Source organism: Mobula birostris, chromosome 9 (assembly GCF_030028105.1).
Source record: "Mobula birostris isolate sMobBir1 chromosome 9, sMobBir1.hap1, whole genome shotgun sequence".
NCBI classification, from domain to species: Eukaryota; Metazoa; Chordata; class Chondrichthyes; order Myliobatiformes; family Myliobatidae; genus Mobula; species Mobula birostris.
Genome location: NC_092378.1, coordinates 66759694 through 66903872, shown reverse-complemented (window position 1 = coordinate 66903872; position 144179 = coordinate 66759694). Strand labels below are relative to the sequence as shown.

Here is a 144179-nt window from a genome sequence, read left to right as displayed (position 1 = left end):
AGAAGCTGTTCCTGAAACGTTGAGTGTGAGTCTTCAGGCTTCTGTCCCTCCTCCCAGATGATAGTAATGAGAAGAGGGCATGTCTTGGGTGATTGGGTCCCTTAAAGATGGATGCCAACTTTTTTGAGGCATCACCTTTTGAAGATGTCCTCGATGCTGGGGAGGCTGGTGCCCATGATGGAACTGAATGAGTGTGCAACTGCATCAGATCCACAGTAACAGTTGTTCTGATCTCCTTTACACTCGTGTACTGAAGAATGACAATAAACATTCTTGAATCTTGAACCAATGGCATTTGCCAGTATTTGGTCTATGCCTCGCTTGGAGACTTTCAAATGCAGCATAGCAGTTATTTTCTCGTTCTCCAGGAGCCCCTTGTGTCGGTAAAGCAATGTGTAAAGGTCAGACCTCAAACAGCATCACAGTTTCTGACAGCACTTCCTCTGTGCAAGAAAAGGCCAGAGCTTTAAATACTGCAGGACGTCAAATAATACGGCAGGGTTGCCTAGAAGCAAGGCTATCGTAATAGCAACGTGGCAACTCCTGTCCCATTCTGCTGTTACAGTAAATAAGTGCATACAGCAATATGTACAATATCAACAATCGCCGGAGAGATTTGGGACAATGAATAACAACTAAAACAGCACTTTTAAATAAAAGATTTCTTTGATTATATTGCTGCTGTGTGTGGTTTACTGACCTCTGCAATGCTTTAATGCTGAGATACAGTTTTAGATCTAAACAGAGTGGCCTAGATAGGGCTATATAGAGTGGATGTGGCGAGGGTGTTTCCTATAGTGGGAGAGTCTAGGACCAGAGGGCACAGCCTCAGAGGAGAGGGACGTGCATTTAGAACAGAGGTTGCAAGCAAAGTGGAGAGTGTGATGGCTCTGGGCCTGTACTCACTGCAGTTTAGAAGAATCAGGGTGGGGGGGGGGGCAACAGGATCTCAAGACCAAATACTGAAAGGGCCAGATAGAGTGGACATTGAGAACGTTTCCTATGGGGGAGGGGGGGGAGTCTAGGACCGGAGGGCACAGCCTCAGAGTAAGAAGGCATCTTTTAGAACAGAGATGAGGAGGAGTCTCTTTAGCCAGAGGGTGGTGTATCTGTGAAAATTATTGCCACAGACAACTGTGGAGGCCAAGTCATTGGTATACTTAAGGCAGGGGCTGATAAGTTCTTGATTAGATAGGGAGTCAAAGGTTACGGGGAGAAGGCAGGGGAATGGGGTTGTGAGGGATCATAAGTCAGTCATGACGGAATGCCGGAGCAGACTCGATGAGCCAAATGGCCTAATTCTGTTCCTATGTCTTGTGGTCTTATTAAAACAGTCAAAAGAATCCAGACAGACTCTGGCAAGGGAGAGTTTTATAATTATAAAGATGAGCTCTTTTTAATAAGGATTAGCCTTATCTGTCCTGTGTACATTGAAACATAAACCTTACAGTAAACATGTTATTTCTGTCAATGACCGAGAATGTACGGGGGTGGGGGGGCCGCTGGCAAGTGTCGCCATGTTTCTGGCATCACTGGAGAATGCCCACAACTTACTAACCCTAACCTTATACCCTTGGAACGTCAGAGAAAACCGGAGAAGCCGGAGGAAAACCACGCAGTCACGAGGAAAGCATTCAAACTCCTTATAGACAGTGGCGGGAAGCGAACCCGGGTCACAGGCGCTGTAAAGCATTACGCTAGCCACCACATTACAGTGCTGCCCCATCACTGCGCCCACACGGCAACGAGGCCTGGGAAATAGTTGCCAACCTTGCCAAAGGACAGTCACAGACTGAGAGACAATGAAATGAAAAGGCCCACGTGACTCCAGACCTCCTGTGTTCAGCTCTGTGGTGGCCTTTCAAGGCTCTCAGTAAGGGAGCAAACGGTGGGGCAATAATTGAGAGTGTACTGGAGCCTCTCCAGTAGTGTCTCTCGAAGGCAAGGGCCGCAGTTTTGGGTTACGATGAGCCTTTGTTGTGCAGGCAATAGGGAATGTAATTAGCATTCTGCTCGGCCAGCACTGAGAGAAGAAAAAAACCTCTGTTAGCAGCAATTTGCCACCTTGTTAGAATTGGGTAGTTTCCAAGAGGATGATGTGTGTGCATTTTCCTGCTGGGATTAACTCAATCAAAGCTTGCTTCATGCAGAGTGAACTGAACACTCGCTACAGGTCGCTCTTAGCCCAGGGGCAGTGAAGTGGTGCTGGGGGCACCTCTTAGAACATAGAGCACTACGGCACAGTACAAGACATATCAGATAGATAGATAGATACTTTATTGATCCAAATGCAATTGCACTGTCACAGTAGCATTGCAAGTGCATAGGAATACAAATTTACAATTATTAGAAGGGAAGTAGAAAGAATAAAAAAAGTTAGCTCAAACACTCTAACGGGGGGGAGGTGGTCATCACTTCCCTCGCTGTAGGTTGACTCATTATAGAGTCTAATGGCCAAGGGTAAAAATGACCTCCTATATCGCTGTTTGGAGCAGCACAGTTGTCTCAGTCTGTTACTAAAAGTGCTCCTCTGTTCAGCCAAGGTGGCATGCAGAAGTTGAGAAACATTGTCCAGAATTGCCAGGATTTTCTGTTGGGTCCTTTGTTCTACCACAGTGTCCAGTGTGTCCAGTTTGACTCCTTAACAGAGCCAGCCTTTCTAATCAATTTACTGAGCCTGTTGGCATCACCCATGTTGATGCCATTGCCCCAGAATACCACCGCATAGAAGACTGAACTGGTGGCAACAGACTGGTAGAACATGTAAAGGAGAGGCCTGCATTCTCCAAAGGACCTCAGTCTCCTCGGGAAGTAGAGGTGACTCTGGCCCTTCTTGTACACAGCCTCTGTGTTGGTGCTCCACTCAAGTCTGTCATCCAGGTGCACCCCCAGATACTTGTAGGTCCTCACCACATCCACATCCTCACCGTCAATAGGACACGCAGAACACAGAACACTGCAGCGCTGTATAAGACTCTTGCTCGTACCATAAAGATGAACTCGTGACCTCACAGCTGACCTCATTATGACCCTGCACTTTCTCTGTAGAGGATACATAGAACACGGCTGGTCCTTTGGTGCTGACCTCTTAGTCTACTCTGTGATCAACCTAACCCTTCCCTCCTACGTAGACCTCATCTTTCTCTCATCCATGTGCTTATTTTAGAATTTCTTAAATGCCCCTAATGTACCTTCCTCTACCGCCACCCCTGGCTAGGCGTTCTACACACCCACCACTCTCTGTGTAGAGAAATGACCTCTGATATTCCCCCTCCAATCACCTTAAAATTATGCTCCTTTGTATTAGCTATTTCCACCTGACCTAACCAGGGTCTGACCAAGCTGCAACGTGACCTCACCACTGTTGAGCTCAACCCCCCAGTTAATGAAGGCCAACACACCATACACCTTCTCAACCACTTGATCTACATGTGCAGAAACTTTCAGGGGTCTATGGACGGGGACCCCAAGGTGCTTCTGTTCCTCCTCACTGCCAGAAATCCTGCCTTTAACCCTGTATTCTGCCTTCAAACTCAACCTTCCAACTGAACCTTCCTGTGCTCGCCTGAGCCATCTTTAAACCACAGATCACATCGTCTCATTTGCAGCGCTGTGGCAGAGAGTCTGCAGTTAATGGGGAACTCCAGGCTGCAGAGGCATCAGCAGCAAATCCTCAAAGCAAGAGAGAAAAGTGAGGACTCTGGAAGTGTAGGGGCCACACCTTGCATTTACAGTATATAGCATCTTTAACATTGTAAGATACACCAGTATTAGAGAGTGTCTTCAAACCAAGTCTGATCCTCATGTGAGGAGAGTCAGAGACAAAACAGTGGGAAGGCTGTGTTGGAAAAGGAGAGGGACGACAAGGCAGGGAGATTTGGAAAGAGGATTCCAGAGTTTAGTAGAAGCAAAATAGAGATCTGATTGATACGAAATTAAAACCCAACCTGAACCTGATATGCCCCCTTCTAATTAGAACCTGACCTGACCACATCCAATCTGAATCAAGCTGCATGACAGCCAATTGGAATCCAACCACATCACAGCCAATCCCAGACTGAACCAGCTTCAGCCAATCGGAATCCAACCTCTTCACAGCCAATCCCAGACTGAACCAGACTCAGCCAATCCGAATCCAACCACATCACAGCCAATCCCAGACTGAACTAGCCTCAGCCAATCCGAATCCAGCCCGGCTTCTGCCAGTCCAAACACAATACCACTATAGTCAATCTGAACCAGGCCTGACTGCAGCCATCTCAAAGTGGCCAACATGAGACCAAAAACTCACAGGTGCCGGTATTTTCTGAACCTGAATTATCCCCTGAGGCTCACCGCCCATGCATCGCTACTGATCAGGAACAAGGGTCACACACAGCAGTCCTGACCTGGATAATGTACTGGGTAAAGCAGGCATGGTGAGACCTGAGTGTTTCAGACGAACCTACCCACCCCAAACCTGACACACACTTGTTTTGGTCCTGTTAGTTCAGGCTGGTAAAGCAAAGATCAAAGGGTAGTTGAGGTCCAGGCCCTAACCACGTAGCACTAGGACAGCTGCCATAATATTGACCAGTGGTACACAAACACTCTGCCCGTGACTGCAAGAAGCTGCAGAGAGTTGTAGATGCTGTTCAGCTCATCACAGAAACCGGTCTCACCTCCATGAACTCTTGTTGCCTCAGTAAAACAGCCAAAATGATCAATAATCTCACCCATCCTGGACATTCTGTCTGATAAAAAAACTCTGAAAGCAAGTATCAGCAAAGACACCTTCTATCCCACTGTTATTAAACTCTTGTACGATTAGATCGACTCTTGAGCTCAAAATATACCTCATTATGATCTTGAGATTTATTATTTTCATGCCCTGCACTTTCTCTGTAGCTGTTACACTTTATTCTGCATTGTTATTGTTTTACCTTGCTCTACCTCAACACACTTCTGCGTTGGTTTGATCTGAATGAAAGATATGCAAGACAAGCTTTTCACTATACCTCAGTACCTTTGACAACGATAAACCAATACCAATTGAGTCATAGAAAAATACAGCACAGATATAGGCCCTTCGGCCCATCTAGTCCATGCTGAACCATTTAAACTGCCTACTCCCATCGACCTACTCCAGGACCATAGCCCTCCATACCCCTACCATTCTTAAACGTTGAAATCAAGCTCGCATGGACCATTTGCACTGGCAGCTCATTCCACACTCTCACGATCCTTGGAGTGAAGCTTGCCCTCATGTTCCCCTTAAGCTTTTCACCTTTCACTCTTAGCCCATGTCCTCTAGTTGTAGTCCCATTCAACCTCAGTGGAACAAGCCTGCTTTCATTTACCCTATCTATACCATTCAAAATTTTGTATACCTCTATCAAATCTCCCCTCAGAATCAGAATCAGGTTTATTATCACCGGCATGTGACGTGAAATTTGTGAACTTAGCAGCAGCAATTCAATGCAATACATAATATAGCAGAGAGAAAAAAATAATAAATAGTAATAATAAATAAACAAGTAAATCAATTATGTATATTGAATAGATTTTTTTAAAACGTGCAAAAACAGAAATACTGTATTTAAAAAAGTGAGGTAGTGTCCAAGGGTTCAATGTCCATTAAGGAATTGGATGGCAGAGGGGAAGAAGCTGTTCTTGAATCGCTGACTGTGTGCCTTCAGGCTTCTGTACCTCCTACCTGATGGTAATGCTGCCTGGTTTAGAGAGTATGCATTATGATCAGAGATTAAGGGAGGTAGAGCTTTACTCTTTGGAGAGAAGGAGGATGAGAGGAGACATGATAGAGGTGTACAAGATAATAAGAGGAATAGATAGAGTGGATAGCCAGTGCCTCTTCCCCAGGGCACCTCTGCTCAATACAAGAGGACATGGCTTTAAGGTAAGGGGTGGGAAATTCAAGGGGGATATTAGAGGAAGATTTTTTTACTCAGAGAGTGGTTGGTGCGTGGAATGCACTGCCTGAGTCAGTGGTGGAGGCAGATACACTAGTGAAGTTTAAGAGACTACTAGACAGGTATATGGAGGAATTTAAGGTGGGGGGGCTTATATGGCAGACAGGGTTTGAGAGTCGGCCAACATTGTGGGCCGAAGGGCCTGTACTGTGCTGTACTATTCTATGTTCTATGTAACAGTGAGAAAAGGGCATGCTCTGGGTGCTGGTGGTCCTTAATAATGGACGCTGCCTTTCTGAGACACTACTCCCTGTAGACGTCTTGGGTACTTTGTAGGCTAGTACCCAAGACGGAGCTGACTAGATTTACAACCCTCTGCAGCTTCTTTCGGTCCTGTGCAGTAGCCCCTCCATACCAGACAGTGATGCAGCAATCTTCTATGTTCCAAGTAATAAAGTCCTAACCTATTCAATCTTTCCTTATAAATCAGGTCCTCGAACCCTGGCAATATCCTTATAAATTTTCTCTCTATTATTTCAACCCTTCTCTTCTCCTCACCTGCCTATCACCTTCCCCTGGTTTCCCTCCTCCCTCTCATGGTCCATGGTCCACTGTTCTCCCCTATCAGATACCTTCTTCTTCAGCCCTTTACCTCTTCCACCTATCACCTCCAGCTTTTACTTTATCACCACTCCCCCCACCCACTCACCGTCCCCCTCACCTGGTCTCACCTATCGCTTGCACCTGCACGCCTTCCCCTCTCCCCATCTTCCTTTCTGGCTTCATTTCCAGTCCCGATGGAGGGTCTCGGCTTAAAACGTGGACCATTTATTCCTCTCCATAGATGCTGCCTGACCTGCTGAGTTCCTCAAGTACTTTCCGTGTGTTGCTGAAGAGTTCCAGCACCTGCAAAATCTCTTGTGTTTAGAGTAAAAACGGATCCTGAGCCTGGTGGTGTGGGACCTAAGGTTTCAGTATCTCCTACTCAATGGTAGTAACAAGAAGAGAGCATAGCCTAAATCCCAATTCCAACCTTTCAGTACTCTGCACTAGAGGCAGGAATGTGGTCCAGCTGACGGACGAGAGGAACAGACCCTGGTCTCTTGGTATTTGCTGCATTAGCAGATTATTGTTGGTGATAACGATGTGAATCCTGTTTAGTAACAAACCTGCAAATTCTGCATATTTACTAAATCAGCCCTATTGAAAGGCATTGTACACACATTGGTAAAAGACTTGGAGCTTATTTCTTTAACAAACAATTGCTTTCGTAGGATTATCTGTGGACTGTGTTTACTTCCCTCAATAGGCCAGTCAGGCCTGTACCAATGGGTTCTGATTTAATGGTGCATAGAGAGATGTTAAATTCCAAGAGCCAAGAGTACAAGTCCTCGGTTTTAGGAGATGTACTTCACCGTCAGTGATTGAGAACAGCAGGGAAATCACGGCAACTACCTGGAAATTATTATTTTTACTTAGAGGTACAGCACAATATCAGGCCCCTTTCGCCCAGTCACCCCCATGTGACCAATTAACCTACTAATCTATATGTCTTTGCGATGTGGAAGGAAAGCGGAACACATCTCCTTACCCACAGCAATGGGAACTGAACTCCCTCCGTGCTGTACTCTGACTGAAGACTGATCTGTGGACTCACATCTGAATCTTATGTCTCTTAGGTAAGACTACTCCTGTTTCAAGTCAAGTCACTTTTTATTGTCATTTCGATCATAACTGCTGGTACAGTACACAGTAAAAATGAAACAATGTTTTTCAGGACCATGGTGCTACATGAAACAATACAAAAACTACACTGAACTACATAAAGCAACACAAAATTACACTAGACTACAGACCTACCCAGGACTGCATAAAGTGCACAAAACAGTGCAGGCATTACAATAAATAATAAACAAGACAATAGACACAGTAGAGGGCAGTAGGTTGGTGTCAGTCCAAGCTCTGGGTATTGAGGAGTCTGATGGCTTGGGGGAAGAAACCGTTACATAATCTGGTCGTGACAGTCCGAATGCTTCGGTGCCTTTTGCCAGATGGCAGGAGGGAGAAGAGTTTGTATGAGGGGTGTGTGGGGTCCTTCATAATGCTGTTTGCTTTGCGGATGCAGCGTGTGGTGTAAATGTCTGTAATGGTGGGAAGAGAGACCTCGATGATCTTCTCAGCTGACCTCACTATCCGCTGCAGGGTCTTGTGATCCGAGACGTTGCAATTCCTGAAGCAGGCAGTGACGCAGCTGCTCAGGATGCTCTCAATACAACCTCTGTAGAATGTGGTGAGAATGGGGGTTGGGAGATGGACTTTTCTCAGCCTTCGCAGAAAGTAGAGACGCTGCTGGGCTTTCTTTGCTGGTGTTGAGGGACCAGGTGAGATACCCCGCCAAGAAATTTGGTGCTCTTAACGATCTCTACAGAGGAGTCGTCAATGTTCAGCGGAGAGTTGTCATTCCGTGTCCTCCTAAAGTCAACAACCATCTCTTTTGTTTTATTCACATTCAGAGAGTAAGAGGTGGAGAGTTTCTTAAATGCATCTATTTTAATGCTAGGAGCATTGTAAGAAAGGTGGATGAGCTTAGAGCATGGATTAATACCTGGAAATGTGATGTTGTAGCTATTAGTGAAACATGGTTGCAGGAGGGGTGTGGTTGGCCACTAAATATTCCAGGATTTCGTTGCTTCAGGCGTGATAGAATAGGAGGGGCAAGAGGGGGAGGTGTTGCATTGCTTGTCAGAGAAAATATAACAGCAGTGCTCTGGCAGGATAGATTAGAGGACTCGTCCAGGGAGGCTATTTGGGTGGAATTGAGGAATAGGAAAGGTGTAGTGACACTTATAGGGGTGTATTATAGACACCCTAATGGGGACCGAGAACTGGAGGAGCAAATTTGTAAGGAGATAGCAGATATTTTTAGTAAGCACAAGGTTGTGATTGTGGGAGATTTTAATTTTCCACACATTGACTGGGAAGCCCATTCTGTAAAGGGGCTGGATGGTTTGGAGTTAGTCAAATGTGTGCAAGATAGTTTTTTGCAGCAATACGTAGAGGTACCAACTACAGAAGGGGCAGTGTTGGATCTCCTGTTAGGGAATGAGATAGGGCAGGTGACGGAGGTATGTGTTGGGGAGCACTTCGGGTCCAGTGATCACAATACCATTAATTTCAATATAATTATGGAGAAGGATACGACTGGACCCAGGGTTGAGATTTATTATTGGAGAAAGGCTAACTTTAAGGAGATGTGAAAGGATTTAGAAGGAGTGGATTGGGACAATTTGTTTTATGGGAAGGCTGTAATAGAAATGGAGGTCATTTAAAGGTGAAATTTTGAGGGTACAGGATCTTTATATTCCTGTTAGGTTGAAAGGAAAGGTTAAAAGTTTGAGAGAGCCATGGTTTTCAAGGGATATAGGAAACTTGGTTCAGAAAAAGAGAGGGATCTACAACAAATATAGGCAGCTAGGAGTTAATAAGGTGCTTGAGGAATATAAAGAATGTAAAAAGGATCTTAAGAAAGAAATTAGAAAAGCTAAAAGAAGATACGAGTCTGCTTTAGCAAGTAAGGTAAAAATAAATCGAAAGGGTTTCTGCAGTTATATTAATAGCAAAAGGATAGTGAGGGATAAAATTGGTCCATTAGAGAATCAGAGTGGATGGCTAAGTGCGGAGCCAAAAGAGATGGGGGAGATTTTGAACAATTTCTTTTAGAAACCATAGAAACCATAGAAACTACAGCACAGAAACAGGCCTTTTGACCCCTCTTGGCTGTGCCGAACCATTTCCTGCTTAGTCCCACTGGCCTGCACATGGACCATATCCCTCCATACACCTCCCATCCATGTATCTGTCCAATTTATTCTTAAATGTTAAAAAAGAACCCGCATTTACCACCTCGTCTGGCAGCTCATTCCATACTCCCACCACTCTCTGTGTGAAGAAGCCCCCCCTAATGTTCCCTTTAAACTTTTCCCCCCTCACCCTTAACCCATGTCTTCTGGTTTTTTTCTCCCCTTGCCTCAGTGGAAAAAGCCTGCTTGCATTCACTCTATCTATACCCATCATAATTTTATATACCTCTATCAAATCTCCCCTCATTCTCCTACGCTCCAGGGAATAAAGTCCTAACCTATTCAACCTTTCTCTGTAACTGAGTTTCTCAAGTCCCAGCAACATCCTTGTAAACCTTCTCTGCACTCTTTCAACCTTATTTATATCCTTCCTGTAATTTGGCGACCAAAACTGAACACAATACTCCAGATCTGGCCTCACCAATGCCTTATACAACCTCATCATAACATTCCAGCTCTTATACTCAATACTTCGATTAATAAAGGCCAATGTACCAAAAGCTCTCTTTACGACCCTATCTACCTGTGACGCCACTCTTAGGGAATTTTGTACCTGTATTCCCAGATCCCTCTGTTCCACTGCACTCCTCAGTGCCTTACCATTAACCCTGTATGTTCTACCTTGGTTTGTCCTTCCAACATGCAATACCTCACACTTGTCTGTATTAAACTCCATATGCCATTTTTCAGCCCATTTTTCCAGCTGGTCCAAGTCCCTCTGCAGGCTCTGAAAACCTTCCTCACTGTCTACTACACCTCCAATCTTTGTATCATCAGCAAATTTTCTGATCCAATTTACCACATTTTCTTTGGTATTCACTAAGGAGAAGGATATCGAATTGTGTAAGGTAAAGGAAACAAGAAGGGTAGTTATGGAAAGTATAACGATTAAAGAAGAGGAAGTACTGGGGCTTTTAAGGAATATAAAAGTGGATAAGTCTCCAGGTCTGGACAAGATATTCCCTAGGACCTTGAGGGAAGTTAGTGTGGAAATAGCAGGGGCTCTGACAGAAATATTTCAAATGTCATTAGAAATGGGGATGGTGCCGGAAGACTGGTGTATTGCTCATGTTGTTCCATTGTTTAAAAAGGGTTCTAAGAGCAAACCTAGCAATTATTGGCCTGTGAGTTTGACGTCAGTGGTGGGTAAATTGATGGAAAGTATTCTTAGAGATGGTATATATAATTATCTGGATAGACAGGGTCTGATTAGGAACAGTCAACATGGATTTGTGCGTGGAAAGCCATGTTTGACAAATCTTATTGAATTTTTTGAAGAGGTTACTTGAAAAGTTGACGAGGGTAAAGTGGTGGATGTTGTCTATATGGACTTCAGTAAGGCCTTTGACAAGGTTCCACACGGAAGGTTAGTTAGGAAGGTTCAATTGTTAGGTATTAATATTGAAGTAGTAAAATGGATTCAGCAGTGGCTGGATGGGAGACGCCAGAGAGTATTGGTGGATAACCGTTTGTCAGATTGGAGGCCAATGACTAGTGGTATGCCTCAGGGATCTGTACTGGGTCCAATGCTGTTTGTCATATATATTAATGACCTGGATGATGGGGTGGTAAATTGGATTAGTAAATATGCAGATGATACTAAGATAGGTGGAGTTGTGGATAATGAAGTAGGTTTTCAAAGCTTGCAGAGAGATTTAGGCCGGTTAGAAGAGTGGGCTGAAAGATGGCAGATAGAGTTTAATGCTGATAAATGTGAGGTGCTACATTTTGATAGGACTAATCAAAATAGGGCATACATGGTAAATAGTAGGGCATTGAAGAATGCAGCAGAACAGAGAGATCTAGGAATAATGGTGCATAGTTCCCTGAAGGTGGAATCTCATGTGGATAGGGTGGTGAAGAAAGCTTTTGGTATACTGGCCTTTATTAATCAGAGCATTGAGTATAGGAGTTGGGATGTAATGTTGAAATTGTATAAGCATTGGTAAGGCCAAATTGGGAGTATTGTGTACAGTTCTGGTCACCGAATTACAGGAAAGATATCAATAAAATTGAGAGTACAGAGGAGATTTACTAAAATGTTGCCTGGGTTTCATCTCCTAAGTTACAGAGAAAGGTTGAACAAGTTAGGTCTTTATTCTTTGGAGCATAGAAGGTCGAAGGGGGATGACAGAGGTATTTAAAATTATGAGGGGGATTGATAGAGTTGACATGGATAGGCTTTTTCCATTGAGAGTGGGGGAGATTCAAACAAGAGGACATGAGTTGGAAGTTAAAGGGCAAAAGTTTAGGGGTAACATGAGGGGGAACTTCTTTACTCAGAGAGTGGTAGCTGTGTGGAACGAGCTTCCAGCAGAAGTGGTTGAGGCAGGTTCAATGTTGTCGTTTAAAGTTAAATTGGATAGATATATGGACAGAAAGGAATGGAGGGTTATGGGCCAAGTGCAGGTTGGTGGGACTAGGTGAGAATAAGAGTTCGGCACAGACTGGAAGGGCCGAGATGGTCTGTTTCCATGCTGTAATTGTTATATGGTTATACGTTATAGAGACAGGTTGTTGGCTCTGCACCAGTCTGTTAGCCGCTGCACCTCCACTCTGTATACTGACTCATCGTTCTTGCTGATGAGACCCACCATGGTCGTGTCATCGGCGAACTTGATGATGTGGATTGAGCTGTGTGTTGCAGCACAGTTGTGGGTCAGCAGAGTGAACAGCAGTGGATTGAGCACACAGCCCTGGGGGGGCCCTGTGCTCAGTGTGGTGGACATTTTGCTTCACAATTATAGGCCATGTGATACAATTGATATTACAGTTATGGGTTTTGACTCAGCCAGCTCAATCAAAGGCACAGTCCTCCCCACCTGTACTCGAATTCTCTTGCTATAAATGCCAGCATACCATTTGCCTTTTTCACCGCCTGCTCTACCTGCATGCCCACCTTCAATGACTGGTGTATAATGACACCCAGGTCTCGTTGCACCTCCCCTTTTCCTAATCGGCCACCATTCAGATAATAACCTGTTTTCCTATTTTTGCCACCAAAGTGCATAACTTCACATTTATCCACATTAAATTGCATCTGCCATGAATTTGCCCACTCACCTAATCTATCCAAGTCACCCTGCATCCTCTTAGCATCCTCCTCACAGCTAACACTGCCGCCCAGCTTCATGTCATCCGCAAACTTGGAGATGCTACATTTAATTCCCTCATCCAAGTCATTAATATATATTGTAAACAACTGGGGTCCCAGCACCGAGCCTTGCGGTACCCCACTAGTCACTGCCTGCCATTCTGAAAAGGTCCCGTTTATTCCCACTCTTTGCTTCCTGTCTGCCAACCAATTCTCTATCCACATCAATACCATAACCCCAATACCGTGTGCTTTAAGTTTGCACACTAATCTCCTGTGTGGGACCTTGTCAAAAGCCTTTTGAAAATCCAAATATACCACATCCACTGGTTCTCCCCCATCCACTCTACTAGTTACATCCTCAAAAAATTCTATGAGATTCGTCAGACATGATTTTCCTTTCACAAATCCATGCTGACTTTGTCCGATGATTTCACCGCTTTCCAAATGTGCTGTTATCACATCTTTGATAATTGACTCTAGCATTTTCCCCACCACCGATGTTAGGCTAACCGGTTTATAATTCTCCCTCCTTTTTTTAAAAGCGGGGTTACATTAGCCACCCTCCAATCCTCAGGAACTAGTCCAGAATCTAAAGAGTTTTGAAAAATTATCACTAGTGCATCCACTATTTCTTGGGCTACTTCCTTAGGCACTCTGGGATGCAGACCATCTGGCCCTGGGGATTTATCTGCCCTTAATCCCTTCAATTTACCTAACACCACTTCCCTACTAACATGTATTTCCCTCAGTTCCTCCATCTCACTAGACCCTCGGTCCCCTACTATTTCCGGAAGGTTATTTATGTCCTCCTTAGTGAAGACAGAACCAAAGTAGTTATTCAATTGGTCTGCCATGTCCTTGTTCCCCATGATCAATTCACCTGTTTCTGTCTGTAGGGGACCTACACTTGTCTTAACCAATCTTTTTCTTTTCACATATCTATAAAAGATTTTACAGTCAGTTTTTATGTTCCCTGCCAGCTTTCTCTCATAATCTTTTTTCCCTTTCCTAATTAAGCCCTTTGTCCTCCTCTGCTGGACTCTGAATTTCACCCAGTCCTCAGGTGAGCCACTTTTTCTGGCTAATTTGTATGTTTTTTCTTTGGAATTGCTACTATCCCTAATTACCCTTGTCAGCCATGGGTGCACTACCTTCCCTGGTTTATTCTTTTGCCAAACTGGGATGAACAATTGTTGTAGTTCATCCATGCGATCTTTAAATGCTTGCCATTGCATATCTACTGTCAACCCTTTAAGTATCATTTGCCAGTCTATCTTAGCTAATTCACGTCTCATACCTTCAAAGTTACCCTTCTTTAAGTTCAGAACCTTTGTTTCTGAATTAACTATGTCACTTTCCATCTTAACGAAGAATTCCACCATATTATGGTCACTCTTACCCAAGGGGCCTCTCACAACAAGATTGCTAATTAACCCTTCCTCATTGCTCAATACCCAGTCTAGAATGGCCTGCTCTCTACTTGGTTCCTCAACATGTTGGTTCAGAAAACCATCCCGCATACGTTCCAAGAAATCCTCTTCCTCAGCACCCTTACCAATTTGGTTCACCCAATCTATATGTAGATTGAAGTCACCCATTATAACTGCTGTTCCTTTATTGCACACATTTCTAATTTCCTGTTTAATACCATCTCCGACCTCACTACTACAGTTAGGTGGCCTGTACACAACTCCCACCAGCGCCTTCTGCCCCCTAGTGTTATGCAGCTCTACCCATATCGATTCCACATCTTCCTGGCTAATGTCCTTCCTTTCCACTGCATTAATCTCCTCTCTAACCAGCAATGCTACCCCACCTCCTTTCCCTTCATGTCTATCCCTCCTGGATATTGAATATTCCTGAATGTTGAGCTCCCATCCTTGGTCACCCTGGAGCCATGTCTCTGTGATCCCAACTATATCATATTCATTAATCATATATCAATGTATATGCCACCCCCATACTACATTGAGATTCATTTCCTTGCAGGAAGATAAACACTATAGAACTTATGAAAAACTATACATAACAAAGACCAGCAAACAATGAATATGCAAAAGAAGACAATTCAGGCAAATAATAAAAATAGTCAATAAATAATACTGAGAGCAGGAGTTGCAGAGTCCTTGAAAGTGAGTCCATAGTTTGTGGAGCCAGTCCAGTGTGGAGGTGAGTAAAGTTCAGGAGCCTGATGGTCATAAAGTGATAATGACATAGAAGGAGTCCATTCAGCCCTTCAGATCAGCCTGCCTTTCAATAAGATCATGGCTGAACCTTGGACCAACTTCAGGTAATTCTCCCATTTCCCTAATTATTATGCTAATCTGTAGCCTCTCAACCTCAAATTTAAAACTGATAGTTGACACACCAAGCGTAAGAGACCTGATGCAGAGTTACACCCAACATCCCGTGGTCCAGGATGGTTTGGGAAGTGAAGGTCACTGTGACATTGTTGTGGAAGCAGCTCACAGGAAAACAGCCTGTGAAGCACTTTCTCATCCAGGGATTGAACATGTTTTTAAAAGGATGACTGAACCTAAAGGTTTGGAGTCTTTTGGCAGAGGATAAAAGGATAACCAGGAGAAAAGACACAGATAAAAATCAACAAACTACCCATCTCAGCAGCACTTTTCAGGAAGTGTCTGTAGAGGCTTTTACGTGACCCCAGTATAGAAAGCAGGAAACCAGTGGTCTGACTGTGAAAATAACACAGTCCAGCTGCTGCCGCTTGTATTTTATTCTTCCCTTTCCATTAAAGATTCAAAATTCAAAATCCAAGTTTGTTCCTCATGTGTGCATCAGTGAAAGGTTTCATTTGTGTTAACAACCGACACACCTAACGACAGGCTGGAGACAGGCTGCAGGTGTCACCAGACAGTCCAGTGCTGATATAGCACGTTCACGATGCTCGGCAGAACAACACGGAACACAACAAGCAACAAAACAACAACAGCAAAAGAAGCCACATTCCTACTTCCCACTCATGCACATACGCAGTACTCTAACCCCAACATAGGCTGTCTGCTTTGTCTTCCAGCCCCCAGCAGGCTAGGAGATACAGACAATTACCCCAGTGGACTCGCAGAGATTCGCTGATCTGAGGCTTCAGCCAAAGGGCCTAAACTCAGTCCTCACCACCAACTACAGGACCCATAGATTACCAGACATCAGGCCTCAAACTCTGAGCTTGCCGAAGATGGGACCCCCCCCCCCCATTACACCAGGCCTCAAACTCCGGTCTTACCAATTCATGATCCCAGGGGATCATTGGATCTCGTTCCTCCTGCCTGCACAGAATTCTGGCTCCGGAACCCGTGCCAGTTCGCCGACTCGCCGACCTCGGTGGCGGGGGCTGGGGGGGTGGCACCAGGTTGGCCAATGTTGCTCTGTCACCTCAACATCCCGGACAGTCTGCAGACATCCCACGTCCGTGTCACCGGCCTTCGAGTATGGAGTGGAGACCGGAGACTCCACTCTGTTCTCTGATTCCATTGCTAGCAGGGCTATCAATTATCAACCATTCCAAAGTTGCACTGAGGTGGCTGTGAGTCAGCTGTGTGGATGCTGGACTTTGTCAGTGGGCACCATGAATGGAAGAGCTTTCTAGCAGTGTTGGAAAGAGAGCTGCTATTTTGTGATTGAGCTGCTGGGAGCTGACAGTGTGAATGGTTCTAATCTGCACATTAACAAGTCAAATTAGAACTCCACAGAAAATCAAGGATCAAAGATCAACTTTATTCAAGTTCAAGATCAAGTTTGATTGTCATTCAACCATATCCATGAACACAGCCAAAGTGTTCCTCTGGGGCTAAGGTGCAAAACACAGTACCAACAGCACACAACATATATAGCACAATAGTAGACAAGCACACAGTTACAAAAAATATAGTAAAAAATAATATTATAGCCCAAGTCCCTGAGTGCCATGGCCTGTAGATTGATGGTAAATGGGATGTCTCTGCAAGAGTAAGCACATAGCAGTTCCTCATCTTGTACAAGTGCAGCTGCAGATGGATGCAGTCTGGCTGTTCTTCCACCAAGCAAACACTGGAGGGCAGCACCAATGGGAGGGACCAGTCCACAACATAGCATGGAATCCAGCAGCACACAGCTGGATCCAGTGTCTCCTTCCCTGGCAACTGCAACAGGTGACCCTGAGGCATGAAGGCCTGGTTCATGCCAGAACCAAGGCCAAGCTGCTCCCCCACCATCAGTCTCAATGAACGAGTGAATCAGGCTTGGAATATTCCATGTTACCAATGCTCAAAAGGATCTTGCGAACACAACCATTTCCACCATTTGTTGGATTGCGCCCCACCTCTGACTTCTCTGGAGCTGAAACAGGCAGCAACACGATGTGCAACAAGTCCAGCTCTGCCGCTATTCAGCAACTCACTAGTGGGATAGACCTTCAGTAGTTGATGTTCTAGATAACCAGCAGTGTTTTGTGATTGTAAAAAAGGCATAAAGGATGAACAATTACACCTTTGTTTGGACCCAGAGAGGCTGCTGCAACCATGCCTGCTGCCATCTTATAAGTATTTACACGTATTAGGAATTTGCTGTGGTTTGCGGCATGCAACAAAAAATTACAACGTTCAACAATTCTAAGGAATAAAAAACTAAATAAAAATAAGTTGGAGGTTAAAAGGTGGATATGGAATAAAAATGCGCATAAATACATACTTACAATGTAAACAGCATTATAAACTTAGATGGAATGAGTGGGGCTAACTAGAATGATATTGATCAGATTAAAGGCCTGGGGGGAAGCAACTTTTAGGATGGCCTGGAGTTTTTGTTTTAATAGTCCTATATAAGAGAGCACTTAAGAAAGAAATCAGGAAGGTGCAAAGAAGACATGAGGATGCTCTAGAGGACAAGATGAAGGAGACTACCAATATGTTAAGAGCAAATTGGTCCTCTGGAAGATCAGAATGGTAATCCACGTGTGGGGCCAAACCAGATGGGAGAGATCTTAAATGATTTTTTTGCATCTGTATTTACTCAGCTGATGGACACAGAGTCTGTAGAAGTGAGGCAAAGTAGTATCAACTTCATGAACCCTATTACAGAGCAGGAGGTGTTTGTTGTCATGGGGCAAATTAGGCTGGATATATCCCCAGAGCCTGATAAGAAGTTCCCTCAGATCCTGTGGGAGGTAGGTGCAGTGATTGCCAGGGTCCTAACAGAGATACTCAAATCATCTTTAGTGATAGATGAGGTACTTGAGGATGGAGGAAAGCTAATGTTGTTTTGCTGTTTAAGAAAGGCTCAAAAAATAACCAGGAAATTATAGGCTGGTGAGCCTGACGTCAGTAGTGGGAAAATTATTGGAAGGTATTCTAAGGCACCAGATATATGAGTATTTGGACAGACATGGACTGATTAGGGATAGTCACCATGGCTTTGTGCATGGTAGGCCATGTCTAACTAATTTATCGAGTTTTTTGTGGAAGTTACTAGGAAAGTTGATGAAGACAAGGCAGTGGATGTTGTCTACATGGAAGCAAGATGTTTGACAAGGTCCCACATGGGAAATTGGTCAAGAAGGTTCAGTCACTCGGCATTCAAGATGAGGTAGTAAAATGGATTAGACATTGGCTTTGTGGGAGAAGCCAGAGAGTGGAAGTAGATGGTTGACTCTCTGACTGGAGGCCTGTGACTAGTGGAGTGCCACAGGATCGGTTAACCGGATCAGCAAACTTACAAAAGACACCAAGATTGGGGAGGGGTGTAGTGGACAGTGAGGAAGGCCATCATGGCTTGCAGCAGGATCTGCATCAGCTGGAGAAATGGGCTGAAAAATGGCAGATGGAATTTAATGTGGACGAGTGCGAGGTCTTACACTTTAGTTGGACCAACCAGGGTAGGTCTTACACAGTAAACGATAGGGCACTGAGGAGTGTGGTGGAACAAAAGGGTCTGGGAATACACATCCATAAATTTTTTGCAAGTGGCATCACAGGTAGGGTCATAAAAAAGATTTTGCAACATTGGCCTTCATAAATCAAAGTATTGAGTACAGGAAATGGAATGTTATGTTGAAATTGTAAAAGGCCTAATTTGGAGTATTGTGTGCATTTTAGGTCAGCTACCTACAGGAAAGATATAAATAAAGTTGAAAGAGTACAGAGAAAATTTACAAGGATTTTGCCAGGACTGGAGGACCTGAGTTATAAAGAAAGATTGAATAGGTTAGACTTTATTCCTTGGAACATAGAAGACTGAGAGGAGATTTGATGGAGGCATACAAAGTTATGATGGGAACAGAGAGGGTAAATGCAAGCAGGTTTTTTCTACAGAGGTTGGGTGGGACTTTGTCATGGGTTAAGGGTGAAAGGTGAAAAGTTTAAGGGGAATGTGGGGAAACGTTTTCACTCATAGGTTCATGAAAATATGGAATTTAATGAAGACAAGTGTGAGCTGTTGCACTTCAGTAGGACCAACCAGGGTAGGTCTTACACAGTGAATGGTAAGGGACTGAGGAATGTGGTGGAACAAAAGTATCTGGGAATTCAGGTCCATAATTCATTGACAGTGGTGTCACAGGTAGATAGGGTCATAAAGAAAGCTTTTGGCATGCTTAAGTGGTGCATGTGAGCTCGATTTCAACATTTAAGGGAAGTTTGGATACGCACATGGATAGTAGGGTTATGGAGGGCTATGGTCCTGGTGCAGGTCAATGGGAGTAGGTAGTTTAAATAGTCCAGCATGTACTAGATGGGCCGAAGGGCCTGTTTCTGTGCTGTACTTTACTATGACCGTATGGCTGTATTGCATCATTATGGATACCTCATTTGTGTTCTGTCTGTACAATTAAAAAAACACGCATGCGGAAGTCAGATTAACTGGTATATTCACTTTGCAGAGAGAGAACCACAGATCAATGCGCATGGGTAAGTTATCAGTCAATAAGTAGTGCTAAGGGGAGGCATTGCACTCAGAGAAATTGATCCATACATATACTTCCTTACCCTTTTGATTAATGTAACATAAAACTGAATATGTACAAAACATTCAATTTCTCCTTCACAAACCATATTCAAATAAACATGTTTTCACAATAACCGTCCATAACTAATTTCACAGTTCTAAAGGTTCAGTATTTTGAGTGACACTTTCAGGATAGTATTTTTGGACCTGTGGAGTTGCATCAGGTTTGGCAGGTGTCTTATCTAAGACAACTTTCTCGATTGCTGGTGTCACATTGCTGTTAGTGACATGATCATCACTGAGAGATAAGTCCGGTGGCTGTAATGTGTCCATCTTGTTGGACACAGTCGACTCAGGTGTGATCTTTGGCTGAGCATCCAGTATCTGGTCCACATGACAACTCCATGTCTGATCTCCAACATCTACTGTGTACATCAGAGTTCCGGTTCTTGTACACAAGAACCACTTGTCCACTTGTCTTCTCAGTAACCATGTGAGGTAGGCTAACTTCAAAGCTCCTTGCTGATTCACCTGGCAACTGGCTGAACTGGTTATTCTGCACTTCCCTCTGTAGATCTGGTTTCAGGAGGTCTATACGAGATCTCAGATTCCTGCTCATGGACAGCATTGCAGGTGTTGAATTTGTCATTGCATGAACAGAGTTCCGATACACAAAAAGGAAGTTACCTACCTTGTGCTGTAGAGAAATATCCTCCTTGTCCATCACTTTAATGGGCTTCTTGAAGGTTCGAACAAACCTTTCAGCTGATCCATTCGTTGCTGGGTGGTGAGGAACTGACTTGGAATGTTTGATGCCATTTTTCTTCATGAATAGCCTGAACTCTGCTGACATGTTTTGTGGTCTGTTGTCACTCACAGCTTGCTCAGGGAAGCCACTTCTGGGGAAGATAACTCTCAGAGCAGAAACAGTCTTTTCTGAGGTGGTTGACTTCCTTGGTGGGACCTCAGGCCCTTCGAATGAGCATCCACAGCAATCAGAAACATGGAGTCCATGAATGGCCCAGCAAAATCAATAGGTACTCTTTGCCATGGTGCAGACAGCCACTCCCACGGGTGTAAAGGTGCCAGTGGGGGTGCATTCTGAACTTTGTGGCATCCCAAATAGCTTTTGGACAAGCCTTCAATCTGTCTATTTATTTCTGGCTACTACATGTAGCTCAGGGCAAGACTCCTCATCCTGACTGCAACCCGGTGTCCTTCATGAAGACTTTCTAACACTCTGGTGCGCAGTTTAGAGGGAATCACAACGCAAGATCCACACATCAGGGTTCTTTGATATACAGACAGTTGGTCTCGTCTCACTGGGAACTCTGGACACATAGGATAATCACAAGCTGGCCATCCTTGCATGATGGTGTCATAGACCTTTGACAATGTCGGGACATTCCTCAGAATTTGTTATCGGCAACTGGTCCACCAATGTGGCATGGAACACCTCTGCTGGGTCACAGTATGAAGATTTTCTTCTTCAGTTGTCAACAGTGGAAGATATGACAAGTTGTCAGCGTTTTTGTGTTGTTTGGTACCCTCGAACTCTACGCTGTAAGAGTGGGCTCCTAGGAAAAGTGCCCAACGTTGTAACCGGTTAATGGACGTCACTGGGATTCCCTTCCTGGGACTGAAAATGGGAACAAGGGGCTGGTGGTCTGTCACTAGAGTAAACTTTTGTCTGTAGAGGTAGTGATGGAATTTCTTTAATCCCCATACGAGACTATGGGCCTCTCAGTCAATCTGTGTGTTGTATTCTGAGCTTGTCAGTGATCTTGAAGCAAACACAATCGGGCTTTCAGATCCATCTTTCATAGTGTGTGACAAAATTGCTCCATTGCCACAAGGGGATGCATTGCACGCCAATCTGCTGGACAGGGATGGGTCATAATGGGTGAGCAGTTCATCTGATGTTATTAGTCTCTTCGTTTCCTTGAATGCTCTTTCACATCTTTCTGACCATTCCCACTTTGTCCCTGTTTGCAACAGTGTGTTCAATGGGTGAAACACTGTAGCAAGATTTGGAAGAAACCTGTGATAGTAGTTTACAAGGCCCAAGTTTGACCTGAGTTGTGACACATTTTCCAGTTTGGCTGCCTGCAGTGCTGCTTCAGTCTTCTCTTGTGATTTATGTAAGCCATGCTTGTCAATGACATGTCCACAATATGAGATTTTATTCTTAAAGACTCACATTTCTCTCTCTTTGTGCACAGACCATACTCACTCAGCCTGGTAAACACTTTACCAAGGTTCTGGAGGTGCTCTTCATCATTTTGCCAGTCACAATGATGTCATCGAGGTAACATTGTGTTCCTGGGATATCTTGGAGCTTGGTCCATTGCTCTTTGCCAAATTGCTGGAGCTGATGTGATGCCAAAGACGAGATGATTATACTGGAACAGTCCCTTGTGAGTGTTGATTGTGTGGAACTTCCTGCTTGACTCCTCAATCCCCATTTGCAGATCGACTTGTGACAAGTCAGTCTTTGAAAACTTCTCCGCCTGCCAAAGATGCAAAAATGTCTTCTATTCATGCCTGGGGATACTGCACAGTACGCAGCACTGGGCTGATGCTCACTTTGAAGTCCCACATATGCAAACAACACATAAAGGCCTTCCTTTTCTTGATCACCAGAACAATGGGATTGGCCCAATCGCTCCACTCAACCTTGGAGAGAATCCCAGATACCTCCAAGCTCTGAAGTTCAGCATTCACTTTAGGTTGTAGTGCATAAGGCATTGGACAAGCTTTATGGAATCCTGGTGTTGCTGCTTCATCCAGTTCAATACTGGCCTCCTTGCCTTTGAGTTAAGCAATACCCTTCTCAAACGCCTTCTCACTAGCATTTAGCAGCTGTGACAGTCTCTGGTTAGTGCTACCATTCGGGCTGCAGTTGCCTGTTGATGACACATTGAGAGCTTTGAGTGTGTACCAGTCCAGTTGGATTTTTCTCAACTGCTCACAGCCAAAAAATACTGGTCCTCCACTTTTCAACACAAAGCTCTAGCTGCTGTGTTTTGCCTCCATACATCACATTTACTTTCAGTTTGCCTTTGGGAGGCCCTTTTTTGCCTGTGTAGGTCTCTACCAGGTCTTTTCTAATGGTAGCTTAGAAAACAGTATGTTGTAGCGAGCCTTTGAAATTATAGACAAAGCTGACCCTGAATCCAGCTCCATTTTCAGTTTTACACCAGACACATCTGATGAGATCCACATAATTTTGTGATCTGCTTCAGAAATTCTATACAGTTCTAGGCATGACAGCTCACCTTTTTCAGACTCTGTGTTGTCTGGTTCATTTTCACATTCAGTCACTTCATGCATTTGTTTCGTTTTGTGTTTGAAATTTTTCACTTTGTGTGGTCTTTCTCTTTGGTTGTGCTTTTTGTTTGATTTGCACACTTTCTCTATGTGGCCTTGTCTGTAACACTTTCTGCCAACATTTTCTTCGAACCAACAAACATTTGCATTGCGGGAGGATTTGCCACATCGATAACATTTTTGGCATTTTGCACCATTCAGGGAAATTTTATGCATTTCACATCCTAGACTCTTTTTTCTGTAGTTCTGTCATGTCCTTTTCTGCTGTCTCCAATTATATTGCAATGGTCAATGCCTGTTCTAAGGTTAGGTCTCTTTCTGCAGTAGCCAGTTTTGAGTGCTTTGATCATGCATGCCACAGATAAGCCTGTCCCTTCATGCATCAGGAAGTCCATCTTCAAAATCACAGTACTGGGAAATTTTGCGCAGTTCTACAATGTATTCAGAAGTGTTTTCATCCTCTGACTGGTTCCCTTTGTAAAATCTAAATATCTCAGCTATTACTAGGCTACCCAGATGGAACATAAGGTGTTGTTCCTTCAACCTGAGTGTGGCTTCATCCTTACAGTTCCTCCAACCTGAGTGTGGCTTCATCTTTACAGTATATTATATAAGTATATAACACCTTATATTCCCTCTGGGTAGCCTCCAACCTGACGGCATGAACATTGACTTCTCTAGCTTCCACCAATGCCCCACTTCCCCCTCGTTCCCCACCCGTTATTTATTTATATACACACATTCTTTCTCTCTCTGTCCTTTTTCTCCCTCTGTCCCTCTCACTATACCCCTTGCCCATCCTCTGGGTTTTTCTGCCCCCTCCCTTTTCCTTCTCCCTGGGCCTCCTGTCCCATGATCCTGTCATATCCCCTTTGCCAATCACCTGTCCAGCTCTTGGCTCTATCCCTCCCCCTCCTGTCTTCTCCTATCATTTTGGATCTCCCCCTCCCCCTCCCACTTTCAAATCCCTTACTCACTCTTCCTTCAGTTAGTCCTGACGAAGGGTCTCAGCCTGAAACGTCGACTGCACCTCTTCCTAAAGATACCTGGCCTGCTGCGTTCACCAGCAACTTTGACGTGTGTTGCTTGAATTTCCAGCATCTGCAGAATTCCTTATGTTTGAGCCCTTCTTTCTTTGAGCTTTGCACAGATTCAGCATGTCATCTAAAACTTTAACAAACTTCTATCGATGCACGGTGGAGAGTATCCTGATTGATGGCAGTATGGCCTGGAATGGAAACACCAAAGTGCAGACTTCCCTTTCAGTTATTACCCTTGAACCATCAGGATGGAAAATTTCACTCAACACTAAAATGGCTGTACAACCTAACTTTCAAGACTCTACAATTCATATTCTCAGTGTTAATCTTTATTTGCATAGTTTGTCTTCTTTTGCACTTTGGTTGTCTGTCAGTCTTTGTGTATAGTTTTTCATTGATTTGATTGTATTTGTTAATTCTTCTGTGAATGCTTGCAAGAAAATGAATCTCAGGGTAGTATAGGGTGGCATATACGTACTTACATAACAAATTTATTTTGCACTTTAAGCTTTGAAGGACCTGTGCTGTGCTGTAATGTTCTTGAAGATGCATGATGGAGCTTATATGAATTGGGTGCAGTGAAAGCAAGGAATGGGTGATTTTGCAGAGGCCGGAAAGCAGGAGCAACACACACAAAATGCCGGAGGAAATCAGCATGTCAGGCAGCCAATGGAGGAGAATGGACAGTGGACGGTTGGGAAAAGAATGGTATTACTTTAGAACATCGAACAAGTCCTTCAACCCACAACATTGTAATGAACTGGCGTAAAAGTACACCAAAAAACCCTCAAAATCTAATCCCTCTGACCTACAAAATATCCATATCCCTCCATCTTCCTCATATTCATGTGCCTATCTAAACATTTCTTAAAATCTTCCAAAGCATTTAACTCTACCACCATACCAGGCAGTACATTCCAGGTATCCATTACTCTCTCTGAGTGAAAACTTACCCCTCACATCGCCTTTGAACCTACCTCCTCTCACCTTCATTGCAATCCATCAGGTATGAGACACCTCCATCCTGGGAATAAGGTACTTCCTGTGCACTCTACCTATGCCTTTCATAACTTTATAAACCCTCTGTCAGATCTCCCCTCAGACTCTGTCGCTCCAGAACAACCTAAGTTTATCCAGCCTCTTATGATAGCACATTCCCCCTAAATTAGGCAGCATCCTCTACCCTCTTCTGCACCCTCTCCAAAGGCTCAACATCCTTCCTATAGTGGGACGACCAGGACTGTATGTAATACTCCAGATGTGTCCTCACCAGAGTTTTATAAAGTTGCCACATAACCTCTTGACTTTTGAACTGAATGCCTTGACTAATAAAAGCAAGCATTCCATAAGCCTTCATAACCTATTGACCTGGGCAGTCACTTTCAAGGAGCTATGAACCTGCACCTCCCTGCTCAGCTGTACTTAAGGGTCTTGCCCTTATCAGTGTACTGCCTCTTTGCATTTACCCAACCAAGGTGCAACACCTCACATTTATCTGGATTAAACTCCATCTGCCATTTCTCTGCCCATATCTGCTGCTGATCTATATCATGCTGCATTGTTTGCCAGTCTTCTACACGATCGGCAACTCTGCCAATCTCGGTATCATCCGCAAAGTTACTGACCCATCCATCTACATTTTCATCTGGGTCATTTATATACACCACAAACAGCAGAGATCCCAACACAGATCCCTGTGGAACTCCACTGATTACAGACCTCCAGCTCGAGTAAGTCCCTTCAACCACTACCCTCTGTCTTCTATGAGCAAGCCAGTTCTGAATCCAACAGCCAACTTGACGTGGACCCCATGCATCCTAACCTCCGGATTAGCACCCCATGAGAGACCTTGTCAAATGCGTTACTAAAATCCATGTAGACAACATCTACCTTCTTCAAACTCTCTCATCACTTTGTCAAAAGACTCAATCAAGTAGGTAAGACACAACCTACCCTGCACAAAGCCATGCTGGCTCTTCCTAGCTAGGCCATATGTTTCCAAATGCTCATATATCCTATCCCTAAGAATTTTCTCCTACAACTGATGTGAGACTCACCGGTCTATAGTTTCCAGGATTTTCCTTTGTTCACTTCTTAAATAGAGATACAACATTAGCCACTTGCCAGACCTCCAGGTCCTTGCCTGTGTCTAGAGAGGACATGGAGATGCTGGTCAAGGCCCCAGCAATCTCATTTCCTGCCTCTCTCAATAACCTGAATTAAATCCCATCAGGCACTGGGGACATCCCACTTAATACTCATTAGCAGGCCCAACACTTCCACCTCCTTGCCCTCTAAATGCCCTAACATATTAATGCACTTAAGCACTGATCTCCTGGTCTTCCATGTCTTTTTCCTTGGTAAGTACTGAAGTAAAATTCTCATTAAGGACCTCACTCACATTCTACGCATCCAAGCAAATGGTTCCCCTCTTTATCCTTGAGTGCTCCTATCTTCTCCCTGGTTATCCTCTTGCTCCTGATGTACGTTTAGAATGCCTTGGGATTCACCTTAATCCTACTTTCTTACTCCTTCAGCCTAATTAGCCCATGGTGCACAATTATGCTGCTCAATGTGACAATGACAGGAATTGAACCCGGGTGATTAGCCCTCTAAAGCATTATGGTAACCACTATGCTACCATGCCGCTCACTCGAAATACTTGATATTGTTGGGTTGCTGTGAGAACTTAGGGCTGGTGCTGTCCCCAGGGATGTCACACAAAGATTTTATTTACCAGATAAAGGTGGTAGGTTACTGTAGTCAATCCTGTACATTCTGTAGTTCAGGCCAACAGGAGATACTTAGATACTTAGGGTAAAGTGCTGATCAAATGAACAACAATGTCCTGGGTGGTGGAGCAGCACGTAACGTTCCAAAGACGTACTGGTTAGGGTTAGTGACCCGCGGGCATGCTATGTTGGTGCCGGAAGCATGGCGACACTTGCCAGCTGCCCCCAGAACATCCTTGGACTGTGTTGGTTGTTGACACAAATGATGCATTTCACTGTATGCTTCAATGCAGATGTGACAAATAAATGTTATCTCTTCTTTTTCTTATTCACGCACCAAGATACAGTGAAAAGCTTCTGTTTGTGTACCATCCAGACATTATTTCATGCATAAATCATTGAGTCTCCCTGCCTTTACAGGTCCCTTTGGAACAGAGATGAGGAGGAATTTCTTTTGCAAGAGGGTGGTGAATCTGTGGAATTCATTGCCACAGACAGCTGTGGAGGCTAAGTCATTACGTGGATATAAAGTGGAGGTTGATAGGATCTTGATAAGCCAGGACATCAAAGATGATGCGGAGAAGGCAGGAGAATGGGGTTGAGAGAGATAATATATCAGCCATGATGGGATGGCAGAGCAGAATCTATGGGCTGAATGGCCTAATTCTACTCCTATGCCTTATGGTCTTTAAGAAATCTCAGAAAGAATCTCAAGGTAATATATGGTGACATCAACATACTCTGATAATAAATTTACTTTGACCTGGACTTTTGACTTTGATGAATTGCCAAAATGTGGGAGATATCAGCTGCTTTGACTCTGTCAGAAAGTTGTGAGTTATCAGCTGGAGAGCTGAAGAAGTTGAGAGGTTTTCTGTCCACAACAGGAGATAGCTGTGATGCAGGTCTGTGAATCCAGCATTACATGTCCTTTATTTCCAAAGGATTGTTATCTGAAACTAGGAATTAAATTACAAAGCTTTGCAAATACATGCACATTCGTGGGGTTTTAGTTAGAGCCATTCAGAACGTGTCAGCACTTTGTTGTTTTTGTCAGCAGGTTTTGAGGCTGACTCAGCTTTTGTTGGCTTCCAGAGCTGGAGTCATGTAAGGATAGATGAAATATTTCTTTTACTTTTTATTTGGACATACAGCACATTAACAGGCCCTTCTGGCCCAATGAGCCTGCATCACCCAATATACCTGTGTGACCAACCAACCTACTAACCCACATATCTTTGGAATGTTGGAGGAAACTGGAGCACCTGGAGGAAATCCACATCATCATGCGGAGAACATACAAACTCCTTACAGGCAGTGGCAGGATTGGACCCAGGTCACTGGTACTTTAATACCATTTTGCTAACTCCTTTGTTACCTAGGCACTCATGCCCAGAAACATTAGACTCACTATTGAAGTCCCACTCTGGAGATGAACCAAAAGGTGATGAGATAACATCTAATCTAAAATGCTTATCTTTGGGTAAAATGCAAGATTAAGATGGACAACCCCTAATCACTACAGTTTAGCACCATTTTGATCACTTTACACTAAAATTGACTTTTCTTCTCTTTGTTTTCTTTCTTGTAAAGATTGTGTATGATTTATGTTTATGCTTTCCTTGTGACTGTTGCTTATCTGATGCTACGTACCTGTGATGCTGTGGAAAGTAAGTTTTTCATTGCACCTGTGCATTCATGTTCAAAATTCAAAATTTGAATTAGAATTCATTATCAAAGTACATATATGTTCCCATATATTAACTTGAGATTTCATTTCTTGCAGGAATTTATAGGAAAAATAAAGAAATACATTAGAAATTGTGGAACTGTTAGAACCTATATCTATGGAATGTTGAAAGGCGTCAATAGAGTGGATGTGGAGAGGATGTTTCCTACACTGGGACAGTCTTAAGGCAGAGGACGCAGCCTCAGAATAGAGGGGCGTCCTTTTAGAATGCAGGTGAGAAGGAATCTCTTTAGCCAGAGGGTAGTGAATCTGTGGAATTTGTTGCCGCAGACAGCTGTGGCAGCTGAGTCATTGGGTATATTGAAGACAGAGATTGATAGATTTTTGTTTAGTCAGGGCATGAAGGGATATGGGGAGAAGGCAGGAGATTGGGGCTGAGAGAGAAAATGGATCAGCCATGATGAAATGGTAAAGCAGACTCGATGGGCCAAATGGCCTAATTCTGCCCCTATATCTGAGGGTCTTATAAACAATGACTGACAAACAACCAATGCGCAAAAGAAAAGAAAGCAAAAGAAGTTTGTCAAAGATTTTTGGTGACACCTGGTGCGAAATCCATGCAAATTTCAAAGAAAGCGAGGCTTGTTTTGTCTTCTTTGTCATGTCGCTTATATCCTGGTCCCTGGAAATATCCTCTGATATGTTAATGTCAAGGGAAATTAAATCTATTGACCCTCTGAATGAACATGGACATCTAGCTTGTTCCTCCTGTGGTCAATAATCAGCTCTTTGAATCTGCCGATGTTGCGTGAGAGGTTATTGTTGTGGCACCATTCAACCAGGTTTTCAGTCTCCCTCCTCTATGCATATTCATCACCACCTTTGGTCACCAGCACACTTAACTATGGCATTAGAGTTGTACTTAGCTGCACTATTTAGAGCAGGGGTCTAACGACATAGCTCCTTACCTATGCTGATGGAGATTGTGGAGGAGATGTTGATACACATATACTTGTGCGTATGACAATAAACTCGACTTCGATCTCATATCTCTCCAGGCAAAGCATTTGTCACTAATACCTCCTCATGTGGTCCATTGAGGCAACTGGTGAGAGGCAGAGTGATTCTTTCTGTGCTATGGGGTTAGAGCCATAGAGAGCTACAGCACAGAAGTATGCCTTCAGCCCACCTAGTCTGTGCAGAACTATTATTCTTCCTGGTCCCATCGACCCACACCTGGACCATAGGCTTACCTACCTCTTTCAGGGATCAAGGATCAATTTTATTCACCATACACATTTACATATGTTAGGAATTTGCTGTGATGTGTTGGCCATTGTGCAACATGCAATCAAAAATAACATCATTCAAGAATTATAAAGAATAAAGAGTTGTATAAAAAATAAACTTCATCCACGTACTTATCCAAACTTTTTTTTAAATTTTGCAATTGAACCCTCATCCATCACTTCTGCTGTCTGTTCATTCCACACTTGCAACACTCTCTGAGTGAAGAAGTGTCCCTCAGATTCCCCGTAACTGTTTCACCTTTCACCCTTAACCTATGCCCGTTGGTCCCAGTTTCACCCAACCTCAGTGGATATAGCCTGCTTCCATCTATCCTATATGTACCCCTCTGTCAAATCTCCCCTCATTCTCTTACTGTGTTTTAAAAACAAAAAAAAGGTCTTATCTGAGAGACTACATGAACACTATCATTTTAATATAAACAGTCTTTCCTGGCAGATAACTTGTTGCAGTTACACAACTGATCACCAGTCAGTGTAGCTGAGCAGTAATAGTGTTATAGAGCTATTAAACAAAATTTCACTTCATCATATCATTTTAAGGGCAGTTAATCTGAACAACCATTTTGAATAGCACCCCCCTCCCCTCCATCTATTACCTCAGTCACTGCACTGTACACACTTTAAGCCACTGCACTTAACGCTGTTTACATTATAAATACAAGCTGACATTTATGTATTTATGCATATTTTATCTGTACTTCAACCTCTATATATAATACATTATTCATTTTAATTGTTGAATGTTGTTGTTTTCTATTGCATGTCATGCTCTGACCAACACACTACTGTGGATTCCTAATACACACTAGACACTGGAATACTACAGCACAGTACAGGCCTTTTGGCCCTTGATGTTGTGCCTACCCATATATTCCTTAAAAAAAAGTACACCTTTTATGTAAGAAATCAATAAAAATATTGAAAGAGAAAAGAAGTACTAAACGCACACTACCCCGTAACCATGTATTTTTCTTTCATCCACGTGCCTGTCCAAGAGGCTGTTAAATACCCCTAATGTTTTAGCCTCCACCACCATCCCTGGCAAGTCATTCCAGGCACCCACAACCCTCTGGTAAAAAACTTACCCCCATTGTCTCCCCTAAACTTCCCTCCCTTAACTTTGTACATATGCCCTCTGGTGTTTGCTATTTGTGCCCTGGGAAACAGGTACTGGCTATCCACCCTATCTATGCCTCTCATAATCTTGTAGACCTCTATCACGTCCCCTCTCATCCTTCTATGCTCCAAAGAGAAAAGTCCCAGCTCTGCTAACTTTGCCTCATAAGACTTGTTTTCCAATCCAGGCAACATCCTGGTAAATCTCCTCTGCACCCTCTCCGTAGCTTCCACATCCTTCCTATAATGAGGTGACCAGAACTGAACACAATACTCTAAGTGTGGTTGCAACATGACCTCTCTACTCTTGAACTCTATCCCTCTATTAATGAAGCCTAGCATCCCATAGGCCTTCTTAACTATCCTATCAACCTGTGCAGCAACCTTGAGGGATGTATGGATTTGAACCCCAAGGTCCCTCTGTTCATCCATACTCCTCTTAAGTAACCGACCATTAACCCTGTACTCAGCCTTCTGGTTTACCCTTCCAAAATGCATCACCTCACACTTATCCGGATTGATATGCCAGCATACCATTTGCCTTTTTCACCGCCTGGGCATGCAGGTACAGCAGGCGGTGAAAAAGGCGAATGGTATGCTGGCATTCATAGCAAGAGGATTCGAGTACAGGAGCAGGGAGGTACTACTGCAGTTGTACAAGGCCTTGGTGAGACCACACCTGGAGTATTGTGTGCAGTTTTGGTCCTTAATCTGAGGAAAGACATTCTTGCCATAGAGGGAGTACAAAGAGGGTTCACCAGATTGATTCCTGGGATGGCAGGACTTTCATATGATGAAAGACTGGATCGACTAGGCTTATACTCTCTGGAATTTAGAAGATTGAGGGGGGATCTGATTGAAACATATAAAATTCTAAAGGGATTGGACAGGCTAGGTGCAGGAAGATTGTTCCCGATGTTGGGGAAGTCCAGATTGAGGGGTCACAGTTTGAGGATAAAGGGAAAGTCTTTTAGGACTGAGATGAGGAAAAACTTCTTCACACAGAGAGTGGCGAATCTGTGGAATTCTCTGCCACAGGAAACAGTTGAGGCCAGTTCATTGGCTATATTTAGGAGGGAGTTAGATATGGCCCTTGTGGCTAAAGGGATCAGGGGGTATGGAGAGAAGGCAGGTACAGGGTTCTGAGTTGGATGATCAGCCATGATCGTACTGAGTGGCGGTGCAGGCTCAAAGGGCCGAATGGCCTACTCCTGCACCTATCTTCTATGTTTCTAAGTTTCCATGAACACTATCTACCCACTTTTCTGCCCAACTCTGCATCCTGTCTATATCCTCCCGTAACCTTTGACAACCTACAGTTCCATCCACAACTCCTCCAATCTTCGTGTCATCCGCAAACTTACTCACCTATCCTTCCACCACTATGTCCAGGTCATTTATAAAAATCACAAAGAGCAGGGGTCCCAGGACAGATCCTTGCGGCACTCCACTAGTCACCGACCTCCAGGCAGAATACTTTCCTTCCACTACTACCCTCTGCTTTCTTCCTGTAAGCCAATTTTTTATCCAAGCAGCCAAAGTTCCACTGATCCCATGCCTCATGACTTTCTTGATTAGTCTCTCGTGGATACACGTAGATGTATATGGTGAATAAAGGTGATCTTCGATTTACTGTGGAGTTCTAGCCTGACCTGCTAACGTGCAGTCTGTAACAATTCAGTACTGTTGCCTGTCAGGCCCCAGGATCCTTGATTTGCCCTTTGGTTGGAAAGATTAGAGGTGAATCGTTGGTTAATTTACAAACAGGTAAAATCCACAGCTATGAAGGCAGCCAGAATGTTGTTTCCTATTGCCGAGGGTTTGGAGTTCACGAATAAGGAGTTTGTATTCCGTTAGTAGAGAATATTGGTGGGGCAACACCAGGAATAGTGTCAGCCCCCTTCCATTTGGAGACACCCAAGACGATTCCTCCAGTCTTTTGTATGTGTTGCTCATGACTTCCAGCATTTCTTGTGATTATAATTTTCTGTTCCATCATGAAATCTATTCGAGGTAAGAAGATTCCTAACATTTTTCTTCAGTGGGAATTCAGAGAGACCCTTTCTCACTGTTTCCCCTTCTGTGTTCTCTGCTGCTCTTGGTCTCTTAAACTGTGCCGCCTTGTACTCCTTCCAGTCGCCCCCACCTTTTATTCTGGTTTCTGCTCCTTTCCCTTCAAAGACCTAGGATCTAAAACTATAAGGGATGCAGACTCAGTTGGCACTTTTAACCAACAGCTCAAAACCTATTTATTTAACCTCACTTTTAATTAACTGTATCCCATTGTAAAGCACTTTGAACTATATCATTTGCATGAAAAGTGTTCTATAAATAATTTACATTGTTATTAAGATCAAGGATCAACTTTTTTCACTATTTTTACAATTGTTGGAGGAATTTGCTGTGGTGCGTTGGTCAGAGTGTGACTAACAAAAATAGCATTCAACAATTATAAAGAATAAGGACTTGTATAAAAATGAAGTTAGAAGTTAAAGTACAGATATGGAATGAAATGTGCATAAATATGTAAATACCAGCTTGTATTTATAATATAAACTGCATTATAAAAATGGTTTAAAGTGTGCACATTGCAGTGACTGAGGGTAATAGATAGAGGGGTTTGAGGGTGATGGGGCGAACCATTATGTTTGATTAAATCCTAATGAAGGGTCTCAACCCAAAATCTTGACTGTTTATTCCTTTCCATAGACACTGCCTGACTTGCTGAGTTCCTCCAGTCCAGCAGAATCTCTTGGATGAGAGGGCTGTCCTCCTCAGAGGGTCTGGACAGACTTGGTCTGTATCCGTCTGCAGTTTGGAAGAATGAGGGGTGAACTAAGGAGCATGCTGGGGGTATGTTTTCATTAGTGGAGACTCGCAAACAAGGAGACAAATAAGGGGCTTGCAATTAAAACTGAAATGTGTAGAAAGTTCTTCTCTCAGAAGGAGGTGAATCTCTGGAATTCTTTGGCCTTGAAAATGATTGAGGTTGGATCATTGGATATATTTAGTGTGGGGCTAGATAGTATTTGACGGATCAAGGAATTTAGGGTCACGGGGAACTGACACAGGAGAAGAGTTGAGGCCAGCATAAATCAGACATGATCACATTAAACAGTAGAGCAGGCTTGGGGGGACTCATGACCTTCTCTTCCTTGTGAATAATTGAAGGCTTTGGAGCATACAGGAAATTAAATTTATAATTATGACATGATTAATTAGCAGGAATATCATCAAAGTTCTCACCCATCTTGGACATTCTCTCTTCTCCCCTCTGCCACTGAACAGAAGTTACAAAAGCCTGAATGCATGTATCATCAGGCTCAAGGACAGCTTCTATACCACTGTTATTAGACTTGAATGATAAGGTGGACTCTCGACCTCGCAATCTACCTCCTTATGATATTTCACTTTATTGTTTACCTGCACTGCACTTTTTTGGTAGCTTTTACAAGTTACTTTACCTTATTCTAGCTCAATGCTCTGTATAATGATCTGATCTGTATAAACAGAATCAGAATCAGGTTTAATATCACTGACATATATTGTGAAATTTGTTGTTTTGCAGCAGTAGCACGATGCAATATATAAAGGAATTATAAATTATAACAAGTAATATATATATTTCTTATTATCTTTATATAGATATACCAATAACAATCAAATTTTCTTTAAAAAATAAACAGGATGCTCCTTGCCTACTGTATCTGCGCTGGCTCTAACTGGTCTCACTTACCCTTCACCTTCTCCAAAGCCTCTCCTATACTAAATCAATCATTGCACCTTTCAGGACATTATTAATTTTGATTTGAACAACTTGTCTTTCTTTTGCACATTGGATGTTGTCATTCTTAGTGTTTCATGATTCTTCTTTAACTTTATTTCCTGTAGGTGCCCGCAAGAAAATGAAAATGATAATACTGTAATATTTTTTTCTTTGACTTTGCAATCACAGTGTAAACTCCCTTTTGGAAATCATCATTGATTCTCGAACAATGCCTTCTTAGAACATCATACTTCCCTGCATTCATAAACAAACGCCTTCTCATATTTCTCTCTCTTTTGTCAATAACTTTGAACTTGCTCTGGTTCCTGACCCTGAGGCGAGTACAAGCACATCCTCCGTATTTACTCAGTGAAAACCATTTACGTGGTGGAAAATAAAAGGACCGGGTTGGGGGTAAATTTCCTGATCTAAATAGGTATTGCCTCCTCAGTGCCATCAGGTCTGTGCAATATTCCCAGAATAATAACGGGGCAGGCTTCGATCTGAATTTTACGTGAAGGTAATTTGTGCTCCATTACAAGCCCACCTGAATAGGGCGCAGTTAAAGACAGACCTCGCAAACAATGAACACGAGAATTATGAATGAGTTCTGACAGGCGCTTTGATTGACAGCTTCCACGCCGCCCCCCGAAGGAGCGGAGCGCGGGCTGGAGACGGCGCGCGCACGGAGAGCTGCGGCTCCACCAGCGCTGTGGTCCGGCAGGAGGGCCGCGCATGCGCGGCGGTTGAGGAGCCGGGGAGATGGGGAGGAGAGGGGAGAGCCGTGAGGTGCGCAGGCGCAGCGCCTAAGGAGAGCCAGGAGTAGACGGGGCGGGACTGTGGCGCGCGCGTTCCCCTCGTGGTTATATCCAGCCAATTGGCACGCTTTTCTTCCTTTAGCGCCATCGGAGAGCAGCTCGCGCCGCAGGAGCCGTGCGTCCGGTAAGCGGCGGTCGGGGAGCGCCGGGATCCGAAGCCCCTCACCCGACCACCCCTACCTGGGGTACAATCAGAGGAGAAACTGGGCGTCCGATAGGCCCAGTGTTGAAAAATGGGGGCGGTGGCTGGGGAGGAGAAGAGACCCGTCGAGGGTTTTGGGAGGGAGAGACCCCTTTGAGGGGAATTTGGGAGGGGGGGAGAAGTTGCGGAATGGAGCAGGCCCCGAGCTCCGCTCCAGGTTCCTCCACACCGCTCTTCCCTCTCCTCACCCGGGAGAGCACGTGTGTGTCGGGGAGAGAGCGGTGCTGCATGGCCTGTCAGGGATGGGGGTGAGGCGATGGGAAGTGGTCGGTTAGGCCGTGGGGCGTTGGGGGTTGGCGTGGCGGGAATGCGTCACCCCCACCCCCGCACTCTCCTGGGCCTCGACTACCCGACTGTGTCGCACTTCCCTCCATCACGCCGCCGCGTAAGCACCACCTCTTCTCTCCCCCCCCCCACCCCCCCTTCTTACACATTTCCCGGCCGCTGGTAATATGGACTGGGGAGGGGGAGCCATTCACCTTCTCCACACTTACCCCAGCAACACGTGGTGGAGCTCCCGAACCGGGTGTTAGTGGTATTAGAGGGAAAAGGACCTCGGCTCGGCGGCCGGCGGCTCGGTTCCACTATTCCGCTTTTGTTCTACTTGTCCTGTCGCAACCCCAGGCTCTGTCTGTGAAAGCTCGCATGTCGTGTCATCTGGCGGCGGCCTAGGCCGCTGGCACCCCCACCCACCCCGAGATCTGCCGGAGACAACCTTTATTCTTTTACCGCTCAGCATCTCAACCGGATACTAGCCGATGTCTTCCCACACTTGGTGCGGCAATCTAGTGTGAGAAAGGGTCTAAATGTAACTCGAATATGACAGTAACTTGTCAACTGCATCCTTTGTAACATCAACCCTTAGCATTGATTTATCCTAGTTAAAAAAACTTGTTCCCTCTCCCTTCTCTCTTCTGATCCCCACTCTGGCCTCTTACCTCTTCACATCTGCCTATCAACTCCCCGTGTCTCCACCTCCTTCCCTTTCTCTTATGGGCCACTCTCTTCTATTCTTTCCTCTCCAGCCCTTTACCCTTTCCACCCACCTGGCTTCACCTGTCAACTTTTAACTTGTCCTCCTTCCCCTCCCCGACCTTTTTATTCTGGCATCTTCTCCCTTTCCAATTCCAAAGAAGGGTCTTGGCCCAAAACGTTAACTTTATTCATTTCCATTGATGCTGCCTAACCTGCTGAGTTCCTCCGGCATTTTGTGTGTGTTGCTTTCAATTAACAACATCTGCAGAATTTCTTGTGTTTAACTTCAAACCTTGTCTAGTTAGAACACCTCAGGCACTGGTTCCCATAAGCCTGCATGTTTGGGTTGCCCAACAGTCTGATGGGTGAGAATTAATATGATTAACACGTGTTCACTCAACGTTGTCAGTTTGAAATTTACAACTTTGATTTATGGAATTCAAAGTATATGATGTTTTTATCATCCATTTGAAAGTTGTCATTAATTGGAGTGTTAACCAGATATAAATGATTTTCTAAATCATAGGTTGCTTTAATCAAGATTCAACTGATTAAATTTTCCCATGTGATTTGGTTTTGTAAAAATGTCATACAGCATAGATACATGCCCTTTGGCACAATCAGTCTATGCTGACTAAGGTACCCATCTGAGCCAGTCCCGTTTCCCTGAGTTTGGTCCACATTGAGAAACATTTCCTACCAACCTGTTACAGCACTTTTTGAATGTTGCCATTCTTCCTCTTGACAGCTCATTCCATAAATGACTACTCTTTGGCTTTTTAAAAAAAAACTGCCCCTCAGGTTTCTTTGACGTTAAACCAGTTCTTGATTCTCTACGCAATTCCAGATTGCCCCTCATTCTATGAATAGCCTGTTCAACCTTTCTAAAACTGAGTCCCTCAAGTCTTGGGATATGTCCTTTACACTCTACATCTCTCAATCTTTTTTTAAAAAAATCCTGCTATCCAGCTTTTAATCTATGCTATAGGCTGATTGTTGAGGTTTTTAGTGAGTTGAGAATTTGGAGCAGGGGTTCCCAACCTTTTTTTATGCCATGGACCCCTACCATTAATTGAGGGGGCCATGGCCCCAGGTTGGGAACACTTGGTTTAGAGCAGTGGTCGGCAACCTTTTTGCCTCTGTGGGCTGGATTGCGTATTAATGAGTGGACGGTGGGCCAGAAAAATGCTATAAAAACTTGAAATATGGGAATTATCCATTTAAATACATCTAGTTATGTTTGGCCTCAAATTAATAATAATGCGTGCTAGAAAATCATTTGTGCTTAAGGTTGCCTACCCCTGGTTTAGAGGGACAAAATCTGCTTTAGTAATTATAGTTTGTAAGGATTCCATGGTATAGTGTTTGTAATCAGAAGTTCTAGTATCTTAGCCAATTAACATTATAAACAAATTAATGTGTGGTACATCTCAACGCTTATGGAATCATGACTAGTTACGATATTTGATCAAAACATGAACTGTCAATAACAAAACACTTTCTCCCTGAGTTGTCATGATCCAGAACTCTGCACTTTTAGATCCTTTTGTCCTTTTATATTTTGACTGAACAGCATAACATATTTTATTGCTTAGTTGGGAAAGACAGACAATAGGGGAATTGCTGAGATGAAGCTCTTTCATTGTCTAGTAAGTACCTTTGCAATTATACTTTGGTGACCCAAATTCAATCCTGTTCTGCTATGGTACTATGTGGAGTTTGTACATTCTTACAACCATGTGAGTTTTGTCCAGGTCTTAATGTTTTCTCATATCCTGAAGTAGAATTGGTTAATTCACTACATTAAATTGCCACTACTGTAATTTGCTGGATGTGGGGGGGGGGGTGCTTGTGAGAATATGAGAGAACAAAATGGGATTAGTTGGGGCTAATATAATAGGTGTGTGGGCAGCATGTGTTCAGAGGTCACTGACTGCTGTAGGATTCTGACACTTTTAATTAGCACATAAGATGCAACATTAACGGAGTTGGTCCTTGATAGGAAATCGTATTTTTTCCCCAGAAGCAGTTGGACCTGTACACTTGAGACAAGTGACTACAGATGCTGGCCTGGAGCAACACAAAAGGTGCTAGAGGAACTCAACGGGGTCAGGATTGTTTTGACCTAAGACATCAGCTGTCTCATTCCCTAGGTGCCTGACCTGCTGAGTTCTTCAGCACCTTGTGTTGGACCCATAAAATTGTTTTTCCAGAAAGCATGTGCACAATAAAATCCTTTAGCTGGGAGAACCTAAGTAGCTAGTCCACGACATTGTACTTCACTGAATTAAGTCATTTTGCCCTTTGTCACTGGTACTGTAGATGGAGAAATCTGTACCACAGTGCTGTGGACTTGTGCAACTGACTGCTGTTATGAAGAGTCAGAAAAGATTGAGTTTATTGGCTTGGAAAATTTAGAGCCCTAGAATTGGATAGTATGTAATCAGGCCCTTTGGCCCACCACAGTTCTGTTGATTGCCTGCATTAATTCTATGATCCTCTGTCACATTCATTCTAATACCTGTCCATGTGTCTGAAGTGTTTTTTATATTCCTGCCTCCACCACCTCCACTACAGTTCATTCCAGATATCAACTATTTTGTGTGTGTGTGTGGGGGGGGGAATACCCTTTACATCCCTTTTAAATTTCCTCCCTCCCTGAAGGTCATGTCCTCTAGTTTTAAGCACTCCAATCAATGCAAAAGACTCCCTGGACTTGTATGCATGTCTCTCATAATTTTACATTATCTCTATCAGGTCACCTATCAGCCTCCTTTCCTAAAATCCAGACTATCCATTCTCAAGCTCTCCATTCTAGGCAATGTTCTTGTGAATCTTTTCTGGGCCCTCAAGCTTAATCACATTTTTCCTATACTGTAGCAAACAACTGTATGCAACATTCCCAAGTGTGGCCTAGTCAACATTTTGTGGGTCTGTAACATGTAATCAGCTGATGAAGACAAACCTATAGTAAGCTGGGATTGGACCTAGAAGGTTGCATACCTTGATTTCAAAATGGACATTTTGTCTATATTCAAAATTATCAGTAGTTTTTAGTGATTTCTAAATTGCAGCTTGTTTTTGTTTCATCTAAATTAACATCATTATTTTAAAAAAAAATTTTCTTTTCAGTCTTGGAAAGAAAATAATTTTAACAACTGTTGTTCCCAGTTTTCTTGGGAACAAGTTGGATTTTTATAAATTTATCCTTTTATTTTTCAGCTGGATTTTTTTTGCTAATTCCTGACATAAAGTGTATTTAATTTATTGTCCTTTTTGAAATTGTTCTACCTCTTATTTGGCAGGGTGGTGGGGTATACTCTGTGCTACTGTAAATTTTTGGGGAAGTTTTTAATTCCATTCTCATAATTTGGTATTTGTGCAATATTTTTATGGTCATATTTTTAAACCTTTGAAAACCCTGTGGCCTCCCTGGTGGGTCTAAGCTTATTGAGTAACCAAGGAATGCAGAGTAAGGTCTGTAGTTCATACCTTGTCTGTTTCATTCCCTGGTTTTAGCAAGTGTTACAGCATTAGACCAACAATCCATTTGGTGTTGACAATATGGAGAAGAAATTCTGCCCCTGTTGTACACTCTGTTGGAATGTACAGTACATATACTTGAGGGCAACAATCAAATGCAACTGTGTGTCCTTGTGTTCAAGTATTTAACTAAACAAGAAAGATGACTACCCAAGCAAGAGAAGCTACTACTTCAAGGATGATTGGTAGTGCTCATTTTGTGATCTATAGTTTTAAACAAAAAGACATATGGTGAGCTTTGCAGTGTTACAGAGAAACATATTATTGCTTTTACTTGTCATTGGTTTAAAAAAAATCAACTGGTCATTCTTGCACCCTAGTAATTATCTGAGGCTGGAGTTTTAAAGCTACAATAACATCTATTCATTCAGTACATTCTAAGGTAGTCCCAATTTGCCAACTTCAGAATGATGAACTTAATTTCAAGGAATAGCCACTGTCTTGGGAAGAGGAAAATTTGGGGAGGTGGGGTGGGGGAACGTTTAAGAATTGTACCATGTGAAACTTGTTTTCCTCGTTTAGCGTACCTGTTGGTTGGGGCACATGTCATGAAGATGAAGTAATATTTTGTCTCTAAATCATTGAGTACATATAAGCATAATTAGTGTCATTGTAACTTTGTAAATGCAGAAAAAAACCTGGTAACTGCATCTTTTTGTTTTTCCTGTCCAGCGGCTCTTGTAGCTCTACGGCTTTCACTTAGGCAGTCTCAGTCCAGTAATTCAGATTTTGGGGTGCTGAAGAAGTGGTGTTGGGCACTGTAGATTCTTCCCTGAGTGGGTCAGGATTAGTGGTGGACTCCTGTCATTTATGCTGGACGACTTTGTGGCTCAGACAGATGGATTCTAGTTTCTCATAACGTCACAAATGTTGTTGCTCGATTTTGAGTGGTCATGGACCATGGCTTCCCACTTTAAGAAATGTTTGGAATCATTTTCTATGCCGACCTGATAATCTCTTGCGCTGACTTGGACTTTTGATGTTACGTGAGTCTAATGTTGGGTATATGACTGTACCCTACTTTTTGGTGCTAAGCGTAAATAAAGATTCATTGCTGGGTATCTTGGCCTAGTAGGGAATGCTTGGCATTGGCTTATCCTGTGAGTGGATTTGGAAGATATTGCAGACACCACAATATTACCTTTTCAAGTGCTATTTTACAAGTGATCTGTGTCTCAGAAGTATATGGAAGGGCAGAGATTTAGCACAATGCATATAGTGCTAGTTTTGGGGTCTTAATACTTATAGTCAAGGGCTGTGCTGGTACATTGAAGGTAATAAATTTCATCTGTCAATGATTGACCTTGTTTGTGTGGTTTTATTGAAATGCAATATTTTCATCCTATCCATTTACTCTTTGCAATTGTAGCTGTTACGCAAAATGACCCATTGGAAAATGGTCACCAATATGACATCAATAATTTTATAATTAACCCTACCATTGGGTTCCTTTTGATGAAATGCAGTGTTTTTTTTTAAATCACTGGCTAGAAAACTACATTATAGAACATAGAACACTACAGCACAGTACAGACCCGTCAGCCCATTATGTCATACTTTTCATAATCTTTCACTCCTTCATAGGCTTCCATTTGTCTATCATTTATGTGGCTATCTAAGAGTTTCTTGCATATTCCTAATATATCTGCCTCTACTGACTCCCCGGCAGGGGGTTCTACCCATGCACCACTGTTGATTAAATATAGTTAAAACCTATCTTTGGCAATCCTTCTATACTTCCCTTCAGTCGCCTTAAAATGTTGCCCCCTTAAATTAACCACTTTTGCCCTGGGGAAAGTGTCTCTGGCTATCCACCTGATCTGTGCCTCTTGTACACAAACATTCAAAGTTCAAAGTAAATTTTATCAAAAGTGCGTATATCACCACATACATCTTTGAGATTCATTTTCTTGTGGGCATACTCTAAATCTATAGATTAATATACATAACAGAATCAATGGCAGACTGCCCAACTAGGGTGCTCAACCAGAGTGCAGAAGACAACAAAGAGGAAATAATAAATAAATGAGATCCTTGAAGTCCTTGAAAGGGTTATCATATGAGGAATGCTTGGTTCTGGGTCTGTACTCGCTGGAATTCAGAAGGATGGGGTGGGGGGATCTCATTGAAACCTTTGGAATGTTTAAAGGCCCAGACAGAGTAGACGTGAGAGACTGAAAATCTGGCTGATTGGTGTTAGAACTCTTATCCAATGCTAGCAAGACCAAGGAGCTTGTATAGACTTCAGAAGGGAAAAACCAGCTAGTCCTCACCAGAGGATCACAGCCTCAGGATAGAGGGACGCCCTTTCAAAACAGATGCGGAGAAATTTCTTTAGCCAAAGGATGGTGAATTTGTGGAATTCGTTGCCACATGCAGCTGTGGAGGGCAGGCCATTGTGTGTATTTAAGGTTGAGATTGATAGGTTCTTGATTGGACATGGCATCAATGGTTATGGGGAGAAGGCCGGGAATGGGTTGAGGAGAAAAAAAGGATTGAATGGCGAGCAGACTCGATGAGCCAGATGGCCTAATTCTGCTCCAGTGTCTTATGGTCTTATGGAAAGTGAGTCCTCTGGTTGTGGGAGCATTTCAAATGATGGGGCAAGTGAAATTATTTGCTTTGGTTCAACAACCTGATGGTTGAGGGGTATTGATGGTTCCTGAACCTGGTGGTGAGTCTGGGGGGGGGGGGGGGGTCACCTACCTTCCTGATGGTAGCAACAAGAAGAAAGCATATTCTGGGTGGTGTGTGTTCCTGATGATGAACACTGCTTTCCTTCCTATCTGAGTCCTGCTGAAGGGTTTTGGCCCAAAACGTCAACTGTACTTTTTTTTCCATAGATGCTGCCTGGTCTGCTGAGTTTCTCTAGCATTTTGTGTGTGTTGCTTGAATTTTCAGCATCTGCAGATTTTCTCTTGTTACAGCTTTCCTACGAGTGTTTCATGTAGATGTGCTCAGTAGCTAGGGGGGTTTTACCTATGATGGACCGAGCTGATTACACTACTTTTTGTAGGATCTTCTGTTCAAAGGCATTGGTGTTTCCATACCAGGCTGTAATGCAGCCAGTCAGTATATTTTCCACTACATCATCTATGGAAGTTTGTCAAAGTTTTAGATGCCATGCTGCATCTCTGAAAACTCCTGAGGAAGTAGAGGCGCTGTCATGCTTTCTTCGTAATTGCACTTGCACAGGACAATCCTCCAAAATAATAATACCTAGGAATTTAAAACTGCTAAACTTCACCTCTGATCCTCCGGTGAGGACTAGCTGGTTTTTCCCTTCTGAAGTCTATAATAAGCTCCTTGGTTTTGCTGACATTGGGTAAGAGTTATGACACCAATCAGCCAGATTTTCAGTCTCCCTGATATACTGATTCATCACCACCTTGGATTTGGTCTATGACAGTATTGTCATAAGCAAACTTGAATATGGCATTGGAGCAGAGCTTTAGCCACACAATCATAAGCATAAAGCAAGTAGAATGGGGGGGGGGCTAAGCACGATCTGTTGGCGATTGTGGTGGAGATGATGTTGTCAATCTAAACTGACTGAGGTCTGCAAGTGAGGAAATCCAGGATCCAGCTGCACAAGGAGCTATTAAGTCCAAGGTCTGAGCTTATCAATTAGTTTTGGGAGGACTGGCCTCTTGTCCTCCATTGCTCCAAAGAGAGAAGTCCTAGCTTGCTTAGCCTATCAATCATTACCTTCTAATGATCACCTGTTAATTTCCACATTGCAATAGTACAACGGCGCCTCATGATTATGCAGTCACAAGGCAAATGTAATTTTTGTGGCCATCCATCAGATGAGTGGCTACTGGTGTTGGTCCACATTGCATTACTTACTCAATGTCATGATTCATGTCCTCTGTAAGATAGCCATGCATGGGTTAGCAAAACAAAAACATTTAGTATTATATCGCAACACACACAAAATGCTGGGGGGATCCCCACAGGTGGTGAATAAACAATAAACAATGGCAAATTTTGGGCTGAGACCCTTCTTCAGGACTGGAGAGGAAGGGGGAATAAAAAGGTGAGGGAAGGGGAAGGAGGCTAGCTGGAAGGTGTTTGGTAAAGCTAGGTGGGTGGGAAAGCTGGAGGACGAGAAGAAGGAATCTTAATAGAGTAGGAGAAGGGGCAAGGGGAATGATAGGTAGGAAAGGTAAAAGGTGCAGGTAGAAAATTGAAGGGGGGGGGAGGGAACTTCTTTTTAACCTGGAAATAAGGTGTTGCTCTTCCACTCTTGAGGGTGGCCTCATCCTGCATAAGAGGAGGCCATGGACCAACATGTTGGAATGGGATTGGAAATTGGAATTAAAATGCTTGGCCACCAGGAAGCTCCGCTTTTGGTGGATGGAGTAGGGGTGTTCGAAGTGGTCTCCCAATTTATGACATCTCACTGATGCAGAGGCTGCATTAGAAGCACTGGACACAATAGCACTGACCCCAGTAGGTTTGAAGAGGGTATGTTGCCTCACTTGGAAAGACTTATTTGGGGCCCTGGATGGATGTGAGGAAGGAGGTGAATGTGCAGGTGTAGCACCTATGCTGCTTGCAGGAATAAATGCTGGGAGGGTGATTAGCGAGGAGGAGCAAATGGACAAGGGAACCTGTAGAATGCAGGGGGATGGTTATATAGGTTGCTTTGAGGAATAGAAGTGTGTCTGTTGCACAAAAATTGTTACTTTAGAATCTAATAGAGGTATTTGGATACCTCCCTCAAAAACAGTAGACAATCTACAGTGGAATCTATAGTGTTTTTCTATAATCTTACATTTGTGACTGCACAAATGAAGATTGTAGAATTGTATTTGTGACGATGACAGACCCTGTAGGATCTGTTTCAGGAGGTGACTTCAGTTAAGAGGTTGTTGACTGGATTGACAGGCTGAACATTAAGGGTTGGACTTGAATGGAAGAAGCCATTGAAAGTTCGCAATCTCAGTTATTACTGATGGTGGTATATTCCAACAAAGCACGTTCAGCTTATTCGTGAATGTTACTATGTTGTGTTGGTAGGTAGGCTTGATTATTCTTCATTCTTGATTTTGGTTGAATCATCCTGTTTTTGCAATTGCCCAGAATTTGAAAGTCACCAATTTTCAAGCAACTCAATAAAATAGTATTTCGCCATTGAGATCAGATTCATAAGTCCTCTTGCCTGTGTAAGGATATGTCGGATCACTCACTTGAAACAAATCATTTCAGAGGATTTATTTGTTGGATAGATTTTTGAATAGTTGGGGAATTAAAGGTTGTGGAGGAAAAAGCAGGTAGGTAGGTGTAGATGAGTCCTTGGCCAGATTAGCCATGATCTTATTGAATGGCGGAGCAGGCTCAACGGGCCGAATGAGTTTCTCCTGCTCCTGTTTCTCATTGGTGAATTGGCATAGATTATACAAATATAGACTTCTGTGGTTTAAAGAAAAACTGTGTCATTGAAGGCTGGCAGTTTAGTTGCCTAATGGAAATTTGAAGGCTAATTTGAAAAAGAGAAAACTGGTAGTGAGACAAAGTTTGATCCATCTTTAATGGTACATGGGAGAGAAGAGGGTATTTGGCTTTTCCATCTATTGACCTGCCAAGAGGTCTTGCTTAAGAGAATTGTTTTGGGTTTGAGTTGTTTGAGTCAGGTTTATTGTCGTTGACGTATGTCGGGGAATTTGTTGTTTTGTGGCAGTAATGTGCAAGATAAAAGTTTAAAAAAAATGCAGAAGAGGAATGGTTCAAAAATCTGGCAAACGTTCCTAAAACTCACCTAAAAACTAACATATGTGTATGTAGTTCGGCAGACAATTAGCAAGCCAAGCATGAGCTTTTGATACAGAAATATAGTCAAATTTAGTGGAATTTGACTTTTTCTTTGTAGATGTTTTAGCTTTGAATTCTTCTCAAATTTGCAGGCATTGTGGTGTACTTCAATTGCTGTTCTGTTATCTCCCAAACTGCAACTTCTGCTAATAAAATCAGCTCAGCAAGTGCATGGGAATGTATTGTCACCTGACAAATTGTATACTGTCCTGACTTGTAAGTATTTCACCATTCATTGTCACTGGGTCTAAAACCTGGAATTCCCAACCAACTTCATTGTGAGAGGTGAGGTTAATCCTCCATCAGTAGAACTAGTAGTGTTAGAAGATGGGTCATCACCACCTGTACATAGAGAACAGTTGTACATGGGCTTATCTTTGTTCCTAAAGTATTGAACGTAGCCACAGCTATGTTTTAGAGAATTGGCAGTTGAAGGCTAATGTTGAAATGGGACGGTGAAAAATACAAAATGGTGCAATTAATGAGGCTGAGAACCAACACTTGAAACCTACCTTCTGTAAATCTTCATTTTTGTGCACAGATAGGATGCAAGACAAACTGTTCCAGATAAAGGTATATCAAGGTTTGTGACTACAGTTGAGTCCCCAGCAAGGTTTTAATTGTTCTTTAATAGTGAAAGTTTAATTATTTGTTACTTGGATGAATAGATGCAAATGGTAAATATGAAATGTTGGATTTTAGTACTGAATGTCTTGAATAATTTGTCCATATAAGAGATGTGGTGATAAAGGCTTTGTGCCTTAACTTCAGTTTCAGTGCCACGTACTTTTAAAGTTGTAAAACATCAGTCTTTAATTGGTATGTTAAGACTTCCAGGGATGTGCAAACTGACCAGTTCTCACCAGAATTCAAGATGAAAATCCTCAGTATATTTCTGAAGATACAGGGGAGAATACGAGATGCTGTGTGTTTATTACTTTGCGGTGGCTCAGACTGATTAATATGCCAGTTTTAACTGAATAAATGTTGTTTTGATACATGGCATGAATTAAGGTTAAATACAACTTTGGGTGTTGGGTTGGGTACAATGTTGGGTTGCTTCACTGCATTAGATGCAAGTATAACTACAAGCAGCAGCGGGTAAAGAAGATGGTTCAATTCTTAGACCATTTCATGTGGCTGACATTGCAGAATAGATCAGTTTGAAGAGTTCATCATTCAGTAGATCAGGAACAGGAAAGTTATGGGGAACATTTCTTTGGATTATGCCAAGAGGTATTGTGAGGTTTGAAATTGTTCAGGATAGCAGGAAAGCTTGCTGGTACCTTGACAATACTTCAAGACCTGGGATCCTTCTATGCACTTTCTAGCTTGACCAGTATAAAAACTGATGAAATTCAGCACCTTTATTTTGAAATATAAAATTACCATTCAAAAGGGAGATTCAGGTCATGAAGGTCATAAAGAAAGCTTTTGGCACGTTGGCCTTCATAAATCAAAATATTGAGTACAGGAAAGGGGATGTTATGTTGAAGTTTTAAGATGTTGGTGAGGCCTAATTTGGAGTATTGTGTGTAGTTTTGGTCACCTACCTACAGACTCGAAGATTGAAGAGTACAGAGAATTTACAAGAATGTTGTTGGGACTAGAGGACCTGAGTTATAAGGAAAGCTTCAATAGGATAGGACTTTATTCCTTGGAACATGGAAGACTGAAGGTGGACAAACAAAGTCCTGACGAAGGGTCTCGGCCTGAAACGTCGACTGCACCTCTTCCTAGAGATGCTGCCTGGCCTGCTGCGTTCACCAGCAACTTTTATGTGTGTTGTAGACTGAAGGTGGAGACTTGATAGAGGTGTACAAAATTGAAGGGGATAAATAGGGTATATGCAAGCAGGCACCCACTGAGATTAGGTGGGACTACAGCTAGAGATCTTGAGTTAAGTGTGAAAAGTGAAATGTTTAAGAGGAATCTTGACTGAGGGTTGTGAGAGTGGAATGAGCTGCCAGCACAAGTGGTGCATGGGAGTTTGATTTCAATTTTAAGAGAAGATTGGACAGATATGTGTGGGGAGGGGTGCAGAATGGAGGGCTATGGTCTGGGTGCAGATTACTAGGACTAAGCAGTTAAAGTGGTTTGGCATGGGCTAATGGACCTCAAAGGGCTTATTTCTGTGCTGTACTTTTTTGACTCAGCAACACCTGGAGAAATGCAGTGTCAGGCAGTATTTATGGAGATGAATAAACAATTGGATGTTTCAGGCAGGGTGCCTTTTTCAACACTGGAAAGGAAGGGAAAAGAAGCCAGAACAAGGTGGGGCAGAGAGGTGGTGTACAAGCTGGCAGGTGAGTTAATATGAGGTGGGGGGGAGGGGATGAAGTAAAAACTGAGCTTTGTTGCAGCTGCAGAATCTCTTATTTATAGGTTGAGATCATGTGGCTGTTGACAAATAGTGAAATCTCATCAAACAGGTATGCTAATGCAGGTATCTTTGTGACACATGGAAATCTGACTCGAAGCAGTCACAAATCTCGTATTTTAAATCTCTTGTGGATGCAGAGTTTTATTAGATGAGAGGCTGGAGATAATACAAAAAAAATTAAGGGGCTTTCATTTGTGCTCACTGGCTCAAGGAGATGGATGAAGTTGGTGCGTTCTGCATGGTCTAGTTTCCATTTTCTGCTGGGAAATTAAGCAAGTAAAGTGGTAGTGATACACTGGATTAAAGTGCTTTGACATCAGGAGTCAGCATTTAGCTTGCAAGTCTATTCTACTTTTGAATGGCTGTTGATGTAACTTTTGGCTAATGGTCAGTGAATTACTGAAGTGTAGTAATTGTCTCTCCAGGAAAAGTAGAAAGCAACACTGCTGTGAAATTGTGGCTGAAGATAATTTTACAGTCCCTGACCCTTGGATCTAAATTTATGGTGATTAAGAGCAATGATTGTCTGTCTTGCCACATGTCCCATTATTTGCAATTGTTTTTCATATGAAGAGCAACAAAATTCATGTTTTTGATGCACTAGTTACATATTTGGTTTATTTATGATACATTTCAGTCACTTTTCAGAATAATTCAATAATCTGATTCGAATTTGGCAGTTTAAAATGGTATACGGATTTTTGCACTGCAAGAATGTATTATAGTGCCCTCCAGTTGTGAAAACTGATACTGCAACTGGTAAAATTTTTAGTTGGCACATGTCTACCATACTATCCTCCTTGTCACTTCTGTATTTTAGTTTTGTATTTCGCACTAACTTAACTGTTTATACCTGGAATTGCTTTGCTACTCTTTAAAACTGGAATGATATCCTGTTGTATGCAGCTTATTAAAAGTTTGTCTGTTTGCCCAAAATAAGTGTACATTTGAGAATTCCTTACTGGGGTGCTTACTGTGATCAAGTTCTGTTTAGTTTAGGATGAATATTTTAATGATTTGTAGCTCTAAAGATGGCTACAGAGAATCTTTCAGGGGCTATATTTCTGGTGTTTGATTTACCTATAAACTTGATTTTTCAAGAGAACACAGGTGCCATAGTAGAGTAGTAGTGAGTTACAACTCAGAGTTAAGAGTTTTGATTATTGGAGTTCAATATCAACACCGTCTCTAAATAGTTCGTACGTTCTTCCCAAGACTGCGTGGGTTTCCTCCAGGTAGTCCGGTTTCCTCCCATATTCCAAAGACATACTGGTTGGTAGGTTAATTGGTCATTGCAAGTTGTCCTGTGTTTAGGCTAGGGATAAGTAGGTGGGTTACTGGGTGGCAAGACTTGTTGGCGCAGAAGGGCTGATTCCGTGCTGTATCTCTAAATAGATAAATTAACAGTTAAAATCTGTAACTCTGAAATCACATTGAACTTTCCCTTTTCCTCCCCAGATATAACTTTTGAAGATGGCAGACATTGACAAGTAAGTATCTGAATCACAGAAACTACTTAATCTGTAAATTGACTGTGTTTAGTATTTAATGAATGTATGGGTCTGGTAATTTAAATAGCTGGAGTGGGGATGAGGCTCAAATTTTGGTAGCAGTTGGGAGGGTGGGTCGGGGAAAGTTAAGGAACAAGGTGATGGTATATGGAAATGAAATGGGTATAAATGACCAGAATGGGAAGGGAGCAATGTATACTAAAGTGAACATCCATTAGAGCAGAGAAGATGGTTTAGATGGTTCTTTGTCTGAATGGGCACAGCTTTGGTGGTTGATAACTGCATGGCGGAAAGGGATGGGTACAGTCTGGAATGCAAAGAGATCAAGCTTGGTAATAAATATTCCAAGATACCTTTTAGAAGAGACTAACAAAATGGAAAAGGAAGAGAAATCACTGGTTTTAAAACAAAAATGAAAAAGGAATATAGCTTGGAAAATGAAGCAGCAGCAGTTTGGAAACAGCAAAAACAATACATTGGTGGGGGTTGTTTTTAGGCTCCCTAATGGTAAGGGAGGGCATATTTCTAAGAAAGGTAGAGGCACATATCAAAGGGTAATGAAGAATCACAGTGGACTGTAATCTGCACAGAATGATTAATCAAATTAGTAATAGTGGGAGAATTAATTCAAGGTTTAAAGAAATGATTTCCTAAGTCAATGACAAGCCACTGAGGGGAACATTTTCTAAAGACAGTGTTACGTGTGGAGAAGGTTATTTTGTTGTTAAAGGAGGCTTTAGGTAAGTGTGATCATGTGATGGAATTCCACGTACATATTAAGAGTGACAGTTTATTCAGAATCTTATCTGAATTTTAAAAACTCAAATATGAATTGGGTACAGGAGATTAGAAAACCATTTTGAAAGATATAGATATAGTAGTAAATTAATAATTGGTAGCATATTGAAGGCATTAAGGTAGAACTAAGGAATAAGAAAGGTTTGAGCACGTTAATGGGATTATATTATAGACCACCCAAGAGTCCATGGGATTTAGAAGAACAAATTTGTAGAGAGGTTGCAGAGTTTTGCAAGAAATGCAGGGTTGTTATAGTGGGTGATTTAACTTTCTACATTGACTGGAACTCCCATACTGTAAAAGGACCAGATGGGATAGAGTTTGTGTTCAGTAACATTTCCTTAGTGCACAGAAGTCCCAATGAGAGAGTGTGCGATACTTGATCTGTGATTAGTGAACGAGACTGGGCTGGTGACAGAAGCTTGTAGAGGGAAACACTTTGCATCTACAGGCCTGATGAAGGGTCTCAACCTGAAATGTAAACTGTTTACTCCTTTCCATGGTTGCCGCCTGGCCTGCTGAGTTCCTCCAGCAGTTCATGTGTTATTTTCCATCTCTTGATCATAATGTGATTAGTTTCAAAGTAAATATGGAATAAGATGGGTCTGGTCTGTGGGGTGAGATTCTAAATTGGAGAAAGGCCAATTTTGATGGTATCAGGGTCTGGCTTGTGTGGATTGGGACAGGTTGTTTTCTGGCAAAAGTGTACTTGATAAGTTGAAGACCTGCAACAATATATTGAGTACAGGAATTGGGATGTTATATTGAAATTGTATAAGACATTGGTGAGGTCTAATGTGGAGTATTGTGTGCAATTTTGGTCACCTACCTACAGGAAATATGTAAATAAGATTGAAAGCGTGGAGATATTACAGTGATGTTGCCGGGACTTGACCTGAGTTATAGGGAAAGTGGAATAGGTTAGGACTTCATCCTCTAGGGCATAGAAGATTGAGGGGAAATTTGATAGAGGTATACAAAATTGAGGTATAGATAGGGTAAACGCAAGCAGCCTTTTCCACTGAGATTGGGTGAGACTGCAACTAGAGATCATGGTTAAGGGTGAAAGCTGAAATACAATGGGAATATGAAGGGGATTCTCTTTACTCAGGGTGGTGAGAGTGTGGAATGAGCTGCCGGAGCAAGTGGTGCATGTGGGGTCGATTTCAACTTTCAAGACAAATTTGGCGAGGTACCTGATGGAAGGGGTATGGAGGGATAAGGGGTGCATTTCATTGGGACTAGGCAGGTTAATGATTCAGGGCAGATGAAATGGTCTGAAGGGTCTTTCTGTTCTGTTGTGTTCTAAGTGCGTCCATTTGGGTTGGGTACTGCAGAGTGTGGTGCTGGGGCCACCCTCGAAGAGTTGCCTAGACATCTGCGTGTGTGGCTCCCGAGTTGAGCATAGTGGTGGTTTAAAGTGTCTAAATCTGAGTGACACACACAAAATGCTGGAGGAATTCAGCAGGCCAGGTAGCGTATAGATGAAGGGTCTCAGCCTGAAACGTCGACTATACTCTTTTATAGATGCTGCCTGCCCTGCTGAGTTCCCTAGCATTTTGTGTGTGTTGCTTGGATTTTCAGCATTTGCAGATTTTCACTTGTTTGTGCTCAATCTGATTTGAGTGAGGATTATCAAGTATTCAAGTTAGCTGAGCTTAGGTTGGGTTGTGATGAAAATACTGGGCACATTTCAGGTAAATGGAATGTAAAATGTGTGTTCACCTACTTCAGTAGAAAAACAAATGAGGTTTTCAAAAGTGACATTGAAATTTTTGTCAGATAACATGGGTGTCCATGCACATGAAAAGTAAACTTGTAGATTGAACAAGCAATTAAGGCATATGGTATTTTGGCCTTTACTTAAAAAAAAGATTTTAATAAAGAGTCTGCTCAGTCATACATGTGTCTTGCTGCACTAACAGAGCTTGGTGAACACTGAAAAAATTGTTTAGACAGGTTGTGCTTATTCTCTCAAGTTTAGAAGAATGATAGTTATTCTATGGAAACCTGCCAAGTTCTCATAGGGCTCGATAGGATAGATGCAGGGATGTTTCCCTTAACTTGGGTATCCAACGTCAAGGTTAGCAGTTTCAAAATAACAAGTCACCCCTCGAGGAAGACGAGAAATTTCTAAACCTTTGGAATCTGATAACTGTCATCTATTGCTCTTAGGTTTTTTTTTCAAGAAAGAGATTGGATATTAAAGAAATTGAAGAATAAGGATTTAGTGCAGGAAAATAATATTGGGGTAAATTTCAGGTTGATAGTTTAATTGATGGTGGAGCAGAAGTGGGAGTTGAATGTCTTTGTGTTCTCGTATTGAACCACAGAATCCAGTATGTGCGTATGGAACTTGGGGCCATTTCTGGCAGATGTAGCCAACTCTCAAATCATCAATAAAATGGTGCTGTCAAATGGGATTCACCAGTAAACTGCTGAGTTTGCTTTCCCAGAATCATTCAGTTCCTGACCATTGTAGCTTCAATTTAAGTATGAGCATGCATCTTCTCCAATATGCATGTTGCAAGGGTGATCACCATTAAGACAGTATCTGACCAGAATGTCATTAAGAAAGCCTAGTAATTCTGGAGTTGATATGAATTTTGGGAAAATCTGGCTGGAATCTAACCCCTCAAAATAAAAATGTGTGTGATGATTGAAGCACTGCCATGTCTGACCACCTGCTATTAGAATTTTAGTGTATGATTGGTTAGCTTCAACAAAATAACGGGAGCACTTCCACCCCAAATATTGCTTGCATCAAAGAACGTTGGCTTAAAAGCAGCTAGGGATGGGACATAACTGGGGATATTCACATCATGGCAATGAAGGGTTCAATTTTATTATCATAACTTGGCGTATCCATAGTCTGTTAGTAACAATATGTGAACTTAATTGTTTTTTACTGTCTCTGTATTGTGTAAGGCAAAGTAATAGCAGTAGTCCTGACAAGTGTAAGGCAGTGGTTGGATGCAATCACATTGTTTTAAATTATGGCTACTGATTTAGTGGAGATACCCAGGAATGGACATTATTTGTTCAGCATCCTCGACCTGGCCTAGCAATGGTGAGCAATCACAGGCATCCATGAAGTTCAGGTAAAGTATTCATTGGAATGAACAATAATTTGAAGTCCTCCTGAATTTTGTCAATTTAATAGTAATAGTTGATGAGCGTTAACTTGGCTGTTGTATTTGGTTAGTAAAGCAAGCAATAGCACTTTAAATCTGTAGAAGACTTGTGCACAAGTGATATCTAATTTAAAAAATTACAATACATTGTAGTGTTTTTGGCAATTAAAAAAAATCCTCTATTTTCACTAGGTGCAGTGCTAAGAAATGTTAACTAGTTTTAAAAAATCTGCAAGCTAATTTCACTTGACTTCGTAATCTGTATATGTACATAGTCTGCACTCTAGGCAATCCAGAATATTATAAATTGGCAGTCATACCAAGTACTATTAAATCTTGTTGACCTGTAATTGACCTGAATCTATGATGCTTCCTTCCCCTCCCTCCAACTTTATTTGGGTGGCATCCCCCTTCCTTCGCAGCCTTGAAGAAGGGCCTCACACCAAAACATTGACTGTTTATCCATTTTCATAGATGCTGCCTGACCTGCTGAGTCCCTCTGACATTTTGTATGTGTTGCTTTGGATTTCCAGCATCTGCAGACTTTCTCGTGTTTGTGGTTCCTAGTTCACTTCTTGTCAGAATGGATTTTAAGTATTATTTTTTAATTGGGTTTTAGAAAGTATTACTAATTTGTAGCTGTAGGTCAGCTTTTAAATTTGAAGGCATTTATCCTAATACATTCTTTGTGATTACAAAGTTATTGTTGTTGAAATGTCCTGTTTGAAAATCTATTTTAGCAAAGAGCAGACTGAAAGTGATCAGAAAGAAGATATGGAGGATGTGGAAGATATTGAGGAAGAAGAAGCATCTGAAGATAACAAAGGTATTTTTTGCACAACTTTACATCTTGAATTCACTGAGCTTTAGAAATAGATCAGTAATTATAATTAATATGAATACAGACAACTTTTGTTACTCTAATAGTGCTGTTTTGATGAAAGGAGTGAGTGTTAACTGGTAGAGTAATGAGAATTAAAGAGAAGTAGCATGCTTAATGGTCGTTAATCCAATAAACATGTTGGTGATCAGTAGATACAAAAATAGCAAGAGATCAAAAGTAGTTGGTAAAATTTATGAAAATCTGCACATTTGAAAAACATCTGTTAACACCTCAGGGGAGTAAAAGGAAATGGGTTACCACTGGTATTGTTTGAATCTTCTCCAAATCTCAGTTCACCTTTCACTTTTTTGGTTTGGCATCAAATCTTGCCTTTCACTGATAATTAACAGTATTCTGCCTGCAGCCACAACTGCTTTGTGTCATCCATTCCTGCTCCCCGAAAGATATCCATCCTGTTGCCCCCCCCCCCCCCACAAAAAAACCTATTAGGTCCACTTTCATGGTTGAGGCATTGAAGTTTTTCCCTCTTGCTGGAGCTGAAGTTTCAAATCTTGCCTTTTAAAGTAAATTGAGTAGAGTGTCAATAAAAGCAATAGATACTGCATGGAAGTTCAAAGTAAAATTCATTATCAGAGTACATGTCACCACATACAACCCTGAGATTCTTTTTCTATGCAAATCTATAGAACAGGAACTAAACATTAGGTACTGCAAACAAACTGCAAATGCAAGTATAAATAAATAGCAATAAATAACAAGCATAAAGTAACAATATAACCGTCCTAAATGAGTGTATCTATCCCCTTTTGTTCAAGAGCCTAATGGCTGAAGGGGTAGTAACTTCCTGAACCTGGTGGTGCAAGTCCTGAGGCTCTTGTACTTCCACCTGATGGCATTAGCGAGAAGTGAGCGTGACCCGGGTGGTGGCGATCGCTGATGATGGATGCCGCTTTTCTCAGTGTTAAGATTTATACTTTCTTTTCAGGAATGTTGATAGCTGTAGCTGCAACTTTTGAAGTTTTCCCTTCCTGTAACTTAAGTAATTACTGTAATCTTTGTATAAAAACTGTTGTATGGCAATCCACTACTTGTCATAATGAGTTGTGCGATTTCCACCCACTACATAAGCAGCTCGTCAACTTACAGTTCAGATGATGCAGAATCCACGGATTTTGGCAGCACTGCAGGAGCGACTTGACGGACTTGTTGGAAACCCATCTGGTTACATAGAAAGGTAAAGATTATTGTGTCACTGTTAGCTGTTACATGTCAGGAGTGTAGCTAATAAAGTGGCCATAGTAGTGGAAACTAGTCTGCTGCTGCAGCCTGAACTTGAAAGTTCCACGTGTTGTGTATTCAGAGATGCTGTTTGCACGCACTGTTGTAACACGTGGTTATTCGAGTTTCCTGAGTAATGTGGTTATTTGAGTTGCTGTTCTCTTCTGACCTCTGTCGTTAAAACATTTTTGCCTAGAGAACTGCTGCTCACTGGATTTATTGTTTTTCGCACCATTTTCTGTAAACATAGACACTGTTGTGCATGAAAATCCCAGCTCAGTTTCTGAGATTCTGAAACCACTTCATCTGGCACCAACAATTATTCCACAGTCAGTCACCTAGATCGCATTTCTTGGCCATGTCTGCATGATTTTATGCATTAATTTGCTACCATGTTTGCCTGATTAGATATTTGCATTACCTAGTAGGTGTACCTAATAAAATGGCCACTAAGTGTGTGTGTGTGTGTGTATGTATGTATGTATGTGCGCTGTGTGACAGGTGCATCGAATCAGTATTAATATTGGAAATTAACTTTATGACACATTCGGCCAACATTGTGTTCTTAAGAGTCAAGTTGCCAAATGAGAAATGCTTTGCAATGATGCATAGCTGGACCCAGAATCTCAGCTTCCTCAACTGAGGATCTAATTGGAATAAGAACTGCTGGAAATGGCTGTACATTTGGAGAGTTTTTAAAATACTGACTCATCTTGATCTGAGCATTCTAAGTGAAACTTCCTTCTTTTGGGTTGTCAAGTAAAATGGGCCAACTCCAAAATTAGCATTTGTTGGTTTGAATTTTGGTAAAAGTAACCAGCAGTCAAGTTGACAAATGGTGTTCGTTTGTGCCTGGAACTTATTTGTGGAGGTATATTCCTGACTTGGAAGGCAGCATGGATTGCAGTTTCCCAAATCTCATGGTGTGCTAAACAGTGAAGTTGGTGGGGGAGATGGGTAATGAGATAGTAATAGATTGCATGAGGGTGTGTAATAATGGAATTGGCATTTGTGTTGGCTGGTTTGTGGTTCATTGATGCAGAGAAAATGTGTGGTGAATTCTGGGCAGAAAGATCAAAGAAGCGTTTTAGGTTGGATATACAGTAATTCCAAAGGAAACTTTGTAATAGGGACATGTGCATAAATCTAACCATGTGGGTATAGGTTGTGATGCAAATAAGATCCTGGGATTCATAAACAAAAAATAAAAACATACACGTTATTACAACCTTTTACAATTGCTGGTTAAGCTGTACTAGAGTATTAAGATTGGTTATAGTCACCACACTGTTATAAATGTACTAGAATTAGGATTACTAGGATGAGGAACTTGAAGACAGTTCTTATTGAAGCAAACAATTTGAGAGGGGATTTGATAAAGCATAAGACTGATGGAGAAGCTGTTCATAAGAGGCAAAAGATGTAGCAATTAGAGAATACTGTTACTGCAGAGATGGCTTATGATCTGGTCTTTGTGGGTAGTGGATATTGTTGGTATGGGCTTTCTAAAGAGAAATGGATAGGCATTTGAAGGGCAATAACCTGCAGGTTATACTAAGCAAGTGAGTAACTTAACTGTTTTTGATGTTTTGCTGACCTTCAGTATTCAAACTAAAATACATAAATGAAGCAATGTCACAACAAAAATAATAATCTTCAAGTTCAGTTTGTCATTCAACCATACACAAGTATACTGCCAAATGAATACTGCCAAATGAAACAATGTTCCTCTGCACCAAGATGCATAACACAGAACATATAACTCACCTGCCCAAGTAATATTACCACAAATAAATTAACTTATGACACAAGTTTAAAAAGTAAACAGTATAATGTTACTGGCGCTTCATATGTGATTGGATCTGTGTGGTGAAGTGAGTTCAGCAGCCTTATAGCTTGGAGGAAGCTATTTCTCTTCTGAACAGTTCTTGTCCTAATGCTATGGTACCTTCAGTCTGATGGTAGGGGTCAGTGAGATTATAGGATGGATGTGAGGGATCTCTGACAGTGCTATGTATGCAGCACCTCTGATGAATATCTGTGGGTGCAAGAGAGACCCCGATGATCCTCTCAGCAATCCTTGCAATCCTTTGTGGTGTTGAGGGACCAGGTGAGATTATCTATTATGTGCACACTGAGAAACTTGGTGCTTCCCTCCATGGAGGAGGCTTTTACATTCAGTGAGGAGTGGTTCAGCCTGCACCTTCCTGAGGTCCACAATGTAAATAGTGTTGGGTCTTTGGCTGTATTCTAGGAGCAAGTAAATTCTAATTGATCTTATTCTGGTATTTAGCTTGCCCAAAATTGTGAAGAAGCGTGTAAATGCTTTGAAGAACCTTCAGGTGAAGTGCGCACATATAGAAGCCAAGTTCTATGAAGAAGTCCATGAATTGCAAAGAAAGTATGCTGCTCTCTATCAACCGCTTTTTGATCAGGTGAGATGGTTCGTTAGTCATGCACCTGAGCTTGGATTTGAAAAGTCTATTTTCTGTCTTGAATTCAGAACAATAACATTCGAACAGCAACACAATAGCATTTTCAAATTTGATCTGTACATCTCCACACCATACTCTTAAGTGCTGCATACTTCCTAACAGGTTTCCACCTGAGGCGTGGATCACTGGATCATTTGTTATTGAATAGGAATTGTAAATCTCCCTGATATTTTGCACTTGGATTTTTTTGGCAATTCCAATCTACTTGGTCTTGTACAACCTGATTAGCAGATGGGATGCTTTTTAAATAATTGTGTTCAAACTGCAGTTTCACAATGCATTGGATATGCAAAATTGAGGATGTAGATAGGGAAGATTCCTACACTCCATCTACCAGAAAAACTGGGATTTCCCAGTGGCTGCCCATTTTAATTCCACTTCTCATTCCCATTCTGACATGTTGATCCATGGCTGCCTCTACTGTCGCAATGAGGCCACACTCAGGTTTGAGGAACACTGTCAGGGTAGCCTCCAACCTGATGGCATGAACATCGATTTCTTGAACATCTGGTAATCGACCCTCCTTCACCATTCGCCAACCCCATTTCCCTTTCTCCAGCCCTGTATCTCTTTCAGCAATCAACTTGCCAGCTCCTCACTTCATCTCCCCCAGTTTTACGTATCACCCTGTGTTTCTCTCTCCCGTCCCCCAGCTTTTAAATCTACTCGTCATCTTTCTTTCTCCAGTCCTGCTGAAGGGCTTGGCCTAAAACATCGACTGTACTTTTTTCCATAGATGCTGCCTGGCCTGCTGAGCTCCTCCAGCATTTTGTGTGTGTTGCTTAGATTTCCAGCATCTCTTGTTTGGGAAAATACAAACACGCTTTTTCCACTGAGGTTGGATGAGACTAGAACCAGAGATCTTTAGGCTAAGGGTGAAATCTGAAATATTTGAGGGGAACCTGAGGGCAAGCTTCTTTATTTAAGAGGGTGGAATGAGCTGCCAGTGGAAGTGGTGGTGTGGGTTTGATTTCAACATTTAAGAGAGGATTGGATAAGTACATGGATGGAAAGGCTATGGAGGGCTGTGGTCCATGTACAGGTTGATGGAACTGGGCAGTTTGGCATTGATCAGGTAGGCCAAAGGGCTTGTTTTTGTGCCGTCGTGCTCTGTGACTGTATTGGTCTTTGTGTGTGTGTATGTATATGTTTATAAATATTATACACACACATATATACACACAAAGCATTTTACAATTTTGAAAACGAGTGGTTAGCTACCATTAGGTAGAAAGTAGCTCAACTCACAGATTTTTTTGAGTCCATTATTTGGAACAAGACCAGTGTACTTTTAATTCCTGGGCATTTTGTGAAAACAATTTCTGTTGATGGCCTTTGCTGTAAGATTTTTAAGTTCTCTTGCTCAAATAGATTTGCGGTTGGTACAGCATTGAACAATGTATAACTAATTCTGGAACACTTCCTTGCACTGCCATAATAACTGTTCAAAAGATGCACTTTGCCATTTATTGCCTTTTATATTGTCTTAATCATGTAGCTGCATAAGTTACTTGGAGAGTAAAAGATCTGGGTTAAGAATTCCCATTAACTAATGAGTCTCTTGTTCATTCCTTAGAGGAGTGATATTATCAATGCCATCCTTGAGCCGACAGAGGAGGAGTGCAAGTGGCAAGGAGATGAAGAAGAGGAATTATCAGTAAATATTCTAGATTTTGTAAGCTGTATTTGTGCAGGTGACATGATTTATTAGAATTTAACCTGTGTAGCACTTGTTATCTATAATGTAAGCTAGATAGTGTGATATCTAAACTTGGTACTTTTTGCAACACCTTGTTTTAAATAACGTAATAATTACATAATGTCATTTAGATTGTTTCAGTCACTTTAGTGTGGAAGAGCACCTTGTCCCACCAGTTGGATGAATCTTTTGGTATTTTAATAGTTTTTCCACCATAGGATTCTTGTAAGACTTTAAACAATTTCAAACGACAATCCCAGTTTTCTATCTCGGTACTAATCCTTGTGTATTTAAAGACCTTATCAGGCTTTTGGGGAAATATCCAGCATTTTTTAATTAAAATAAGTACTCCTTAGTTTTTATTCATCTATTTCTTTTCACCCCTTCATTCTATTATTTGCCTATTTTCTTGATCATGTGGATTTATTCATTTGGCTAATTAGTTTTCTTATAAATTTCTTGAATTGAGCCAAACGCTCCAGCAGATAGTTAGCTCCATCTGACATAGTAATATTTGTCCAATATGTCATTTTGACCTTTAAACTTTACCACTATTCAATGATTTTGGTAGTCTGATTAAATTCCATATTCCTGCCTTTGCCTGTATCTCAAAACATTTGGTTATCAAATTCTTTCAGCCTGATTTGAAGTTAACAGTTATCAAGAATTGCTTTTCATTGAACATTTCTAGTTTTCTACCTTCACTTGTATTTTGTACATGATGCCCTAAAAAGCCCCCTCTCTGGATCTATAGTTCTACTGTTTTGATTCATGACAGGATGAAATGAAAGAAAAGGTGAAGGTGGAGGAAGAAAAGAAAGATGAGGAAAAGGATGCACCAAAGGGAATTCCAGAATTTTGGTTAACTGTCTTCAAGAATGTGGATTTGCTCAGTGACATGGTACAGGTAGGGTTGTTTAAATGGATAATGAAATAATATGGATTAAAGTACACAATGTATACTCGGAGCAAGATCCCTTGGCAACTGCACTCCGTACCAAAATGGAGCATCAAATTCACTATAGTGCAATTATTAAAATACAAGTTTCCCTTTGGTAATTTATTCTATAAAGCCCATTGGAATTAATGGATTTTGTTTGGGTATCATTTTTCAAGTAAAATGGTTCATCTGAGGTCATTTGCAACGGGCATTAAGATTCCAGCAGAGGGTAGCAAATTCTGACTTATTGTTTAATACAATTAACTTGCCTGCTTGATGCTTGAATCGATAATATGGTTGACCCAACAATGGTCATGTAGGTTTGTGGTTTCTTGGGTAAGTTGAAAGTGTGTGTGCTATTTATCTTTTGTAATTTTTATTGGATATTGTTGCTGGGATTTGTTAAGCTTTGATATTATAAGGGTAACCGTGATATGGGGCCAGACTCTGGCAGGTATGGAGACCACTGCTAAATCAAATGCAATACATGTAAATTTGAAATATCTATCTTCAGGAACACGATGAACCTATTTTAAAGCATTTAAAAGATTTGAAGGTCAAATTTTCAGATCCTGGACAACCAATGGTAAGCTGCTTAGAATATTTTTAAATTGTTTTCTTGGATGGTCTTGAAGATCCCTAACTGCTTGCTAATCTGAATGATACTGTCATTTGTCTTTGTCTGTAAGGCACTTTAGTGTCGCTTGAGATTCTGAAAGGTGCTGCAAGATGCAAGGCTGCATGTTTTTCATTCATTCATACTCAATAAGTAAGCAGAATCTAGTTGGTATTGGACTTTGATCTGTTGTGTAGCTCCACATTGAATGAAATTAATCTTCTAAGTTAATCCCAATAACAGGCCTTAATTTTGCAAAGCTATTATAGCTCAGCAATTCAGGTGCTCCCCTGATCAAGAAGTGACAAACTGACCTTCTACCAAAGCATTTCACTGTGTGTACTAGAGACACAAGCCAAAAGGATTGTTATCTTTATTGCATGAATTTTACCATTTTAAAAAAAAAAATGAGCTAGTCTGTCTCAGTAACTTCTCTGCCTCATGACCCTGTATCTGGGACCATCTGGCTGCAGGTGTTGGATCATATTTCTCCAACTTGCAAGCAATAGCTGAAGTCAAAGGGGAATTCCATTCTGTGGAGATTAATTGTTCAGAGTTCTATTAGGAGGCCAAATGATCTTCATTTTCACTGCCAGATTTGAAAAGGATATGAGCCTCCTGGAAAAGTGATTTGACATGGAAGAAGTGGGGGAAAGTTCTTGAAAATGTTGTCATAATCATAAGAAATAGGAGCTGGCCATCTGGCCTGTTGAGTCTGATCTCTATTCAATAAGATCATGGCTGATCTGGTCACAGTCAGCTCCACCTACCTGCCTCCCTCCCCCCCCCCCCATAAAATTTAATTCCCCTATTATGTAAAAATCTACCGAAATGCATCTTGAGTATAATGAAGTAGCCTCTACTGCTTCCTTGGACCAAGAATTCCACAGGTTCATTATGCCTTGGTGAAGGGGTGGGAGACATTTCCTTCTCATCTGTCCTAAATCTACTCCCCTGAATCTTCAGGCTATGCCCCATAGTTCTAGCCTCATTTACCAATGAAAAGAACTTTCCTGCCTCTATCTTATCTATCCAACTGTCATTTTTTGTGTTGGAGATGAATGTAAAATACTTCATTCTAACACCCTTGATCATGGGTTCTGCTGGTTGCTCATTGTCCAAGTGAGGACTATGGAGATATTTTTCAGCTTGGATTAGAGTCCTCTTTGACCCCAAGGAATCACCTAGCGAGATTACGTAGTGCTGTTATCTCAGTTTCAGCGAACCTGGGTTCAAACTTAACATTTGGTGCTGTCAACATAGAATTTGCAGATTCTCTCTGTGACGCTGAGTTTCCTCTTTGTGCTCTGGCTTATTCACAATACAAGAGGGTTGCTATTTTGATTGGCAACTACAAATTGCCCCTCTTGTCTTTGGATGTTGAAGAAAACAGGATTTCTCTTTACAATCCAATGGCTTCATGGTCAGCGTTACTGAGAATAGCTGTGATTTTAAAATCTCCAGTTATTAACTGAATAGAAACTGCATTGTGGAATTTGAACTCTGGATCATAAATAGACCCCTCAGTGTTACCAGTCTGGTAATTTAACTGCTGTTCCTTTCACAAGTAGTTGCTATGCTGCAACAGCTCAAGTGGGAGCTACCAAGGGACAGCAGCACCATCTTTTATCCATACATAACTGATGTCTAAAGTGGCAATCTGTCTGTTGACTTGGTCAGCTTTCACTGAGATTGCACTAATCACTGCAGCATTATCTCTATGGCTAGTTATGGCTCATTGTATTTGCGTTTGTATATCAACACTGATCCAAGGGTTTATGGACATAGAAGCAGGAGAAACCCATCTGGTGCTTTGAGCCTGGTCCACCAGTCTTCACAATCTTCACTTTGGCACAGTTTCCTTTTTCGTTGACTAGAAAATTTTTTTTGAATGCACACAGTTGAGCTTCAATTAGTTGTCTAAGGCAGATAATTGTGATGCATCACTCCCCTTCTGAATGAAGAATTCAAATCCCAAACAGCCTATTAGTTTTCAAGCTGTGGCCTTGGTGCTATAGAATAGATCACAATTATTTAAGCCTCATCAAGGTCTTACCTCTTTGAATTCCGTGGCATACAGCCATGGTCTACTGAATCTTTCCTCATACAGAAACCCCAGTTTAGTGACACTTTGCTATGTCAAGAACATTTTTCCTTGAATAGTAAAACCAAGACCATACACAATGCAAGACTGTATTCAAACCTCAAGCCTAACATGCTGTTTGCTCACCTGATAACTTGTTGCACTTCAGGTTATCCTGCAGTGATTTGTGTACAAGCATATTCAGATTCTTTTGAACATCAACAATTCCCACGCCTTCATCTTATTGATTTTCAAGTTGAGTTGTCGTTTCCACCATACACATGAATCTAGCCAACAAAACAGATACTTTGGGGCTAAAGTGCAAAGCACAGTGCCAGTAGCTACATAGCACATATACAAACCCCATTTCCAGAAAAGTTGGGATATTTTCCAAGATGCAATAAAAACAAAAATCTGTGATATGTTAATTCACGTGAACCTTTATTTAACTGACAAAAGTACAAAGAAAAGATTTTCAATAGTTTTATTGACCAATTGTCTTTTGTAAACATACACAAATTTAGAATTTGGTGGCTGCAACACACTCAACAAGAGTTGGGACAGAGGCATGCTTACCATTGTGTTACGTCACCTTTCCTTTTAATAACACTTTTTAATTGTTTTGGAACTGAGGGTACTAATTGTAGTAGATTTGCAATTGGAAATTTTGTCCATTCTTGCTTGATATAAGACTTCAGCTGCTCAACAGTCCGTGGTCTCCGTTGTCTGATTCTCCTCTTCATGATGTGCCATACATTTTCAATAGGAGATAGATCTGGACTGGCAGCAGGCCAGTCAAGCACACGCACTCTGTGTCTACAAAGCCACGCTGTTGTAGCCCGTGCAGAACGTGGTCTGGCATTGTCCTGCTGAAATAAGCATGGACGTCCTGGGAAGAGACGTCGCCTTGATGGCAACATATGTCTCTCTAAAATCCTAATATACGCCTCAGAGTCAATGGTACCTTCACATACATACAACTCACCCATGCCGTGGGCACTGATGCACCCCCAAACCATCACAGATGCTGGCTTTTGCACCTTTCGCTGAAAACAATCTGGATGGTCATTTTCATCTTTGGCATGGAGAACTCGACGCCCGTTTTTTTGGAAAACTAGCTGAAATGTGGACTCATCTGACCACAGCACACGGTTCCACAGTCTTTTGGTCCATCTGCGATGAGCTTGGGCCCAGAGAACTCACCGGCGTTTCTGCATAGAGTTGATGTATGGCTTCCTCCTTGCGTAATACAGTTTCAAGCTGCATTTCTGGATGCAGCAATGGACTGTGTTGAGTGACACTGGTTTTCCGAAGTACTCCCGAGCCCAGGTGGCTATAATTGTCACAGTAGCATGACGGTTTCTTAGGCAGTGCCACCTGAGGGCTCGAAGATTTCGCGCATTCAACAGTGGTTTCCGACCTTGCCCTTTATGCACTGAGATGTCTCTGAATTCTCTGAATCTTTTCACAATATTATGTAGTGTAGATGTTGAAAGACCTAAATTCTCTGCAATCTTGTGTTGAGAAATGTTCCTTTTGAACTGACTAACAATTCTCTCACGAATTTTGGCACAAAGGGGTGAGCCACGACCCATCCTTGCTTGCAAAGACTGAGCTTTTGATGGACGCTACTTTTATATCCAGTCATGATACCTCACCTGCTACCAATTAGCCTGCTTAATGTGGAGTCTTCCAAACCAGTGTTACTTGAATATTCTGTGCACTTTTCAACCTTATTCTAACTCTGTCCCAACTTTTGTTGAGAGTGTTGCAGCCATCAAATTCTAAATTTGTGTATATTTACAAAATACAATTAAGTTGGTCAGTAAAACTATTGAAAATCTTTTCTTTGTACTTTTGTTGGTTAAATAAAGGTTCACGTAAATTAACATATCACAGATTTTTGTTTTTATTGCATTTTGGAAAATATCCCAACTTTTCTGGAAATGGGGTTTGTAGTTACGATAGCAGAAAAACAGTCCCAAAAAATACTTGAGTGTCATGGCTTGTAGATTGACGGTAAATGGAATGTTGTGCTAGAGCCATGTTTCTGCAAGAGCAAGCACATTTATCAAAATGAATGACAGCACGTTTCGTCCTTGTTTTCCATCTGCCGTTTCTGTTCGGCTTATCCATCTCCTCTTGAACCCTCTCTCCATCCCCTGTTCTCAGGATATCCTGAACTGGGAAGGTGAACCGCTAACGATATAGGTAGGACAAGGGAGGAGATCCTGAAAACACTACAGGGAGCTGGGAAGGAAGTTGAGAAGTAGGACCTCAAAGGTAGTCATCTCGAGATTACTGCCTGTGCCACGCTACTGTTTAGGAATAATGAGGTGGAGGATAAATGTGTGGCTGAGGGATTGGAGCTGGGGCAGGGATTCTGACTCATTGGGACCTCTTTTGGGGCAGGCATGACCTGTACAAAAAGGACAGGTTGCACTTGAATCCGAGGGGGACCAATATCCTGGCAGCGAGGTTTGCTACGGCTATTGGGGAGAGTTTAAACTGGAATTGCTGGGGGAGTGAGAACCAAACTGAAGAGACAGAGGAAGGAGTAGTTGGCTCACATATAGAGAAAGCTTGAAGACAGTGCGAGAGGGAAGACAGGCAGGTAATAGAGAAGGGATACCCTCAGACTGGTGGTTTGAGATGTCTCTTTTAAAGCAAGAAGCATCATGAACAAAGCAAATGAGCTTAAAGCGTGGATCTCCGATGTTGAAGCCATTACAGAGACTTGGATGACTCGGCAGGAATGGTTACTTATAGAGTGTCAAGCTTTAGATGTTTCAGAAAAGGACAGGGAGGGAGGGAAACGAGGTGGGGGCATGGCACTGCTGATCAGAGGCTGCAGAAAAAGAGGAAATCATGGAGGGATTGTCTTCTGAGTCTCTGGGAGGAAGTTAGAAACAGGAAGGGGTCAATAACTCTATTAGGTGTTTATTTTTATAGACCATCCAAGGGACATCGAGGAGCAGATGGGGAGACATTCTGGGAAGGTGTAATAATAACAGGGTTGTGGCGGTGGGAGATTTTAATTTCCCAAATATTGATTGGCAGCTCCCTGTGAGCAAGGAGTTTAGATGGGGTGGAGTTTGTTAGGTGTGTTCAGGAAGGTTTCCTGACACAATATGTAGTCAAGCCTACAAGAGGAGAGGCTGTACTTGATCCGGTAATGAGAAGTGAACCTGATCAAGTGTCGGGTCTCTCAGTGGGAGAGCATATTGGAGAGGGATGGGAACAGACAAGTTAGGAAAGAATTTAATTGGAGTAAGGGGAAATATGAAGCTATCAGGCACGAACTTGAAAGCATAAATTGGAACAGATGTTCTCAGGGAAATGTATGGCAGAAATGTGGCAAGTACTCGGGATATTTGCGTGATGTTTTGCATAGGTACGTTCCAATGAAACGGAAAGGATGGTGGGGTACAGGAACTGTGGTGTACAAAGGCTGTTGTAAATCTAGTCAAGAAGAAAAGAACAGCCTACAAAAGGTTCAAAAAACTAGGTAATGATAGAGATCTAGAAGATTATAAGGCAAGCAGGAAGGAGCTTAAGAATGAAATTAGGAGAGCCAGAAGGGGCCATGAGAAGCACTTGGCGGACAGGATTAAGGAGAACCCCAAGGCATTCTACAAGTATGTGAAGAGCAAGAGGATAAGATGAGAGAGAATAGGACCAATCAGGTATGACAGTGCATAAGTGTGTATGGAACCAGAGGAGATAGCAGAGATACTTATTGAATACTTTGCTTTAGTATTCACTACAGAAAATGATCTTGACAATTGTAGGGATGACTTGCAGCGGACTGAAAAGCTTGAGCATATAGATATTAAGAAAGAGGATGTGCTGGAGCTTTTGGAAAGCATCAAATTGGATAAGTCTGCGGGACTGGATGAGATGTACCCCAGGCTACCGTGGGAGGTGAGGAAGGAGATTGCTGTGCCTCTGGCGATGATCTTTGTATCATACTTTATACTTTATTGTCGCCAAACAATTGGTACTAGAACGTACAATCATCACAGCGATATTTGATTCTGCGCTTTACACTCCCTGGATTACAAATATTAAATATTAAAAATAGTTTAAATTAGTAAATATTAAAAATTTAAATCATAAATAGAAAATAGAAAAATGGGAAGTAAGGTAGTGCAAAAAAACCGAGAAGCAGATTCGGATATTTGGAGGGTACGGCCCAGATCTGGGTCAGGATTCATTCAGCAGTCTTATCACAGTTGGAAAGAAGCTGTTCCCAAATGTGGCCGTACGAGTCTTCAAGCTCCTGAACCTTCTCCCGGAGGGAAGAGGGATGAAAAGTGTGTTGGCCAGGTGGGTCATGTCCTTGATTATCCTGGCAGCACTGCTCCGACAGCGTGTGGTGTAAACTGAGTCCACAGATGGAAGATTGGTTTGTATGATGTGCTGCGCCGTGTTCACGATCTTCTGCAGCTTCTTCCAGTCTTGGACAGGACAACTTCCGTACCAGGTTGTGATGCACCCTAGAAGAATGCTTTCTACTGTGCATCTATAAAAATTAGTGAGTGTTTTAGGGGACAGGCCAAATTTCTTTAGTTTTTTCAGGAAGTAAAGGTGCTGGTGGGCCTTCTTGGCAGTGAACTCTGCTTGGTTGGACCAAGTCAGGTCATTTGTGATATTGACCCCGAAGAACTTAAAGCTTTTGACCTTTTCCACTTGCGCACCACCGATGTAAATTGGGTCGTGCGGTCCGCTACTCCTTCTGAAGTCAACAACTAATTCCTTCGTCTTGCTAACATTGAGGGATAGGTTATTGTCTTTGCACCATGAAAGGTTCTTAATTTCCTCTCTTTACTCAAACTCATCATTACCCGAGATACGGCCTACAACTGTTGTGTCATCAGAAAACTTATATATTGAGTTTGATGGAAACTTGGCTACACAATCATGGGTGTACAGTGAGAACAGCAGAGGGCTGAGTACACAGACTTGTGGGGCACCAGTGCTCAGAGTGATTGTAGAGGAGACGAGGAAGTTGAAGGTCTAGCTGCAGATCTGAGCGCTAAGGCCCAGGTTCTGGAGCTTAGGAATCAGTCTATTTGGAATGATGGTATTAAAGGCAGAGCTGTAGTCAATGCCTTATGTATGCGTCTTTATTCTTCAGGTGTTCTAAGGAGGAATGTAGGGCCAGGGAGATGGCATCTGCCGTCAACCTGTTGCTCCGGTAGGCGAACTGCAAATCGTTGAGGTTGACAGGTAGGCTGTGGTTGATGTGTGCCATAAATAATCGCTCGAAGCACTTCATAGTAATTGAAGTCAGAGCCACAGGTCGATAGTCATTCAGGCATGCCACCTTGCTCTTCTTCGGCACTGGGATTTTCGTTGCCTTCTTAAAACACGAAGGGATCTTAGACTGAAGCAAGGAGCAGTTGAAGACGTCAGCAAACACTTCAGCTAGTTCGCTTGCACAGGCCCGGAGAACCCGTGCTGGGACGCCATCTGGGCCCGTTGCCTTCCTTGGATTTATCTTCAGGAAGGCCTTTCTGACGTCCTCGATGATGAATCTTGATGCCACCACGTCCGTTTCATCTGAAGGGAGTGGGATGCTCCTCTTCTGTTCTAATCTTGCGTAGAATACGCTAAGTTTGTCAGGAAGAGAAGTGCCACAGTTATTGATATTTTCTCAGCCTTTTCTTTGCGCCCAGTGATCTCATTTAGACCCTGCCATAGTCTACTGGCATTCCTTTGGTTAGCCTGGGCTTCCAACTTGGCTCGATTAGGGCGCCAAGAGGCAATAATGGCTTTCCAGAGTTCACGCCTGGATTCCGTGTAGCGACTGGTATCCCCGGACCTAAAAACCGCAGCTCTAGCCATTAAAAGGGACTTGGCCTCATAATTCATCCAAGGTTTTCGGTTAGGGAATACCCAGATCGTCTTGTGACAGCTGAGGCATACTCATCGAGTAAATATCATCAGTGGGGACGGGGGAGGTTCCGGAGGATTGGAGGGTTGCGGATGTTGTTCCCTTGTTCAGATAGTAGAGATAGTCCCGGAAATTATAGACCAGTGAGTCTTACTTCAGTGGTTGGTAAGTTGATGGAGAAGATCCTGAGAGGCAGGATTTATGAACATTTGGAGAGGCATAATATGATTGGGAGTAGTCAGTGTGGCTTTGTCAAAGGCAGGTCCTGCCTTACGAGCCTGATTGAATTTTTTTTTTTTTATTTGAGGATGTGACTAAACACGTTGATGAAGGTAGAGCAGTAGATGTAGTGTGAAAGCGCTGAAATAATGGAAAATGTTGGATACACTGAACAGGCCAGGCAGCATCAGTGAAGAATCTTCCATCCTTAGACTCAGTTTACACCGCAAGCTGTCGGAGCAGTGCTGCCAGGATAATCAAGGACACGACCCACCCAGCCAACACACTTTTCATCCCTCTTCCCTCCGGGAGAAGGCTCAGGAGCTTGAAGACTCTTACGGCCAGATTTGGGAACAGCTTTCCAACTGTGATAAAGACTGTTGAACGGATCCTGACCTGGATCTGGGCCGTACCCTCCAAATATCCGGACCTGCCTCTCGGTGTTTTTGCACTACCTTACTTTCCCTTTTAGAAACTACAGCACAGAAACAGGCCTTTTGGCCCTTCTTGCCTGTGCCGAACCATTTTCTGCCTAGTCCCACTGACCTGCACACGGACCATATCCCTCCATACACCTCCCATCCATGTATCTGTCCAATTTATTCTTAAATGTTAAAAAAGAACCCGCATTTACCACCTCATCTGGCAGCTCATTCCATATTCCCACCACTCTCTGTGTGAAGAAGCCCCCCCCAATGTTCCCTTTAAACTTTTCCCCCCTCACCCTTAACCCATGTCCTCTGGTTTTTTTCTCCCCTTGCCTCAGTGGAAAAAGCCTGCTTGCATTCACTCTATCTATACCCATCATAATTTTATATACCTCTATCAAATCTCCCCTCATTCTTCTACGTTCCAGGGAATAAAGTCCTAACCTATTCAACCTTTCTCTGTAACTGAGTTTCTCAAGTCCCGGCAACATCCTTGTAAACCTTCTCTGCACTCTTTCAACCTTATTTATATCCTTCCTGTAATTTGGTGACCAAAACTGAACATAATACTCCAGATTTGGCCTCACCAATGCCTTATACAACCTCATCATAACATTCCAGCTCTTATACTCAATACTTTGATTAATAAAGGCCAATGTACCAAAAGCTCTCTTTACGACCCTATCTACCTGTGACGCCACTTTTAGGGAATTTTGTATCTGTATTCCCAGATCCCTCTGTTCCACTGCACTCCTCAGTGCCTTACCATTAACCCTGTATGTTCTACGTTGGTTTGTCCTTCCAACGTGCAATACCTCACACTTGTCAGTATTAAACTCCATCTGCCATTTTTTTAGCCCATTTTTCCAGCTGGTCCAAGTCCCTCTGCAGGCTCTGAAAACCTTCCTCACTGTCTACTGTACCTCCAGTCTTTGTATCATCAGCAAACTTGCTGATCCAATTTACCACATTATCATCCAGATCATTGATATAGATGACAAATAACAATGGACCCAGCACTGATCCCTGTGGCACACCACTAGTCACAGGCCTCCACTCAGAGAAGCAATTCTCTGCCACCACTCTCTGGCTTCTTCCATCGAGCCAGTGTCTAATCCAATTTACCACCTCTCTATGTATACCTAGCGACTGAATTTTCCTAACTAACCTCCCATGCGGGACCTTGTCAAAGGCCTTACTGAAGTCCATGTAGACAATATCCACTGCCTTCCCTTCATCCACTTTCCTGGTAACCACCTCGAAAAACTCCAACTTCTATTTTCTAATTATGATTTATGATTTAAATTTTTACTATTGATTTGTACTCCAGGGAGCACGAAGAGCAGAATCAAATATCACTGTGATGATTGTATGCTCTAGTATCAATTGTTTGCTGACAATAAAGTATAAAGTATATGGATTTCAGCAAGGCATTTGACAAGGTACCCCATACAAGGCTTATTGAGAAAGTAAGGAGGCATGGGATCCAAGAGGACTTTGTTTTGTGGATCCAGAATTGGCTTGCCCACAGAAGGCAGAGTGGTTGCAGACAGGTCATATTCTGCTTGGAGGTCAGTGACCAGTGGTGTGCCTCAGGGATCTGTTCTGGGACCCCTTCTCTTCATAATTTTTATAAATGACCTGGATGAAGATGTGGAGGCACGTGTTAGTAAATTTGCTGATGACACAAAGGTTGGGGGTGTTGTGGATAGTGTGGAGGGTTGTAAGAGGTTACAGCAGGACATTGATATGATGCAGAACTGGGCTGAATGTGGCAGATGGGGTTCGACCCAGGTAAATGTGATGTGGTTTATTTTGGTAGGTCAAATATGGCAGAATATAGTATTAATGGTAAGACTCTTTGGCAGTATGGAATATCATAAGGATCTTGAGGTCTGAGTCCATAAGACACTCAAAGCTGTTGTGCAGGTTGACTGTGGTTAAGAAGGCATATGGTGTATTGGCCTTCATCAACCATGGGGTTGAATTTTAAGAGCTGAAAGGTAATGTTACAGCTATATAGGACCCTGGTTAGACCCCACTTGGAGTACTGTGCTCAGTTCTGGTCAACTCACTACAAGAAGGATATGGAAACTAGAAAGGGTGCAGATGAGATTTATAAGGATGTTGCCTGGATTGGGGAGCATGCCTTATGAGAGTAGGTTGAGTGAACTTGGAGCGACAGAGGATGAGAGGTGATCTGATAGAGGTGTATAAGATGATGAGAGGCATTGATCGTGTGGATAGTCAGGCTTTTTCCCAGGGCTGAAGTGGCTATCACGAGAGGGCACAGTTTTAAGGTGCTTGGAAGTAGATACAGAGGAGATGTCAGGGGTAAGTTTTTTATGCAGAGTGGTGAGTGCGTGGAATGGGCTGCCGGCGATGGTGGAGGCTGAAAGGATGGGGTCTTTTAAGACACTCCTGTATAGGTACGTGGAGCTTAGAAAAATAGAGGGATATGGGTAACCTTATGTAATGTCTAAAGTACATGTTCAGCACAGCATTGTGGGCCAAAGGGCCTGTATTGTGCTGTAGTTTTTCTATGTTTCTATCTCACCATGTTTAGTATTGTGAGGAAAAGTTGGAAATGTGACATTTTGCACCCTCAGCTAAACTGACAAAAGCCATGGAAAATCTGGGTGTATGTCTGTTTTTAGGAATCCCGACCAATGGCTGCTCAGTGATGAAAGACCTTTTTGGGTGGTTTGAGCACTCAGCCCTAGGTTCGTACATCAGAAGTTGACAGTAGCCTAGCGTAAATAGTTATCAGAACACACTACCTTAAGTCTTTTGCCTATCCATTCCAGCAAACACATCGAGGTCATCTATCGAAATATGTGGTTTCCACATTGGCCTCATAAACTTGAGGCTTTTTCAACAATGAGTTCAATGTTGCTGGTGCCCCTTTGGGACAATAGTTAATTCAGCTTTCAAGGAATTGCTCCAGAGTGTCTGTATTTAATTTGACAGACTCAAAGTCAAACAGTATTCTGTAAGTTTAGTCACTTTCTACCGCTCTGAGTTATTAAATATTGTACTTATGAGTTATATCAGGGGGCGTTGCTTGAGGGTTCTTAAATTTCCTGAGAAGTTTGACACCTAATGTTGCTTGTAATAAGCCTGTGTAGAGGTGACATGGTAGCATAGTGGTTGGCATAATGCCTTTACAGCACCACTCACCCAGGTTGAATTCTGCTGTCCGTAAGGAGTTTGTTTTCCCCTTGATTCCATGGGTGCTCTGCTTTTCCTCCCACATTCCAAAGACATGTGGGTTAGTCGATTCATTGATCACTTGGGTGTAATTGGGTGGCACAGGCTTGTTGGGCTAAAGAGCCTGTTACCATGGATAGATGTCTGTATAATATTCCTTGCATTAAGCATGATAATTTCATTAGCTGTCTCCCCATTTGCGTTATTTTGAGGGCAAGATTCTTGGCATAAATTGTAAATTAAAAAATAAAAATAGTACATTTGTTTTAATTGAACTTGATCTTTATATCACTGTATTTTTTGTGTAGAGTTTTACCCTGGAATTTATGTTTGAACCAAATGAGTATTTCACAAATGAAGTAGTGACAAAAACATACAAGATGAGATCACAGCCTGATGAGTCGGATCCCTTTTCATTTGATGGACCAGAAATTATGGGGTGCACAGGGTAAGTCATCCTCAACTTGCATAGAAGTTTAAGATGCAGTTTTCTTTAAGTGGTACATTTAAATATAAATTGTTCCCTGTGTATTTTTCTGTTGGAAGATGTGCCAACATGTTAATTTCTGATGAGGGCTCTCTGACCCAAAATATTAACTCTGCCTCAGTGTTTTTAGCATTTTTTTTTTGTTATCTTTGATTCTGTATAATTATAGAACTGAAAATTTTGTTGTTGATGCTTCTCCAGTTCCACATGACCTTTTTCAACTTTGAATGGTTGTATTATGTTCTGTATTATCACTAGTTCATATAAAGACCCTCAGTATGATCAAATTTGGGCATTTTTAGAATTTATTTCTTTTTTTGTATAATTTTTATTGAGTTTTCAGTGATACATGAGAAAAAAAATCTACCCTCACCCCCCCCCATATATACTCCTACCTAAAAAGAAAAGAAAAGAAAAAAAAAGTGGAAAAAAAGGAACAGCCTGAATATTGGAAGGTTTGCACATGCTCCATGGGATAAAAATAAATTTTATATATATTTGTTACTTTCCCCCAAGGAACCAAGATCTTCATCATCGGAGCTATAAATAAGGGCTCCAAATATTCAAAAATGTTACATATTTATCTCTTAAAATCTAAAACATTACTTAGCTTCTCAACTCTAATAGTTCCCTGGGGAATCTCTTTGAACTTCACCATGTTGCTATGTGTTTCCCTTCCAATCATCCAGGCAATAAGAAAAAAAAAGATAGATAAGATACAAAAAAAGAAAGAACAAAATACCCCCCCACTAATGTTGTGAATGAAAAGATACACAACACTACCCCCCTCCATTGTGCGGGTTGTGGCTATTGCCACGCTTGCACACATGAATAATGTAACGATTGGTCAGTGTTTCTTCCAGCTCCCCTGTAACAAAAAAATTAATGTTATTGTTCCCAGCTAATACTCTCAAACTTTAACCTTTCTTCCCCCCCTCATATAATAATATATTTATATATTCATCCACCTAAAAATTCAACAGGCCTAATCCTTGATCCAGTCTTCATCTTCAATCCATCTCGCTCCCCTAAGTTTGTTTTTGTATCTGGTGAATATTCAAAGAATCTCGCACGAACTCCTCCGCTTTCCGGTAATCGTCAAAAAATCTTTTTTCTCCACCAGGCAAAAAAATCTTCAAGGTTGCAGGATAACGCAATATAAATTGATAACCGTGATCCCATTGGGCTTTTTTCACTGGATTAAACTTCTTCCTTCTTTTCAAAAGTTCATAACTTATGTCAGGCTAGAAAAAAATTTTCTTCTCTTCTATCATCAGTGGCCCTTTTCTCTTCTTGGCAGCTTGGGCAGCCGCCTATAGAATGCTTTCTTTGTCTTGAAATCTTAAGAATTTTATTAAAATTGATCGTGGATATTGGTCATCTTGTGGTTTTGGTCTTAGAGCTCTATGTGCCCGCTCAATTTCAATTGATCGGTCTTCCTCTTTCATTTGCAAGGTTTTCGGGATCCATCTTTGAAAAAATTCTATTGGATTATCTCTGTCTATACCTTCTTTAAGACCAACAATTTTAATGTTATTACGTTTACTTAAAATTTTCCAACACGTCCACTTTCTCCAAGAGTCGATTTCTTTCCGTGTTCCAGATAAGCACATTATTTTCTTTTTTCCACTCTCGTTAATATGCTTCATTGTTCTTTCCATCTTAAGTTTCTTATCCATTTTATCCTTTCTTTTCATAGCTTCATCATAGCACATCTTCATGTCTCTGAGCTTTGTTCTTAATTTTCTTAATTCAGCCGTTAATTGCAATAAAGCCTCTCTTATGTCTCCGTCGTCTCCTTTACTTCCAGTCTCTTCCAGTTCTTCCTCCTCCTCTTCATCTGTATTCTCTGCGATATCCAATTCTGACTCTGAGTCACTTTCAGTTGCAGTGGCCGTCGGTTCTTGTAGTTTAAATTGTGTCGATTTGCGCATGCGCAATTCCGGCATCTTCTTCCGAGAGACCGCTACCGTCGCCATTGCTCCCCGTTCTTCTACGCCAGAGATAAAATGCGTCTCCTCTGAAGGAGATCCAACCTGAATCCGAGGCTCCATGGTTGCAGTAGGCCGTTTTTTCTTCCCACCTCGCGGCGACTTCACAACAACAGACGACTTCTGTTGCGGTTTACGAGGCATGTCATAGAGTAGTCTTACGAAGTTTGTAAGTAGTTTTCGGAAAGTATTAACTTTGTTTAAACGGTACTTTGCTGATTTTTTACGGGAGAGCTAGATTTACACGTTTCAATCCTACGACATCAGGTGATGCCCCTCAGAATTTATTTCTGTATCTAAGTATTCAGATATTCTGTGAAGCAGAGCAAACTATATTTTTCCTGTTTATTATTGAAGGGTATAATTGAAACTGCTTGTAACACTTTTTTTCTGCAGTGCTTCAATCAATGACAGTAGGGATTTATCTGTCTGATTAGCTGCCAAGTTTTAAAAAAATCAGTCTCTTTGTTGTTAGGGAGGACAGGGATTGGAGGGCATTTGTTTCTGTTGAAATAATTCAGTGGATGTTGGTGTGCCTAAGCATTGCCTGTTTGCTCCAATGGGTTTGGGGGCGGGGGTACTGAGTTGTTTCTAGGCCATATTTGAAAGGTCATTTAAAGTTGTTTTAAAAACTTGGCTTTCTGTGTTAATTTTGTTTTTTTTTTGAGGAAGGTTGGAAAAAGTTTGGTAAATGCTGTATCTTTATGTACCACTGTGGCAGTTGCAAAGTGGCACCTGCTTGACTACTTCTGTGCCTTTGGCCATTCCTTACTGCTCAGTTATTTAATGAAGCGGACTAGAAAATAAAAACAAGGATATAATGCTGAGGCTTTAAGGCATTAGTCAGACTGCACTGGAAATATTATGAGCAATTTTGGGCTCCTATCTAAGAAAAGATATGCTGGCATTGGAGAGGTTCCAGGGGGTGTTCATGAGGATAATTCTGAGAATGTGTGATACACAAAATGCTGGCCCAAAACATCAACTGTACTCTTTTCCATAGATTCTGTATGTCTTACTGAGTTCCTCCAGCATTTTGTGTGTTGCTTGGATTTTCAGCATCTACAGATTTTCTCTTGTTTGGGGTTAATGTGTGAGAAGTGTTTTATGGCTCTGGGCCTATACTAGCTCAAGTTTAGAAGAATGATGGGGGAGCTCATTGAAACCTATGGAATATTGAAAGGCCTAGATAGTGTTTCTGGGGAGGATGTTTCCTATAGTTGGGGGGGGGGGGTGAGTCTAGGATCAGAGGCCACAGCCTCAAATTAGAGGAATGTCCATTTAGAGCAGAGATGAGGAATTTCTTTAGCCAAAAGTTAATGAATCTTTGGAATTCATTGTCACAGACGATTGGAGGCCAAGTCGCTGGGTATATTTTAAGTGGAGGTTGATAGGTTCTTGATTAGATGGGGCGTCAAAGGTTACAGGGAGAAGGCAGAAGAATAGGATTTTGAGGGATAATAAATCAGCTACAATAGAGTGGTTGAGCAGACTCGGGCTGAATGGCCTAGTTCTGTTCCTTTGTCTCATGGCCTTGTTCATTAACTCTGAATTAAATTATCTACTAAGTGTTTAGCTGCAAGATTGCTGTTGTACAGGCTCTTCTTTTATGTTGTGCCTCTGCTATTGATCTGCTTTCTTTATAGTCACAATGCAACTTCCTGCCGTTTCTATATAAATTGTTAATAAGCCTCCACCTCTTCCTAAGCCTGACTAAAAGGAAAAAAACTCACTGTTTATAAATCCAAACTTACTAAATTCTCTGCCTGATTTTCTTCAGTATGTGGCAGGTATTACTGACTTACTGGAAGGCATCTTAGGCAGCTTGTATTGGAGCATTGGCAGAAAACATTTGCGTGTCAGGCAGCAGTTGCAGTCAGTGACCCTTCATCAGAGCTGTATCACTTAAGATTTTTTTTGGCAGAAGATGAGAATTTGAAATGTGTAAGAGGAGATAACTACTTAACAATTAGTGCAACACACATCAACAGGATTAGCAATTAGTGATGAACATCATGAAACCCTTATGATGAATTTCAACAATACCATGAAACAATAAATATTCAAGTAAATCCACTGAGCCCTAAATGATAGGTTTACTCTACTTAAGCGATATATTATTTTCATAAATTTATTTTCCTGTTGCTGCCCTTTCTGCCCTACTCACCTTATTTTTTAAATCTGTTATCAGTTTTCTGGTGTGAATCTTTTCAAATCTTTGGTTTAAGATGGTGCTGGTGAAACACAGTGACTACTTGCTGACAGCAAACAAAACGACTAGCTACTGTATTAATCACTTTTTCTGGAAATCTATCACTGTAATCAATAGCCTGCAACTTCCTTTCATAACTAAGCTTTTGAACTGCCTATATAACCTGGCATTTTTGCAGTGTGAACTGAAGTCTTGAAAGTGCAGGATGGTGAACACAGCGGCATATATGGGCCTGACCAAGGTGTGAGGCACTGGCTCGAAAGTGAGGAACGAACTAATGCTTGGCCATTGCTGGAGCGGACTTGGAGCTGAGTTGAAATGGCAAATCTGAGGCGAGGCAGTTGTAATGGTAGTTAATAGTTTTGTTTTTGTGCCACTCAGAGCTACTTTCACATGAGAGGACTTCACATACTGTACAAGCAGTGCAATGCTATAGTAAAGGAGTTAGAATTGTGATCAGTTGAGTACCTGCATGCTGGTGTCCTGGTGTGCTCTGCATTATCCCTCAGTAACAAACAACATCATGTCAGAAGTGCTTATTTGTCGATAAATTGGTGCTACAGACCAAGTGAGATCCCAACAAGAAAGAATTTACAGAAAGACTGCTCTTGTTCACATGTATCTATGAAAAGGGGCCAATATAGTTTGCTATATTGTATGCACCATGAGGCTGAGCTGAGAAAGGGCCAGGGTTGCTCGGCAGTCACTTTCAAGTTACACCCAAAAGTGGATACATTGTAATATTCTGTGGGCCACTAGCCTGGGGAAGTGCACAGAGACACGGACACAGCAGAGGAGCCAGTCAAATTCTCGGAGAGAAAATGAGACTTTTATAGTGCAAGTAAATAAAACAATAAATTAACAAACAAGACAATGGAGCAAATACCTGCAGTACCTACATTTGTGTACCTAATAAAGGCCCCTGAGACACTTAATTTCTCTAAACCAGGGGACTTTGAGAGAGAGCTCAGAAACTTGATTTAAGGTTGCAAGCAATCCCTCACAGGCTTCAGAAGAGTATTAAGTAAGCGCACTGATAGATTACATGCGTGCCAAAACAGATAACATAGGTGGATTAGAATTGACAGATGCTTAGAAAAAGGAGTACAAAACAGTGCTGGACAACTTCAAAGAATATTTTACAGGAAAGCAAAATGTGATATATGAGAGAGCAAAGTTCAACTCCAGAAAACAGGAGCCTTATGGAAGTGTAAATTACTTCATAGACTTGTATGCCCTGTCAGACATCTGTGCATATGGAAATCTGAGAGAGAAGCTCACTGGAGCCAGAATTGTCAGGCTACTGAACAACAAATTGTAAGATTTCAGCTGCGCTCAAAACTCACACTTATGAAAGCTATTATAAGGTCAGCCAGAGTGGGAATGTTAATCAGCAACAGGCAAAACTTGGGCACAAAAGCAATGCTACGGTAAAGCTAGAAGAGAGCAGGAAAAATATCCAACTGCAGGAAGTGCGTCAGATCTCTGTTCCATTTCAAAGATCTGTCTAGCAAAATAAGTGAAATGCCGCCAATGCAATAGAGTTGCCCATTATAAAAGCCAGTGTCACTCAAAAACTTTTTTCAGGAGGTCAAAGAAAACCATGATTTAGATGAACAGTGTTTTTCTTGGGGCTGTAGTTTTAAATAGAGAAGGCTGGCATATTAAGGTGCATTTGCAAACTGAGGCAGTGACGGGACCCTGGACAGATGTCACATCCAGCCCCAAATGTTTGTTCACAAAACTGGTGAAGAAAACATGCAGTGTACTAAACACAACAAAGAGGGGCTCATGGGGCCAGGTAAACACAAGTTCAGTGTGAAAGGACTGTTCACTGCTTCCATCTGTAAAAGTGAGAAACTGTTAAAAGAATATCCATGTTGTTCAGAAACTGTTCTCGCCACTAATGGGATCAGATGCCATCGAGAAGCAGAACGTTGCAAGGTTGTATTTGCTAAACAATGTTCAGTGGCAGGAGAAGTACCTGGAGTTGTTCACAGGCCTGGGGATACTGAAAGAAGAATATCTTACCCAACTGAGGCCAGGAATGACACCCTACTTTCTGACCACAGCAAGGATACCAGTTCCATTGCCAAGAACAAAGTCAAAGCTGAACTTGAGAGAATAGAGGCATTTGACATTGTAATTAGAGTGAATGAACCTACTGTCTGGTGTGCAGGCTTTATTCTTGTTCCCAAGCCAGATGGCACAGTGAGATTCTGTGTTGATCTGACCAAATTGAATAGAGCCTGCCCTCTGAGCAGGCATTGGGTACGCTGGGTGGAGCAAAGTTCTTCACCAAAATAAATGAAAAACTTAAGGGTTTTGGCGGATTTATTTAGCTCCTGAGTCCCTGAAGTTCACAACCTTTATCACACTATATGAACGCAATGCCTTCAAACAACTCCCTTTTGGCATCCCATCAGCCCCAAGCTCTTTCAGATAAGGTTGAGCTAATTATTGGAGGGACTGGAAGGAGTAACCTGTCACATGGACTATATACTTTGGAGGCTCAACTGAGGAACATGACAAGAGTGGAAGCTGCCTTGAATTAACAGACAGGCTGAAATCACCCTGAACGAAAAGGAATGCAAATTTGTAAAGTTGGAGGTGAAGGTCTGAGGCCACCAATTGTCTGCAGAAGAGGTGCAACCAGATTCAGGCAAACTGGCATGAGTTCAGAACATGGAACAACCCCTGAATGTATCAGTGATCTGCAGTAAACCGGCTGGGAAATTTCATTCCAAACTTGGCAGAAAAAACAAAATCACTGACTTCCTCTCTGAAAAATGTTTGGACCTGGGATACATGACTGAAGAAGCCATTCTCAAAATCTAAAGCAGAGCTAATCTCTCCACCAACATTGGTGTTTTTTGATCCAACCAAAACAACCACGGTCTCAACAGATGCTTCTTCCTTTGGCTGGAGGGAGGGCAGGGGTGGTATGCTCATGCAGTACTGCAGTGGTGTGTGGAAACCGGTAGCCTGTGCACCAAGAGCACTGACTCCTACTGAACAGTGTTAAGTCCAAATTAAAAAGGAGAAGCTGGCTCCTGTGGGCTTAAGTGCTTCAACTGCTAGTTGATAAGGCACTAAATTCCAACTTGAAACAGACCACAAGCCACTTGTCAGCCACTGCAGCTCAACACTCGGTTGATTTACCTATGCGTCTTTAAAGATTCTGTATGAGGCTTGTGTGATACTGTTATGACATTAAACATGTCCCCAGCAAGTCGTTCGCAATACCAGACACCCTGTTGAGGATGCCATACAAAAGTGAGTGGACAGACTCTGACTTGTGGAAGATGCCAACACTACTTACCTCAGGTACGTGAAAGCTTTCCTGCATCACGGAGTAAAACAGATGGAATTCGCACTGAGTTGAAAAAGGATCAAATCTGCAGTAAGGTCATGCAATACTGTGAGTATGGATGGTCAGCTGTGCCAAAAGAAGCTCGCGCTTTAAGATCTTGTTGACTTGAAGGAGACACACTGATCATTCTTGATGGTTTGTAGCTAAAGAGCTCCAGACTCATCATTCCTGTTTCAGTGCACGCTGAAATCTTCTGTCAAATCCACCAAGGACATAAAGGCATTGAAAAAGGCAATCTTTGTGGAGGCCTGGTCTGAACACACAGCTGGGAGGTTATGTGAAGCATTCAGAAAACTACACGAAAATCGAACCTCTCTGTCCCACAGAATTCACAGACTTTCCATGGCAAATTGCAGGCACACATACTATTTAGAAAGTTGAGGTCTCCAATCTGTGTCCTCTACATCCTCAACAGCAGTTGTACAACACCTGAAAGCTGCATTCGCTCACCATGGAATACTAGAGACGCTTGTGTCGGACAATATTTCACAATTCAGCTACTCAGAATTCAAAGCCTTTGTGAGGGACTTGAGTTCAAACACTATTCAAGCAGGCCACGTTACCGACAGGGAAATGGAGAAGCAGAAAGAGCAGTGAAGGCAAAATACTCCAACAAAGCACTACTAGTTTATTGCTCCACTACTTCTGCAATTGGCCACAGTCCATTGATCCATTGGGTTGGAGACTGAGAACATGTCTGCCTGTTCTTCCTTCCCTTCTCCATTTTCAATTAACCAAACTTAGACAAAGTGAGAAATTTAAAACAAGAAAACAAAGGGCATACTTCATCTCAGACACAGCAAAATTTTTGTCACCCCCTCGGGAGTGGTGAAGCTGTTAAGGGCTTCAGATTAATTCACCAACGAATCAATAGTTTGGCAGTAGGCACCATGATAGTTTGTGATCAGAACATCAGGTGAAATCAGGCAGAAGTTGTGTGCTCATGCATCTTCCAAGTCCATAAAAGCTAGAGAAAGAAATAGAGCAGCCTGATCCTTATAACGAGGGCTACTTACCTAAGGTGGATGTACCTGTTCAAGAATTTCTGGGAACCTATACCAGATCGGGTTGGTTTTCTGTCCATCACAGAAATATATTCCATAGCTTTGGACAAGTGAATAAAGAGACAGAATAATGCTCTCACCTTACCACAGTGTTCAGGGTAGTCTACCCTAACCTCCATTAGATTTGGTGTTTTTTTTTTTCAGATGTCAGGGCTGGTGGTGACCAGCTTGCTGAACTGAGACTGCGGCCTGCAACTATAGGCTCCTGGATAGATTGGGACTGGCTTCATTGCTGTGAACTTGCTTTCATGAACTTCTGTTTGCATGATTTTTTGCACATTAGTGTTTGATAGTCTTTTTTTAATGGGTTCTATTGTGTTTCTTTGTTTTGTGGCTGCCTGTAAGATGAATCTCAAGGTTGTGCACAGTATACATACTTTGATAATAGACAATAGGTGCAGGAACAGGCCATTCGGCCCTTTGAGCCAGCACCGCCATTCACTGTGATCATGGCTGATCATCCACAATCAGTACCCTGTTCCTGCCTCCTCCCCATATCCCTTGACTCCGATATTTTTAAGAGCTCTATTTAACTCTTCCTTGAAAGAATCCAGAGAATTGGCCTCCATTTCCTTCTTAGGGTAAGCATTCCACAGATCCACAACCCTCTCTGTGGAAAAAGTTTTCCTCAACTCATTTCTAAATGGTCTACCTCTTATTCTTAAACTGTGGCCTCTGGTTCTGGACTCCCCCATCATCAGGAGCATGTTTCCTGCCTCTAGCGTGTCCAATCCCTTAATAATCTTATATGTTTCAATCAGATTCCCTCTCATCCTTCTAAATTCCAGTGTATACAAGCCCAGTTGCTCCAATCTTTCAACATATGACATTCCCGCCATCCCTGGAATTAACCCAGTGAACCTACGCTGCACTTCCTCCATAGCAAGAATGTTCCTCCTCAAAATTGGAGACCAAAACTGCACACAATACTCCAGGTGCGATCTCACCAGGGCCTTCTACAACTGCAGAAGGACCTCTTTGCTCCTATACTCAACTCCCCTTGTTATGAAGGCTAACATGCCATTAGCTTTCTTCAATGCCTGCTGTACCTGTATGCTTACTTCCAGAGACTGATGAACAAGGACACCCAGATCTCGTATTTCCCCTTTTCTTAACTCGACACCATTCAGATAGTAATCTGCCTTCCTGTTCTTGCCACCAAAGTGGATAACCTCACATTTATCCATATTAAACTGCATCTGCTCACTCACCCAACCTGTCCAAGTCATCCTGCATTCTCATAACATCCTCCTCACATTTCATACTGTCACCCAGCTTTGTCATCTGCAAATTTGCTAACGTTACTTTTAATCCCTTCATCTAAATCATTAATGTATATTGTAAATAGCTGCGGTCCCAGCACCGAGCCTTGCGGTACCCCACTAGTCATTGCCTCCCATTCTGAAAAGGACCCGTTAATCTCTACTCTTTGTTTCCTGTCTGCCAACCAATTTTCTATCCATGTCAGTACCCTACCCCCTATACCATGTGCGCTAATTTTGCCCACTAACCACCTATGTGGGACCTTATCAAAGGCTTTTTGGAAGTCCAGGTACACTACATCCACTGGCTTTCCCATGTCTATTTTCATAGTTACATCCTCAAAAAAAAATTCCAGATTAGTCTAGCATGATTTCCCCTTCATAAATCCATGCTGACTCGGACCTATACTGCTACTGCTATCCAAATATGCCGCTATTTCATCTTTTATAATTGACTCCAGCATCTTCCCCACCACTGATGTCAGACTAACTGGTCTCTAATTGCCTGTTTTCTCTCTCCCTCCTTTCTTAAAAAGTGGGATAACAGCTTCCCTCCAATCTGCAGGAACTGATCCTGAATCTATCGAACATTGGAAAATGTTTACCAATGCGTCCACGATTTCTAGAGCCGCCACCTGAGGTACCCTGGGATGCAGACCAATAGTGTACTTTGAACTTTGCTAAATTCTATTTGTGCTGTCAAATCAGTCCATATTTTGGTGTGTTTTTAAAAATCCTGTCTGCAATATCTAGCTGTGTTTAAGAATACTTTTCTGCAACTTTCATTGCAGTTGCCATATTGACTGGAAAAAGGGGAAGAACATAACAATGAAAACCATTAAAAAGAAGCAGAAGCATAAGGGCCGTGGTACTGTTCGGACTGTTACAAAAACTGTACCAAATGATTCTTTTTTCAATTTCTTTTCACCTCCTGAAGGTGAGTGAATGGTTGATGTTATTTATACATCTTCAATTGTGTTGGTAAATAAAGTTCTAACGTGCCTTTTTCACTTTATTTCTTCACAGTTCCAGAGAATGGAGAGCTGGTAAGTTGTATTTTGGTCCGACAGGTTGTCACAGTTTCCTTGGAAAAAAGGGATTTTAGCTTTTCATTATTGTATATAATGCACAGTTTTTTTATTGCTGATCTGCCCTTTGGTGCTATACATTTGTTTTACTAATTAGCAGAATTGTCTGTTAATATCCAAATGCAAGTAAGAACAATTGAGTACTTCTTTAACCTCTTGATTGAAACCTTAATATTTATGAGGAAAGGTGAGGATGAAGATATAGGAATGGAGTGAGGTGGAGAATAAATGCGTTGCTGAGGGATTGGAGCAGGGGACAGGGATTCAGATTTCTGGATCATTGGGACCTCTTTTGGGGCAGGCGTGACCTGTGCAAAAAGGACGGGTTGCACTTGAATCCCAGGGGGACCAATATCCTGGCGGGGAGGTTTGCTAAGGCTATTGGGAGGGTTTAAACTAGAATTGCTGGAGGGTGGGAACTGAACTGAAGCGACGGAGGAAGAGGAGGTTTACAAATAGAGAAAGCTTGTAGACAGTGCAAGGAGGAGAGCAGGCAGGTGATAGAGAAGGGATGCACTCAGACTGATGGTTTGAGATGCCTATTTTAATGCAAGGAGTATTATGAACAAAGCAGATGAACTTGGAGCGTGGATCAGTACTTGGAATTATAATGTTGTGGCCATTAGAGACTTGGGTGGCTCAGGGGCAAGAATGGTTACTTCCTGTGCCAGATATTCGGTGTTTCAGAAAGGATAGGAAGGGAGGCAAGGGAAGGGGGTGTGGCACTGTTGATCAGAGATAGCGTCACAGCTGCAGGAAAGGAGGAAGTCATGGAAGGATTGTCTACAGAGTCTCTGGGTGGAAGTTAGGAAAAGGAAGGGATCAATACCGGTGTTTTTTTTATAGACCACCCAATAGTAACAGGGACATTAAGGAGCAGATGAGACAGATTCTGGAAAGGTGTAACAATAACAGGGTTGTTGTGATGGGAGATTTTAATTTCCCAAATATTGATTGGCATCTCCTTGGAGCCAAGGGTTTTAGATGGCGTGGAGTTTGTTAGGTGTGTTCAGGAAGGTTTCTTGATACAATATGTAGATAAAGCCTACAAGAGGAGAGGCTGTACTTGATCTGGTATTTGGAAATTAACCTGGTCAAGGAGAGCATTTTGGAGATGGCAATCACAATTCTATCTCCTTTACCATAGCATTGGAGAGGGATAGGAACAGACAAGTTAGGAAAGCATTTAATTGGAGTAAGGGGAAATATGAGGATATCAGGCAGGAACTTGGAAGCATAAATTGGGAACAGATGTTCTCAGGGAAATGTACGGCAGAAATGTGGCAAGTGTTCTGGGCATATTTGCGTGGAGTTCTGCATAGGTATGTTCCAATGAGACAGGGAAAGGATGGTAGGGTACCGAAACCATGGTGTACAAAGGCTGTTGTAAATCTAGTCAAAAAGAAAAGAACAGCTTACAAAAGGTTCAAAAAACTAGGTAATGATAGAGATCTAGAAGATTATAAAGCAAGCTGGAAGGAGCTTAAGAATGAAATTAGAGCCAGAAGGGGCCATGAGAAGCACTTGGCGGACAGGATTAAGGAGAACCCCAAGGCATTCTACAAGTATGTGAAGAGCAAGAGGATAAGATGAGAGAGAATAGGACCAGTCAAGTGTGACAGTGGAAAAGTGTGTATGGAACCGGAGGAGATAGCAGAGGTACTTTGTGAATACTTTGCTTCGGTATTCACTACGGAGAAGGATCTTGGCGATTGTAGGGATGACTTGCAGTGGGCTGAAAAGCTTGAGTATATAGATTTTAAGAAAGAGAATGTGCTGGAGCTTTTGGAAAGCATCAAGTTGGATAAGTCATCAGGACCAGACGAGATGTACCCCAGGCTACTGTGGGATGCAAGGGTGGAGATTGCTGAGCCTCTGGTGATGATCTTCACATCATCAATGGAGATAGGAGAGGTTCCGGAAGATTGGAGGGTTGCGGATGTTGTTCCCTTATTCAAGAACGGGAGTAGAAAAGGAAATTATGGACCAGTGAGTCTTACTTCAGTGGTTGGTAAGTTGATGGAGAAAATCCTGAGAGGCAGGAATTATGAACATTTTGAGAGGCATAATATGATTAGGAATAGTCAGCATGGCTTTGTCAAAGGCAGGTCGTGCCTTACAAACTTGATCAAATTTTCTTAGAATGTGACTGAACAAGTTGTTGAAGGTAGGGCAGTAGATGTAGTGTATATGGATTTTAACAAGGCATTGGATAGGTACCCCATGCAAGGCTTATTGAGAAAGTAAGGAGACATGGGATCCAAGGGGACATTGCTTTGTGGATCCAGAATTGGTTTGCCCTCAGAAGGCAGAGTGTTTGTAGATGGGTCATATTCTACATGGAGGTGGGTGATCAGTGGCGTGCCTTGAGGTCGCAGAGCAGATCCCTTACTCTTCATGATTTTTATAAATGACCTGGATGAGGAAGTGGAGGGTTGGGTTAGTAAATTTGTTGATGACACAAAGGTTGGAGGTGTTGTGGATAGTGTGGAGGGCTGTCAGCGGTTACAGTGGGACATTGATAGGATGCAAAAGTGGACTGAAAAATGGCAGATGGAGTTCAACCCAGATAAGTGTGGAGTGGTTCATTTTGGTAGGTCAAATAGGATGGTAGAATATAGTATTAATGGTAAGACTCTTGGTAGTGGGAGAATCAGAGGGATCTTGGGGTCCGAGTCCATAGGACTCTCAAAGCTGCTGTGCAGGTTGTCTCTGGTTAAGAAGGCATATGGTGCATTGGCCTTCATCAATCATGGGATTGAGTTTAGGAGCCGAAAGGTAATGTTACAGCTATATAGAACCCTAGTTAGGCCCCATTTGGAGTACTGTGCTCAGTTCTGGTCGCCTCACTACAGGAAGGATGTGGAAACCATAAAAGAGTACAGAGGAGACTTACAAGGATGTTATCTGGTTTGGAGGGCATGCCTTATGGGAATAGGTTGAGTGACCTATGAGAGGTGACCTGATAGAGGTGTATAAGATGATAGGCATTGATTGTGTGGATAGTCAGAGGCTTTTCCCCAGGGCTGAAGTATCTAATATGAGAGGGCACAGCTTTAAGGTGCTTGGAAGTAGGTACAGAGGAGATGTCAGGGGTAAGTTTTTTTTACGCGGAGTGGTGAATGCATGGAATGGACTTCCGGTGGTGGAGGTGGATATGATAGGATCATTTAAGAGACCTCTGGATAGGTATATGGAGCTTAGAAAAATAGAGAGCTATGGGTAACCCTAGGTAAATTCTAAGCTCAGGACATGTGTGGCACAGCTTTGTGGGCCATTGGGCCTGTATTGCGCTGTAGGCTTTCTATGTTTCTAAGATGTGAAATCAGCTAGAAATGGTTTATTTCTTTATTTATCACCATCAAGGCTGCCAAAAAGGGGTTAAACTGACATCTGAAGTGGCATTTTGTTTTATGGACAGGCTGAACTTATGTTTCTTCTCACTTTTCTAAACTTAAGAGCCAGAGGGATTTTAAGGGTTTATTTGCTATATACATTCATTAAGAATTTGCTGTCGTCTGTTGCTTAGAATTGTTTGTGTAACAGTGTGGATGTAGTAAGGATGTCGCCTCTTGTGGGTAAAATCTAGAATTTGAGGTTGTTATTCAAATGCAATGGGATGCTCTTTCACAAAGGACTGCAAAACTGGTTCTGACTTCAAGGCAGGGGTTTATACTATTTGATGGAGGGGTTGCAGTGTGAGTGATTACTAAATACAGGTAAGATTATATTGATGTTAGTTGGACCAGCCATATTTGAAATATAGAATATGCTAGAGGGACAAATGGTTTCCATGTTAATTTATGTGTTTATTAATAAGATTGGTTTCTATGTGGCCGACACACAACAATGTTTTGGTTTGAGTGTAGGGTGGTAATTTGAATTGTGTGTATACCTTCTGAACTAGGAACAAACAAATTCAGAGAGGTCTTTAAGACAGCTCAAACCACTTAAGGAATATTTGAGTAGTGAGGTTTAACTCTGCTGCCCTGTTCTTTCAAACTAGTCATAGAGTTTTGAAATTTTGTGGCAGGTACAGCACAGAAACAGTAACCTGGTCTTTGAAAGATTTTTTTATATTAAAAAAGTAAATTTTCTAGCTTAGTTTTGCTTTCAAGTGAAGAGTTACTTCAATGTTTTCAGTGTATTGTGTAATATCAGCCAGAGTTTGCTAATCTTCTCTCATCAGGAATAGAGTTTAAATTGTACTTGTTTTAATCTAGTTTGGCATCTATTATTGTACTTATTTAATTAGACTTATTGGTAAACTGCTCATTCAGCCTGTTTTTGTCATCAGTGCTTGTTCTGAAATTGGGGTGCTGGGTTGGAATGAGATCTTTGCATTGCAATGGGGCAGGTGAGGTGGAGAAGAGATTTTAAAATATTCTTAAATGAACAGTGTATTGAGGCATGATACTGCTTTAATCTTGGAACACGGGCAATCAATATTAACTTGGCTGCATTAAAGCAAGATTTTGGCATTGCAGATAAAAATGAAGCTAGAACTTGTTTTATTTCTGCTATTTCAGGATGAAGACTCTGAGGCGATACTCGCTGCTGACTTTGAAATTGGTCACTTTTTGCATGAGCGTGTAGTTCCACGAGCAGTGTTATACTTCACAGGCGAAGCTATTGAAGATGACGATGATGATGTAAGCCATTTTCTGAATTTAAGCAGTGGAATAGTATAAACTGCGCTAGTACTTTAGTTCTTTCCAATAAGCTGCAGGTTTAGCACACCAGTAAAAAGACATACAGAAGAAAATTGTTCAGCAACTTTGTAGATGTTCCGCTGTTAAGTCATGTTCCCCAGACCGAGTGTTTGAGGTTGTAACTTAAAATGTCAAAAACTAATAGTTTACATTAGAAATGACCAGCATGTTATTGGCGTGGATATGGCACAGTGGTTAACTTACTGGATTAGTATTAAGGCCTGGTGATTTTGAGACAGCTTTGAATCACATCATAGCAGGGAAGTTTAGAATCAGTATTGTAACAAATGTGTGACAAAACTGCTATCAATAAAGGTAATAATGAATAGACGAAACTGATTCATTAATATTCAACAGGACAGGAAAGCTTGCCATCCTTACATGGTCTTCTATGCCTATGACCCCGGACAAAATGTTCTGTAATTTGGCCTGGCATACAATATTGGGTGCAACTGCGGGTGTGCAGTTAATTCTGTTGTGATGAATATTCCATGAACAAATACATTTTTGAAGTGCATATCGTGATTGAAAGCCCAATTTATTGAATAAAATGGAACTAAAAAAAGGTTTTACTGCAGAAATTTATTATGTGCCTCTGAAATGTCAATGATGACTCAGAAGATAATATCTTAAAAATGATTTCTATTTAAGTTGGGAGAGCTTTATTTATGATGGTGACAGTATAAGACACACTGACTGAAAAGGCAAACACGAGGAATTCTGCAGATGCTGGAAATTCAAGCAACACACATCAAAATCACTGGTGAACGCAGCAGGCCAGGCAGCATCTCTAGGAAGAGGCACAGTCGACATTTCAGGCGGAGACCCTTCGTCAAACGAAGGGTCTCGGCCTGAAATGTCGACTGTACCTCTTCCTAGAGATGCTGCCTGGCCTGCTGCGTTCACCAGCAATTTTGATGTGTGTTGCTTGACTAAAAAGCTTATCCTTAAATATTTTATATAACTAATAATCTATTTGAAGTAATATTGAATGCAATCTGTTTATAGTAAATTATTTATGTTATCGAAATAGGCTGTTCTAGAATAGAAAGGTGACTGTTCACATATTCTAGAAGGCAATGTTTTTCTGATCATATCAGATCATCTCCATTGCCATGCTTTTTTATAGGGCAACAAGTATACTGTCTGAAGTTTTTCCACTTGTGAATCTCAACTTTTGTGTTTGTGCTAAATTTAGATGCCAATTAGATATATAATCTTGAAATTGTATCGTTATGCTCAAACTTTTAAAGTGACTAATTTTGTTTTTTGTATCTGAATAATTTACTCAGTTAAATGCTGAAATGTTAGTGCTGCAATGGAGCTCTTGAAATTGGTTTATGAAATTGACTGTCAAATTAGATGCATTTGAATACATATATGGCAAATTATTTTTGTATTGGTTCATTAGATATAAAATGCAAAACAAAATCTGATGTTTTTTCTCAATACAGTATGATGAAGAGGGTGAAGAGGCAGATGATGAGGTGATCTTTTTCCCTTTATATGGTGGGTGCGGGGGTGGCGGAGAATGCTTTGGTATGGGATGTGGAATGTCGTGATTATAGTAAGATTTTTTTGTTTTACTGAATTCTGGTTGGGATGTGTGATCTTGATGTTTTAAGGGTAAAATTAGACCACTACCTTTGTTCTGTTTTAATCAGGAAGGAGAAGAAGAAGCAGATGAAGAGAATGACCCAGATTATGACCCTAAGGTGGGAGTTTGTTTACTTTCCAGTCGATGTGTTGCTAAATGGTGCTTAGCTTGTTTTCAACTTCAGTGCCGTTTTATGTATTTGTGAAGGTCATTGCTACCCTGAACTATTTACCAAATCTCTTGTCTCCTTCATGATATTCTCAAATACACATAAAATGTTTTGAATCATTTTCTCAAGTTATCTTTTTCCATCCAAAGTGTTAACAGGATGTGGTGTTGACACTAAGCCTATAGTGAACAGTATTAAATTAAGCATAACATTTACAAACTCAAAACTTGAGCTCTAATTAATTAGACCTAGTAAAAAGCATAAAGAATTTATTTTTAGTTTGGTTGTTTTATAATAGTTCAACCTAACCCATCATGCAAAACACTCTCATTGAGAGAAAACAGCCCATTTGGGCCACAACGTTGTGCCGGGCCAGCTAAAAAGCAAATCAGGAACACCCAAACACTAATCCCTCCTACCTGCACCATGTTCATATCCCTCCATCTTCCTTACATCCATGTGCCTATCCAAACATCTCTCACAGGCTTTTAATGTATTTGGCTCTACCACCATACCAGGCAGTGCATTCCAGACATTCATGCCTCTGATTAGAAAAACCTGCCCCTCACATCCCCCTCTCACCTTCATTGCCCTCTGGTATTAGACATTTCAACTCTGGAAACAGATATTCCCTGTCAACTCTATCTATGTCTCTCATAGTCTTGTACACCTCTATCAGATCTCACCTAGCCTCTGGCACTCCAGAGAGAACAACCCAAGTTTATCCAGCCTCTTGTGATAGCACATGCCCTCTAAACCAGGTGGCATCCTGGTAAATACCTTCTGCACCCTCTCCAAAGCCTCAAGATCCTTCCTTGTGTGGCAATCAGAATTGTATGCAATACTCCAGAAGTGGCCTAACCAGAGTTCTTTAAAGTTGCAACATAGCATCTTGACTTTTGAACTCAATGCCTTGACTAATAAAAGCAAGCGTTCCATGAGCTGCCTTAACCACCTTGTGGATCTGTGTAGCCACTTCCAAGGAGCTATGAATTTGGTTCTGCTCAGTAACTCTATTAAGTATCTTGCCTGTGACAGTGTACTGTTTACATGTTTTCTTACTAAGGTACAACACCTCACATTTATCTGGGTTAAACTCCATCTGCCATTTCTCAGCCCATATCTGCAACTGATTTGTATCGTGCTGTATTCTTTACCAGTTTTCTACACTACCCACAACTTCAATCTTGGTATCATCCATAAATTTACTAACCCACCCAACTACATTTTCATCTAGGTTACATTACAAAGAAGCAGAAGTCCCAGCACAGATCCCTGCAGAACTTTGCAATTACTGACCTCCAACTGGAATAAGTCCTTTCAACAACTACTGTCTTCTGTGCAAACCAGTTCTGAATCCAAACAGCCAATTTGCCCCGTACCCCATGCAACTTAATCTTCTGGATTAGTCTCCCATGAGCAACTTTGTCAAACACTTTACTGAAATCCATGTAGACAACATCCATGGCACTACCCTCATCAATCTTTTGTCACTTTATCAAAAGATGTAATCGAGTTGGTAAGACACAACCTGCCACAAACACAACCATGGTGGCTCTTCCTAATTAGGCCATGCGTTTCTAAATGCTCATATATCCTGTCCCAAGAATTTTCTGCAGCAAATTCCCTACAACTGATGTGAGACTCGCCAATCTGCAGATCCCAGGATTTTCTTGTTTCCTTTCTTAAACAGTGATACAGCATTAGCCACTCGCCACTCCTTCAGGACCTCACCTGTGGCTGGAGGGGACACGAAGATATTGGTCAGGGGCCCAGTAATCTTGTCTCTTGCCTCCTTCAATAATCTGCGGTAAATCCCATCAGGCTCTGGTGACTTATCCACCTTAATACTCATTAGGAAGCCCAACACTTCCTCCTCCTTGGCCTTTAAAAGCCCTAAAGTAAAGTATTTGTATAGTGGTGCTAGAAAGTTTGTGAACCCTGTTGAATTTTCTCTATTTCTGCATAAATGACCTAAAATATGATCAGATCTTCACATAAGTTCCAAAACAAGATGAAGAGAAACAATTAAATAAATAACACAAAATATTATTGAGAAAAATGATCCAATATTACATTTGTTGGAACAAGTATGTGACCCTCTGAGGTAATACCTGCTATAAAAGCTACTTGGAGTCGGGTGATCCAATCAATGACGTAGCGCACCAAGGTTTAAAAAGGGAAAATTTCAACGGTTCTTGTTTCAGTCGAAGCAAGTAGCTGAAGAAGTGAGCAGAAGAATTCGGGTCGAAAAAGTCGTTTTTTTTTTAACTGCTCGGGGAGAAGGGTCTGCACTGCGCAGGCGCGTGACGTAGTGCGCCAAGGTTTAAAAAGCAGACCACCATATACAGCAGCCATCGTTGTAGCGGCCATCATCGGAATGGACTGAGTCAGAGTGGGACGGCTTTGGCTCAACGGGCTTCGGCGAGAACAGGCACAGGCCAGGGTAGGTTCTGGTAAGTTTTTTGTTCAGATTGTCTAGCGTAGAGAGAATGCCAGGCAGGATGTTGGAATGCTCCTCTTGTAGGATGTGGGAAGTCGGGGAGCCCTCCGGTGTCCCTGACAACGACACCTACAGGAAGTGCATCCAACTGCAGCTCCTAACAAACCGTGTTAAGGAACTGGAGCAGGAGCTGGATGACCTGCGGATCATTCGGGAGAATGAGGAGATTATAGATCGTAGCTACAGGGAGGTAGTTATGCCAAAGGAGCAGAGGACAGGAAATTGGGTCACTATCAGGCGAGGGAAGGGGAAAGGGCAGGCAGAGCAGGGTTCCCCTGTGGCAATTGCCCTCAACAGCAAGTATACCGCATTGGATACTGTTGGGGGGGGGGATGACTTACCTGGGACTAGCTGCAGTATCCGGATCTCTGGCACTGGGTCTGGCTCTGCAGTGCAGAAGGGAGGGGGAAAAAGAGGAGAGCGGTAGTGATAGGGGACTTAATAGTTAGAGGTGCAGATAGGAGGTTCTGTGGTCGTGACAGAGAATCCAGGATGGTTTGTTGCCTCCCAGGTGCCAGGGTGAAGGATGTCTCTGATCGATTGCATGACATTCTGAAGTGGGAGGGTGATCAGCCAGATGTCGTGGTGCACATCGGTACCAATGACTTAGCAAGGAAGAGTGAAGAGGTCCTGGAGAGTGAGTATAGAGAGCTTGGTAGGAAGTTGAAAAGCAGGACCTCGAGGGTGGTAATCTCAGGATTGCTACCTGTGCTACGTGCCAGTGAGGGTAGGAATAGGATTCTCTGGAGGATGAACAAGTGGCTGAGGAACTGGTGTAGGGAGCAGGGTTTCAGATTTCAGGATAATTGGGACCTCTTCTGGGGCAGGTGGGACCTGTACAAGAGAGATGGGTTACACTTGAACTACAGGGGAACCAATATCCTTTCAGGGAGGTTTGTTAATGCTATTGGGGGGGCTTTAAACTAGATTTGCAGGGGGATGGGAACCACAGTACCAGAGCTGACAGTACAGCTGGGGTGAAAATAAATGATGTTAAAAGTTCAAGCAAATCCACTAATAGAAAGGTTGTGAGTGGTGGTAAAAATCTTCTGAGGTGTATATATTTCAATGCTAGGAATATTGCGGGGAAGGCGGATGAGTTGAATGCATGGATTGACACGTGGAATTATGACGTTGTAGCAATTAGTGAAACTTTGCTACAGGAGGGGCAGGACTGGCAGCTTAATATTCCAGGGTTCCGATGTTTCAGATGTGATCGAGGCAGAGGAATGAAAGGTGGGGGAGTGGCATTGCTTGTTAGGGAAAATATTACAGCAGTGCTCAGGCAGCACAGATTAGAGGGCTTGTCTACTGAGTCCTTGTGGGCGGAGCTGAGAAACAGGAAAGGTATGGCCACATTAGTGGGATGTATTACAGACCACCCAACAGTCAAAGAGAATTGGAAGTGCAAATTTGCAGAGAGATAGCAGGCAACTGCAGGAAACAAAGTTGTGGTGGTAGGGGATTTTAATTTTCCATATATTGATTGGGTCTCCCATACTGTTAGGGGTCTGGATGGTTTAGAGTTTGTAAAATGTGTTCAGGAAAGTTTTCTAAATCAATATATAGAGGGACCAACTAGAGGGGATGCAATATTGGATCTCCTGTTAGGAAACGAGTTAGGACAAGTGACAGAAGTCTGTGTAGGGGAGCACTTTGGTTCCAGTGCTCATAACACCATCAGTTTCAACTTGATCATGGACAAGGATAGATCTGGTCCTAGGGTTGAGGTTCTGAACTGGAAGAAGGCCAAATTTGAAGAAATGAGAAAGGATCTAAAAAGCGTGGATTGGGACAGGTTGTTCTCTGGCATGGATGTGATCGGTAGGTGGGAAGCCTTCAAAGCAGAAATTTTGAGAGTGCAGAATTTGTATGTTCTGTCAGGATTAAAGGCAAGGTGAATAGGAATAAGGAACCTTGGTTCTCAAGGGATATTGCAACACTGATAAAGAAGAAGAGGGAGTTGTATGACGTGTATAGGAAGCGGGGAGTAAATAAGGTGCTTGAGGAGTATAAGAAGTGCAAGAAAATACTTAAAGAAATCAGGAGGGCTAAAAGAAGACATGAGGTTGCCTTGGCAGTCAAAGTGAAGGATAATCCAAAGAGCTTTCACAGTATATTAAGAGCAAAAGGATGGTAAAGGATAAAATTGGTCCTCTTGAAGATCAGAGTGGTTGGCTATGTGCGGAACCAAAGGAAATGGGGGAGATCTTAAATAGGTTTTTTGCGTCTGTGTTTACTAAGGAAACTGGCATGAAGTCTATGGAATTAAGGGAAACAAGTAGTGAGATCATGGAAACTGTACAGATCGAAAAGGAGGAGGTCCTTGCTGTCTTGAGGAAAATTAAAGTGGATAAATCCCCGGGACCTGACAGGGTGTTCCCTCGGACCTTGAAGGAGACTAGTGTTGAGATTGCAGGGGCCCTGGCAGAAATATTTAAAGTGTCACTGTCTACAGGTGAGGTGCCGGAGGATTGGAGAGTGGCTCATGTTGTTCCGTTGTTTAAAAAAGGATCGAAAAGTAATCCGGGAAATTATAGGCCAGTAAATTTAACGTCGGTAGTGGGTAAGTTATTGGAAGGAGTACTAAGAGACAGAATCTACAAGCATTTGGACAGACGGGGCTTATTAGGGAGAGTCAACATGGCTTTGTGCGTGGTAGGTCATGTTTGACCAATCTATTGGAGTTTTTCGAGGAGGTTACTAGGAAAGTGGATGAAGGGAAGGCAGTGGATATTGTCTACATGGACTTGAGTAAGGCCTTTGACAAGGTCCCGCATGGGAGGTTAGTTGGGAAAATTCAGTCGCTAGGTATACATGGAGAGGTGGTAAATTGGATTAGACATTGGCTCGATGGAAGAAGCCAGAGAGTGGTAGTAGAGAATGGCTTCTCTGAGTGGAGGCCTGTGACTAGTGGTGTGCCACAGGGATCAGTGCTGGGTCCATTGTTATTTGTCATCTATATCAATGATCTGGATGATAATGTGGTAAATTGGATCAGCAAATTTGCTGATGATACAAAGATTGGAGGTGTTGTAGACAGCGAGGAAGGTTTTCAGAGCCTGCAGAGGGACTTGGACCAGCTGGAAAAATGGGCTGAAAAATGGCAGATGGAGTTTAATGCAGACAAGTGTGAGGTATTGCACATTGGAAGGACAAACCAAGGTAGAACATACAGGGTTACTGGTAAGGCACTGAGGAGTGCAGGGGAACAGAGGGATCTGGGAATACAGATACAAAATTCCCTAAAAGTGGCGTCACAGGTAGATAGGGTCGTAAAGAGAGCTTTTGGTACATTGGCCTTTATCAATTGAAGTATTGAGTATAAGAGCTGGAATGTTATGATGAGGTCGTATAAGGCATTGGTGAGGCCGAATCTGGAGTATTGTGTTCAGTTTTGCTCACCAAGTTACAGGAAGGATATAAATAAGGTTGAAAGAGTGCAGAGAAGGTTTACAGGTTGTTGCCGGGACTTGAGAAACTCAGTTACAGAGAAAGGTTGAATAGGTTAGGACTTTATTCCCTGGAGTGTAGAAGAATGAGGGGAGATTTGATAGAGGTATATAAAATTATGATGGGTATAGATAGAGTGAATGTAAGCAGGCTTTTTCCACTGAGGCAAGGGGAGAAAAAAACCAGAGGACATGGGTTAAGGGTGAGGGGGAAAAGTTTAAAGGGAACATTAGGGGGGGCTTCTTCACACAGAGTGTGGTGGGAGTATGGAATGAGCTGCCAGACGAGGTGTTAAATGCAGGTCCTTTTTTAACATTTAAGAATAAATTGGACAGATACATGGATGGGAGGTGAATGGAGGGATATGGTCCGTGTGCAGGTCAGTGGGACTAGGCAGAAAATGGTTCGGCACAGCCAAGAAGGGCCAAAAGGCCTGTTTCTGTGCTGTATTTCTATGGTTTCTATGATCAGGTGTAAGTTGTAGAGGTGCCTGGTTTTTAAAAAAAAAAAAGGACAAACAGGCTACTGACAGAGCCTGCTCTTAAAGCTTTTATGTGCAGCATGCTTCAATCAAAACAATTTTCAGAGGACCTTAGAAGAATTATAGCAATACATGAAGCTGGAAAAGGCTACAAAAGCATTTCTTAAGACCTGAGTGTTTATCAGTCCACAGTAAGAGAAATTGTCTCCTGTCCTGAGACAATTTGTTGCTACTGTCTTGAGGAGTGGGCATCCTGCACAGCTCACAAAAGAGCGCACAGTGCAATGCTGAAGGAGGTGATAAAGACCTGTGGAGATCTAGCACTTGCTAAAGTCTCTGTGTCCCCTATAAGAAAAACACTGAACAAGAATGGTGTTCATGGAAGTACACCACAGAGGAAACCACTGCTTTCCAAAAAAAACATTGCTGCATGTTTCAAGTTTCTAAAAAACCACCTGGATGTTCCACAATACTTCTGGGACAATGTTCTGTAGAGAGATGAGACAAAAGTTGAACTTTTGACAGAAATGTGCCTTGCTATGTTTGGAAGAAAAGGGGCACTGCACATCAAAACTTCGTCCCAGCTGTGAAGCATGGTGGAAGGAGAGTCATGGTTTAAGGCTACTTTGCTGACTCGGCCAGGACAGCTTGCAATCATTGGGGGAACAATAAATTCAAAATTGTATCAAGATATTTTACAGGAGAATGTCAGGGTAGTGGTCCATCACATGAAGCTTAATAGAAGTTGGATAATGCAATAAGACAGTGATCAGAAAGAGGAGAGTGAATCAACAACAGAATGGTTTAAAAAGGAGAAAATTTGTGTTTTAGAATGGCTGAGTTAAAGTTCTGACCTTAATCCTATAGAAATGGTGTGGAAAGACCTGAAGCAAGCAGTTCATGCAAGGAAGCCCATCAATGTCCTGGAATTGAAGCAGCTTTTAAAGAGTGATGACCTAAAGTTTCTTCGAGCTGATGTTCAGGACTAATCATTAGTTACCTGAAACGTTCGGTTGAAGTTACTGCTGTACAAGGGGGTCACATCAGTTACTGAAAGTAAAGATTCACACACTTTTTCCAACAAATACATGTAATATTGGATCATTTTTCTCAACAAGTAAATGAATAAGTATAAAGTTTTTTGTGTCAATTATTTAATCGGGTTCTCTTTATCTAGTTTTAAGTTGTGTCAAGATCCAATCATATTATAGGTCATATAAGACCATAAGACATAGGAGCAGAATTAGGCCATCTGGCCCATCAAGTCTGCTCTGCCATTCAATCATGGCTGATCCATTTTTTTTTTTATCTCCTCCTCAACCTCAGTTTCCGGCCTTCTCCCTTTAACCTTTGATGCCCTGTCCAATCAAGAACCTATCAACCTCTGCATTAAATACACCCAACGACCTGGCCTGTACAGCTGCATGTGGTAACACATTCCACAAAATCACCAGCCTTTGGCTAAAGAAATTTCTCTGCATCTGTTTTGAAAGGGCGCCCCTCTGTGCTGAGACTGTGCCCTCTTGTCCTAGACTCTCCCACAATGGGAATCATCCTTTCTACATCTGTTGTCCAGCCTTTCAACATTAAAACGGCTTCAATCAGATCCCCGCCCCCATCCTTCTGAATTCCAGTGAGTACAAACCCAAAACCATCAAACATTCCTTGTTTGATAACCCTTTCATTCCTGAAATCATCCTTGTGAACTCCCTCTGGACCCTTTCCAATGCCAGTACATCTTCTCTAAGATGACGACCCCAAAACTGTTCACAGTACTCAAGATGAGGCTTCAACAGTGTCGTAAAGCCTCAGTATCACATCCTTACTCTTGTATTCTAGACCTCTTGAAATGAATGCTAACATGGCATTTGCCTTTCTCACCACTGACTCAACCTGCAAGTTAACCTTCAGGGCGTTCTGCACAAGGACTCCCAAGTCCCTCTGCATCTCAGGTTCCTGGATTTTCTCCCTGTTTAGAAAATAGTCTGCATATGTCTACTACCAAAGTGCATGACCATGTATTTTATAACATTGTATTTCATTTGCCACTTTCTTGTCCATTCTCCTAATCTGGCCAAGTCCTTCTGCATCCTACCTGTTTCCTCAACACTACCTACCCCTCCACCAATCTTTGTATCATCTGCAAACTTGGAAACAAAGCCATCTATTCCATTATCTAAATCATTTATATACAGCATAAAAAGAAGTGGTTCCAACACTGACCGCTGCGGAACACCACTAGTCACTGGCAGCCAACCAGAAAAGGATCCTTTTATTCCCACTTGCTGCCTCCTACCAATCAACCAATGCTGTAACTTTCCTTTAATATCGTGGGTTCCTAACTTGGTAAGCAGCTTCATGTGTGGCACCTTGTCAAAGGCCTTCTGAAAGTCCAAATATACCACATCCACTGCATCCCCTTTATCTATCCTACTTGTAATCTCCTCAAAGAATTCCAACAGGTTCGTCAGGCAGGATTTTCCCTGAAGGAAGCCATGTTGACTTTTGTACAATCTTGTCCTGCATCACCAAGTACTCCATCACCTCCTCCTTAACAATTAACTCCTAACATCTTCCCAACCACTGAGGTCAGGCTAACTGGTCTATAATTTCCTTTCTGCTGCCTTCCCCCTTTCTTAAAGAGTGGAGTAACATTTGCAATTTTCCAGTCCTCTGGCACCATGCCAGAATCCAATGATTTTTGAAAGATCTTTTCTAATGCCACCACAATCTCTAATACTACCTCTTTCAGAATCCTAGGGTGCAGTTCCCCTGGTCCAGGTGACATATGTACCTTTAGGTCTTTCAGCTTTTTGAGCAACTTCTCTCTTGTAACAGTAACTACACCCACTTCTCTTCCTTCACACCATATTTATGCAGAAATAGAGAACATTCTACAGGGTTCACAAACTTTCTAACTCCACTGTACACTCAGCACTGATCTCCTGGTCTTCTATATCCTTTTTCATGGTAAATAATGAGTACTTTGCTTCAGTAAGTACCTCACTCACATTCTCTGCATCCAAGCAACTCGTCATGTTTCTCCTCTCCCCCCCGCCAACCAATCCTTGAGTGGTCTCACCCTCTCCCTAGACATTTTCTTGCTCTTGCTGTACGCATAGAATGCCTTGGTATTTGCCTTAATCCTACTTGCCAAGGACTTTTCATGGTCTCTCCTGGTTTTTCTAATTTTCTCCTTTAGTACTTTTCTGGCTTTTTTAGAATCCTCGTGCTCCATTTGGTTCTAACTTCTGAAGCTTTTTTTACTTGGCTAAATTCATCGCCTCTCTGGACCACCTATCTTGCCATCCCACCCCTCCTTCCTAACAGGAACATTCCTTTCCTGTACTCAGTGCAATTGATCTTTCAACACCCTCCAAGTGTCTGATGTGGACTTGCCAGTTAAAACGTGTTCCCAATTAAGGCTTAGTTCCTGCATTATGCCCTCATAATTTGCCCTACTCCAATTTAACTCCAAAGGCCATACCTATCCTTGTAGCTATCCTGAAAGTTAAGGAGTTGTGGTCACTGTTCACCTTCTGAAAGGTCAGACACCTGGCCAGAATCATTACCTAACATCAAGTCCAGTACAGCCCCTTCTCTTGTTGGATCATCTACGTTTTGATATAAGAAACCTTCCTCGTGGATACTCTGAACAAATTCTGCTCCACTTAAACCTTTTACACTGAGAAGGTCTCAGTTTATATTAGAGAAGTTGAAATCTCCCATCACAGCAACCCTGTTATTTTTACACAGTTCTGTAATCTGATTATTTATGTAGCTACTGGGGGGTCTGTAGTACAATCCCATCAGTGTGATTGCACCCTTCCTATTTCAGCTAAATGGACTTGATATCTGACCCTTCTTTTATGTCTCCTGAGTGCAGCTGTGATATTCTCCCTGAATGGTAATGCAACTCTCTCCTTCCCCCACCCTTTGCCACCATATCTATCTTCCCTAAAACTTTGAAAATCTGGTATAATAATCTTGCCCCTGTCAACCAAGTTTCTGTAAAAGCCACAGCATTGTAGTTCCATTTACTGCTCCATGCTCGTAAGTTCATCTCCCTTACCCATATTACTCCTAACAAAATATCAAACATCAAGCTATCTGACCCATCATACTTGTTATGAGGGAGCCTCCAGATGGCTGTGGATCTAGAGGTGTGACCCGTGGACCAGTGCTGCTGGGACACAAGCTGGGGTCTGATCAACCTTGGCTGGGTGTCCTGGGCAAGGGTGTCTGATGTTGAAAGACTCCTCCCCACCACCCTGGTTACACCATTGAGGGTGTGTCCCAGCGCACCCTAGGATGTACCTCAGCATCTAGTTATTTTGATTACATCTGGAAAATTTAGACATGAATTCCACCACATGCTTTCTTAAGTACTCTTCAATTTAATCAATTTAGTGTCAAGGTTATTTGTATGAATGGCAACAGCATAATGATATTTTTCTTTTGTTCAGATCTGTTTTCTGAATCTGATGTTCTTACAACTTTTGTCCCTTTGCCTACTTTTTAATAAGCACCATCCCATTATAAAAGTGGGTGAGGTATGCATTGGGAAGAAAAATGTAAGTAAACAAGAAAGCAATCAGCGTGGATTCAGAGGGTGGAAAGGCTTGCTTCCTGACTGGATGATTCTGCAAATGTACCTAGAACCAGAGTTCAGCACTGAAATAGTTTAGTCCACAAAGGCTATAAAATCCCATTTTCTTTAATCCCATTTTCTTTTCCCCTATTTTACACACTATGGGCAATTATCCCACCAGTTTGTATGCTTTTAAAACATTGAGGGAATTCAGAACACTTGGAGGAAATTCATGTGATCACAGGATTGAACCCAGTTGGCTGGAGCTGTAACTCTGCTGGCTGTGCTACTGAACTGCCTTGTGTCTATAGTGAATAATTTTGTTTAGTCTTCATTAGTGAATAGATGATTCTGAAGGTTTATTGTTTGGCTGAATGTATGTTCTAGCTACTAAACAATGCTATTGTTCCTTAATGTTTTTCTGTTGCAAATTAAAGAGAATGGTGCAACTATTTGTATTGATATAATGACATAATTACTAACATTTCATGTGCCTGATTATGATAGTGCAAGTTTCACTAGCCATTTTTAACAAGTGAAATGCATATCAAAAATCTAGACTTCATGGGTGATGAACACTGAGTACAAGGCTACTGTAGCCTGTGATATTTAGGTAATATTATTATTTTCACATAAGGGTACCTGTTTAAAGTGTTTTTAGTGAAAATGGTTCCTTATTCAGTCAAAGGTGATTTTTAATGAAAACATTAAAAGTCATTCGCTTGACAGTGAATAAGGAAAAGTTTTCAATTGGTCATTAACCAGAGGCCACACTTAAGATAACTGGTTACCCTAAGTTTTTAAGAGATGAGATAAGGAGAAATGACTCTACTGCCTAAAGGGGTGATGGAAGCAGATACAATTTAACTCCATAGGGGACTATTCACATAGGAGTGTTTATTAGTTGGAAACTGGCCATGTCATGAAAAATTATTGTACTTTGTTCTGGCAATTCAACTGGAAATGTTCTGGTCAATTGAATATTTGTTAATTTGTAAATGGCTGAGTAGTTGGGGAAATTTGTGAGTATATTAGTTGAAAGATGCTGGATTTTGATTGTATTATAAAGTGAAAATGCAACCAGGGTAGAGGTATGTATGCTGAACACTTTTTAAACATCAGTTGAAACTTCTCAAATAAATGTGACACTTCTGACTAGATCAACAATATGTGGAGGACTCAGCATAACTTTGTTTAAGGCAGTAGAAGTGTAATGTATGAGTTAGCTAGGAATCCTTGGAGAAGTATATCATGCAATACTGAGCTGGGAATTCAATCCATCAGCTTTTCCTTTTGCATCTTTCACACTATCAGCACCTCAATTTTAGAAATTTCAGTCCTTATTTTGAGCTCATCTATCAAAAGTGAAGCTCAGTTTTGTTCTGTAAAACAATTTACAGCTGGTGTGATATTGCAGCTTATTTGTGGTAGTAAATGACTTTCCTATTTCACTGCTCCTGAGTTGAGGTTAATTAAACATTTGTCAACACAATATTGGGCAGGGAACTTTAAACCAAACTTGTTTAGTTTCGTTTGGCATTTAAGTTCAACTTTGCTAAATGATTGTGCTTGATGTTGCAATGAGTAGAAATCTGAAATGTTGAACACTCAGAAATTTTTGCAAATAATGGAAGGTAAAGAATTGGGATCTACAGAATTTTTGGTTGGTACAGTTGTGCAGCTACTTGAATTCAGTCCTGTCTGTAGAGTTTGTGTGTTCCCTGTGACTGCATGGATTTACTGTGGATGCTCTAGTTTCTTGCATCCTAAAAATGTGTGAGTAGGTTAGTTGATTGGCCATTGAATATTGCCTCTAGTGTACGGATGAATGACAGATCCTTTCTTGGAGGTGGTGTATTGTTTAGTTCAGTGGTTGAATTTCTCATGCTATATTCCTCTGGTTTTAAATGATAAATTAGTATAGAAAACAGTGAATTGAAGTAAGATGATATTATGACACAAATTTCTTGTATAAAAGTTTTTCTAGGATATAATGAGTTGTCAGTGAAGTTTCTCAATGAAATTGGCAATATGTTTGGTAATACTGAGAAGGATTCAAAGGGAATAGTTTGGGGGATAAACTAGGATAATTTTACAGATGTCTTTTTAACTAAGTGGGCTGTGGGGCTAATGGACCAAGCAGTTTTGTACTCGAGGTTTAACTTGCCTAGTTATTGATGCAGGAAGATTGGTGGTGGATGAATCTCATTACATCTGTAATGGAATGGAAAATCTTATAAAGATGGACTGCAGAGCAAAATGACGGTTGCAAGTTAGTCAACCCCGTATGTGGCATGCCATCTTCAAAGATACAAGTTGAATGACAAGTAAATGATTTGAATTCATGTGGATATTCTGTATTGGCCAAGTTGTGGCTGTATGTTTTCTTTTAGTCTCTGGTCTGCTGTTATTAGGCCAATTAAAACAAGCAAGAAAACAGGAAGCATAAAAATTGGCAACTAGTGGTTAGTGTGATTCCAGAATGGGAGATCTCCATAGATATTCAGTTGCTTTGCTTGCTGGGCTTACTTTTGATTATGAGAAAGCAAGCAAGAAAACCAAATCCAGCAGGTAAGTAACTTCTCCAGTAAAAAGTTACCTACAAGTGCCCACTTGCTGGGTTAAAAAGTAAGCAAACGAGAAAGGGTCTCTGCCTGAAACATTGACTATTTACTGATGCCTGGCATGCTGAGCTCCTCCAGCATTTTGTGTATGCTGCTTTGGATTTCCAGCATCTGCAGATTTTGTGTTTGAAGCAAATGAAGTTGAATGTGAAGTGTTGATTTGGAGAAATTGATGCTTGTAGTTAAACATGAAGCTATTGGATTGTTTAATTGTACCAAGGGAGGGAAAATTGGAAACTGAGCAAATTTAGTGGAGTATTTTACAATTGGGATCACTTCCTTGAAAAATTGTTAATTCCTATAGCGTTAAATGTTTGAAGTGTGAATGTCTGCATTGATTCAAGCTGAGTGGGCAAGTGCATGGCAGATTCGGTTGATTGTGGATAAAAAGGAGATTATCCATATTATAAACACAAGATTCTGCAGATTCCAGAAACCCAGAGTGACATGGGCAAAATGCTGGATCAGGTCAGACAGCATCTGTGGAAAGGAATAAACAGCATTTTAGTCCTGATGAGTTTATCCAAATCTTGTATGAGTTATCCATACTCTTTTTTTTTAAAGAGGAAAAGGGAGCATGTAATGAGACCAATATTCAAGAAAATTGTTTGTAGAAAGCAAATGTTCAGGCGCAGCAAGTAGTTGGGGTAGATGTGTTGGCTGTCTTTAAAAGTGGATTTGCTTACAGGAACAGGGATTCCTTGGGAGATTCTTCCCAGAATTCCTCTGTAGGCAGTTCTGGTCTCCTTGTGTGAGAAACTGAAGTTTGATGAAGATTTTACAGACTTGATTCCTGGGCTGGCAGGACTAGTTTTAGAGGAAAGATAAGTATGTTCTCAGTGTTTGGGGGAGTCCAAGATGGGCTCATAGCCTTGGATCCAGAGTATGCTATTAAGAATAGAAACCCAGAGGGCAGTGGAAGCCAAATAATTAAGTGTATTCAATGAGGTATTTCTGGAGCCCAAATTGATCAAGGAAAATGGGGGAATGTGGGAACAGAGCACTGAAATGAATGATCAGCCGTGATTATGCTGAATGGTAGGGCAGGTTTGCTGGGCCCACTGGCCTGAAATTGAATATTTCTTCAAACCACAGATTAAGATTGAGACTTTCTATGGATTTAAAATAAAGATGAATGGTGGTAACATTCAACAGCTCAGTTATCATCTTTAGAAAGATTAGAGGTTGTAATAGTTGAGCATCACCCTAGTGTCGTTTTCTTAAAACGTTTCCAGTGTGCTTTTGTCTTATTTCTGAGTGTTTTGTCACCCTGGTTCTTTAGCTAGATAGTGTTATTCATGGAAAGTTCATTAGGGAAAGTTCCTTGTTCAGTGTTCAGTGTTCACTGGCAGCATTTCAGAGCCTTCCCTAAAATAGGGAGTAGATTTCTGACTCCTTGATTTCACTTAACAAGCTGCATGGTCATTTGTGTAATTGATGCCTCCATGGCAGTGACTACACTGTGAAATTGCCTTGCTCATTAATGTCTTAGCTCCGTGTCCCAGGAGCTATTGTGAATAGATTCTCAATCTTTTTCTCCCCATTCTTAAAGCATTTGGGAAGTTTTGACGTGGATTTTCATATTGATATTTGTGTATTGCAAAATTGTTGGAACTTCTAGTTTTGAATAGTACATAATTTTCTGAAAAGGTCCATGTCTAATTTTCCTGGAGATTTATTTGTATTATTAATATTTTAATAGTATAATACAAATTACCTTTTGAGATTAGCTTTATTAGTTCAGAATTAGTATGTTAAATTGGAATTTGAACGTAACTAGTTTCAAGTTTTGTACTTTCATGTCAGCTGCTCTTTGAATTTTTCCTTACTAGGTTTAAATGATGGCTAGAAATAACCCTACCCCTGGTAGGTAAGGCTTGCTGATCTTTATTACATAATACTTGAACTAACTACATGCTTTTGTCAAGTACTAATTAGTGGCATCTTAATTTTGTTCTTGCTGCAGTAACTGTCAATGTTTTGACTTTCTAGTTTTCAATCCAATCTGGCATAATTACTGCAGTGAGACATCAGTTTATAAATCATTTTTTAAATTCAGCTAGATGTAGTGCGTGCTGTGTAAATTTTTGTAGAAGTGATGCTGAATGTGATCAATCAGCTTTAGAGATTGGAAGGTTTATTATATTGAAGTTGTGTTTGAGGAGTTTTATTCAACAAACTGCTTATACTGAATATAAGTTCATGTGTTTCTAATATGCTCTTCAATGTATGTGAGCATCTCAAGATTAGCATTGTTGATGTTCCTGTATTGTGCTAAATTTAAAACAAATGATACTTTCTGGATTTTGCGTGTTGTGTACATAGATTGAAGTTGAACATGGGTTGTTGCTGACTAAAACTGAAGGGCACGACTAGGTGTTGGAGGAAAGAGAATCACCGCAACAATCTATTAGGCATATGTCTTTACAACAGATGGTTCCATGGCAGCGTCATAAAATCAAACTCGTAACTACAATAATTAAATGTGGATACTGTAAATTTTTAATTCCTGGCTTTTTTTCAAAGCGATGACATTTTAATCAAGTAATATTAGTGCTGCAGGAGGGGATTGAATTGTGCTAGTTTTGAGAGAATAGAGCAATTAGCTTTTCATTTATGATAATGACTTGACCTGCCACTGCAACCCTAAATGACTTGATTGGACATGATTTGAATGATAATTGCTGTACACTGAAATCTGAATGTTTACCTCGCCTTTTATTGCCCGATCACCCTTGCCTACATGTACACCACTTTCCATTGTCCCCTCACAAAAAATTTAGTTAACACATGGTGTTGTACAATAAGTTTTTTATGTTGTCCTTTGTTTTCGAAATCCCCAAGTTAATGAAGTGTTTGATCTCCAGTGCAATAGAAGCTTAAATGAATTGCAACAGCCTGAAAAAGTATTGCTGATGCAGGGACCACTATGGATAACTAAGCCCAGTGCTGACGCATGTCAAGACCTAGTGTGAATTAGCTTGCATGCAGTGGAGTTTTGGATTTAAGCTGCACACTTTGGAGACAATTACAAACTAGCAATGTTTCAGTCATGTTTTGGAGTTATCATTTGGCATGTAGATGTCTTTATTCTTTGCTTGCTCAAACATTCTGTTCAATTACAGTGTATTCCAGTTATTTGGTATGATGCTGCTTAATTGGGACAGGAGACTTACTGTACAGTTTTAACTAGCATCAGTTGTGTGCACTTGCATGGTCGTGAGACATTACCGTATTTAGTGATCAGTTTTTTTTTAAGCGTCAGTTACATGTGTTTGTATTTAAAAAGCAGTGATTTTTGTCACTGAGTTGGTGAGAAATAAGTAGTAAAATGATTCAGAACTGTTTGGCTCACTACAGTTTGAAGCAATAGGCTTGGAGATGCCAGAAGTTACCTGGAGTGAAAAATGAAACTATTTCACTGCTTCACGTTAGGAACTACGAAGCATTTGAAGGTATCGATAATTATCTTGAATGTTGGAGGATTTGATCATCAATATTTGGGACCCTGAATTGTAGTGGCTGTTTAGAGCCCTCACTACCATTCAGGTCCCTAAACAGCCCTTCCAGGTGAGGCGACACTTCACCTGTGAGTTTGTTGGGGTTATATACTGTGTTCGATGCTCCTGGTGTGGCCTCCTATATATCAATGAAACCCAGCCTAGATTGGGAGAGTGCTTTGCTGAGTATCTACGCTCCATCCTCCAGAACAAGCGGGATCTCCCAGTGGCCACCCATTTTAATTCCCATTCCGATGTATCCATCCTTGGCTTGCTCCACTGTCGTGATAAGGCCACACCTAGGTTGGAGGAACAGCACCTTGTAATCTGTTTGGGTAGCCTCCAACCTGATGGCATGAACATTGATTTTCAAATTTCCAGTATTGTCCCCCCTCACCATTTCCCATCCCCCTTTCTCCCTCTCATATTATCTCCTTGCCCACCCATTGCCTCCCTCTGGTGCGCCTCTACCCCACCTCCCTTTTTTTTTTCCTTCCATGGCCTTCTGTCTCTTTCACCAATAAAGTTCCTAGCTCTTTGCTTTATCCCTCCCCCTCCAAGTTTCACCTATCGCCTGGCATTTCTCTCTCCCCTACCCCCACCTTCCAAATCTACTCGACCTTTTTCTCCAGTCCTGCCAAAGGGTTTCAGCCCGAAACATTGACTATGCTAATTTCCATAGCTTATTCCATGGCTTATTCAGTTCTCCAGCATTTTGTATGTGTTGTTTAATAATGTATAATATATTTTGAAGTTTCAGATTCCACATTCTGTCAATATATCCAAAATGTTGGCCTCCTTTTTGTTCTTGGTTCAATTGAACCAGAATGAGTAGTGTCACTAGTTTGTCTGGTCAGTGTGTGTTTGTCTGGAAGATATAAACTAGTCTCCAAGCCTCAATTGAATATGCAGGCTTGTTTTGGTGTTCTTTAGAATGATCCAAACATTTAGTGTCTTGTACAATGATTAAATCTACATGCTTCAAAATATAATATTACTTTGATCTAAAGAAAATGATAGGTTCTTTTGGCTTGTTTAAAATTTGACTACTCCAAGCGTAGCTATCATGTGTTCTGTTCTGCAATGTCTTGGGTGGAAATGTGTGGAAGTCGAACAAATTCAAACTGATCTGTTTCCTGGTATGACATTTTTTTTAGATACAACTTTGGGTTTTGGCCAATAAGATGCTTTCCATACTTCCCTCTTTCCCTATTTCATACTAATAATCACTCACTTTGTATCTTTTGAAAGGTGTGTTGGTATATATTCAATAGGCTGCTTTGTGTTCATAAAGAGCTCTTGTCTTGTGTGTTCCTCTGTTTGGAAATCCTGTTCATGTATATGTAGATAAAGATAATGTTTCCCTGCTTTCTTAGATGTATTTTCCCCAAATAGTGCAGTGGATTTCAAATGTTACAACCAGAGTCACTAATCACTTTTGTAGAATACAAATTGCATTTCAGTATATGTGCTTGAACTTGTTATATTAGTTGAAGATTCAAAGGATGTTTGTAGTGCTGCAGATACTTTATTCAAGCCATGTCTGTTTCAATTTGCTTTTCTGTCTCTCAACAGAAGGATTCAAACCCACCATCTGAGTGCAAACAGCAGTGAAGTCTGCTTATGTGGCCTTGAGGAACAACTGCACTGTACTGGCTTACTATAGACAACTAATAGTTACTTAACAGCCTTATAATGTTTTGTATTTTCTTGGTAGGACAAATTTTAATTAACTTTTTTTGGTTAATCATGAGCCCTTGAATCAGCCAGTTCAGAATATGGTTGGTACTCTTGTATTGTCTATTAATTGGTTGTTCATGGAATGGAGTTCATAGAAGTCCCAGAATTTGTCATTCCAGTGCTACAGAATTTGGATTCTTCAGAATAACGTGTATTAGAGACACCGCCAATGGCTTTTAGGAACAGCAAAATGCCGAGAGACCAATATTTGTTTAGAAATATCTTGCTGGAGAACAATCAACCAAAGTAATTAACCTTCTCTTCAGCCCTGTTGTCTAAATGTATAAAACTGTGGAAAGATTTGTTTTGTAGCTGGATGAGTGTAATGTGGACTTTATACAAAATGATAGAAATAAAATTGTGCAACATGTCTGTGCTTACACTAGCTGTGCCTTCATTACTCGTGTTCCTGTAAAAACACGCAGTTCCAGTGAGTTATCTGCTGGAGACTCATTGAAAAAATGTGGCTGGAATCTATAAATGGAGTTGCAGAATAGTTAATGGAAGGTTTACAGTATGTCCAACCATCTGTACTGCTCATACATTGTTTGCTTAATTATGCTATGGTTTTGTTTATTTGTTTTAATGTCAGATTGTGAGCAACATGATAACTTAACCACCACCTAAAAGGTCCTGCTGTACCACTTGGGTTGTGAATAAAACTAGTATTTTCAGATTTTTTTATTTGTCCAGCGTGTGTGCTGTATCGTTTACTTTGTCACAACACAATCACACTTGTTGCTGTTTGGGCTGTGATTTAAAAGAACACTTCCACTTCTGATTGTGGGCCTGTGCTGCAGTTATTATTTCAGCTCTCTGATTTGTATATCTGCTGCATCAGCAATTAAAGTGCTACATTTAAAAAGTATTGGCATAAATCATATTTGTTTATCTTCTGTGGATGTACTTAATCTCAGTTGAGCAATGATCTCTTGTCCTGAAGTGGAATAAAATATATTCATATACTGTACATAGTTATTATTAAGTGTTATGAGTTCCTGATTTACTGTATCTTGTCATTTTGTAAAAATATCAATCAGCCAACTGAGAGTAACATTTAATAATTTAACTTAAAAGTTTTTTTATTTATAGGCAGTCAATCAACCATAAACTTTTTTGTAATTTTAGTTTAATGGTCTTGAATCAATCTGACAAAATTTTAAGTACAAAAACCAACACCATAGTCATAGAACACTACAGCACAAGTGGGCCCTTGTTTGTGCCAAACGGCAATTCTACCTAGTCCCATTGACCCGCAGCTGGACCATAGCCCTTCATCCATGTACCTATCCAAACTTAAATGTTGAAATCAAACCCATGTCTCCCACTTCTGGCAGTTCCTTCCACAAATGCACCACCCACTGATCAAGAAGTTCCACCTTGGATTCTCCTTAATATTTTACCTTTCACCCTTAATCGATGACCTCTCGCTGAGGTGATTAGGGCCATGCCTGATCATGGAACAACAAATTTTGAGAAATATCTTAATGTTAAATGCAAGTTTGTTGATAGTTCAGTGCACAACTATGAAGAGTGCCTTTATCTTGCAGATTTTTGAAGTCTAACTTGCTGAAGAAGCTGGTGGTTTTGAACTCTGAAATAATTTACCAATGCTTCTTTGGTTAATTTGGTGTTTTCCATATCTATTGAAGACCAGTTTGCTTTTATACTGAAGTTAAATTGCTTTAAAAGAAATCTGCCTTTGTTTTTGTTTCTCCTGGAGGATGATGTAGCATATACAGTATAATGTAGGTAAATGCAATGTATAACACCCTCAATTATTAAAATCACCTTGAAATCTCCTTGCATCCTTCTAACTGAGTACTATCACCATTCTGCCCAAGCTTCATGTCAGCAAGTGTGGAAATAAAACATTTGATTCCCTATTAAAGTTGATAACACAATAGCTGGAGTCCAAACAGATACACTTTGACCACGGCTTCTTTGGGGATAGCATTAACTTCTCAATTTTTTTTGCTAATTCCCTAGCATTTCTGAAGTTATTTATGCCATTGTTTTGTAATATCAAATCCATGCCTTCTCCCAACAGAATAATCTTATCTGTCATCAGTTAATCTTTGGGATGTTGAGGTTCCCAATGCACCTGGTGGAAATGGGTTACTTTGCAATTTTTGGGATCTTGCTGTAAATTATGTTAACCTTAAGAGATCCACATTTGTCTTCATTAATCTTTATCTCTACATAATTTGTAGAATCTTTCACAACCTGCTTTGGTGTTCCTTGTATATTCTTACTATTTTGGTTCTTTCAATCAATCTTTCTTCACTTTGGCTAAGTTAATTGCTCCCAATCCTTGGGCTCCAACTGCACTCAAATCTGAGCACTCCATGAATATTACCTTGGACAAGAATAAGCTATAAATGTTTGTCAAATTCACTTTTAACTGGCAACTATGTTTCCAAATGGATGACTCAGTACATTTTAAGGATGAGATCATTACACCCTACCACCCTGAAGTAGCTTTGGTGAATATGAATGTTGATCTTGCCCTCATAAATTTAAACGCAAACAACAGGAATTCTGCAGATGCTGGAAATTCAAGCAACACACATCAAAGTTGCTGGTGAATGCAGCAGGCCAGGCAGCATCTCTAGGAAGTGGTGCAGTCAACGTTTCAGGCTGAGACCCTTTGTCAGGACTAACTGAAGGAAGAGTGAGTAAGGGATTTGAAAGTTGGAGGGGGAGATCCAAAATGATAGGAGGAGACAGGAGGGGGAGGGATAGAGCCAAGAGCCAGACAGGTGATAGGCAAAAGGGGATACGAGAGGATTATGGGACAGGAGGTCCGGGAAGAAAGACAAGGGGGGGGGGACCCAGAGGATGAGCAAGAGGTATATTCAGAGGGAGAAAAAGAGTGAGAGAAAGAATGTGTGCATAAAAATAAGTAACAGATGGGGTATGAGGGGGAGGTGGGGCCTTAGCGGAAGTTAGAGAAGTCGATGTTCATGCTATCAGGTTAGAGGCTACCTAGACGGAATATAAGGTGTTGTTCCTCCAACCTGAGTGTGGCTTCATCTTTACAGTAGAGGAGGCCATGGATAGACATGTCAGAATAGGAATGGGATGTGGAATTAAAATGTGTGGCCACTGGGAGATCCTGCTTTCTCTGGCGGACAGAGCGTAGATGTTCAGCAAAGCGGTCTCCCAGTCTGCGTCGGGTCTCGCCAATATATAAAAGGCCACATCGGGAGCACCGGACGCAGTATATCACCCCAGTTGACTCACAGGTGAAGTGTTGCCTCACCTGGAAGGACTGTTTGGGGCCCTGAATGGTGGCAAGGGAAGAAGTGTAAGGGCATGTGTAGCACTTGTTCCACTTACACGGATAAGTGCCAGGAGGGAGATCAGTGGGGAGGGATGGGAGGGATGAATGGACAAGGGAGTTGTGTAGGGAGCGATCCCTGAGGAATGCAGAGAGAGTGGGGAGGGAAAGATGTGCTTAGTGGCGGAATCCCATTGGAGGTGGCGGAAGTTACGGAGAATAATATGTTGGACCCGGAGGCTGGTGGGGTGGTAGGTGAGGACCAGGGGAACCCTATTCCTAGTGGGGTGGTGGGAGGATGGAGTGAGAGCAGACGTACGTGAAATGGGGGAGATGCGTTTAAGAGTAGAGTTGATAGTGGAGGAAGTGAAGCCCCTTTCTTTAAAAAAGGAAGACATCTCCCTGGTCCTAGAATGAAAAGCCTCATCCTGAGAGCAGATGCGGCGGAGACGGAGGAATTGCGAGAAGGGGATGGTGTTTTTCACCTGTCACTTCACCTGTGAGTCGACTGGGGTGATATACTGCATCTGGTGCTCCCGATGTGGCCTTTTATATATTGGCGAGACCCGACGCAGACTGGGAGACCGCTTTGCTGAACATCTACGCTCTGTCCGCCAGAGAAAGCAGGATCTCCCAGTGGCCACACATTTTAATTCCACATCCCATTCCCATTCTGACATGTCTATCCACGGCCTCCTCTACTGTAAAGATGAAGCCACACTCATGTTGGAGGAACAACACCTTATATTCCGTCTGGGTAGCCTCCAACCTGATGGCATGAACATTGACTTCTCTAACTTCCGCTAAGGCCCCACCTCCCCCTTGTACCCCAGCTGTTACTTATTTTTATGCGCACATTCTTTCTCTCACTCTCCTTTTTCTCCCTCTGTCCCTCTGAATATACCTCTCGCCCATCCTCTGGGTCCCCCCCCCTTGTCTTTCTTCCCGGACCTCCTGTCCCATGATCCTCTCGTATCCCCTTTTGCCTATCACCTGTCCAGCTCTTGGCTCTATCCCTCCCCCTCCTGTCTTCTCCTATCATTTTGGATCTCCCCCTCCCCCTCCAACTTTCAAATCCCTTACTCACTCTTCCTTCAGTTAGTCCTGACGAAGGGTCTCGGCCTGAAACGTCGACTGCACCTCTTCCTAGAGATGCTGCCTGGCCTGCTGCGTTCTCCAGCAACTTTGATGTGTGTTGCTCATAAATTTAATATATTTTTAGCTTGGTTTCCAGGTGCAGAAATATTCTCAACTAATGGATCTAAAAATGCCCAGCATTTCAGCTGTGCTTTTGTGTACAAGGAATTAAGATAATCTTGATGAGATGGTCTGACTTGTTTCTCCCTCCACAGATGTTGGTTAAATATTTCTAGTTTTTGTTTTGGATTTCCAGTATCTGCAGTACTTTTTAATTTTAGCATTGATGTACAATGCTTAAAGTGCCAGTAAAATTGCATTGCAGAATTAACAGTAATTAGGAAATGGTTTGCTGGTTAAAAATAATTTAGCAATTAATTAGAATTTTTTGACTTAAACCTCATAAGTTGTTAAATCAGGTTTCTAGTTGGTGTTCAACTGCAGATATGTGCTCAAGGGGCTGAATGCTAGCCTAATTGTTTGAAAGGAAATGTGAAATATTAACCACTGTAGTGTAGTGGTTAGTGCAACTCTACAGCTCTATCTGTATGACTTGTGTTTGATTCTCACCACTTTCTGTGAGTAGTTTGTTCTGCTTTTGACCATGGGTTTCCTCCCACATTCCAAAGGTCTACAATTAGGGTTGGTGTTGGGAGCAGCTCAGCACTATTCTCGCTGATTGATTTGATGCAAACAATGCATTTCACTGTCTCAATGTACACGTGACAAAGCTAATCTTTGTACACATCTCCAAGATGGTATGTGAATTTTGATTCAGCTCAAACAATGTTGGTGGTTCAAAGGTTTGATGAAAGAAAAAATCAATACAATAATTGCCCCTGAATACCATGGTAACTGGTGCCAATTGGCTTCCAGAGAAAGAAATTAAAATATGGAAGTAGTGTTAGCAACTTCTTTGGAAAGCTTGCAATTAGAATTGATTCCTGCTTGCTCCATGCCCAACCCTCCTTTTACAGCTGGGCTTGGGACTGTCCAGGGCAGAGTTTACTAGAATATTGCACACTATAGTTAAGATGGCCTATCTCTTAGATAATAGATTTTCTGGCTTTTTAAAAAGTCCGGTCAACATTTAATTGTTAGGTGAGAGAGGTTGTGCTAACTAAGATGTTTGTAAATTTCTAGCTTGAAGGTAAAATGTATACTTAATGTTATAAAATTTAACATATTGATGCAGTCATAATTCAGTTTCATCAAGCAGAATTTATTTTTGTAAAATAGTTTTCAAATCAAAGGTGACTTGAAATACTGATAGCCTTGATCTATTTCTCATTGGTGGGTCTTAATGGAAGGAAGCTGGTGTTGCTTGTCTGCCATATCCTATGATGACAAGAAACTTGTGTGGGAATCTTTAAAGTGGAAAAGTAGTTGTATTGAGGCAGTTCCACTCTCAAAACTCAGATGTCTGTGTCCAGTGATATGAGTAGTCATCACAACTAGGGTCTTCTTTGTTTGCATTGGATAAACATGGCTAGTGAGAGCTGCAAGTCCAGTCAGCACCAAAGGTGAGTGTGCTGCACCAGAATGGACACAGCAAGTCCTTTCATTACGGGTGCTACCCTTCCCTGGTCACCCCATGCACCCCAGGAAGGAAGCTAGTATTATATGCAAAATGCTAGAGGAACTCAGCAAGTGAGGCAATGTATGAAGGAGAATAAAGAGAATCAAACTCGGGTTTCATCATTGCCATATGCCATGAAATGTTTTGTAATGTGCTGCTGCATATATACATGTACAAAAAAAAATACATGGGTTCAAAAATCTGCCGGTAGAGGGGACGCTATTCCTAAAACATTGAGTGTGTCACTTTAGACTCCTGTACCAGCTTGATGTAGCAATGAGAAAAGGGCATGCCATAGGTAATGGGCTCCTTAATGACATGCTGCCTTGAGGCATTGCCTTCTGAAGATGACCAATGTAGAGGAGGTTAATGCCCATGATGGAGCTGGCTGAATTTGCAACTTGATCCAATCCTATGCAGTGGCTCCTCCATACCAGACAATGATGCAACCAGTTAACATTCTCTTCATGGTGTGTCTTTAGTGTCATACCAAGTTTCCTTAAACTTCGGATGAAATGTATCCTGTCATGCTTTCTTTGTAATTGTAGAGAAAATCAGGATAGATCTTCAGAAATATTGACACCCAGGAGCTTGAAACTGCTCACTGGTGTGTGTTCCCTCAACCTTCCTCTTTCCTGAAGTCCACAATCAATTCTGTGGTCTTGCTGAAATTGAATGCAGGGTTGTTGTTGCGACACCACTCAACCATCTCATTCCTGTACAGCTCATCGTCTGAAATTCTGTCAATAATTGTGTCACTGGCAAATTTATAGATGGTGTTTGAGCTGAACCTAGCAACACACGCGTGGGTGTAGTGAGAGTGGAGTTGTGGGCTAAGTAAGCATCCTTGAGGTGTGCCAGTATTGATTGTCAGCAAGGAGAATGTTACTTCCGATCTGTACTGACTGTTCTCCTGATAAGGAATTCAAGGATCCAGTTGCAGATGGCTGTACAGAGGCCCAGGTTTGGGAGCTTGTTGATTCATACTGAGGGTATAGTGGTGTTCAATGCTGAGCTGTAATCAATACACAGCAACCTGATGTAGGTATTGCTATTGTCTAGGTGATCCAAGGCCAAGTAGAGAGCAAGTGAAATTGCACCTGCTATGGTGATAGACAAATTGCAGTGGGTCAGGTCCTTGTTTGGGCAGGAGTTGTTCTGGCCATGACCAATCTCTCAAAGCACTTCATCACAGATGTGAGTGCAATTGGGTGATAGTTGTTGAGGCAGCTCACACTGTTCTTCTAGGGCACTGGTATTATTGTCACCTTTTATAAATGGTTGGAAATTCTGACTGCAGATGTGAGAATTTGAAGATGTTCTTGAACACTCCTGACAAGTGGTTGGCACAGGTTTTCAATGCCCTTCTAAGTACACATCAGGGCCTGACACTTTGAGGGTTCACCCTCATGAAAGGTGACGTCAGCCTCCAGGACAGATTACAGGGTCACCAGATGCTGCGGGATTTGCACAGGGATAGTTTTATTCTCGCTTTCAAAGCATGCATCTGGTAGTGAAGCTTCACAGCCATTTATGATGTTAGATTTTGCCCTTAAATCAATGTTTCAGGATCTTGGCCAAGGAAGTGGGATTCTGGTTTCCTCTCCCTTCCTTTCCAGTCCTGATGAAGGGTCTCTACCTGAAACATCGATTGTTTATTTCCTCCTCCATAGATGCTGCCTGACCTGAGGCCCCCCCTCCGCCCCCAGCATTTTGTGTGTGTTACTCTGGATTTCCAGCAACTGCAGAATCTTGTTTAAAATCTACAGTCATAGTCCTGTTCCCTCAAACCTATGACCTCCTCTCCCTCACCTGACTTGCTAATGGTGTTCAAGTTCTACTGTGATCCTTTATTCACCTTCCCCTGAAGATGAATTTTGGAATTAGCAAATAAATTTTGATCTCTGATATATCTAGCAGATGGCAGATGTGGATCTACTGGGAAAGTAGATCATTTGGGCCTGTTTATATTTTGAAAATGTAATTGAATGGTCTCCACTCATCCCCTCAAGTCTGCTCCATCAATTTTCCTTTCCAATTTTGTTTAGATCATTTCCATCTTTGTAGGCGGTGGGTTCTGGGACATTACCACCCACTGACTGTCCACTTCCCCGTTTTGCCCTTAGCCTTAAATTTCTGATTCCAATTCATTGTCCCATCAGCTAATGAGACCAACTACCTCATCTAAAGCTGTAATAATCTTGCAAGTTACCATTTTTCCTCAACCCCCTTTGCTCGAAGGAGAACAACCCCAGCTTCTCCAAGCAAACCTTGTAGCTCAAATCCCTTATACTGAGAACTATTCAGGTAAAGAGAAAGATAAATACTGTTGAACCTGTGCAGGAGCGAGTGTTTTGGATTTTTGGATTATTGGATTTTTGTCCATTGAAATTGGACCTGAACAGGAGGGGGACTAATATTCTAGCTGGAAGGTTTTCTAGTGCTGAACCTGGGGAGGAGGTTAAACTAGAGTTGCAGGGGGCCAGGACAAATGGTGGAGTGGCTGTGAGGAAAGATGTTGTTAAGCCTACATTGCAAAGAAAGGAATCAAAAGGTTAAGCATGATGGGAATAGTGTTCTGAGTCTTTTATTTCAATACAAGGAATATAGTAGGAAAGCTGGATGAACTTAGAGTATAGATCAGTATGTAGAACCAGCATGTGGAATAAAGATTAACTGTATTTGTCACGTGTTGAAACATACAGTAAAATGTGTTAGTTGCATCAATGACCAACTCAGTTTGAGGAGGTGTTGGGGGCAGCCCACAAGCGTTGCCATGATTCTAGTGCCAACATATGCCCACAACTTTCTAACCTGGACCTATTTGGAATGTGGGAGAATGTCCATCATCTCCATGACTGTAGGGTAAACTCCTAACATACAATCTCAATCACTGGCAATATAACAACGATACTGCCACACCACTTTTTAAAGAAGAAAAGTTAAAACTCTGCATCTTGTTCGAGAATGTAATTACGGCATAAGCAGAGTTCGACATAATTCTTCTGTCTTCAGTAACTCCCATTTTTTCTTCCCTGTGCACTTGCATCTACTCTTCCTTTGCATCACTTCACAGCTCTCTATTGAACTCAATTTGCCTACATCCATTGCAGTTAATTGGTATTATCTCTAGTATTTGCAACACCTTCAAATTCCATGTCATCAGCAGAGTTAGAAATTTTACTGCATATATTCCAAAATCTACATAATCTATACATTTAACTAGAAAACAGTCCCAGCATTGACTTATGGAGAGTCCTTCTGTCCTCTAATCTGAAAAACAACCAACCACATTAAAAGACTACATTTTGTTATAGAACGTAGGACATTACAGCACAGTACAGGCCCTTTGGCCCACAATATTGTCAACCTTCTAACCTACTAAGATAAGCCCAACCCTTCCTTCCCCCATAACCCTCTATTTTTCAAGAATCAATGTGTTTATTTAAGAGTAGACTAGCTATCCAATCGATCTCTGCCTCTTATCATCTTATCAAGTCGTCTCCCTCATCTTCCTTTGCTCCAAAGAGAAAGGCCCTAGCTTGTTCAATCTATCCTCATAAGACACTTCCTTTAGACACTTCCTTTTTATCAAAAATTATCAAACTTCAACTTTGTTCTTTCAACATCAATTTTGTTTAACAGCTTTTATGAAATACTCTTTAAAATGTTTTAAAATATCCATGTATTACATCACTCTCTCTATTCTCTTATCCTTGCACAGTTCCATTAAAACACTTCATCTCCAACATTTTGACAGCTTTCCTCAAATATAGCAGAGACTAAATCTAACCAGGGATATATAACTTAACTCTTTCTGTCTCCATGTTGTCAATTACCCTACCTAGACTTTGACCAGTTTAACAATTGGAGTTCAATCCAGAAAGGTGTGAAGTGAATTTAAAGACAGCATGCAGAGTTGATGTCAGGATTCTTAATAGTGTCAAGGAGCAGAGGGATCTTGTGTCCATAGATCCCTCAAACATTCCGTGTAAGGTTGTTAAGACAGTGTATGGAGTGTTGGCTTTTATTAGTCAGGAGTTCAAGAACCACATGGTAATGCTGCAGCTCTATAAAACCCAGTTAGACCACAGCTGGAATATTATGTTCTGTTCTGGTCACCCCTTTATGGGAAGAGTGTGGAAGCTATAGAGAGGGTGCAGAAGAGATTTACCAGGATGCTGCCTGGATTACAGCAGGGGTCCCCAACCCTTTTTGCACCGCGGACTGGTTTAATATTGGCAATATTCTTGAGGACCGGCCGACCGGGAGGGGGTGGTGTTCAAGTAGGGTTAAGCTCACCTCAACCTGTCTTTTACAGTTAGGGTTGCCAACTTTCTCACTCGCAAATAAGGGACAAAAGTAGCAGTCAAATCCTGGGACACTTGTGTTTGCCCCAGAAAGACTACCATGACCATGAAGCCCTGCGCGGGCACCTGTGTGCGCATATGTGATGTGCGCATGCGCGTACGTGCTGATTTTTTCCCCACAGAACCCACAACAAAGTTGCTGGTGAACGCAGCAGGCCAGGCAGCACCTCTAGGAAGAGGTACAGTCGATGTTTCAGGCCAAGACCCTTCGTCAGGACTAACTGAAGGAAGAGTTAGTAAGAGATTTGAAAGTGGGAGGGGGAGGGGGAGATCCAAAATGATAGGAGAAGACAGGAGGGGGAGGGATGGAGCCAAGAGCTGGACAGGTGATTGGCAAAAGGGATATGAGAGGATCATGGGACAGGAGGTCCGGGAAGAAAGACAAGGTGGGGGGGGAGAAACAGAGGATGGGCAAGGGGTATAGTCAGAGGGACAGAGAGAGAAAAAGGAGAGAGAAAGAATGTGTGTATAAAAATAAATAACAGATGGGGTACGAGGGGGAGGTGGGGCATTAGCAGAAGTTAGAGTCGTCGATGTTCATGCTATCAGGTTGGAGGCTACCCAGACGGAATATAAGGTGTTCTTTCTCCAACCTGAGTGTGGCTTCATCTTTACAGTAGAGGAGGCCGTGGATAGACATGTCAGAATGGAAATGGGATGTGGAATTAAAATGTGTGGCCACTGGGAGATCCTGCTTTCTCTGGTGGACAGAGCGTAGGTGTTCAGCAAAGCGATCTCCCAGTCTGCGTCGGGTCTCGCCAATATATAAGAGGCCACATTGGGAGCACCGGACGCAGTATATCAACCCTGCCGACTCACAGGTGAAGTGTCACCTCACCTGGAAGGACTGTTTGGGGCCCTGAATGGTGGTAAGGGAGGAAGTGTAAGGGCATGTGTAGCACTTGTTCCGCTTACAAGGATAAATGCCAGCAGGGAGATCAGTGGGGAGGGATGGGGGGGACGAATGGATGAGGGAGTCACGTAGGGAGCGATCCCTGCGGAAAGCGGGGGGGGGGAGGGAAAGATGTGCTTATTGGTGGGATCCCGTTGGAGGTGGCGGAAGTTATGGAGAATAATATGTTGGACCCGGAGGCTGGTGGGGTGGTAGGTGAGGACCAGGGAAACCTTATTCCTAGTGGGGTGGAGGGAGGATGGAGTGAGAGCAGATGTACGTGAAATGGGGGAGATGCGTTTGAGAGCAGAGTTGATAGTGGAGGAAGGGAAGCCCCTTTCTTTAAAAAAGGAGGACATCTCCCTCGTCCTAGAATGAACCTACTGACTCTCACAGCTATCTAGACTATTCCTCTTCTCACCCTGTCTCTTGCAAAAACACCATCCCCTTCTCGCAATTCCTCCGTCTCCACCGCATCTGCTCTCAGGATGAGGCTTTTCATTCTAGGACGAGGGAGATGTCCTCCTTTTTTAAAGAAAGATTGGAGGAACAACACCTTATATTCCGTCTGGGTAGCCTCCAACCTGATGGCATGAACATCGACTCCTCTAGCTTCTGCTAATGCCCCACCTCCCCCTCGTACCCCATCTGTTATTTATTTTTATACACACATTCTTTCTCTCACTCTCCTTTTTCTCCCTCTGTCCCTCTCACTATACCCCTTGCCCATCCTCTGGGTTTTCCCCCCTCCCCCTTTTCTTTCTCCCTGGGCCTCCTGTCCCATGATCCTCTCATATCCCCTTTGCCAATCACCTGTCCAGCTCTTGGCTCCATCCCTCCCCCTCCTGTCTTCTCCTATCATTTCGGATCTCCCCCTCCCCCTCCAACTTTCAAATCTCTTACTAGCTCTTCTTTCAGTTAGTCCTGACGAAGGGTCTCGGCCTGAAACGTCGACTGTACCTCTTCCTAGAGATGCTGCCTGGCCTGCTGCGTTCACCGGCAACTTTGATGTGCGTTGCTTGAATTTCCAGCATCTGCAGAATTCCTGTTGTTTGCATTTTTCCCCACAGAGCAGTTTTGGCTTAATCTTCCCGACTATGCTGTACATATATTATTTCTACTTTATATAGGCTGTGTATTTATCATATCATTCCTGCTTTTACTATATGTTAGTGTTATTTTAGGTTTTATGTGTTATTTGGTATGATTTGGTAGGCTATTTTATGGTCTGGGAATGCTCAAAAAATTTTCCCATATATATTAATGGTAATTGCTTCTTCGTTTTATGCCATTTCGGCACGAAAGGTTTCATAGGAACCTTAGCTCTACCTTAGCGGGGGAAATACGGGAGAATGGTGGTCCCGTATGGGATAAATCAATTTAGCCCAATATACGGGATGTCCTGGCAAATACGGGACAGTTGGCAACCCTATGTTCAAGTTCAACAGTGCGTGACAGGGAATGAGGAAAGATGCAGCTGACTCATATTGTTTCCTCACAGCCCGGTACTGATCCGCGGCCCAGTGGTTGGGGACTGCTGGATTAGAGAACAAGTCTTATCAGGTTAGGTTGAGCAAGCTAGGGCTTCAGTCTTTGCAGTGAAGGAAGATAAGAGGAGTACAAGATGATAAGAGAAAGTGATCAAGTGGATAGCCAGAGACTTCCTCGGCAAAAATGGCTAATATGAGGGATATAATATAATTTTAAGGTGCTTGGAGGAAAGTCTGTGGGGAATAGCAGAGGAAAGTTTTTTTTACACAGAATGGTGAGTACATGGAACATACTTTCAGTGGTGATGGTAGAGGAAGATACATTAGGGACAGTTAAGAAACTTATTTCTTCGGCAGTTGAACAGGGCACGACTGCGCAAATGCGTGTAAGTCGAACCGTGAGGCAGCGGGAGTGTTTAAAAGCGAGAAGATTAACCGAGCGGGTGACTTTGTAGAAGGAGACGGAGTAGAGGGAGACAGAGTAGGAAGGCTTTGGCTCCTGAGGCTGAGGAAGAGCTTCGCTCTAAGTGAGGTAAGGTCGGGTAAGTTCCTTTAATAAATCTAATTACCTTAAGAGTAGGTAATGGAAGCAGCAGTTAGGGCAGTTGAGTGTTCCGTTTGCAGTAAGTATGTGGGAAGTCAGGGCAAGCACAAATGTCCCTGACAACTACACATGTAAAAGGTGCATCCAGCTGCAGCTCCTGACAAACCAAGTTAGGGAGCTGGAGCTGGATGAACTTTGGATCATTCGGGAGGCAGAGGCAGAAATAAACAGGAGTTACAGGGAGATTGTCACCCCTAAGATTCAGGAGACAGGTAGCTGGGTGACCGTCAGGAGAGGGAAGGGGAATAGACAGAATGAGCAGAGCACCCCTATGGCCGTTCCCACTAATAATAAGTACATCGTTTTGGATACTGTTGATGGGGACGACCTACCAGGGACAAGTTGCAATGGTTGCGTCTCTGGCACTGAGATGGGACCCTCAGCTCAGAAGGGAAGGAGAGAAAAGAGGAGAGCAGTAGTGAAAGGGGATTTGATAGTTAGGGGGACAGGTAAGAGGTTCTATGGAAGAGATCGAGAATCCTGGATGGTCTGTTGCCTCCCTGGTGCCAAGGTCCGCGATATCTCGGATCAAGTTCTCAGTATTCTCAAGAGGTAGGGTGAACAGCCGGATGTTGTGGTCCATGTAGGGACCAATGACGTGGGTAGAAAGAGTGAGGAGGTCCTGAAAAGTGAGTTTGGGGAGTTAGCGCCAAGTTCAAGGACAGGACCTCCAGGATAGCAATCTCAGGATTGCTACCAGTGCCACGTGCAGGCAGGTTTAGAAATAATTAGATAGCGCAGATCAACACGTGGCTGAAGATGGTGCAGGAGGGAGGGCTTCAGATTTATAGATAATTGGGCAGTTTTCCAGGGAAGGTGGGACCTGTTCCGGTGGGATGGTTTACATCTGAACTGGAGGGGGACAAATATTCTTGCAGGTAGGTTTGCTAGAGAGGCTCCAGTGGATTTAAATTAGAAACAAGGGGGGAGGAGAATCAGAGTGTAGGAACAGATGTAGGGGAGAAGGAAAAAAAAGAAAATAGTAAAGTTGTTTGCACCATTAGTGATAAACAGAGAGTAGGAGGTGGAAAATTTCTTAAATGCATTTATTTTAATGCTAGGAGCATTATAAGAAAGGTGGATGAGCTTAAAGCATGGATTGATACCTGGAAGTATGATGTGGTAGCTATTAGTGAAACATAGTTACAAGAGGGGTGTGATTGGCAACTAAATACTCCTGTATTTCATTACTTCAGGTATGATAGAATTGGAGGGACAAGATGGGGGAGGTGTTGCATTGCTTGTCAGAGAAAATATTACAGCGGTGCTCTGGCAGGATAGATTAGAGGGCTCATCTAAGGAGGCTATTTGGGTGGAACTGAGGAATGGGAAAGGTGTAGTAACACTTATAGGGGTGTATTATAGACCACCAAATGGGGAGTGAGAATTGGAGGAGCAAATTTTTAAGGAGATAGCAGATATTTGTAGTAAGAACAAGGTTGTGATTGTGGGAGATTTTAATTTTCCACACATAGACTGGGAAGCCCATACTGTGAAAGGGCTGGTTGGTTTGGAGTTTGTAAAATGTGTGCAGGATAGTTTTTTGCACCAATACATAGAGGTATCAACTAGAGAAGGGGCAGTGTTGGATCTCCTGTTAGGGAATGAGGTAGGTCAGGTGATGGAGGTTTGTGCTGGGGAGCACTTCGGGTCCAGTGATCACAATGCCATTAATTTCAATATAATTATGGAGAAGGGTAGGTCTGGACCCAGGGTTAAGATTTTTGATTAGAGAAAGGCTAACTTTAAGGAGATGTGAAAGGATTTAGAAGGAGTGGATTGAGACAATTTGTTTTATGGGAAGGATGTAATAGAGAAATGGAGGTCATTTAAAGGTGACATTTTGAGGGTACAGGATCTTTATGTTCCTGTTAGGTTGAAAGGAAAGGTTAAACGCTTGAGAGAGCCATGGTTTTCAAGGGATACTGGAAACTTGGTTCAGAAAAAGAGAGATATCTACAATAAATATAGACAGCATGGAGTAAATGAGGTGCTCAAGGAATATAAAGAATGTAAAAGGAATCTTAAAGAAATTAGAAAAGCTAAAAGAAGATATGAGGTTGCTTTGGCAAGTAAGGTGAAAATAAATCCAAAGGGTTTCTACAGTTATATTAATAGCAAAAGGATAGTGAGGGATAAAATTAGTCCCTTAGAGAATCAGAGTGGACAGCTATGTGTGGAGCCAAAAGAGATGGGAGGAGATTCTGAACAATTTTTTTTCTTCGGTATTCACTAAGGAGAAGGATATTGAATTGTGTAAGGTAAGGGAAAACAGGTAGGGAAGTTATGGAAACTATGATGATTAAAGAAGAGGAAGTACTGGCGCTTTTAAGGAATATAAAAGTGGATAGGTCTCCAGGTCCTGACAGGATATTCCCTAGGACCTTGAGGGAAGTTAGTGTGGAAATAGCAGGGTCTCTGACAGAAATATTTCAAATGTCATTAGAAATGGGGATGGTGCCGGAAGACTGGCGTATTGCTCATGTTGTTCTATTGTTTAAAAAGGGTTCTAAGAGTAAACCTAGCAATTATCGGCCTGTGAATTAGACGTCAGTGGCGGGTAAATTGATGGAAAGTATTCTTACAGATGCTATCTATAATTATCTGGATAGACAGGGTCTGATTAGGAACAGTCAACATGGATTTGTGCTTGGAAGGTCATGTTTGACAAATCTTATTGAATTTTCTGAACAGGTTACTAGGAAAGTTGACGAGGGTAAAGTGGTGGATGTTGTCTATATGGACTTCGGTAAGGCCTTTGACAAGGTTCCAAATGGAAGGTTAGTTAGGAAGGTTCAATTGTTAGGTATTAATATTGAAGTAGTAAAATGGATTCAGCAGTGGCTGGATGGGAGACACCAGAGAGTAGTGGTGGATAACCGTTTGTCAGATTGGAGGCCGGTGACTAGTGGTGTGCCTCAGGGATCTGTACTGGGTCCAATGTTGTTTGTCATATACATTAATGATCTGGATGATGGGGTGGTAAATTGAATTAGTAAGTATGCAGATGATACTAAGATAGGTGGAGTTGTGGATAATGAAGTAGGTTTTCAAAGCTTGCAGAGAGATTTAGGCCAGTTAGAAGAGTGGACTGAAAGATGGCAGATGGCGTTTAATGCTGAGAGATGTGAGGTGCTACATTTTGGTAGGAGTAATCAAAATAGGACATACATGGTAAATGGTAGGGCATTGAAGAATGCAGTAGAACAGAGGCATCTAGGAATAATGGTGCATAGTTCCCTGAAGGTGGAATCTCATGTGGATTGGTGAAGAAAGCTTTTGGTATGCTGGCCTTTATAAATCAGAGCATTGAGTATAGGAGTTGGGATGTAATGTTGAAATTGTACAAGGCATTGGTAAGGCCAAATTTGGAGTATTGCGTGCAGTTTTGGTCACCGAGTTATAGGAAAGATGTCAACAAAATACAGAGATTACAGAGAAGATTTACCTGGGTTTCAGCACCTATTAGATTACAGAGAAAGGTCGAACAAGTTGGGCCTTTATTCTTTGGAGCATAGAAGGTTGAGGGGGGACTTGATAGAGGTATTTAAAATTATGAGGGGGATAGATAGAGTTGACGTGGATAGGCTTTTTTCATTGAGAGTGGGGGAGATTCAAACAAGAGGACATGAGTTGAGAGTTAAAGGGCAAAAGTTTAGGGATAAAATGAGGGGGAACCTCTTTACTCAGAGACTGGTAGCGATGTGGAACGAGCTTCCAGCAGAAGTGGTTGGGACAGGTTTGATGTTGTCATTTAAAGTTAAATTGGATAGCTCTATGCACAGGAAAGGAATGGAGGGTTATGGGCTGAGTGCAGGTCAGTGGGACTAGGTGAGAGTAAGCGTTCGGCATGGACTAGAAGGACCAAGATGGCCTGTTTCCATGCTGTAATTGTTATATGGTTATAGGCATATGGATGATAGAAAAAAAGGAGGCTATGTTAGAGAGAAAGGTTAGAATAGGTTAAAATGTCACAACATTGTGGGCCAAATGGCCTATATTGTGCTGTACTGTTCTATTTTCTTAATTCATGCCAATTCCTTCAAGGGTTTGTGTATGGAACCCTCCAGTCCCCCCTTTGCCATTCTGTTTTTATTGCCTCTTTTCATTTTCATACCCAAGCCCTTCAGATGTCGTTCCTTTGAACTAAATGTCATCAGTTAACACATCTGTCAATTTTACCATCTGGTCCCTCAAACACCTTTGTTTCCAGTTTTGCACTGTCCGAAAAAGTTGCCCCTCTCCTCAAATCTGTAATTTCATTAACATATAAGAAAATTATGTCTCTAACTCTGAAACCGGGCCAGATTGATTGTGATTATGTATGACCCCAAACTGAGCTTAGAATCCAGACCAAGGAGATCTTCAGGTTTTATACAGAGTGTTGTGTCTGTGCATGACTATATATTGATTAGATAAAAGCACACACATGGGAGGTGGCTTTAACTTCTGCATTCCCATTGCAGAGAGAGAGAGCAAAGAACGCATGCGCAGACAACAGATCAATACGTAGTGCTGGGGGTGGGGGTCATTGCTCTAGAAGAAATAGATCCGTACATTACACTTCCAATTAATTTAGATTAATGCAACATAAAACTGTATATGGACAAAACATTCAATTTCCCTTTCATAAACCCATATTCCAAATAAACATGCTTTCACAATAACCAGCCATAACTAACTTCACAATTGCAACATCATTAGAGACTACAGCAAAGGAGGTTAGAATGTGAAATGCACAAAATGTCCTGAATGGTGTAAAATTCATCTAACGTCTTGCTTGCTGGCTTTTCAGGGGTTACTAAGTTGCGTAAGAGACTACGTTCTTGAGCTAAGAAGTGTAGGGGCTTTCTTTGGTTCCTGCACATTGTTCGCATTACAATACAGTTCCACCCTCTTGATATACAACTCTCAGCCTTCATTAGCGCTATCAAATTCATCAACTTTCCAGACTGAAGCCATCGCCAAGCTATTTTCACTTTATATCCAGTGCATCTTTCACTATGTACTATGCTGTACCCACACCTTTGTTAGTGTCCATGATGGCTTTCTCATGCTGTTTAACTCTTGCTGTTTCATCCCGTATGCCTGCCTTTTCATTGTTTACGTGGAACAGTCCATGTTCCAAACCTTCCCTGGTAATGCTCCCCAGTTCCACTACAGTGACATCTTTTATAAACCTACCAATTCCCACAGTTATCTTGACTATACCTCTTCCCACCCTGTCTCCTGTAAAAATGTTATTCCCTCTTCTCAGATCCTTAGACTCCATCTCATCTGTTACCAACATGAGGTTTTCCTTCCCAGGATACCAGAGATGTCCTCTTTCTTCAAAGAACAGGGTTTCCCTTCCTCCACCATTGATGCTGCCCTCACCCCATCTTCCCAGTGATAGAGTTCCTCTTGCCCTTACCTACTGCCCATGAGCCTCTGCATCCTACACGTCATTTTCCACAACTTCCGCCAACACCAAAGGGATCCTACCACTATACACATCTTTACCTCCCCCACCCCACTTTCCGCTTCCTGCAGGGATCACTTCTCCCCATGATTCCCTTGTCCATTCATCCCTCCCGGCACCCCCTCCTTTCCTCTTGGCCGCCACTCCTTCAGGAGGAAGCATTGCATGATCCTCCCCCTCTCCCCCAAAATAGTGAGGGAGTGGTGAGGGTAGGAAGTGGACAATTTTCTCTCCTTGTTCCCATGCCCAAAGGAACCAGAGAGAAGGGACAGGCCAAAATTGAGGTGGTGGCCAAGTTCCAGACAAGCAGCAGTGCAGTGAAACAAAATACGTATCTCCAAAAAGAATCCAGTCCCAACCTGGAGAGGCACCGTGGTGTTAGAAACATTGGTGCTGCAGAGCATTCCCCGTGCACGGAGAAGGTGCTGTTGGGGTGATGGATGGATATGAAAACCCAGAAACTGGGCCTCAGAATGGAATATCCCCACCCCACGAGATGTCCCAGAGATGAAGAGTGAGAGGGAAGGAATGGGAATTAGGGAACGGAGGGAGAGCAGGAGGCAGAGAGGGGGAGCAGGAAACAGGAGAGAAAATGTGAAAGTGAGGGAGAGAGGGAAGGGGATTGTTGTGGGACAGAGAAAAAGGACAGAACATACAACATAGAATATAGTACAGCACAGGAACAGGCCCCTTGGCCCACGATGAACGATTACACTGGGCATTAAGTGTCTAACTAAACTAACCACTTCTTCCTACACAATCCCTCCATTCCCTGGATGTTCAAGTGTCTGAGTCCCTAAGCCTCTTACTACAAACATATCGACACACTCATACCCCTGGTCTCAATCTTCACCAACCCTCCCTCACACTCCACAACACTTGGGACCCACATTCTCTCAATAAAAATAAAACAAGCAATAAAGTGTAGATCTCAATAAAGGTGAGTGGGTCTGGAGCCAGGAATGAAGGTATGGGCCATATCACAGTGACAGTGCCTAGTGAAGCTGAATGCCCGGTAAAGGGAACAAACACGAGAGGAGTTGTCCCACTACCTATTAACTGACACCCTAACATAGAAAATAGAACAGTACAGGCTCTTCAGCCACGATGTTCCACCAACGTTTCAACCTTATCCAAGATCAGTCTCACCTTCTGTTCCACATAACCCTCCAGTTCTCTTTCATTCACGTGCGTAATTAAACCTACCTCTGAAATCCTCCCTAGACTTTCCTCCAATCACTTTAAAATTATGTCCTCACATATTACCCATTTCCGCCCTATAAAAAGGAATTAGCTGTCTGGATGATCTAAGCTTCTTATACACCTCTATCAAGTCATCTCTCCTCCCCCTTTGTTTCAAAGAAAACAGCCCTAGATTGCTTTACCTTTCCTTATAAGACATGTCCTCTAATCCAGATAGCATCCTGATAAATCTCCCCTGCACCCACACTAAGGCCTTGACATCCTTCTTATAATGAGGCGACCAGAACTGAGCACCATATTCAAAGTGTGGTCTAACCAGAGCTTGAAAGAGCTGCAACATTACATCACAGCTCCTGAATTCAATCTCCCAACTAATGGGGGCCAACACACCATATCATACACCTTCTCAACACCTCTATCAACTTCTGTGGCAACTTTGAGGGATCTATGCACGTGGACCAGATATGGTCCCAAGAATCTTTAATTCGAGCAAGATTTCTCTATTCCTCTATTCAACACATCCTGCCAAAAGGTGCTAACATATCATTTTGCTTTCCAAACTGCATGCTCATCATTATTTTCAGTAATTCATATACAAGTCCTGTCAGGTCCTTCTGAACATCAACATCTTTTAATCTGTCGCCACTTCAAAACTACACGGCCTTTTCATTTTTTTTCTCTATCACAGCCAATAACCCTGGACTTTCTCACATTACATTTTATCTGTCTGTCTTTAATTCCCTGTCAATAACCATTTCCATCGTGAAGTACACAATGAAGCCAAATATCTCTAGTTTATTGACTCTGTGCGTTGGGCGTCACTGGGAGAGCAAGTCTTTATTGCCCCATAATCAAGGGTTTGCCTGGTGATGACATGAGAACCATATTTTGGTCTAAAGTCTCGTAAAGTCTAGGATAAGTGCGGAGGGATAATCCTTTGTCTATTGACCATGAGTTAACCAGATGGGCACCTTCAATTTTAAAAGTGAATCATTTTATTGAATTTAAATGGACTGCATTGGTAGGATTTCATATTGATCATTAATATGAACTTCTGGATTACAAATCTCTCCTCCTGATCTACCCAGCTCGTGCCACACCCAGCCCCCTAACACCCTGTTCCTTCCCCAATCTGCCCATCTCCCACACAAAGTATCCCCTTAGTCACCTCACCCGCCCCAGCCCACACCGTTTCCATTTGCCCTCCCACCTCCTTTCCTTGGTTCCCCGATCCACCTTAATTTCCTATTATTTCCACTCCTCCTGCCTCCATCTGCCTGTTATTCCACCTCACCTGGATCATCTGTCACTTGCCAGTTCTTTACTTTGAGATACAACATGGAACAGGCCCCTGTGGCACTTCGAGCCATGCCGCCCAGTAACCCATCAACTTACCCCCCCATTAATCACAGGACAACTTACAGTGATGAATTAACTTATTAACCATTAAATGTTTGGACTGTGGGAGGAAACTGGAGCACCCATTGATAACCCCACACAGTTCACCAGGAGGAATGTCAAACTTGCTTACAGGGGAGGCCAGAATTGAACTCGGAACTCCAAAGCCCTGGGCTGTAATAACATCACATTACTTGCTACGCTACCTTGGCGTCCCTCCCCTTCCCCTCACCTCTTTCTGCTGGCCATTCTCCCTCTATGACTCAGTCTAGATGAATTCCCTCCCCAGATGCTGTCTGACCCTCTGAGTTCCTCAGGCAGCTTATATTATTTTTGACTCAAGATTTCAGCATCTGCACCCTCTTGTGCCAAACAGATTGTTCCCGATGACACTACTCAAGAGTGGTTTAACTAGTGTTTTATAGAGCTGCAAAGTTACCTCAGGGCTTCTTAAACTCAATTCCACAAGGGTCCCCATTCTCCTTTCCTTTACCATGAGCCCAGCACTGGTGACTCAAGGTTCGATATTGTTTAATGTCATTTCCAGTATATAAGGAGAATGAAACAATTGTTACTCCGGATCCAATGCAGTACAAAAAAAAAAATAAGACAAAGAAACTATAATAATAATACACAATAAATATAAATACATAAGTTAGCTTACAAACATAGATGAATTGTATGTCCATTAAGTGACACTAGGCACAGGAGCGTCTGTACATAAGGTGAGTCTGACAGGAAATGATAAAGTGATGGTGGTTGGGAGCATGGAGGGGGTGGGTTAGTGGGTTTAGGTGTCGAACAGCCTTGTTGCCTGGGGGAAGTAACTGTTTTTGATTCTGGTGTTCCTGGTTACAACACAGCACATAACGAATGAAGTCCTGGTGTGGATGCTACGTAGCCTCCTCCCTGATGGGAGTGGGACGGTGAGTGCGAGGTCAAAGCATTGCATATTGATTGCATTCCTTAGCTGCTAAAGGAGGAAGAGAAGACAAGCAAGGGTCTGTTTAACAATATATATTAAGCAAAATATTGATTCAAAATTTTATTTACCTATAAATATATTAAACATTTATTGAGTGGTTAATAGATATAATAAAGGATTGCCCCTTCAAGTTGGAACTGTTGAGAAATGTCAACTGGTGATTATGACTCTTTGGAGTACTTAGTGTTGTATAGCACAGAAACAGGCCATTTGGCCCAACTTGACCATACTGACCAGTGGGCATACTTACAGAATAATCCTATCTCCCAGCACTTAGTTCATTGTTCATAGGCTTTAGACAATTCAACTCATGGCACAGAAACAGCTCCTTTGGACAACTGGTTCATCCAATCAAACTCCCCATCAAAGCTAGCCCCATTTGCCTGTATTAAGTTCATGTCCCTCAAAACCTTTCCTATCCACGTACCTTTTTTATTTATTAGTTTATTTATTTACTTAGCAATATAGCATGGAGTAGTTCTTTCCAGCCCCTCGAGCTGTGCTGCCCCAGCAAACCCACAACCCCGATCGACCCTAACATCACAGGACAATTACAATGACCATTTAACCTCCCTGGTATGGCTTTGGACCGTGGGAAGAATCTGGAGCACCTAGGGAAAACCCACACATTCTACGGGGAGAACATTCAGAGACTCCTTACAGAACTTGCCGGAACTGAACCCCAAACTCGGGAATGCCTCCAGCTGTAACAGCATCGTGCTACATTACTGCGGTACCTGTACAGAATGGAAAGTTTTGGTGTGGAAAATAAAATTATCGTACAGAAAGTATCGTACCAAAATTTCCAAGTACCCTTTAAATGTTGTTAATGTACCTGCCTCAATGACTTCCTCTGGCAGGTCATTCCATACTGGGCAAAAAGTGTCCCTCAGGTTCTTATTAAATTTCTCCCCTCTTACATCCAACCTCTTGCTCTCTCCCTCTCTCACTCATGACTCCAAATGCAATCAGCTTATTTGTAATATTTTATTGAATAAAGAGACTGTTTCATACCTGCCAGTACTTCTCTCCAGTGACTTCAGGCAACACCAGGTGAGACCCGACCTAAACTGGGGGACCGCTTCTTCCCTTTTCCTTTTCAGTCTGATGAACAGTCTCAACCTGAAACGTCAACAATATTAAATTGCTCCTTCACAAATCTGTGGAGGTGATGCGATTGAATATATTGGCAGATGTTCGGTCGGCTCAGTGGTTCGTGGGAAGCAGAAGAGGGGCAAAGAATTGGAACTGTAGCCAGGATCGAATTGGTGGAAGTGCTTAGAACACACTGGAGAAATGGTGGTCAGCTCCTGTAGATCACACTAGAGAAATGGTGGTCAGCTGCTGTAGATCACACTGGAGAAATGGTGGTCAGCTCCTGTAGATATCAATGGAGAAATGGTAGTTAGCTCCTGTAGAACACACTGGAGAAATGGTATACAGCTCTTACAGAACACACTGGAGAAATGGTAGCCAGCTCCTGTAGAACCCACTGGAGAAATGGTAGTCAGCTCTTACAGAACACACTGGAGAAATGGTAGCCAGCTCCTGTAGAACCCACTGGAGAAATGGTAGTCAGCTCTTACAGAACACACTGGAGAAATAGTAGTCAGCTGCTGTAGAACACACTGGAGAAATGGTAGTCAGCTGCTGTAGAACACACTGGAGAAATGGTAGTCAGCTGCTGTAGAACACACTGGAGAAATGGTAGTCAGCTCCTGTAGAACACACTGGAGAAATGGTAGTCAGCTCCTGTAGAACACACTGGAGAAATGGTAGTCAGCTGCTGTAGAACACACTGGAGAAATGGTAGCCAGCTGCTGTAGAACACACTGGAGAAATGGTAGCCAGCTGCTGTAGAACACACTGGAGAAATGGTAGTCAGCTGCTGTAGAACACACTGGAGAAATGGTAGTCAGCTGCTGTAGAACACACTGGAGAAATGGTAGTCAGCTGCTGTAGAACACACTGGAGAAATGGTAGCCAGCTGCTGTAGAACACACTGGAGAAATGGTAGCCAGCTGCTGTAGAACACACTGGAGAAATGGTAGTCAGCTGCTGTAGAACACACTGGAGAAATGGTAGTCAGCTGCTGTAGAACACACTGGAGAAATGGTAGTCAGCTGCTGTAGAACACACTGGAGAAATGGTAGCCAGCTGCTGTAGAACACACTGGAGAAATGGTAGCCAGCTGCTGTAGAACACACTGGAGAAATGGTAGTCAGCTGCTGTAGAACACACTGGAGAAATGGTAGTCAGCTGCTGTAGAACACACTGGAGAAATGGTAGCCAGCTGCTGTAGAACACACTGGAGAAATGGTAGTCAGCTGCTGTAGAACACACTGGAGAAATGGTAGCCAGCTGCTGTAGAACACACTGGAGAAATGGTAGTCAGCTGCTGTAGAACACACTGGAGAAATGGTAGCCAGCTGCTGTAGAACACACTGGAGAAATGGTAGTCAGCTGCTGTAGAACACACTGGAGAAATGGTAGCGAGCTGCTGTAGAACACACTGGAGAAATGGTAGCCAGCTGCTGTAGAACACACTGGAGAAATGGTAGTCAGCTGCTGTAGAACACACTGGAGAAATGGTAGCCAGCTGCTGTAGAACACACTGGAGAAATGGTAGTCAGCTGCTGTAGAACACACTGGAGAAATGGTAGCCAGCTGCTGTAGAACACACTGGAGAAATGGTAGTCAGCTGCTGTAGAACACACTGGAGAAATGGTAGTCAGCTCTTACAGAACACACTGGAGAAATAGTAGTCAGCTGCTGTAGAACACACTGGAGAAATGGTAGTCAGCTGCTGTAGAACACACTGGAGAAATGGTAGTCAGCTGCTGTAGAAAACACTGGAGAAATGGTAGTCAGCTCCTGTAGAACACACTGGAGAAATGGTAGTCAGCTCCTGTAGAACACACTGGAGAAATGGTAGTCAGCTGCTGTAGAACACACTGGAGAAATGGTAGCCAGCTGCTGTAGAACACACTGGAGAAATGGTAGCCAGCTGCTGTAGAACACACTGGAGAAATGGTAGTCAGCTGCTGTAGAACACACTGGAGAAATGGTAGTCAGCTGCTGTAGAACACACTGGAGAAATGGTAGTCAGCTGCTGTAGAACACACTGGAGAAATGGTAGCCAGCTGCTGTAGAACACACTGGAGAAATGGTAGCCAGCTGCTGTAGAACACACTGGAGAAATGGTAGTCAGCTGCTGTAGAACACACTGGAGAAATGGTAGTCAGCTGCTGTAGAACACACTGGAGAAATGGTAGTCAGCTCCTGTAGAACACACTGGAGAAATGGTAGCCAGCTGCTGTAGAACACACTGGAGAAATGGTAGCCAGCTGCTGTAGAACACACTGGAGAAATGGTAGTCAGCTGCTGTAGAACACACTGGAGAAATGGTAGTCAGCTGCTGTAGAACACACTGGAGAAATGGTAGTCAGCTGCTGTAGAACACACTGGAGAAATGGTAGCCAGCTGCTGTAGAACACACTGGAGAAATAGTAGTCAGCTGCTGTAGAACACACTGGAGAAATGGTAGCCAGCTGCTGTAGAACACACTGGAGAAATGGTAGTCAGCTGCTGTAGAACACACTGGAGAAATGGTAGCCAGCTGCTGTAGAACACACTGGAGAAATGGTAGTCAGCTGCTGTAGAACACACTGGAGAAATGATAGTCAGCTGCTGTAGAACACACTGGAGAAATGGTAGTCAGCTCATGTTTCTGTGTTTTGATTTATTACTTTTATAATTTAGAGATACAGCATGGAACAGGTTCTTCTGGTTCATCGAGCTGTATCGTCCAGCAACTTCCTCTTTTAACCCTACCCTAAACACAGGACAACTTACAATGACTAATTAACTTACCGACTGCTACATCTTTGGACTGTGGGAAGAAACCCACACAATGACAGGGAGAACATGCTAACACCTTACAGACAGCGTCAGAACTGAACTCTGAACTCCAGTGCCCTGCTCCGTAATAGTGTCGTCTAACCAGTCAAGGTATGGAATTGCTTCACCATTGATTTATCAAAGGTCATGATTGAAATGTATTTACACTCAAGCTGCATATGAATGAGAGTCCAGTGATCAATAAAATTCCCAAAATACTGAATTTCCAAAGTACAGGGTTCGGGAGAAGTATAAATCAGACCTGCCAGCCTTGAGAACGAGAGAGCACAGGGAGAATGTGATTACTTGTGTACATGAAGACATGAACACTTGTGAGATGTGTCCTATTTTCCAGCCAATCTAGTGACTGCAGCAGGACTGTTGGAGCCATTTGTCATTGTAATGTTTATAGATTCTCCGTGATTCTTGGGGAGAAGGGCACAGTGATAGATGCAATTTTAATTTTGTTTTAACCCTTCTGCTGATATGATAGAAGTGCCTCTGGTTACTTCATCTCTGGAGTTCCCTGAGGAATTCTCTGCCTCTTTTTTTAAAATTTTCAAGATTCGCTTCATTTGTCACTCGTACATTGACATACCTCGTTTGAAGCAATGACCAGCACAGTCTGAATGTATGCTGAGGGCAGTCTGCAAGTGTTGCCATGTTCCTGGCACCAACATAGCATGCCCACAGTTTACTAACTCTAACTTTTGCGTCTTTGGAATGTGGGAGGAAACCAGAGCACCCGGAGGAAGCCAAGCGGTCACTGGGAGAATGAACAAGCGGCTTAATGATAGTGGCAGGAATTAAACCTTGATTACTGGCACTGTAATATCATTACACTAACTGCTACACAACCATGCTGAACCCTTGCAATGTCCCTGAACTGCTGCTTGGAGCAAACTTTGGATTACCGGAACTAATCTGCCCCTGTAGACTGCTAAATTGTGCACGATCATCTCAGTTATAAGTGCCTTAGGACGTGTTTACTATGAAGCAGCTGCTAAGCTAAAGTATTGGTCTCTGCTGTTCCTTTGGGTTCATCAGCATAGTGGAGAAGTGAAGTCCGTTGCATGGGCAACAGTTTGTTCTCCATATCGTACTGTTCCGGCTTGAGTACTGGCTTGAATATTGACTACATAGACAATTAGAATGCAACATCCATGTTCAATCCCGACCACAGAGGGCTTCAACATTTTGTGGTCAAAAGTAAAGGACTTTTGGAGACGAAGTTAGTGAGTGTATTTAAAGCAGAGGTTGGCAGGTTCTTGATTAGTCAGGGTGCCCAAGGCTATGGGGAGAATGGGTTTGAGAGGGATAGTAAATCAGCCACGATGGAATGGCGCAGTGGGCTCAATGGGTCAAATCCTGCTCCTCTGTCTTCCAGTTATCAAACTAATTGTAACCACTATTACTTCCATTCCACTATTATGGGGTGGCATGGTGGTGTCGCAGTTAGCGCAGCAATTAGGGTTCAAATCCAGCGACTGCCTGTAAGGAGTCTGTACGTTCTCCTCATGACCCCGTGACCCTGTGAGTTTCCTCCCACAGGCCAAAGACAAATGGGTCAGGGTTAGTGAGTTGTGGGCCCAGAATGTTCAGCAGAACAAAACCTAACACAACAAGCAACTAAATGATAACAACAAAAAAGTCCCTTTCCTCTTCCACACATACCTACAGGCCTCCAACCCTAGGACGGGCCTTCAGAGTCCAGTCTCCAGGCTTCAGCCACTGGGCTTCGACTGAATGAACCTGGCCACCTGCCAGTTAGCTGTATGAAACATTCCTGAAAGAAATCAATCAGGCCCCTCTCAGCACTGCTGGAACTTGCATTGCGTGGTGCCAGTTTGAGAGATTCACACTGCGTTCCTGGCCATCACATTTTGTGCAATTTCTTTTTGCAAGTGACACTAAGGTTGGTGGTGTTCTGGATAATGTAGAAGTTTGTTGTAAATTACAACAGAATATTGACAGGATGTGAAGTTGGGCCGAGAGGTGGCAGATGGAGTTCCATCCAGAAAAGAGTGAAGTGATTCACTTTGGAAGGTCAAACTTGAAGGCGGAGTACAGGATTGATGGCAGGATTCTTAGCCGTTAACTAACAAACAGAGGGATCTTGGTGTTTTTGTCCATACGTCCAAATTGCAGCACTAGTTGATAGGATGGTTAAGAAGGGATATGTGTGTTGGCCTTTGTTAGTCAGGGGGATTGAGTTCAAGAATCTTAACCCATGACCTCTGGTTGCTGTCCCACCCAAGCTCAGTGGAAAAAGCCTGCTTGCATTTATGTTATGTATACTCCACATAATTTTGTATACCTCTATCGAATCACCTCTCAGTCTAGTATGTTCTAACAATTACAGTCCTAACCTAATCAATCTTTCCTTATAACTCAGATCCACCAGACCCAGCAACATCCTTGTAAATTTTCTCTGTATTCTTTCAACCTTGTTTACATCTTTCCTGTAGGGAGGTGAATAAAGCTGCACACAGTACTCCAAATTGAACCTCATCAACGTATTGTAAACTTCAACCCATCTCCTGTACTCAATAGGTTGATTTATGAAGACTAACGTGCCAAAAGCTTTCTTTACAACCCTATCTACCCGTCACGCCACTTTTAACAAATTATATACCCGCATTCCCAGATCCCTTTGTTCTACCACGCCCTACAGTGAACCACCATTCACTGGGTAAGACCTACCGTGGTTTGTGCTACTGAAGTGCAACACCTCACACTTGTCTGCATTAAACTCCATCTGCCATTCTTCAGCCCATTTTTTCCAGCTGATGCAGATCCCTTTGCAAGCCATGATAGCCTTCCTCACTGTCCACTATACCCCCAATCTTAGTGTCATCCACAAATTTGCTAATCCAGTTAACCACATTACCATCCAGACCATTGATATAGATGACAAACAGCAAACCCAGCACCGATCCCAGTGGCACACAGGCCTCCAGCCAGAGAGGCAGCCATCCACTACCACTCCCTGGCTTCTCCCAGAAAGCCAATGTCTAATCCAATTTACTATGTCATCTTGAATGCCGAGCGACGGAACCTTCTTGACCAATTTCCCATGTGGGACCTTGTCAAATCCCTTGCTAAAGTCTATGTAGACAATGTTTACTTTTTGGTAACTTCCTTGAAAAACTGATTAGTTAGTCATGACCTACCACACACAAAGCCATGCTGATTATCCTTTAAATAGTCCAAATCTATCCAAATACTTATTTATCCTGTCCCTTAGAATACATTCCAATAACTTTCCCACAACTGATGTCAGACTCACAGGCCTATAATTTCCTGGATCATGTTTAGAGCCTTTCTTAAACAACAGAACAATATTAGCTATCCTCCAATCCCCTGGCACCTCACCTGTCACTAAGGATGATTTGAATATCTCTGCTAGGGCTCCAGCAATTTCTGCAGTTGCCTCCCATAGGATCTGAGGGAACTCCTTATCAGGCCCTGGGTATTTATCCACTCTGATTTGCCTCAGGCTAGCAAACACCTCCTCCTCTGTAATCTGTACAGAGTCCATGAAGTTGATGCCACTTTGCCTCACTTCTATAGACTCTGTGTCCATCTCCTGAGTAAATACAGTTGCAAGGAATTCATTTAAGATCTGCCCCATTTGCTTTGGTTCCACACATGGATTACCATTCTGATTTTCAGCTCTATAAAACTGGTTTGACCACACTTGAATATTGCGTTCAGTTCTGGTCACCTCATTATGGGAAGGATGTGGAAGCTTTAGAGAGGGTGCAGAGGAGATTTACCAGGATGCTGCCTGGATCAGAGAGCATGTTGTATGAGGATAGGTTGAGCGAGCTAGGGCTTTTCTGTTTCGAGCTTCAATGTACAGAAGAGAAAACCATTACTTCCTTATAGTAATTCATTATGTTACACATTTACCCTGATTGGAATGTGACTGCTTGTTAGATCCCAAGAATTCCAATCACATTACTATCAGGAAGCACAGTAGCACACAGGTTACTGCATTGCTTTACAACACCTGCGTCCACTCATCGGGATTCCAATTCCTACCACTACTTGTAAGGAGTTTATACATTCTCCCAGTGAGTGCATGGGTTTCCTCCAGGTGCTCTGGTTTCCTCCCACATTCCAAAAAATATGTACAGTTTAGGGTTAGTGAGTTATTGGCATGCTATGTTGGAGCTGGAAGCAAGGTGACACTTCGCTGCCCAGTATAATCCTCGCTAATTTGATTTGGCAGAAATGATGCATTTCATTGTGTTTCAATGTTTCGATATACATTTGACAAATGAAGTCAATAATTTTTTTAATCTTTTAAAGAATTATAAGAACATTAAGCTGATTTGTAGTAGTGTTGTCTGTGGAATTTCCACATGACAAATTGGGTTAAGTGTGTTCCTTCAGGTTTCTATTCATTGGTACATCTGATTGCATTTTGAGTTGTAGTGAAAAACTGAGCAGGTTTGGACTTTATTCCTTGAACTGTAGGGGAATGAAGGGAGATTCTTAGAGGTATGTAAGATTATGAGGGATATAGATAGGTTAAGCACAAGCAGGTTTTTTTTCCACTGAGGTTTGGGGAGTCACGAACTAGAGATCATAGGTTACGGGTGAAAGGTGAAATATTTAAGAGGAAGCTTGGAGGGGCATCTTCACTCGAAGGTGGTGAGGGAGTGGAACCAGCTGCCAGCAGAATTGGTGGATGCGGCTTCGATTGAAACACGAGAAGTTTGGAGAAGCACATGGATGGGTGAGAGATGGAGGTCTATGGTCCCGGTGCTGGTTGATGCGTGTAGGCAAAATGACAATTTGATATAGACTAGATGGGTCTACATGTTTTATGTACTGTAGAAAAAAAGTATATTTAGTGTTTAAAGTGCTGAAACCTCTCAAGGCTCTTTGTAGGACTGTTACAAGAATAAAGTTTGCTACCAGACTGCTCAGCAGAGATACTAACAACAGAAGCTTGATGAAATGGTTGCTTTTAAGGAGAAGTTTAAAGCAGGCAGAAGGGTTATGTGCAGGAATTCATCCAGAAAGTCACAAGGCATGGGAACCATGAAACTTCGTTATGTAGGCTTGGAATTGGCTTGCCCACAGAAGGAAGAGGGTGATAATAGATGGAGGTCACTGACTAGTGCTGTTCTGGGACCCTTGCTCTTTGTGACTGATGAGGAAGTGGGTTAATAAGTTTGCAGGTGACATGAAGGTTGGTATTCTTGTGGATAGTGTAGAAGGTTGTTGTAGGTTACAATGGCATGCAGACAGGATGCACAGCTGGGCAGAGGAGTGGTAGATGGAGTTCAATCCAGGAAAGTGTGAAGTGATATGAAAGATTAAACTTGAAGATGGACTGCAAGGTTAATGGCAGGATTCTTAGCAGAATGGAGGAACAGAGAGATCTTGGGTCCCATGTCCAAAGATCCCTCAAGGTGGTTGTTCAGATTGATTGAGTAGTCAAGAAGGCATATGGTGTGTTGGCCTTCATTAGTCAGAGGATTTAGTTTCAGGTGATGTTGCAGCTCTGTAAAACTCTGGTTAGACTACACTGGTTGCTTCATTATGGGAAGGATGTGGAAGCTGTAGAGAGGGTTCAGAGGAGACTTATCAAGATACTGCTGGATTAGAGTTTATACCTTATGAGGAAAGGTTGAGTGAGCTAGGGCTGGATGGTAAGGGTCCATCAATATGGACCTCCACCATCCAGGCCATATACTCTTCTCGCTGCTGCCATCAGGAAGGAGGTACAGGAACCTCAAGTCCTACACCACCAAGTTCAGGAACAGCTATTACCCATCAAGTGGAGACACCTCTTTTTCCCTTATTAGGGAGAGAGAGAGCCTGTGGTAAGTTAAATTACCAGGTGAACAAGTAGTCTTTGGGGTACTGCAAGCCTGTGTCTATATTGATGCTTTGTTGCATGCTTGAGTGCTCAGTGGGGGGTGCCGATGTTCTTTTTGCTGGTGGGGGGGTTGTGGCTTTGCTGCTGCTTATGTGTGGGAGGGGGAGCTGGGGGAGCTTTGGGTTCTAACATTTAACTGTCATTCATTCTTTGGGGTAGTCCTCTGTTTCCATAGATGGTTGCGAAGAAAAAGAATTTCAGGATGTATATTGTATAGATTTCTCCGACATTAAATGTACCTTTGAAACCTTTGAAACAATAAGGGTCTTAAACCAGAGGGGATAACTTCACTCACTCCAAGACTGACCTGATTCTGGACTCACTCTTAAGAACTCTACAACTCATGTTCTCAATATTCAGTGTTTGTTTGTTTGTTTATTATTTATTTATTTATTATTTTCTTTGTTGTCTTCTGCACATTGGTTGTTTAACTAACTTTGTCATGTGTAGTTTTCATTGTTTCTATTGTGTTTCTCTTTATTTACCGTGGATGCCCACAAGAAAATGAATCTCGGGGTAGTATATGGAGATATATATGTACTTTGATAATACATTTACTTTTAAACTTTGGAGTGAAGGAAGATGGGAGATGATTTGATAGACAAGTGCAAAGATACGATGTGGATAAATCTAGAATTAGAGTACTGATGTGTGAGAGAAAAATAGATAAAACCAGAATGTAATTAAAGTTGAACTACTTAATGTGATTAAGCTCCTCACAATCCATTGCAGGATCTTGTGATCAGTTGCCTTGTAATTCCCATACCAGACAGTGATATGTTTCATCAGGAATTTGAAGAGATTTGGTTTGTCATCTAAAACACTTGAAAACTTCTATAGATGTACCGTGGGGAGCATTCTGACAGGCTGCATCACCGTCTGATATGGGGTTGGGGGGTGGAGAGCTACTGCACAGGATCGAAGTATGCTGCAGAGAGTTATAAAATTAGTCAGCCCCATCTTGGGTACTAGCCTCCGTAAAACCCAAGACATCTTCAAGGAGAGGTGCCTCAGAAAAGCAACTTCCATCATCAAAGACCCCTCATCACCCGGGACATGCCCTCTTCTCACTGTTACCATCAGGTAGGACGTACAGAAGCCTGAAGGCACACACACAGTGATTCAGGAACAGTTTCTTCCCCTCTGCCATCCAATATCTAAATGGGCATTGAACCCATGAATACTACCTCACTACTTTTTTAAAAATTTCTGTTTCTGCACTTAATGTAACTATTTAATCTACATATACTTACTGTAATTCAGTTTTTGTCTATAATTATCATGTTTTGCTTTGTACTGCTGCTGCAAAGTTAACAAATTTCATGACATATGCCAGTGATACTAAACCTGATTCTGATTGTGATACAGCTGGTCAAGGCAGTCTCGATGGTGCTCCAGTAGAATGTGGTTAGAGTAGGGGAGGAGAGGCTTGCTCCACTCAGGAAGTGGAGCT

General features: G+C 42.2%; 1 protein-coding gene across 6 annotated transcripts; it reads left to right on the top strand.

Moving 5' to 3' along the window:
• The first annotated feature begins 35647 nt into the window (after positions 1–35647).
• nap1l1 (nucleosome assembly protein 1-like 1) lies at positions 35648–111205 on the top strand. 6 transcript variants are annotated; one of them, XM_072268207.1, is made up of 16 exons: positions 35648–35728; positions 49983–50014; positions 54708–54793; positions 55940–56045; positions 58383–58524; positions 60161–60259; positions 61062–61190; positions 61738–61809; positions 73987–74126; positions 84859–85004; positions 85094–85113; positions 89685–89807; positions 91322–91354; positions 91532–91582; positions 107118–107151; positions 110361–111205. In XM_072268207.1, exons 2-15 carry the CDS (start codon positions 49998–50000, stop codon positions 107121–107123), a joined length of 1170 nt encoding a protein of 389 aa, XP_072124308.1. In that variant the 5' UTR covers positions 35648–35728; positions 49983–49997; the 3' UTR covers positions 107124–107151; positions 110361–111205. The 6 variants fall into 6 exon arrangements, with proteins under 6 accessions (XP_072124308.1, XP_072124307.1, XP_072124306.1 ...); XM_072268206.1 differs by having other exon boundaries at positions 107118–107155; XM_072268205.1 differs by lacking the exon at positions 107118–107151 and having other exon boundaries at positions 35652–35728; positions 55943–56045; positions 60161–60241.
• Positions 111206–144179: the final 32974 nt, after the last annotated feature.

Bases quoted from the DNA above. Each gene is read 5' to 3' on its own strand.
- nap1l1 (XM_072268202.1), top strand. The intron at 74,127-84,858 runs GTAAGTCATCCT...CTTTCATTGCAG, and splicing joins GAAATTATGGGGTGCACAGG to TTGCCATATTGACTGGAAAA. The intron at 85,005-85,093 runs GTGAGTGAATGG...ATTTCTTCACAG, and splicing joins TTTCTTTTCACCTCCTGAAG to TTCCAGAGAATGGAGAGCTG.